Here is a 109,170-nt window from a genome sequence, read left to right on the forward strand (position 1 = left end):
GCCACAACGAAATGCTTTTTTGATATATAAGCTGACGGGTAGATGAAATTGACTGACTGACGGACTGACTGAATGAATGAATGGAAGGTGAATGTAAACGTTGATTTCTTTTTCCTTCTCGGGGTTCCCGAGACCTGCAGCCAGGGGGCGCTCTCTCCCAGGCCTTGACGCCAGTCCTCCAGGCGCGCACTCCCTCTGCGTCTCGGGCTCGCGCGCGCTACCGCGGCACCGGAAGTGACTGAGCTTGCAAGTTCCCCCGGTCTCTTCAGGGGAAACTGAGGCCGGCTCGTTCGGAAGAGAGAGCGAGCCGTCAGCCAGGTTGGCCGGCCCAGGTCAGCGGCGTGGAACTCGGCCGCGAAGAGCCTCCGCGTCTGGAAACGACCTGGCAGACGAAGGTGGAATGTGGCCCCCCGTGGCTCTCGGGGCTCGCAGGTGAGAGCACCGCCTCCCCTATGCGTGACAGGCGCTGCGCCCAATGGGGGCCCTCGCCGTCCCGCTTCCGTGCTGACTGGGCTCTTTGATTGGTTATGCCAGAGCGGGCCGCCGGGGGCGAGACCCCTCCTTCCAGAAAGGTCTAGGGGGCGCCCTGAGGGAGAGCAGTTACCTAGCAACGGGGCGGTGGCCCGGCGGGTACCCGGCCCGGCGCGCGGGAGAAGCCGCGAGGCCGCAGCCCACCCACCCCGGGCTCCGGAGAGGAGCAGTCCCCCCCCCCCCGGCCCCCAAGCCCTCCCGGGGGCGCCAGGAAGCCGCCTCGGGCCTGGCTCCAGGAACACGGGCTCCGCTGTGGGGGTCCCGGAGCAGGCCTCGACCCTTCTCCCCGCCCGGAGGAGAGGCCCGGCGCCTCACCCTCAGCCGGTCTTTGTGCCGGGCGCCGGCGGCCATTGTGTCGGTGCGGGCAATGGAGGACCCGGCCATCCCCGACCGCCACCGCCGCGTCCGGGGCCTGGGGGGAATTCAGAGAATGCCAGCGGCGTTTCTGGGGGGTCCCCGGCCGTCAGCCTCCCGGAAAGGCCCGGGGATGGCCCTTCCGACGTCAGACTTCAGAGCCGAGGCCGTTTCCCCTGCCCTCCGCCCCTCCCCGAAACCTTGAGCCCCCCACTGAGAAGTACCTTCAGGGTGTCGGAAGCCACACCCTGGGTGGTACTTATATAGGGAAGAAAAAAAAAAATATCCAACAACAAAAACTAAAGCCCGCACCAGCCACCTCGGGGAGAATTCTCCTGGCTCCCAGTAGGAGGCGGCGAGCCAAGGAGCGTGCGAGAGCGAGGGCGAGAGCGAGGGGGCTGGGCTCCCGGGTGGCAGGAGGCCGCCCTCATTCTGGGCGATGGAGGAGGAAGCGAGCGAGGTGGCCGGTTCCTGAGCGTCGTAATTCCTGTGTCGCCCTCTGGGCTCCCAGCCGGCCGGGTCGCATGATCCCTCCAGCCGCCGCGAGGCCGGCTGACTTACCGGCATCCCGGCTGCCACCTCCTCTCCCGACCTCTGATACAAAAGACCTTCCGGGGGCTGCACCTGCCTGCCCTTGCCTGAGACGGATTTGAATGTAGGTGGCGCGGGGGTGGGGGTGGGGGTAGGGGTGGGGGTGGGGGGGACAGACAGCTTCGGAGAAAAGGGGGTGGTTGGTGGTGGTTGGGGTTTAAAAAAAGAAAGAAAGAAAGAACGAAAAAAAAAAAAAAGGCCGGTGTGATGGTTCATAGCTCACCGGTGCTTTCAATTTGACTTCATTGAAGTCCCTGGGCCGCTAGACCAGACCTTCAGGAGAGCCACAAAGAAACCGGTTCTGGTTTCTGGAGGTGGAATGTGATGTTGTCGGTGAAATGGTTTGCGTATTAATTTTTTTTAACCCCTGAAGCTCTCTTTCTTTCTCTTTCTCTCTGTCTCTCCTCTCTCTCTCCCTCCCTTCAGAACCTTATCTTGGCTTTGGATCTCAGAAGACAGCCACTAAGTAGAGACCAGACTCCGAGCGTGTGCAGGTGTTTTGGACAATGGACTGGTCGAGCCCATCCCTGGTATAAAAATGTCTCAGAGCAACCGGGAGCTGGTGGTTGACTTTCTCTCCTACAAGCTTTCCCAGAAAGGATACAGCTGGAGTCAGTTTAGTGATGTGGAAGAAAATAGAACTGAGGCCCCAGAAGGGACTGACACGGAGATGGAGACCCCCAGTGCCATCAATGGCAACCCATCCTGGCACCTGGCAGACAGCCCCGCGGTGAATGGAGCCACTGGCCACAGCAGCAGCTTGGATGCCCGCGAGGTGATCCCCATGGCCGCTGTGAAGCAGGCGCTGAGGGAGGCAGGCGATGAGTTTGAACTGAGGTACCGGCGGGCATTCAGTGACCTGACATCCCAGCTCCACATCACCCCAGGGACAGCGTATCAGAGCTTTGAGCAGGTGGTGAATGAACTCTTCCGGGACGGGGTGAACTGGGGTCGCATTGTGGCCTTTTTCTCCTTCGGTGGGGCCCTGTGCGTGGAAAGCGTAGACAAGGAGATGCAGGTATTGGTGAGTCGGATCGCAACGTGGATGGCCACTTACCTGAATGACCACCTAGAACCCTGGATTCAGGAGAACGGCGGCTGGGTAAGGACCACGCCCCTTGGGTGCCCCTTTTCTTTGCCTCTGGCCAGAGGGGTCCCCAACAGCCTTTCCCCGTGTATCTTTCTTTCTGTTTTGCTCGCTGATACGTTGTTTGTTAAGGGGACACGATTGACCTCATTGCATTGCAAAAGGTTACCTGTTCTGAAATACAGATGACCTAGTTTGTGACAAACCAACCAGGCATCTTTCATTCTGGTCACCCTCATGACCCCATGCTTTCATACCCGTGTTCCAGTTTCTCGGGAGGAAATCATAGCCCACATGTTCATTTGGGAGTGGAAAGTTAGCCCAGCGTTCCCCTAACCCTGATGTAACTGCTCTCCCCGCAGAGGGGTGACCAGTGTCATGCCTGGAGAAGATAGTATTGTTTTTACTCCCTCAGAAATGACAGTGTGTCCTGGGCTTCCCTCCTCCACATCCAATTATCTTTACTTCAGAGTTTGCATATCTGGTATTTTCCTCTCAGAACAGAGCACACACAGCCAGGCAGGAGTTCCCACTGGCTTGGATGGCTGAGGAGTGTCTGATTCTAGGGCAGAGTAGCCAGTTGTGTTTGTGCTGCCCCCATATGTTCATTTGCTCTAAAGTGTGCAACTTTCTGCACACTTGGCCTGTTTGCCAAGTGCTTGCTGTGTCACACATTAAGCCTGGACGTTGTACCTCTCTGCTTGGGGTCGGTTGGAGAGCCCCAGCTGTTCTGCCTGTTGCTTTTTGGCCAGGGCCCTGGGGCCTCTTCACCCAGCACCATTTGCTGGCAAGCAAGAACCAAGTCTGTGGGGCTCTACAGGACATTGAAATTCAGTGACTGACTTCAGAATCAAGCCGACATGGTTGTGAGTCTCTGCATTGTCACTTAACTAGCCGTGTGACCTTGGACAGGCCTATTTATCTTGAGCCTCAATTTCTTCCATTAAAAAAAATGTAGCAAGCCGCCTTGCCTTGCAGAGTACTGTAAATCTTGGAGCTAATGTGAGCATAAGTGACTGACACCAGCAAGTTTGCTGTAGTAAGTCGTTCTTGGTCCAAGGCACACTTTCTGGGACCTGGAGTCATGCCTCATTGCTTTCCCAGGGAAGGAGGATCCTTGTGCCTGTCACCAAGTCTGGATGAGATAGCGGCAAGAGATTCTGTGCCAATGGTCATTGCAGGCAATTTCTGTTATACTGCAGTGACTTCACTCGTATTTTCCTGCTATCCCTGCCTGTGGGAGGGGCAGGACTCTCGAGCGGTATTCTGTTCCCTCAGAATACTCCTGAAATTGAGCAGGCTGTGAGAAATAAGTTATCTATTGAAGGAGCTGAGGTGGAAGGGGCCATGCACCATGGACTCAGGAATGTCAAGAATGCAATTATCCATAGGCTGGGCAGAGGGCGTGGCAGGCACTTGAGTTTACCACTGAGCAGAGACCTCTGAGTTTGCCCTGGAACCCCACCCCCTGTCTTATTTCTCATTTCTTTGCAACTTTATCAACTCTTCCCACTGCCAATTCTTGTACATGGCAAAGGGGTCAAGTCAATAGAGGTCAAATGACTGGGGCCGGTTGTGGGAGGGAAGGTAGAGGCTCACTTGAGCTCAGGCTGACCCGACTTGAAAGCCATTCTGTAAATGAACTCCCTGGGGGGATAAATGATTAAATAGTTCCTGTTGGTTTGTTCAATGACCTCTCATTCCTTCCTGCTTTGGTTTTCTTTGGGGGCAAATATTTGTTCAGCTGATTACAGGAGGGACAGGATTCCAGTACTTCAGACACACCCTCTGAGGCATCTCCAGGTACAGACTTGGGCCATTTGTCTCCTTTGCCTGACTGTTGTCTTTGGCCAGTGGTCCTAATAACAGGTGGGTGGTTGCCAGCAATCTGAGAGGGGTACCTGGTCTGTCAGCCAGCCTCTGCAGAGGGCTACCTGGGCCAGAGATTGGCCAGTCACCCAGTGTTGCCCGTGCAAAGAGATTTTAGACATAGCAGCACTGGGCAAGTGCATTAGATGGATTGAAATTCCATTTTCTCTCTCTGTGCTCAAGAATCATCAGAGCCCGTTGGACAACATACCATCTACTATAGGAGTAGACAATCTTTTTATACCTACTGCCCACTTTTGTATCTCTGTTAGTAAAATTTTCTAACCGCCCACCGGTTCTACAGTAATGGTGATTTATAAAGTAAGGAAGTAACTTTACTTTATAAAATTTATAAAGCAGAGTTACAGCAAGTACTTACCAAGTACTTTATCTTGGATTTTCGCTAAGTTTGGCAGAATAAATCTTTATAAAACAACTTACTCTAGTTAAATCTATCTTTTTATTTATACTTTGGTTGCTCCGCTACCGCCCACCATGAACGCTGGAATGCCTACTAGTGGGCGGTAGGGACCAGGTTGACCAGCACTGATTGACTACTTCCTCTTGGTGAACAGAGGGGATGTGTGGATGAGCCAGCTATGTCAGAACCATTTCTGGGCATGCATTTCCCCTAGGCCAGGAGGTATTGACTCGGAACCCTCTTGAGTAGAAGGTCCCTTCTACCCACCTCCCTCTCAGGTTACCATTCGTTCTGTTTCAGCTGCACAGACTGGCTACTGCAGTGGCATCTCATAACCTCCTTGGAGGCTGTGGCTGGGGATCCAGGAGTGTAGGAGTTACGGGTCAATTCCATCCTTGGGTATTCTCTAAATGGGTATTCTCTAATTCCTGTGGGAAGAGGAAGGGAAACGAGCCTTTATGGAGTACATCTTACATTCGAGGTGTTGTGTTAGGTCTTTTACTTACGCAACCAAAATTTATTGAGCATTTACTATGAGGCATGCACTGTATTAGGTGCTGGCAAGAAGCCAGACATGGCACCTTTCCTCATGAAGATGACATGCTGTTTTACATATTTTACACGGGAACCTTTCGAGGTAGGGAGGTTTATTCCCAGTTTACCTATGAAGCTGAGCAACTGGCCCCAGGTGTCCCACAAACAGTTAAGTGACTGAATGAGAATTTACATGTAGGTTGGCCTGACTCCAAAGTCTAAATTCTTTCTATCTATATCAGTTTCTCCTAGGAGTAATAAAGTGACCCCGGCGTTCTAGCGCAGAAAGCCAGAGGTGCTGCTGGGCCAAGTCAAACATGCCTGTGGAGGTGCTCACTCTGGTCTGGGATCCTGGCATTGTTGAGGGAGCTGCAGGAAGAACAGTGCCATTGTTGGCAGTCGCAGGTTCCCAAAGGCATGTGGGTAGCTGCAGATTCTGGCACCGGCAGAACTCAAGTAGGCATCAGGATTTTGCCCAGTCAGAGTGGTGGGCTTGTTGATTTTTTCATTGTTAAAACCCTCTCAAGCTCTTCCAGTAGGTAAGAATCGTGTGCATGTGGGGGGAAGGTATGTCTATTTAATTGTGGGGGACGTTCCACGGACTGGAATTTCCAGAGTCATAGTCACACCACCACCTGCCTTGGGTCACCTGGCAAGATGCTAAACCTGTTTGTCTCTTGTTCATCCATCTCTCCCACCTGTAAAATGGAATAATGATAACTACCTGCCATAGCTTGACTCTAGTAAAGGGGCTAGAACAAAGGCCCTTCCTGGGCCCTAATTGTAGGGTGGAAGCACCCCTTTTCATGAATAGACTCCCTGCCTCAGAAGACTGAACTTTGCCCCCAACATTGCTTTTTTTTTTTACAGAGGCAGAGAGATAGACAGGGACAGACAGACAAGAACGGAGAGAGATGAGAAGCATCAATCATTAGTTTTTCGTTGCGCGTTGCGACTTCTTAGTTGTTCATTGATTACTTTCTCATATGTGCCTTGACCGCGGGCCTTCAGCAGACTGATTAACCCCTTGCGGGAGCCAGCAACCTTGAGTCCAAGCTGGTGAGCTTTTTGCTCAAGCCAGATGAGCCCGTGCTCAAGCTGGCGACCTCGGGGTCTCGAACCTGGGTCCTTCCGCATCCCAGTCCGACGCTCTATCCACCGTGCCACCACCTGGTCAGGCCGCCCCCAACATTTCTGAAATAAAGTCAGCCCCTGCGATATTCACCCAGTATGGTACAAGAATTTGCCTTCTCTAGAGGGTCAGAGTGTTTGTGGTGCTTTCCAATGGGAAGGTGGACAGTTACTGGGTGAGGACCCTGGTGGGTCAGGACATTTTGGGATTGCTGTCCCTGGGAAACCCCACAGCCAGATGGAAACACCATGGTTGAGAGCAGTGAACAGTGTGGGGAGAAACCAATTTGGCCTTTCCCAGTCTGCCTGGCTCTGTGGTCTTCTAGTTTCGGTAGGTTTCTCGCCTGTTCTGGCTCCTTTGGCACAGAAATGTTTAGTTGAAATACCTCAGTGACCTTTGCAGATCTCAGCAGCTGTTGGCAGTTCTGTGGTTTTCTTGGGGAAACCCCATTAGAAACCCCAAATGTGGAAATTTTTAGTAATCTCATTCAGGTCCCGAAGTGAGATGGAAGTGTCTCGGGGGCTACCCCGCAGAGCACCCCGTTCCGGATGGACACTTGAGATGGCTCTTAGAACTCGGTCCCCATTGCAGGGTTTTCCAGACTTCCTATGATGAATTTCCCCAGTAGCCCGTGGAGCCCTCCAGCTGCTGGTAGAAAATTACCCAGGTATTATTTCAGGGTACCCCAACGGAACCCAGAGGCTTTTCTTGACTTTTGTGTGGGCAGTCACCAAATTTGTTTGGGTTGTAGGAAGCAGCAGTTGTTAGCTGTCTCTTCTCAAACAGGCATCTGTCCTGGGAGCGCCTCCCAGTATTCTCAGTGCCCTCAACCTTCCATCCTGGGCTTTCTTTAGGCAGCCGTGTATTTTTCTGGGTTCAGCCTGGATAGGGTTAGGGGTAATTCCCCATGAGCTGTCTTCTACAGAAACATAATCTCCTACTGCGTTAATTAGCAGGGCCCTGTCCCCGCCCTCAACCTCCCATCTAATTCCAGTGTCCTCCCTAAGGACTCCCTCTCTCTTCTGTGAAGGAGGCACTCTGCTCTGGAGGTGCTTCTCTTCTGTTCCTCCAGCCGACAGTCTGTCTTCCCCGCTCCCAGTTGGCAGACCCCAGTCACACAGTCCCACTGGGTCTTTTTGTTTCGCCTGGGGAAGAGAAGACCCACGAGACTATGATCACCAGTTTCAAATATCTGAAGGAAGAGGGGCTAAGCCTTTTTTTTTTTTTTGAATCAGTATAATCCCCAGCAGAACTTGGATAAATGAGAGGAAAATAGTGATAGAATTTCAATTAGTGTAAAGAAGACATTTCTGACACTACCACATCTCTGTCAGCTTAGCTTCCTGAGTGTCCTAGGCCATACTTGTTTGTCCATACTTCCTCAGCACTGAGCAGAGGTCTCGGGCATAGTTGGTACCTAGTGAAAGAGATGCCCACTACATTTTTGAAGAAACATACACTTAGCAAACCAGAATAATAGCAATAGGAATTGCCCTTTACCTAATCGTTTATTCATTGATTCAAACTATTTATTGAGCCCCTACTATGTTCCAGGCTATCCTTTCTTTCTTTTTTTTTTTTTTTTTTTTTTTCATTTTTCTGAAGCTGGAAACAGGGAGAGACAGTCAGACAGACTCCCGCATGCGCCCGACCGGGATCCACCTGGCCCGCCCACCAGGGGCGGTGTTCTGCCCCCCAGGGGGCGATGCTCTGCCCATCCTGGGCGTCGCCATATTGCGACCAGAGCCACTCTAGCGCCTGAGGCAGAGGCCACAGAGCCATGCCCAGCGCCCGGGCCATCTCTGCTCCAATGGAGCCTTGGCTGCGGGAGGGGAAGAGAGAGACAGAGAGGAAAGCACGGCGGAGGGGTGGAGAAGCAAATGGGCGCTTCTCCTGTGTGCCCTGGCCGGGAATCGAACCCGGGTCCTCTGCACGCTAGGCCGACGCTCTACCGCTGAGCCAACCGGCCAGGGCCTGTTCCAGGCTATCCTGAGTACCAGAGGTACATACAGCATTAAATAAAACAAATTTTCTGCCTTTGTGGAGTTCACATTCCAGTGGGGAGAGGCAGACAATAAGCGTGTAATTACATACATATATACATAAACACATTTCATGTGTATACATACACACGTATATATAACGTGTTAGGTGATAGTGCTACGAAGAAAGCAAAGCAGGTTGAGGCATAGGGCATGCCTAGCAAGGGAGGTGGGGCTGCGATTTTAAGAATTGTCAAGGTAGGCATTACTAAAAGGTAGTATTTGAGCCCAGACCTGCAGAAGATGGGGTAGTGGGCAATGTGGGTACTTGTAGAAAGGGTGTTATAGGCAGAGGAAATGGACTCGAGTAGTATGCTTGGCGTGTTCAAGGGTAAGCAAGAAGGCCAGTGTAGCTGGAGAAGAAACACTGGGAGGGAGGATGGGAGGAGGTGGGAGTAGAGAGTGGTTGGGATTGAGGGGGGCGGGCAGTCAGGGGCCCGGTCACCCAGGCATTCCAGGCCTTGATGAAGATTTAGCTTTGGTTGAGTGGGAGAGGCCAGGAGGTTGGAGCAGGGGTGAAATGGTCTGAATTCTACAAGGGTGGTGCCTGGGAGCCCAGTGAAGAGTCTGGGGCAGCTGCCAGGCAAGAACAGCCCTGGCATGGCTCAGAAGGCAAAGGTGGAGGTGGTGGAAAGGGACTGAGAAGTAAGACCAGGTTTCACACAGCAGACCTACGGGTCGGCCCCCTTGGAAGCCACATTTTTAAACCATTTAGAGATCACAGAATGAGGGCTAAATATGTGAGATGTTCTTCAGGGAAGGTTCTCTTCAAATGTGGTATCTGGACAGTCTTCTGCCACTCTGGAAATTTCTGTTGAGGCACTGTCACATGCCTGGGTTCAGGTCCCAGCTCAACCACACCTAGCTGTGTGACCTTGGGCTAGCTCCTTGAATTTCCTGAACGTTGGGACGAATAACACCTTCCTCAAAAGGTCACGGCAAAGACCTAATGAGGTGTACTTGAGATGCACAGATCCTAGCTCACATCGGTACTGTGGGTATCATCTTCGCCGCAGAACTGTCGGAGACCCAGTGGCGGAGTCTTCAGTATCCATTCTCCCCTTCTTGGATGAGATGCTGACCCTCCAACACCTCCTCAGGCAGGTAGGCCCTACCCATGTTCCTGTCGGCAGGAGCTCCATGGTGTTCCTGTGCCATGTCCGTACAAGCCCAGGCCTCAGAGTCGGGATTCCAGTGGTACTCACTGTCTGACCTTGGCCAAGTGACTTCAAGCCCTGTTTGAAGATGGCCCGTTTCCCCATCTGTAATGTAAGATGGAGGGTCGAAGTAGACAGCCTAGGAGTCCTGGTTCTCATTGGCTGTAGGCCTTGTGGCAGATTCCACTGTTGCTGTGTCACATTAGTTGTGTTTTAGAGTGGCTCTTTTCTATCAGTAGCTGCAGTATTTTAATTGCAAAAATTAACCAATCTCGGTATCAATGTAGAGTATTTTATCGCTGACCCCACACTAGCACTGCTACATATGTATGTAGCATTTCACTGCTTAGTGCTTTCCATCCACCTGGCCTTTTTGATGCCCAGGGCCACCCAGGAAGTGCAGCCAGAGGGAAATCAGGCTGGGAAAGATGAAGCAACTTGCCTGAGGTTACATCAGAAGGAGGGTGCAGGGTTTGGACTTACAAATTAGGACTTAACCAATTACTTGCATGTGACCTTGGGCAAGTCTTTTAACATTTAAGTGCCTGTAATATAGTACCTTTTTCTGAAGATTCTGTGGGTTCAAGTCTTAAGACTCTCAGAGTAGTGACTATTAGGATTAGCAGCAAACAGCAGCTGCATCCTAGGGCTCCTTCAGTCACATCATCTGGCTTCCCGTTTATTACATACTGATTTTTGCAAATAGTTTTTGCAGAAACTGCCTTTGGAACCTTTTGCTACTTGTTTTCATCCCTGACGAGACTCAAGCCAAGCTGGAGGCTTGCAGCTCGCTCCCAGCTACAGGGCTTTTTGGGCCGACTCCAGAGCTCCCCTCGGAACTAGAGGTTTTTCTCTTGCTCTTCAGGAAATGCCATTGCCATGACTTCCATGGACTGCTTCCTGTCCCAACCCAGCAGCCAGATTCCTGCCGGCCAGAGTGTGGAAACTGGAAAGTAATGTCCCCAAAGGCTCCCCCCTCCACAAACTACTTTTTTTGGATGTGTCCCTCCCTTTCCTCTTGTCAGTTAACTTTCTTTGCTTCCTCCCCCTTCACTGTTCACCCAGCTTCTTTCTCCAGCCTCTGATCATCCTCTGAAGATTTAGAAAGCACATTTCTACTCAGCTCTGTCAGATCTCCCCCACCGCACACTGGAGGGTGCAGAACTCCTGGGTTCTCTCCATGCGCCTTGACGCAGTAGCAGTTTCAGTCTTGGACTCCCCCTAGAGGGACATTAAGTCTGTCACTAGCAGTGGCTTATGTCATCCATTAACCCTGAATTCCCCAGGGGTCCCCACGGTGCCCCTGAACAGGATAGAGATCTTAGAGGTTGGCACGTATAAATCCTGCCTTTTGGAGATGGATGACAGTGGGTGGAGTGATTTGGAGCCTGTTAAACCCCACCCCCACTGCCCCAACCCCCAACTACTCCCCCACCCCCACCCCCACCCCTGGCACCTTTCAGGAGGAAGCTAGGTTGAAAACCTTGTTGGACAATCATCTGAAGCATGGGAGATAGCTTGGGAGGGGATTGGAACGCACTCAACTATGCCTCAGATCCTTTGTTCCGCTCTTGAAAGGGAAACATTCCCCTCCCTCCTCCCTGGCCACACACACGTGCCTTTGTTCCCTTGAGTCAGGCGGCTGGGAACACAGTGTCCCTTCCAAAGGAGCCTGACTGGCCTCCCCAGAGACTGACCTCCTGGTCAGTGGGACTGGGGTTTTTGGCTCAGGAGCCCCCAACCTCAGGTCCTTTCCATAGAAGAGTTTTCCTTTCAGAAGCTGAGAACTTGCCTAGAAGCAGCTGTCTAGGGACTTACCTCGAGTCATTCCATGGGATGCCCGTGTCCCCTGGATTAAACAGGCCCTCTCTCTTACTTCACTTGGTGATTAGTATTATTGTTAACATCGCTATTAATAGCACCTACCATTTATCAAGTGCTTACTCTATGCCAAGCATTGTTCAGAATGCTTTACATGTATTAATTTATTCCATTCGCTCACTACCCTGAAGTTGGTACTATTATTATCCCCATTTACAAATGAGGCAACTGAGGCACAGAAAGGTTAAGCAGCTTGTGCAAGGCAGCACAGTTAGTAAGTGGCAAAGCTTGAGAGGGCAGCTGCCAAGCTCCTGCTTTTAAACACTACATTGTGCTGCTTACCCCTGTTGGGCCAGTGTCAAGATGATCGTTGGCATTTCTCCAGTGCTCCCTGGGTGGCAGGCCTTTTACCAACATCGTCTCTGTTACTATACCAACAACCTTATCACTGTAGGACACAGATTTGGGAGGACTTGGTTAGCAGGAGGCAGTCTGTCTTTGAAACCAAGTGTGTCTTACTCCAAAGCCTATGTTATCTCTAACCCTTCTTAAAAACCCTACAAGGTAGTGGTGGTGTTTTCATGTTGCGGTTGAGAAAACTGCAACCTAGAGAACAGTGACGTGCTCGGGGCTTCATTGACTGTTACCAGGAGGACCTGGGACTCACACTCCAGGTGTTGGACTTCATACTTTACCGCCTTCGTAGTCTGTTGATAATTATTTTCATGTGCATGATAACACTTTAACATTTACCAGACTTATTTGTATACATCGTTTTACAGGGAGGTGGATTGGGTGGGTATGTTCAGTCCCATTTCAGGGAGGAAACTGAGGTGCAGGTCTTATCCCACAGTAAAGGGCAAAGCCAGACTCAGAACCCATGTTCTGGCGTGTGAGGCAGGCGATACCAACGTTGCCTGCCTCCCCTCAGGCTGGATCATTGCTCAGAGCTGTCTGCAGTTCTTCTGTAGAACCATCCGGTGCTGGTGAATGCTTTATGTGCGCTAAATGCAAAGGACACAGGGCACGCCAGTGAGTGGGACTGGGACTCAGGCCTCAGTGGTCTGTTTTTATGCCCCACCCCTTGGGCCTGGCTGGCGTTCTCCTGCCATCAGTCTGTGTGCATCACTAGTCCGTCCCTGCAGTTCCCAGGCAAGGTTTATTCTAGTTAGTATGTATTGATCACCTTCAACATGCCCATGGATAAAACGCGATTCTGATTTGAAACTTAGTCTGATTCCTTGCTGGGAGTATAACACTAGGCAAGTCAGTTTCAAATTCTCATTCATAAATCTGAGAGAGCAATACCAACCTACCAGAGTAAGCTAGGCTTAAACAAGAAACTGAAACACAAGTGTTTTTTAGTAATAATAACAGATACTCTCTGTTGAGTGCTGGCTCTGTGCCAGGTGCTTGTTTATGCCCTTGACATAATCATCTTGTTTGGTCCTCACAACTGCTCTGCTGTGAAGATGGGGAATCAGAGCTTCAGGAAGCTCTGTGACGCATCCACAGTGACACACCTTGTACATCTTGCACTCAGGAATAGCTGGTGCCAAAGCCTCCCCGCAAGCCTCTGCGTCACAGCTTCTCTGCAGGCCCAGACTGGCTTATTTCACCCTGAATACTTGGCACAGGGCCTGGAGTTGGGCAAGCACTCAGCCAGGGGCTGCTCAGTGAATGTGAAGGGCTGTATTAGATGCAGGTTAGGCTACAAAAAATATTTCTGTCTCTAAGGAAGCAGACTCATTTGAAGCAGTAGGAGTAGACCCAGAGTACTCAGGGAATGGCTCCAGGCAAACTGTGCCCAGTCTGTAGTGTAGACTCCAGAAGTGGAAGAGCCCGGCCCCACTGGCTGCCTCCTGCAGGTGCCCCGGCGCCCTGCCAGGTCGGCCCACTTTTACCACCAGCCACCCGATTGATGCCGTGACCTAGAGGTCTCTCCTCAGCCTACATCACAGGGTGCATGCTCCCTCGCCAGCCGCACCACCAGCCCAGACCCTCTCTGTGCCAGTCGTGGACTGTCACAAGGGGAAAGGTCACTAGGAGCTTGAAGGGTAGTTTTCTCAGCAGTATGACTTTGTGTGGTTCACAGTAAGTCCTCAGTTTCCTCATCTGTAAGATGAAGGTAGTAGTCATTCCTCCGTGAAGATCACAATAGGAATCTCTTTCTCATAGGCTGCTGTGTTTCTCTTGCATGGATCACTCTTCCCCCAGGTCTGATCAGGGCCATCTTCTTATCATTTCGGTCTCAACTCAAATATCACCTCGACAGAAGCTGCGTGTGTTTACATTTACTGTCCATCTCTCCCAGTAAAACCTAAACTCCCAAGAGTATAGGGGCCTTGTTTCATCTTAACCTTCATCCCCAGTATCTAGGAGGGTGCTTGACTTACAGGAGACACACAGCAAATGTTTGTAGAATGAGTGAGTGAGGGACTGTAGCTCACCTAGCTGAGCGCCTGACATTCAGTGTGCTCAGTCAACGTAAGGCATCACCATTATCTGTGACGGAGATGTGTGTGGGCCATGACAGCTTTCAGTGGGTGAAGAGAGTGCGGCAGGGGTGGGCTCGGCTGGTAGACAGACCTGGAGGGTGGGCTGGGAAGCACTTGGGAGACTGAGGAGGCAGGCTGGCTGAAGAGGGTGTGGGTTGTCAGTGAAGCTGTCATGACAAAGGAAGCAGTGACTGACTGTGGCCTCTGGGAGGAGGGGTGGCGATGGTTGATGGTGGAGGTGGGCCCAATGGGAAGAGGCCCAACACCAGAAGGATACCACTAGGTCTCCAGTAACCCCTGGGAAAGAGAATCCCTTGCCAGCCGGGGCTCAGCAGACAGAGCTGCAGGGAGATAAGGGCCAGAGGCACCTGCGCCCTGCTGCTCAGGTAGGCTGCCCTGGTTGTTATTTTGGGGCTCTGGGCCAGGTGCAGATTCAAAGGCTTGATTGAAGCCTTTTGGCAATTCTGGTCTCAGCAGGGTAAACATCACCTGTCTCCTGCCACCTGTGGCAACAATGCCAGGAAGGTACCCTGGGCAGGCCCAAAGGGGCCCAGCTTTCTTACTACCCTAGTGGAGCAAGAAATACCCCCCAGGAGGGGCCACTCCTTTCCTGCATCACAGCTCTCTTCTGAAGAGCTCAGGTGGCAACAAGGTGCCTCCTCCCCAAGAGGGACCCCTACCCACCTCCCCCGTGGTTTTGGCCTGTGGAAGTTTGGGGCGGGGCATTGGGAGCCGTTGACAGCTGGGCCAGCTGGGGTAAGGAGGTTGATTTGGGAGCAGGTGCAGATTTCGGGGAGGGTGGGGCCTGAAGGGAAGTAGGGATCTTGGTAGGCTGCAAAATTTCCCTCCCCACCCCCCAGCCACAGCTGGCTTCTCCAGGAACCTGATGACCTAGTTACAATGCTTAGAAATTGTTAGCTTAGTGTGCAGTTTAGAGCTGTGCCAGTCTCTCTTCTCAGAGCTTCGTGGTTCCAAAAGGTACCCTGACATTCCCCCAGAGGGGTTCCATGTGAATGACACACACAGTGTCACGTGCATAGGCTTCTTGCCCAAGAGAGTAAAGAACCAATCAAGCTTCTCCCCTTCCTCCCTGTGTGATGAGGAGGAGAGACTATCCTGCCCATAGCCCCCCCCCCCCCCCCCCCCCCCCGCACCCTTCCCCTCCCGTCTCTCCCTAGGAGCTTGGCAGGTGGCACGTGGAGGTCACAGAGTTCTTTGGAGGTTCAGTAGAGAGGGAGAGGCTCCTGTTCCCCTAGGGACAGCTTGAGCGTACATGACCATTCCCACCTTGCCTGCTGGTCTCATTGGAGTGAGGGGGGATCTGCTGGGGGCTCAGCAGGCACCAGCCCCCCGGGCAGCGCTCTCCTGGCATTGCTGATGCCTGCCTCTCCAGCGCCTCCCTGACAGAAATTCCATCCCTGTTAAGAATCAGGTACCAAATTTGACAAACCAATGCTGAATCCTACTTGCTTTATAGTTACTCTTGGGCAAAATTGTTTCATCCTCCCCAGCCTTGGTTTCTCATTTATAACAAGGAGGATAATTAAAAAAAAAAAAAGAAGGGCGGGGGATAATTATAATGCTTTTCTTCCTATAGCATGAAAAGAACTGATAGGATCCATGGAGTCCTTAGCATGGAGCCTGGCATACAGTAGTCACTACTCAGCGTGGCAGCTCCTATTACTGTTTCATCAAATGACCTTCACAGGCCATCCAGCTGCTGTGATTGCTATTGGAACTACTACTTTTTTTAAGAGAGAGAGAAAAAAAAACCCATATATTTGTTGTTCCACTTATTTATGCAACCATTGGTATGTGCCCTTATATGTGCCCTGACTGGGGATCGAACCTACAACCTTGGCATATTAGGACAATGTTCTAACCAACTGAGCTACCTGGCCAGGGCCTGAAGCTACTCTTTAAGAGCAAACTTTTAGGCTGATAAAGTACGTGGATATCTTTTGAACCAAACGCTTGGAGACCTTGTCCCCTAACCTCCTCCACAAGGTCCCCTAGTCATGCTTTGAACACTATAGAGGTTGGCCAATGTTGCAGAGTAGGCATTTAGCAATGGGGCCTATTTTCTTTGATCTTTGCCAAGTGCCTCCAATAAAGAGGTACCTCCTCCTCTGCTCTATTCACTGCTCTATCCCTAGATCCTGCCACAGAACCTAGAATATAGAAGGTGCTCAATCATTCTTGTTGACTGTGGATTGAGTATTTAAAGTATGTAGGAGTATGCCTAGCACATCGTTGGTGCTTGGCATATGTTTGAATGATTAAACAAGATGTGGGGACTCTGGAGTTTTTCTAGTAGGTCCCCATTCCTTGTTTACTGAGTGGCCAAAGTCTCTTGCCTAAACTCTGTCCATTGCCTCATCTGTTGAAGAAAGATAACACCCTACTTGCCTTCCTCATGGGCTAGTTGTGAAGCACAAGGAGATGATAGATGAAAAAGCAATTTGAGAACTATGTTCACTCTTGTTGCTATTCCTTGACTGAGGTCACAGCCATAACTATGTCATTAATTCATTCAACCAAGGCAATTTTTAGTGTAAGCAATATCCTAGTCCTCTCATCTGGATTCATGAATGTAGACAGGTTACTTTACTTCTCTAAGCCTGGACATCTATATTGGAAATATACTCATTTCACAGGATTGTTGGGAGAAAGACTAAACAAGGTGCTCTGAGGTTATTGAGGATGTCAGCTGTCTCACTCACTGTTATCAGCAACTATTAAGCCTAGTTCTTGGTGGCTAGGTTTAGTGACTGCGTTAACAAACATTCATAAAGATAATTGGTGTGTGCACAGTGTGTGATGTAGAGTAAAAGCTTACCAAATGCTGGGTCTTTCCTTTTCCTCTCACTATGAAGTTTGGTCATTCATTGAATCAGCCATCAGTTGCCTTCTATAGCCGTTACCAGGCAGGCCAGGCTTCTGAGTGTGACTCAAGTGGGAAGTAGAAGTGAGTATTAATTTCTGACCCATCTAGGCTGTACTGCTGAGTGGGGGCTCTGACCCAGCCAGGATCAGTGCTGCTTAAACATAAAACCATGAGGCACAGCACACCTCACCCAGGCTTTCTTCTGATTCAGAATAAGAACACCCATTCCTTGTTCTACCTGCTCTCTGTCTGCTAATCAGCAAGAAAAAACTTCCCTTTGCTCACAGCACCCATTTATATGGAACCCTAGGGGTTGCCATATCAAGGAAGTCCCTAGAGAGTCACTCAGAAATGGCCCTTTGGGTCATGGTCCTGGCAAGGGTTCAAGTCTAAGCCTCATGGTCTCCTGGGACTGGATCAAGCCACAGGTGCATGTATGAGGCCCCAGGCCGATGGCTAGGTAATGAAACTGAGAGATCTGTAGGGCCAGACAAGAGGTCAGTTCCGAGGAAACAGCCTGCCTATCCATGCAGGTGTCTGGGCACCTGGGGGAAGTTTCTGAGTCTGATTTACTTGGTTGTGATTCCAAATTAGTACCCCAAGTCTCAGTGATGGGAAGCCATGGAACTCTAAAGCAAAACCTGCAGTTGGCACCCAGGTCAGCACCACCTTTGTCTTTTTTCTTTTTTTTAAATATATATATTTTTTTCTTTTCATTTTTCTGAAGCTGGAAACAGGGAGAGACAGTCAGACTCCCGCATGCGCCCGACCGGGATCCACCCGGCACGCCCACCAGGGGGCGATGCTCTGCCCCTCCGGGGCGTCGCCATGTTGCGACCAGAGCCACTCTAGCGCCTGAGGCAGAGGCCACAGAGCCATCCCCAGTGCCCGGGCCATCCTTGCTCCAATGGAGCCTTGGTTGCGGGAGGGGAAGAGAGAGACAGGGAGGAAAGCGCGGCGGAGGGGTGGAGAAGCAAATGGGCGCTTCTCCTGTGTGCCCTGGCCGGGAATCGAACCCGGGTCCTCCGCACGCTAGGCCGAATATTTTTTATTTATTCCTTTTAGAGAGAGACAGACAGACAGACAGACAGACAGAAAGAAAGGAGGAGCAGGAAGCATCAACTCCCATATGTGCCTTGACCAGGCAAGCCCAGGGTTTCGAACTGGTGACCTCAGTGTTTCCAGGTCGACACTTTATCCACTGCGCCACCACAGGTCAGGCCCACCTTTGTCTTTTTAATTTTTTTTTCCTTTTTGTGACAGAGAGAGGGACAGGAACAGATAAGGACAGACAGACAGGAAGGGAGAGAGACGAGAAGCATCAATTCTTTTTTTTTTATTTTTTTTATTCATTTTAGAGAGGAGAAAGAGAGGGAGAGAGAGAGACAAAGAGAGACAGGGGGGAGGAGCTGGAAGCATCAACTCCCATATGTGCCTTGACCAGGCAAGCCCAGGGTTTCGAACCGGCGACCTCAGCATTTCCAGGTCAATGCTTTATCCACTGCGCCACCACAGGTCAGGTGAGAAGCATCAGTTCTTTATTGCAGTTGTTCATTGATTGCTTTCTCACATGTGCCTTTACTGGGGGGCTCCAGCAGACCAAGTGACCCCTTGCTCAAACCAGTGACCTTGGGCATAAGCTGGTGAGCCTTGCTCAAACCAGATGAGCCTGCGCTCAAGCTGGCAACCTTGGGGTTTCGAACCTGGGTCCTCTGTGTCTCAGTCCGACGCTCTGTCCACTGTACCACTGCCTGGTCAGGCAAGTCAGCACCTTTGAACCCTTCTCAGACCCTATAAGGGTGAGAGAGGCCTGTCCTCTGGGTGCCACAGCACCTGCTAATGTAAGATCTTCAGGGACAGTGGAATAATAACCTATCTGTGGGCCCTGTACCCTGCTGGAGGCTTTTTAAGGGAATAGGATCATTTCATTATTAGAATTACGGGCTCAGAAAGAGCTGAGTTTGAATCTGGGCTCCATCATGTAGCAGCTCTGTGATTATGGCACATTCCTCTGCCTTTCTCAGCCTCAGTTACCCTGTCTGAAAAATGAAGGTAATGAATCTGCCTTACCAGGCTTTTGTAAGGATGAAGTAAGGTCATACATGTCAAGCTTAGCACAGACAGATATAGTGATTTTAATAATAGCTAATGTTTATTGAGCATGACGCTTAAGTGTTTTTATGTGTGAATTTATTGAATTTTCAAAACAGTACCATTGAGGTAGGTATTCTTTTTATTTATTTATTTATTTATTTATTTTATTTATTCATTTTAGAGAGAAGAGAGGGAGGGGGAGAGAGAGGAGAGAGAGACAGGGGGGAGGAGCTGGAAGCATCAACTCCCATATGTGCCTTGACCAGGCAAGCCCAGGGTTTCGAACCGGCGACCCCAGCATTTCCAGGTCGACGCTTTATCCACTGCGCCACCACAGGTCAGGCGAGGTAGGTATTCTTACTGTCATTTTACAGGGAATAGTGAGGCATAGGGAAGTTAAGGAATTTGTCCAAAGGTGCGCAGCTGGTAAGTGGTGAAGTCATGATTTGAACCCAGGCAGTCTGGCTCTGAAGCCATGTGCTCTATCTACCTCAGGATAAGGCGAGCCTCGTAAACGTTGCTGCTGTTCCTTTTGTATCCAGCATTGTAGCTGTCTGTGGTTTTTGGTTTGTCTGCTGAATTCTGAGCTCAGCGTAGTCAAGAAACCCATCTTAATTACCTTGCATCCCCGGAGACCAACATAGTACTCATAGTACTCATTACTATTTGCTTAATGGCTGAGAATATTCCCTCTCTTCATTAATCAATCAGCAGCTCTTTATCGACCATTTCCTATAGGCTAGATTTGTGCTAAATCCTGGGAGGAATGCAAAGTTCAACTATGTCTCTGTAAACGGAAGATTGGGTGTGTGGAGGTAGGGAGTAGAGGGGCATTCCACAGCACTGTGTCACTGGCAGAGACTTCCACACTGGAGGCAGACAATACAGGTGGTTTAGGGATGTTTTCCAGGCTGAGGTTCCCACCCCTCCCTGATCGGGCCACGCCCTCCATCTCTTGCAGAACAAGGTGATGCAGATTCCCTCTTGCGCAGGGCAGAGACCAGTCCTTGGCTCACTCTCTAGTGAGTAGGGCGCATCATCGTTCTTAGTCAGGCAGCCAGTTTAAGGGAGCCTAGGAGGACAGAAAAAAAGAAGTTTAGAGTGGGGAAAGAAGCTTCAAAAGTCACTTCTGCCCCAACACTGCAGCCAAAGTGATCTTTTATTTTTATTTTTATTTTTTTAATTTTATTTATTCATTTTAGAGAGGAGAGGGAGAGACGGGGGGGGGGGGGTAGGAGCTGGAAGCATCAACTCCCATATGTGCCTTGACCAGGCAAGCCCAGGGTTTTGAACCGGCGACCTCAGCATTTCCAGGTCAACGCTTTATCCACTGCGCCACCACAGGTCAGGCTTTTTTTTTTTTTTTTTTTTTTTTATTCACTATAGAGAGGAGAGAGAGAGAGAGAAGGAGGGAGGAGCAGGAATCATCAACTCCCATATGTGCCTTAACCAGGCAAGCCCAGGGTTTTGAACCGGCAACCTCAGTGTTTCCAGGTTGACGCTTTATCCACTGCGCCACCACAGGTCAGGCCCAAAGTGATCTTTTAAAAACCAAGTCCAGAACTTATCACAGCTTGCTTACCTCCCTCCACCCACTTGGCATAAAACCAGAGTCCTTACTCAGGCTTCTCGGGCCTGCATGATCTGGTCCTGGCAGCCTCTCCATCCTCCATCCCTGCACCCTCCCTCTGCACTCACGCCTCAGGAGGCCCCTGCTCCTCCTGGCTCCCGGCAGGCTTGTCCCTGTCATCCCTGTCGCTTGTCCCTGTCCAAGGGGTTCTGTGGTCGCTGTTACCTCGGCCCCTGGGGTTTGCCTCAGGTGGTTCTTTCAGTTGACTCAGCTCACAGGTCACCTCCTCTGAGAGGTTCTCTTTGACCTTTGGTCTATAGTAGCTGTGCTATTTCAAAATCTTTTTGTTTTTTAACCTTATATTTTTGTTATAGCGCTACCTCTATTTTAAATTTTTTGTTTAATTTTTTTGTCTCTTCTAGAATATATACTCCATGATATTAAGGACTTTGGTTTGTTCATCATTCTATCTTTAGTACCTAGAACTGTTCCCTGCAGATAGTAAACATTCAGCAAATGATTTTTGAATGAATTGAATAAATGAACCTAAGACATTTTAATTTTACACACGAGAAAACCAAGGCCCAGAACAGAGAGGCTACTGAGAATGGAGAGCGTTCTTTCACCTTGCCTTCCAATGCCAACTGCCAAGCTCTCAGCTCAGTGCCTTACATATATTATTTTTGTCACTTACCTTTAATTGTTATAGAATTGTTTGGAAAAATCATTTTTTATATACCAGTGTAGAATATTAAAGAAAACTGGACCAACTCTTATTTTTTATGGGAACCTCAGTCTGTCTTACAAAGAGCTGGAGGCGACTTAGGAAAGTTCCAAAAAGATAGAGGAAACTAAAGGATAGAACCAAAAGGATAAAATGCTTAGGGAGTCAGGGGAGAGGTGAACTAGGGCCAGGGGACAGGACCCAGAGCCAAGATTAGCTCATAGAAACGGAGACCACACAAGTCCCTTTGAACTGAGCAAAGTTTTTCTACAATTCTTTATAATTGATAACTAAATCATGCCCTAATCCTGCCTGGCCTGTGGTGGCGCAGTGGATTAAGCATTGACCTGGAATGCTGATGTCACCCCTTCGAAATCCTGGGCTTGCCCAGTCAAGGCACGTATGACAGGCAAAGAATGAACAACTAAAGTGAAGCAACTATGAGTTGATACTTCTCACTCCCCCCTCCTCTCTCTGTAAAATCAGTAAATAAAATCTTTAAAAAAAAATTATGCCCAAATTCTTGAGAAAGTGATTGTTTCTCAAAAACCCAGTCACACACATGACCTTGTCCCAGACAGCATGTGATAGTGCCGGATTTGTTGGTCCCCCTCAGTGCCTCATCAGCTAGGCTCCTGGGAACAGAGGCAGCATGGTCCCCTCTTCCTCCTTGTCTACCAAAGAGGCCAGTCCAGCAGGGAGGGCCAGCTGGCTTTGCTTCAGAGAGGGCCTTTTCCCTGAAGACTTACTGATTGAGATATTGCTATTGAAGACCTGGTTCTGCTCACCAGACACTTGCAATTGAGTTAGAGTGAAAAGACAATGCATGTAAGAAGAGATTTTGTGAGAGGTGACAATTGCTAAGAGCCAAATAAGAGAAGTACTTCATAGAAGAGGTGAGATTTGTACTGGGACTTAACCAGAGACAGGGAAAAGAGAGGCTGGTTCTCCCAGCGGGGGTGGGGTCTACACGAGCTAAGATGTGCAGGCTGGCATGACTCTTAAGAAGACACCATAAGCAGTGGCAGGCCAGTGTGGAGTATGTACGGAATGGTCTCTTACTGGGCGATAAAGCCAGAATGGTCAGCTGGGGCCAGATTTGTGGGAGCCTCAAGTGCCAGGGAAAGATTCCAAGGTCCCCCGCAGCAGCCCTCGTTGCCCAGTAGTTGAGTCATTGCCAGGCATGGATGCCCATCCTGGCCACCTGTCGGTCCGCTCATTTTCAGGTGGCAGTGCCAGCACCTGATACGGGAGCCAGGACCTTGAACTGACAGTGAGCAGAGGAGTAAGTGTGGGGGTCATGGTCAGTTTAGCCTTTGCCCATCTCGGGTGCATTCATTTGGTGGTTCAGCAGATGTTTATTGAGCATCAGCTACAGCTGACCCTTGAACAAAGCAGGGATTAGGGGCTCTGACCTCTGACCTCCTCACAGACGAATATCCATGTATAACTTAAGTCGGCTCTCCATGTGCATGGATTCCCAACTGCTGATTGAGGACACTACACGTTGGATCCTGGGCTAAGTGTCAGGGGCGCTGTGATGAACAAGACAGCCAAGGACACTACTTTCATAGAACTCATATTAGTGGGGACACAGCCAGCCGGGGAAACAAGCAAGTAAGATGATTCCAGATAGAAGGTTAAATGATTCAAAGAAAATCAGACTAAGAGATGGAGTGTCTAAGGGAGCAGCTTTATGCAGGGGGGTCAAGGAGGGCCTTGCTGAGGAGATGACATGGAGCTGAGAGTAGATGAGGATAAAAAACCAGCCTGGGAGCCCTGGCCGGTTGGCTCAGTGGTAGAGCGTCAGCCTAGCGTGCGGAGGACCCGGGTTCTATTCCCGGCCAGGGCACATAGGATAAGCGCCCATCCATCTGCTTCTCCACCCTTCCGCCGGGCTTTCCTCTCTGTCTCTCTCTTCCCCTCCCGCAGCCAAGGCTCCATTGGAGCAAAGATGGCCCAGGCGCTGGGGTTGGCTTTGTGGCCTCTGCCTCAGGCGCTAGAGTGGCTCTGGTTGCAACATGGTGACGCCCAGGATGGGCAGAGCATTGCCCCCTGGTGGGCAGAGCGTTGCCCCATGGTGGGCGTGCCGGGTGGATCCCGGTCGGGCGCATGTGGGAGTCTGTCTGTCTCTCCCTGTTTCCAGCTTCAGAAAAAAAAGAAAAAGAAAAAGAAAAAAAACCAGCCTAGGGAGATTGGAAGCAAAGATCTTAGAAACAGCAAAGCAAGGCAGGACGGAACGTAACTCCTCGGAGCTTTGAGCCGCATAGGTACTCAGGTGACCCCGGTGGCCCAGTGTGGACCTTTATTTCCTCTGTGTTATGGATGAAGATGATCTTTCACACCTCCCTCAAAGAGCTCCGAAGGGAATGATGGTGACGATCGTTTATGGAGCACCTGTCCCATGTCAGGCACTCTAGATGTGTTATCTCATTTAATTCTCCTTCCCGGCCTCTCTCTATCGTAAGTGGGCTGTTGGCCCCAGTTTCTTTTCTGAGGAAACTGGGGTTCTGAGAGATGAAGTTCGTGCCTAGGGTCCTCAGCTTGTACGTGGTGGAACCTGCATTCAGATCCAGATTGGTCTGACTCCAAACCCAGGCTTTTTCCACTGCTCCACCCTAAGAATAAATGAAGCATTGTTAGTTTAGGACATGCAGAAAGCTACTTAGCAAAAGGATAGCTGGGAAAGCATCTTGGAATGAGGGTCTCGAAGGACACCTGCTGCCCTCCCAACTGAGAGGACTCTTTTCCCTCATCTACAGGAGGGTGCCCCAGAGCCTGGGGTTACTGCTGGCCTTGGCCAGAGGCATGTTTGGGCTTAGCCTGCTGAGTATCCCCCAGTTTCCTGCTTTTACCATCTCAGCTGCTGGTCAGGAGGTTTGGGAAGGTGACATCATCTAGCTGAATCAGCTGCTGCTTCTAGACACATTTACGGGAACTGAAAGTCATTGCCCCTTCCTTCCCACTCTGCAGCTCCGTTCAGAGCAAGGCTGGGGAGTGGCTGTTCCACCTGTCTACGGGGTCTTGACTGGAACAGTGCTCCCTTCTTAAAAAGGCACCTTTTCCTGGAGAAAGCTGTCCTCAAGACTTCTCAAGCTAAGGGAGCAGAGTGCTCTTAAGGGATAGCAGGGTTTGCAGGCAGCCCCCCATCCCTCTCCTGAGAACTTCTGATCCTCCTCATCTCATTTGTCTAATTCAAGGCTCAGGCCTAACACTGTAGAATGGGCAAATAAGATGTTATTTGTGGACTTTGTTGTTAAGATATTTAGACTCTGGTCCAGAGGACAAAAAGACAGATTTCAGAGCAGAGCAGCCACTACACTGTGATCTGTTGAATATCCCTTGGCCCTGGCCAGCTGGCTCAGTGGAATAATGTTGGCCCATGTATGGACGTCCCAGATTCGATTCCCGGTCAGGGCACACAGGAGAAGCAACCATACTTCTCTACCCCTCCTCCTCTCCCTTTTCTCTCTCTCTCTTCCCCTCCTGCAGCCATGGCTCAGTTGGAGCAAGTCGGCCCCGGGCACTGAGGATGGCTTCATGGCCTCACCTCATATACTAAAAATAACTCAGTTGTTGAGCAACAGAACAAAGGCCCCAGATGGGCAGCACACTGCCCACCCAGTACGGGGCTTGCTGCATGGATCCTGGTTGGGGCACATGCAGGAGTCTCTCTTCTTGCCTCCTTGCTTCTCACTTAAGGAAAAAAATAAAAATTTTAAAAATGAATATCCCCTTGACCCAGTAACCGAAAAGGAAAATAATAAGTGAAATACATTAAAAAAGAAAGAAAATCAAAAGAAAGTAATAAAAAGATGGTTCAGGGCCAGGTGAGGACAACAGACAGCTCACTTACCCACCAGGGTATGTGGCTCCGTAGGTTTTTAGAATATTACATAACATGTAATGCATTCAGAAGTGTGCCTGGTACCCAGGGAATGCTCAGTAAATGGTGGCCCTGTAGTTAGGTTCTCAGAAGAGGGACAGCCCATGGGGGATGGTTGCGGAAGGCTTCCTGGAGAAGTTTGATTGAACTGGACATCAGAGCCTGGGTAGATGGATGGATGCTGGCTGGAGGCAGCCTGTTCAGGTGGGAAGAGGACAGGCTGGGTGCTGGCAGTCTGCTGTATCGTCTTTGACAGGTGACTTGATCTCCCTGAGCCTCAGCCTCGTGTTTTTCTTCTCTGTGAGACGTGGGCACTGCTGGAACCCACCTCGCAGGACATTTGAGGGAGCTAGTGAGGTGCTGTATTGATGATGGACACTGGCAAGTGAAGTCCTCAGTGTGTACTTCAGGTGCTGTTTCTTGTTTGGCGGGGCACCAGCTCTGGACAGGCTGGGAGTGGGTGTGAGGGGCACACCTCAAGCTCATCCCCTCTTACCTGGACGGCTCCCCCAGCCGTCTCCCCGCTGCCGTCCCTGTCCTGCTTGGATCTGTTACTCACATAGCACCCAGTGACCCTTCTAAAATAGAAGCCAGAGCCTGTCAGTTCAAAACTCTCCAGTGACTATTAATCAGAATAAAAGCCAGGGTGTATGCAGTGCAGGGACAGATGAAGGACAGTCGCCTAGAAATGAGTGCCCTGGGCTCCTTTATTCTCAGGAGCAGCCATGCTCCAGCTCCGGTGTCTGTGCATGTGCATGTGTGCAGGCCCCAGTGGGTGACTCAGTGGTCATGGTGCACGTGCACGCCCAGGACATTTCATAATAGTAAAGGACACTGACTACACTGCCTTGCAGCTACCAAAGGTCATGAGGGCTGAGAATGCCAAGGGCACTCAGGCAGGCCTTCTTCCCCTTGAATCTGAGTCATTTCCTGAGAGAGATGTTGGCCATTCATTCATTTGTTCATTAACAAATATTTATTGAATGTGTGCCATGTGTTAGGCACTGACCTATAGATTGGGCCTACAGTGTTAACAAACTAAAGTCCCTGCTTTCACTATGCAAGCAGGCCGGGAGCCAAGAGACCAGTAAGAAGCCTGCACGTGATGATGGTGGTTTGTACGAGGGTGGAGGTGTGATAGAAGTGGTGAGCAGTGGTCAGAACTTTGATATAATTTGAATGTCAGGCCAGCTGGATCTGCTGATATTGGATAAGTAGTGTGAGAGAGAGAGGGGTCCAGGTTTGGGGCTTGAGCAACTGGAAGAAGCTGCTGCCATTTAATGAGAAGGGGAAGATGTCCTGGCCTGTCCTGGGTTCCTGAGAGGACTGTGAAGTCGGACTGCTTGAATTAAAGTCCTAGTTTGCTTGCTGTTTGACTTTGGGTAAGGCTTTAACTTTACCAAGCCTCAGTTTCCTCGAATGTAAGTCTTCTGTCTAGACCATAGGCAGTTGGGTGCTGTGAAAACTAAACGGGTCATCTGTGGTAAGGATTTAGGACAGTGCCTGGCATATAGATACAGTACGCCCCCAGTAAGAAAGCATTAGTTCTGATTATTTATTGTGGAAGGTAGGGAATCCCAGGACTGAGCAGGCAGCAGGTCCTACCCCCCCACACACACACACCTCCGCCACTCCCTCAGGAAGCCCACCCTCTAAGAGGCAGCTCAGACACCATCTGTCCAGCATAGAAAAGCCCAGGGAGACAGTTTTGGGGGGACGGTAAATAGATGAGCCCTCCCCAGGAAACCTAATCTCATTCTCAGCAGGTGCTAATCCCAGCAGCCTCCCTTGGTATCTGAACCCAGCCCAGCCCGTGCCTTCCGCACCCCACCCTGAGTCCCAGACCTTCTTCCCCTTCTCACCAACTCCAAGCTGCCACCAGGATACTTCCTTACCAGATGGAGGGGCTCTGACAGGAGGAAACCACCGTCCATCTGACTGGGCCCAGTCCCTCACATGTATCAGGTCACCAAGGCTTCAGGTGCCACCTGTCTAGAGCACCCCTCCCCCCCAGGTGCCAGTTCCTGGGCGTGGTGCTTGATCCTGGCGGATCCTGGCTGTAGCCAGCTGGAGTCAGGGACTCCCACTGTGCCCCAGCTGCCACCTGCCCTCCCACCCCCAGGCAGAGAAACTAGCTTAACCCTTTGGATACCTCACATGCAGCCAGTTAGCTGCTGCACTCTTCCAGCACACTTTTCAAAAGAAACATCATAAATACAATGGAGAACAGCTATTGCATATATAAGGTTTCAAAAGTAGGGAAATGATCATCTGTAAATTTATTACCCAGTGTAAGAAATAAATGTTTATGAATACCTTAGAGCCCCCACTGTGTATCCTTCTCCAGTCAGCCAGCCCTACCGTCTTCCTGAGACTCCTGTTTGTCATTGCCTCACCTTTTTTCAAAAAGGTTTTACTGCACATATAGATACTATTCTACATGCTTTTAAATTTCATTTAAATATTATACTGCTTGCATTCATCTCCAGTTTGCTTTTTTCATTCAACATTGTGAGACCCATTGATGTTATGAGTACACCTGTAGCTCATTCATTTTCATATCCCTTTGTATGATTATGTCTCAAGTTGTGTATCCATTCTACTGTCAGTGGTTATTTGGGTCCTTTCCTTGTTTTCGCTACTTCAAACAATGTGGTTTTGAACATTCTGCATGTGTCTCCTGCACATGCACATGTTCAAGAGTTTCTCCAGGGTAGTGGTTTAGAAGACTTAGCTGCCCAGTAGAATTACCCAGAGGGCTTGTTAAACCACACTGTGCTGGGCTCCACCCCCACCGTGTGAGATTCTGTACGTCTGGGTTGGGGCCCTGATAATTTGCATTTCTAGCACGGTCCCAGATGCTGCTGCTACAAGTCTTGGGACCACCCTTTGAGAATCATTGCTGAGGGTATATACCCAGGAGTCAGATTACTTGATGGAGGTAACGCTCAGTTGTTTTTCTATATGTTTTGAAGAGTTTACTGCCAGCACGAGTTTCCATCCCTTTACACCTTGTTAATACTTGATATGGTCAGACTTTAAAATTTTAATAGAGCTTGTGGTTGTGAGATGGTATCTTGTGGTTTAAGTTTTGCATTTCTCAGATTACAAGTGGGGTTGAGAATCTTTTCTTATACCTGTTGACCATTCATGTTTCCCCTTTTGTAAAATACCTGTTCAAGTCCTTGCTGTTTTCTTTTGATTTTTTTTCTTATGCATTTGTAGGGATTCTTTATGTATTCTGAATACTGATCTTTTGTCTACACGTTACAAATATAGGCTCTCAGTTTGTAGTTTTTTCACTTTTTGTGTAGTCTTTTCATGACTAGAATTTCTTCATTTTAATATAGTTGAGTCTTCTATGATTCACACATTTCATATTTTGTTGAAGAAATCCTTTCTTAACTGGTGATCCCAAAGACATTTGTCTACATTTTCTTCTAAAAATGTTAAAAGTTTTGTCTTTCACGTTTAGTCTTTAATAAATCTGAAATTGACTCTCATGTCACCTTAGTATTTTTATTGGTGGAATACCTCTATTTCAGTAGTTTTTTAATGTCTACAAATCTGAATTATTTATAACTTGAGTTGTACCTAGAGCCTTTTATATACACCACATTAATACTTCACATTGAGCAAAGGTGCACTCTTTGGGAGAGAGTTATGATCACATTTAAAACCCTTCCAACATTTTTGTTAGATTTTTTCAAATTTTAGATCTGATAAATGGTATTATGGCTATAGTTTTGTTTGTTTTTTTCCTCTTTAAGATTCCTTATTTTTGCCTGACCTGTGGTGGCACAGTGGATAAAGCGTCAACCTGGAAACGCTGAGGTTGCCGGTTCAAAACCCTGGGCTTGCCTGGTCAAGGCACATATGGGAGTTGATGCTTCCTGCTCCTCCCCCCTTCTCTCTCTCTCTCTCTCCCCTCTCTATAATGAATAAATTAAAAAATCTAAAAAAAAAAAAAAAGATTCCTTATTTTTTAGTAATGCACACTCAACTATGTCTGGAAATTGCTTTAAATGATACAGGGATGAGGGAGAGTGGTTGGGAAACAGACGACATAAGGTTAGTACTGAGTCAGATTAGTACTGAGTCAATATTTATTGAAGCAGAGTGATGGGTCCATGGTGGTTCATTTAATCATTCTGTCTGCTTTGTACATGTCCTAGTATTTTCATAGTAAAGTAAAAAATATGCAAGAACTATTTCTAGGGTTACTTATGAGGTAAAGCATCTTTTCTTACATTTATTAACCATTTGTATTTCTTCCAGGGTTTGATTCAGCACATTTATTGAGTGCCTTCCAGTCCCAGGCCCTGGATACAAAGATACCACTTTTATGTGTCAAGTGTAGTTGTTACTTGTACCAAGCACAGGCACATTATCTGGTAATACCCAACACAGAAGGCCTTTATTTGAGAAAACTAAAGCTCAGGAAGGTTAAATAGCGTGACATGGTCGCTGACTCAAGCTAGTAAGTGGTGTAGCTGGGATTTAAACCCAGATTTGAAGCTTCTAACACCTGTGCCCTAAACACCTTTGACTGCCTAGCAAGAGGAATACCATATGGTCTTAGAGTCTAAAAGAGATGAGAAATCAGGCTCAGAGAGAGTAACTGACCAAAAGAACACAGCCAGGAAGCAGTAGAGTCTTCGAGGGGTGGTTGGGGGCTGCCCACATATGTCTGACCTGAGGCCTGTGATCTGTACTGAGCTACCATTTTGCCTTCCATGGAAAGCGTTTCCAGCGCTAATTAGGACTCTCTCCAGCCAAAGCTTCAGTTGCTATAGAGAGCCATAAGTCACTGGTTTTTGGTGTTCCTCTATTGGCCATCAAAGAGCCACAGACATAAACCATCTATGATTAACATACTAATGACAATGTAGTTGCTGTCATTTATTGAGTCCTAATTATGTGCAAGACATATAAGGTGCACTGTGTTATATTTTTAACCATCACGGTAATCCTGCTTGGAAGACATTGTCCCAATTAGAAAACTGAGAGTGAAATAAGTTAATAGTTCCGAGGTCAAATTCTAGTGAGGACAGAACCCAAATCTAATCTGTTAGACTCAGAAGCCTACTCACTCTGCTGTTCCACGGGCTCCCTTGGCTTTCTCTGTCTCTTCTCTTCTTTGGTTTGGTGCCCTCGCTAGAGGGTGAGTCTGGCTTCTCCACCTCACACTGACTGCTTTAAAGGAGAGAACCTGTAGTTTCCATGTGCCCTGTAACCCCCACCCCAGAAATTTGCACAGAGCAGCCAGAGTGGGCTGCCACAGGATGCCTGAGAATCGGTGGGTGACCACTGGTGACGACCCCCGTGATACTGCCTTAGAGGACCCAGCCCCCAGTCATATAACAGGTTCTCGTTGAGCACTTGTCATGTGCTTACTGCTCCAGTGGGAGAGACGGGAAGTATGAAGTACAGGCCTAGCACAACAGCTTAAATCATGAGACTGCAAGTACTAAAGTAAATGAAAAGATGACGAGGGTTAGAGGAGTTCAGAGCAGAGAGGAAGCATGACAATTATAATAGTGGCAAACATGTCTTGGTCACTGTAGGTCTTGTGCCCATTTTATAAATATGGACCCTGAGACCCAGAATATACATGATCAGCCCAGGATTGCACAGCAAGTAAGTGTCAGTTAGAACTCTGAATCCCTCCACAGCCTCTCAAGGGAGAGTGCTCTGGGCTCTGTTCGGTGGCCTGAAGCCTCCAGGTAAAAGGAGCCTGGCAGGATAGACCGAAGAGAGATGAGAAGGGAGAGGCTGAGATGTTGTAGGAGGAAGGTCTAATAAGTGGAGCCATAATATCCCTAAGATACAGTTTGCTCCTTCCACCCTCCTTTCGAATATGGGGAAATGTAGGCTTAGGCCACAAAGTCATAACACGTGACCATTAACTGAGGTTTCTCCAGTGCTTCTTGTGCCCATACATTATCTCCTGTAGCCTCTGATTAGGCGAGGAGGTCATCCCCTTACTGTGGGGGAAACCGAGGTCTTCTGATTTAAAATCCCATCTACGCTCTGTCCATGTTTCTGCAGTAGGAGAACACTGGCTTTGCAGTCAGACACACCTGGGCTTGAACCCCACCTCCTTCATGTTTCTAAAATCTTAAGGTTTGCAAGTTGGGTGATTCCAGGTAAAGAACAGGACCTTTGGGAGGCAGGAATATGCTAAGGAGTGGACAACATAAGAGAGACATAATAACATCAAAGATCTAGGTATGAAGAAAGTGAGGTGCCCCGAGGGGTGGTGAAGTTACTTGCCCAGGATCACACAGTGAGTTAATAAATGGCAGCACAGGGATTAGAACTCGGGTCTCTGGTCTTCTAAGACAGATTACTACAGTTTCCTTACACAGCACTGCTCCCTGAGGAGGCGTGGAGCCAAAGCCTAGGGATCAAGTCATGGCACTTTCCAGCTAGAGAGAGGGCCTTAGAGATCATCTGGTCCATCCTCCACACTTGACAGATAAAAATAGTGAGGCCCAGGGTGTTTAATTTCCATGTCTGTAACCACACAGAGCTATTACAGAGCAGGAGTAAGCCCACTGGTCCTTTCTACACTACCATGCAAAACTTCCAAATTGCCTTTTTTCCCCCATGCAAATCTAAAGCTTCACTCCAAATGCCAATAACAATTAGAACAACTGGCTTGGGGAGTTTTGTTCCCAAGTACAATCTCATTTCCTCAGTTCTTTTTTTTTTTTTTTTTTTTGTATTTTTCCGAAGCTGGAAACAGGAGAGACAGTCAGACAGACTCCCTCATGAGCCCAACCGGGATCCACCTGGCACGCCCACCAGGGGGCAACGCTCTGCCCACCAGGGGGTGATGCTCTGCCCCCTCTGGGGCGTAGCTCCTTTGCAACCAGAGCCACTCTAGCGCCTGGGGCAGAGGCCAAGGAGCCATCCCCAGTGCCTGGGCCATCCTTGCTCCAATGGAGCCTCCGCTGCGGGAGGGGAAGAGAGACAGAGAGGAAGGAGAGGGGGAGGGGTGGAGAAGCAGATGGGCGCTTCTCCTATGTGCCCTGGCTGGGAATCGAACCCGGGACCTCTGCACGCCAGGCCGACGCTTCCTCAATTCTTAGTGAGGATAATATAGTAAAAGTGGATAGAGCTTCAGTGGAAGATTTGCTTAGAAAAAGGATAAAAATGTGATCCTCTCTGAGATCTATGGGAGGTCCTTAAAGCCAGGAAAGGACAGGTCAGCCCCTCGCCTGTCCCAGCTGGCTCAGCACTGTCCTGCCCCGCTCACAGTGGGCCTCGGAAGGCCCAGCTTTCCCTTGGCAGCTGCATCTGGTGAACACCAACGGAAATCCCTGGTATTTTTCTTTGTAGGCAACCGACCATGGAGATGTGAGTCAGACATTGCTGTCCTGGCAGTTGCAACAGTTCTAGCTTTACACCCCCACCCCCCGCACCTGTGGCCATGTTTGCTGAGCCCCGTGGGAATGGGAAAAGCTGTTCCCCTCCAAACTGATCAAATCCATGTGGGCAGAGCTGGCTGGGACTTAGGAGGGTCCTAGAAGAGATCATCTAGAATGTGAGGACCTGGAGGTGGCTGTCTTTTTCCCTCTTAATGTCTGATGCCTGGTGTGACTAGTAGCGGGGTTGGCAGTACCTCTGCTCCGCTCAGCTTAGAGTCATCATCACTGATGGAGCTGACTGAGAGGGTCCCAGACTGCCCCCTTGGTTCAGCTGGGCCCCCAGGCCTGCACCTGAACGCCCATGCCTGGATGGTGTTTACAGATTGAAGCTGCCACCCTTTGGGACCCGTTGGGACCTAGTCTGTTTTCATTTCTGTTCTCAGCTGTCTGGTCTCTACGGGCCTCACCTCCAGGTTTCTGTGTCCTGTCCCCATGATGCTGCCACATGAGGCCCTTCCAGCCTGGCACACTGCTCTTTGGCCTTTGTTCTCTGCAGCAGAACTGCCAGTTCTGTGCCTGGCCCAGGGGAGAGCTTGCCTGGCCCCTCTGACAAGCTGTGTTGGTCTAGCCGAGCTGCATCTTTCCCAAGATTCAGTCCCTTTGTGCCCTGAGGGGTGGGACTATGGTTCTAAGGCACAGAGGAGGCACTTGTGTGGCTGCTTTGGGCTGACCTCCAATTGGCTGGCTATTCTGTTCTGCTTTCTCCTGTCCCGGGCCTCACGTATCTCCTTTCTAAAGATAGGGGACCAAGATTGGTACATAAACCATTGGTCTTCAAGATAATGTATAAGTGAGGCCTGACCTGTGGTGGCGCAGTGGATGAAGCGTTGACCTGGAAAGCTGAGGTTGCCGGTTCAAAACCCTGGGCTTGCCTGGTCAAGGCACATATGGGAGTTGAAGCTTCCTGCTCCTCCCCCCTTCTCTCTCTCTCTCTCTCTCCTCTAAAATGAATAAATAAATAAAAATAATTAAAAAAAAAAGATAATGTATAAGTGATATGGAAATGAACATATTTTAATAGTGTTTTTATTTTAAGTTGATTTCTATCTGTAGCAAATATTGGTTTTTTATTTATGATAGTAATAATATAAGTTGCCTTTTATTTCATTTATTTAGCAAATACTCAGTGTCTACTCTACACCTTAGCACTGTTCTAGCCACTAGGAATGGCTGTCTTCATGGAGATGACATTCTATAAGTCTGAGTGCAATGGTGGGGATTGACGATGACTAGGCAGCTTTTGGTATTAGTCTGTTTTTTTGATACAGTGATTGGGACCCTGACCGATTAGTTAGCTCAGTCAGAGCATCATCTCAAAACACTAAGGTTGAAGGTTTGATCCCCCATCACGGCACAAATGGGAAGCAACCAGTGAATGGATGTACTGCTAAGTGTGGCAACAAATAATTCTCTCTCTCTCTCTCTCTCTTTCTCTCTCTCTTCTCCCTCTCCCTCCCCTGCCCCTTTTCCTCACTCCCCATCTATCTCTCCCCCTTCCAGCCCTCCTTTTCTCTCTAAAAATCAAGCAATTAAAAAAAAAGATTGATTGGGAAAGGCTTCTCTGAGGAAGAGGCATGTGAAGTGCATGTGAACTGTGCTACCGAGGGAGTAAGCCATGTAACAATCTGTGACATTCCAGACCAGGGAACAGTGTTCCCAGGGGGAGAGGGCGTGCTGGGCACATTTGAGGAAGAGCAGCAGCGATGGAGGCAGAAAGTGGGAGACGGTGGTTTGTGTGAGCCGTGGGAATTACTCTGGCTCTTCCCCTGGGTGAGATGGGAAGGCAGTGGAGTGTTTGACCAGACAGGATCTGACTGCTTTTATTTAGTTATTTATTTTTAAATTTACTTACTGATTTTACAGAGAGAGAGAAAAGAGAGAGATGGGGAGGGGGTACAAGAAGTATCTACTCATAGCTGCTTCCCTTTAGTTGTTCATTGATTGCTTGTCACATGTGCCTTGACCAGGCAAGCCCAGGGTTTGGAACCAGCGACCTCAGCATTCCAGGCAGCGCGCTATTCACTGTGCCCCACAGGCCAGGCAGGATCTGACTGCCTGTAGAGGGCCTCTAGGAGAAGAACCTCACTAGGAGATAAGCTGGGAGACCAGTGAGGAGGTTGTTTCAACAATACAGGCAGAAAAGGATGTGGACTTGGACCGGATGACGTTGGTAGAGGCGGGGCGAAGCTGCAGGTTGGGGTCGACTTTGAACACAGACCCAGTGGGATTTGCTGACAGATCAAAGCTACAGAGGGTTTAAGGATGACTCCAAGGCCTCCAGGCTTTAGAACCCAGAAGGATGAAGCTACTACCATTTGGTTAAAATGGGGAAAGACACAGAAAGGTTATATTGGTGGGAGGGAGTAAGAATTTTCTTTCTTTCTTTTTTTTTTTTTGTATTTTTCCAAAGCTAGAAATAGGGAGGCAGCCAGACAGACTCCCGCATGTGCCCGACGGGGATCCACCCAGCACGCCCACCAGGGGGCGATGCTCTGCCCATCTGGGGCATTGCTCTGTTGCAACCAGAGCCATTCTAGCGCCTGAGGCAGAGGCCATGGAGCCATCCTCAGCACCTGGGCCAACTTTGCTCCAGTGGATCCTTGGCTGTGGGAGGGGAAGAGAAAGACAGAGAGGAAGGAGAGGGGGAGGGGTGGAGAAGTAGATGGGCGCTTCTCCTGTGTGCCCTGGCCGGAAATCGAACCCGGGACTCCTGCACGCCAGGTCGACGCTCTACCACTGAGTCAACCCGCCAGGGCCAGGGGGGGAGTAAGACTTTTCAGTACATTTATTTAAATTTAAAAAAAAAATTTTTTTTTTTAATTTATATTTTTACAGGGACAGAGAGAGAGTCAGAGAGAGGGATAGACAGTAACAGAGAGAGATGAGAAGCATCAATCACCAGTTTTTCATTGCAACATCTTTGTTGTTCATTGATTGCTTTCTCATATGTGCCTTGACCACAGGCCTTCAACAGACTGAGCTCGAGCCAGCAACCTTGAGTCCAAGCTGGTGAGCTTTTTTTTATTTTTTAAATTTTGTTCAAGCCAGATGAGCCCGCGCTCAAGTTGGCAACCTCTGGGTCTCAAACCTGGGTCCTTCTACATCCCGGTCCGATGCTCTATCCACTGCGCCACCGCCTGGTCAGGCCATTTATTTAAATTTTTAAAAAGTAAGTCAACTAAAAAAAAAAAAAGTCAACTGATAGAAAAATGTTAATAATAGTAATGACAGATAAGGACAACACAGTGATGGCTGAAATTGAGGATAGTGGGAACAGAAGTGTACTACTTCCTTCTGGCTCTCAAATTCCACTGTGGCGATTTCAGACCCCACAGCCTGCCATTTATGAAGAATGGGAACTTGAGACTCCACCTAGAATGTAACCGACGCAAAAGGAATGAGGAACCCTTGGACCAGCTTAGCTCTTGTTAGTTCTGGGGGACCTGGGAGGTCCTTGCGCACGCCCTGGCTCCTGGTACTGCCTCGTTCACTCGCTCTCTGACGCACGGAGCTCCGTCTGCTGATAGGCTCTGCAGACAGCACAGGTCTGACGCCCTCTCCCTCCTGATAGAAAGCAAGCTATCTCTGCCTCCACCTTCACACCAGGCCCGGCCTTTCCTCGACCCTGCACGAATCTGGGGCTCAGGTGCTGTGTCTGCTGAAAGTGGGCAGTCACAGCCCAGGCGGGCCCTGGCCCTCTCTTTGTCTCTGTCCAGTCTTTCCTTCTGCTGCTGTCTGTCATCTACCCTTAGGGGCTTGGGAGCACATGGCTTTGCCTCAAAGAGGGCAGAAATGGTTTTGTCTTAATTCATTCCATAGGGTTCCAGTTGTTATCAAGCTGGGAAAAATGCTCAGAGACTTTTCCTTGGCTTTTTGTAGATGAGAAACAGAAGGCCAGAGAGATGAGCAACTCCCACAGTCTGCATCCCAGTGGCCAGCACATCCTTTCAGATCTGCTTTTTAAAATAAATTCAGAACCTGCCTGCTTCTCACCAACTCCCCCAGCACTGCCTTGGCTTAGCCACCGTCCTCCTCCTGACTGAGGTGTCATCTCCTCAGCTGACCTCTTGCTCCCACCCTGGCCCCTGGAGGGCTCCCCAGCAGCCCAGAGGGATCCTGTTAAAACCAAAGTCAGGTCACGTCCCTCTGCTGCTCACAACCCTGCAGTGTTCCCATGTCACTCAAAGGACGAGCCCAAGCCTTAATGGCCTTCAGGGTCCTGCACAATCTGGCCTTTGACCCCATTGCTACCGTTCTTTTCTTGTTCACTCGGCCTCAGCCACGCTGGTGTCTTTTACTGAAACACCCCAATTATATTCCTGCCTCAGGGCCTTTGTGTATGCTATTCCTCTGCCTTTCCTCAGATCCTTGCTGTGCCTGTTCAGGTGATCAAATGTCACTTCTCAGGAGGTGACCTTGGGTTCTAATCCTACCCTCTTCCACATTTTTCTCTAACCCCTTTTCTCTCATTTTTCCTTTTAGCACTTACTGCTATCTGACACATTCATTTATTTATTTATTTATTTATTTATTTATTTATAATTACAGAGACAGAGATAGAGTCAGAGAGAGGGACAGATAGGGACAGACAGACAGGAAGGGAGAGAGATGAGAAGCACCAGTTTTTGGTTGTGGCACTTCAGTTATTCATTGATTGCTTTCTCATATGTGCCTTGACCATGCTGCTACAGCAGACCGAGTAACCCCTTGCTCGAGCCAGCGACCTTGGGTCCAAGCTGGTGAGCTTTGCTCAAACCACATGAGCCCGTGCTCAAGCTGGCAACCTCAGGGTCTCAAACCTGGGTCCTCCGCATCCCAGTCCAACGCTCTATCCACTGTGCCACCACCTGGTCAAGCCTGACACATTTATTTATTGCCTGTCTCTTCCCATTAAACTGTAAACTCATGCAGGTAAGAATTTTTATCTGCCTGACCAGGCGGTGGCACAGTGGATAGAGTGTCGGACTGGGATGCAGAGGACCCAGGTTCGAGACCCCGAGGTCGCCAGCTTGAGTGCGGGCTCATCTGGTTTGAGCAAAAGCCCACCAGCTTGAACCCAAGGTCCCTGGCTCCAGCAAGGGGTTACTCGGTCTGCTGAAGGCCCGCGGTTAAGGCACATATGAGAAAGCAATCAATGAACAACTAAGGTGTTGCAACGCGCAATGAAAAACTAATGATTGATGCTTCTTATCTCTCTGTTCCTGTCTGTCTGTCCCTGTCTATTCCTCTCTCTGATTCACTCTCTGTCTTTGTAAATAAATAAATAAATAAATAAAAATTAAAAAAAAAAAAAAAAAAAAAGAATTTTTATCTGATTTAGCCACTGCTTTATTACTAGTGCTTAGCATAGTACCTGGCATTTAGTAGGCACTGAATAATAGATTCATGGAATGAATGAGTATCCAGAGCTAAGCAGGGCAGTTTCTCTGGTTTTCCCCACAACCCCACAGTCAGCCCACAAAGAGGTAACGGTCTACTTTAGAAAACTCAGGCCTGACCTGTGGTGGCACGATGGATAGAATGTTGACCTGGAATGCTGAGGTCACCCAGGTCACCAGTTCAAAGCCCCAGGCTTGCCCAATCAAGGCACATGAGAAGCAACTACTATGAGTTGATGCTTTCCGTTCCTCCCGCCCTCCTCTCTCTAAAATCAATAAATAAAATCTTGAAAGAAAGAAAAGCAAACGCAGCTAACAGCTCTACCAAAGCTACTTTGGCATCACTTGTTTCCAAGATAATGACCAGATAGATAGTGGGAGGGACTCTCTCTCAAGGACTGGCCTCGAGAGGCCGGGTTGGGGGTCAGGGAAGCACAGAGCAGCCATCTACTCCTCTTTCTCTTTCCCATCCCTGAGGGAAACAGAGCCTGCCTCTTCCCTGTCCTTCAAGTCCTGTCTGACTTCCAGGTCCGAGAGTCGCAGATCCTCGATAAATAGTGGGCGGGCTGGCGCGTGAAATGGGGAAGCCAAGAAGAGCTTGGCAACACCCTTCTGCATCTGTCCTCCTGCAATGGCAGCTTACTGTGCTGTGGAGTCAGACTCTTACTCAGTGACCAGGGACCGCAGGCAGTTTCATCACCTCCCTGAGTCTCAGTTTCCTCATTGGAAAATGGAGACAACACCTACTGGCAAGGTTCTAAGTATTTAGCAGGGGCTCAGTAATTATTAGCTATTACTTTTGTCTATAGCTACAGATAATGAGATACACAAATAAAACCACTTCGTTTTCGGCTATTTAAAAACCCAACAAGCCTGACCTGTGGTGGCTCAGTGTATGAAGTGTCAACCTAAAATGCTGAGGTCGCCGGTTCAAAATTCTGGCTTCCCTGGGAGTTGATGCTTCCTGCTCCTCCCTTCCTTCTCTCTCTCTTTTTCTCTCTCCTCTTTCTCTTTAAAATGAATGAGTAAAAGAAAACCCAAAAAACCAACAGCTAACATTTATTGAGCACTTTCCATGAATCATTTAATTCCTGCTGCCAAGCCTGTGAAGTATACTGTTCTTGCTTGTAGACAGGACACCAGGCTTAGAGAGTGACGTCAAGGGTCTTGTCCCAAGTCCCACAAGTAGGCAATCATAGCGCTAATGTCAAAGCCCAGCGGTTAGGAGGCCTTTTGAGGAAGTCCCTGAGAAGAACTACAGGTTATGACACATGATTTCTGGGTGCTCCACATGCCACATCAAATGGGACAGCGAGTTGCTTCTGGGTCTCCTGGTGATCATGGTGGTGGTGATTTTCTGAAGTTTCTTGGTACTCTAGGTGTTGGCTGTGAATGGCAGTCCACCAGGTGGCCCCTGGCTCAGCGTCACTCACCACAGACAGAGTGCTTCAGCTCTCTTGGCACCGTCTCAGACATCTTGGAATTCTGGCCCTTGAGCAGGCTGGTGGACTGGGGTGGACGTGAACAGGGAGAAGACTGGAAGGACGGGAATGTAGGCAATGCAGCCCCGCAGGAGCCTTCAGCTGAGTTGTTGGTTCCGGGTGGGGGTGAGGGTGGGGGTGTGAGCACTCAGATGTACAGGGGAGGGAAGGGTGGTGCAGGGATTTGCTCCCAGCCCTTCTGGTTGGAATTCCAAACATTTCCGATCAGATAAAGGTGGCTGAAAATACCCGGGACTTGCCTGGACTAGCTGGAGGCAGTTCTGGGGTGGAGAGGTGGCGGCCACCAGGGCAGAGACCAGCAAGGTCTGGCCCATCCAAGAGGCTAGCCCAGGGTCAGAGACCAGCAAGGTCTGGCCCATCCAAGAGGCTAGCCCAGGGTCACATGTGCCCGTTGGTCTTTCTTCCTGGAATCTTGCAGGTTCCAGGGCAAGACTCGGCAGGCTTTGAGGTGAAGGAGGATCAGATTCTTTTATAGCAACAAGTTCTTCTACTCCAGAATGTCACCTCTCACTTTCCACAGCAGTTATTGGATCTTTTGGATACCCCTGAGAGAGAACCCAGTCGTCACACATCCGTCTGTGCATGAGTTCCTTTCATCCTCCACACGCTGCGGCACTAGTAGGAGCCCTTTGAGATGAGCCCCTTTGTGTTCCAGAGGGCGAGAGTCCCAGGCTTCACCAGGGCTGTGTTCTTTACAGCACGCGACATTGACCATGCCCAAACGGGGAGTGGGAGCAGCTCTGGGCAGAAAAGGAGGGTGTGCTGCTCTGGACTGGGGGGTGCCTGGAAGCATAGACTCCGGAATGAAGCAGCGTTTTAGGGAGGCGTTGGCCCAGAAACAAGCCTCTGTTCCATTAGGTGGCACCACGGTCCTTCCTGCCTATTGCCTCAACACAGTGCAGGAGATTCCTTTCCCAGAACCTTCCGTAGCTCTCTGTGCGTCCTGAGCCTGGGAGGACAGGGTCTGGGAGCCCTGGGCCCCCTGCTCCATCACCTGGTGTGTCAGGTCCTCCTGCTTTTGCCAGGCAGTGAGGACAGGGATGAAGAGAGAGAACTGGCCTTTCTTCCCTTCACCTCGGTTGGGCAGATAAAATGTATTATGCTCACTTTGTTATAGAGGCCGTTGCCCAGGTGATATTAATGTGTGTTGAGGATCTTTGTAGCCTGGGGCTTGGTTTTGGGATTAAGCCTTGCCCACCCTTTTTGATGTGGGGCGGTGCAATCCAATCATGCCTCAGAAAGGTGACTTTGTATTAGAGACTACCCTACTTTGTATGTTGGATTGGAGGTTGTGAAGCTACACTATAGAATGGGGGCGGAAAGGGAATTTGAGCTCTTGGTTCCTGAGGTTAGCATGAGAGAGCAGAGAGAGTAGAGCCAGCAGCGGAAGGAGGCCACGTGGAGGAGGCCAGGAAAAGCAGCCAAGATGGTGGAGAGCTGAGTGAGATGCCAGTTTGTACAGAGTTTGTATCTGGGATAAGGAAGGAGAAGGGGAACAGAGGTAAATAAGGCTGGTGAGCTAGAAACCTTTGATTCTAGGAAACTCGGATAAGTCAGTGGCTTTGTGATCACTGAATGTGATTGGGTTTTGGAGCCCAGTGTGTATTTTTACTTGCCCGCCGGGTGCAAACTAGGATTAAAGACTATGGCCCACCAGCTTTTGGCTCCGCTGTTTCTTTACCGACTGTCCGAATCCAATGCGAACCCGCATGGACCAGAAGGCTGCTTTGATAGTGGCCTTGGCCTTGGCTACTGGCTCTACAACCTCTCACTGCTTACTGGGCCTGGAGACAGTGCTCAGGGTCACAAATGTGCAGTTCAGCACTCCGGGAGCGAGCTGAAGAGGACCTGGAGGCAGAGAGCAGGAGGCCTCCTTGAAGAAGTGACCTGGTGTTGACACCTAAGAGATAGTGGGAGAGGGCTCGGCAGAGGGACCGGCCTGGACAAGTCCTGAGGCTGGACAGAACGTGACATCTGAGGGACAAAGCAGCCTGGCCTGGGCAGAGCTGCGGACGCCCTGTGGGGCCTTGCGGACCAGGGAGAAGGCTCTGAGGCTCAGCCTGAGCCTGGGTGACAGAGCCGCCGCTCCTCAGTCTGCTGTGCTGTGCCCAGCTCTGAGAGCTGTGCCTGGGTGGACTCGCAGTGTTTTGTGAACAGAGCACACTTTCAGTCCCCATTGTACTGACGGCCACAGCTCAGCATCTCTGTCTGGTCGCAGACTTCCTGGGTCCCTGCCCCCTCTTTGCTCTGGCCGTCTGGCTCTGGAGAGAAATGGAAGTTGATTTGTCACCAGCCTTGGCCTCACCCAGTACTGCTGCCATTTTGCTTAGTGAGGAAATACATATAGTTAGGAGCAGGGCCTGGTCCAGGGCCCAGAGGGAGGTCAGCAAAGCTACCTCTGCCAGCCTGTGTTGTCTTCTTGGGCAGCCCCTGGGACAGAGTTGGACAAGAGCAACAGAGGAGAGAGGACCCGAACTACGGATGGAGGTTGGCAGAGGGAGAGACAGAGATGTACGGTAGAGCTGACAAAGGGAGAAGTTTCTCAGGAGCGCTGTCCAGAGATTAACTGCTCCGCCCGGGAGAGAGGGAGCCGTTTGTGACAAGTATGTAAGCAGAGAGTGCGGAGGGAGGATTGTGAGCCACGGCAGACATGGGCCATCTGGAGTGAAGCAGACCCCCACTGTGTGCCCTGGGTGCTCCACCTCTCTGAACCCCATTTGGGCAGTGATGATAGTAAAGGCAAGCTTGCCAATCACAGGGGAGAGGGAGTCTCGGGCTCTGTTATAGGGTGTGCCTGGGCCCTTCTCCCCCTGGACACTGGGACAAGAGTGAGAGACTCTGGGACTTCAAATTCCCGACTGCCATCTATGGACTGTGTGGCCTCGGGAGGGTCACTGGAGCTCTCTGAGCCAGACTGCTCATCTGTAACGTGGAGTGTTAGTAGCATTTACTTTATGGGGTTACTGTGAGGATTAGGTGAATTTGTCTACACAGGGAAGCTCTTAGCACCAGGGTGAAGTGCTCCCTATCAGCCATCACTCCTAGGAAGGGAGCTTGTGAGCCCCTGCAGAGCCTCTGTGCCTCTAGTAGTGCTGTTCTGAATTCTCTCTCTGCCTCCAAGGCTAGCGCCCTGGTTCCACGGAGGAGGTGGAGAGCCCGTGCTTGTGCTGCTGGGCTTGATAGCTTTCTCAATTCCCCTGCGGAGGTGTTATCTCCTCCCGGCACAACCACTTCCTTTCTGAGAAACCAGCACATCTGTGGGCCTTAACTTCTCAGAACTAACTTGGGGGGGGGCGCGGGGGAGGAGGAGCTGGCAGCTGATGGGCAGAGCTGGAGAAAGATTAAAACGAAGTTTGCTGTGAGGATGCCTTCAGATATTTCCTAAAGCCAGCTGGCTTAGGTCCCCTGTGACACCCTCTTCAGCTGGTAACACCAAGGTCACCTTGCTTTACTAAGTGATTTCGTCCCCTGGTCTCACCACTGCTGCCTGTGGGTGGGATCAAAGCAGGAGAAACTGAGGCTCAGACATAGAGAGGCTTGCTCTGGTGCCCACAGCAGGGCTGGCTCGACTGAAGCGTCAGGCCCCGGCCCCACGAAGCCGCCTCTCCAAGCTGTTCACAGCCAGGCCATGTTCCCCTGGGAAAGCCAGGGGAAGTGGATTTCAACCACAAACCTCACTCCTTCCGAGTCTCCGCCTGCGACTCTGCCCAGAGCGATAAGGCAGCTCTGTTTGCCCTGCCCGCCCTCCTGCTGTCTCCTGGGGGTCTCCCAGCAAGGCCTCAGCAGACCTTTCTCAGCTTCTCTCCCAGGGAAACTGAGGCCAGGGAGCAGAAAGTGACTCTGTGGGTGACTCATAGCCTGCCCAGGCAGGGCCATGACAGGGCCAGAGTAGAACACAGCCTTCATGTCCCTGGCACTTTCTCTGGGCTGCTAGGAGCCCCTTCCTCTTCTCCACCTACCTCTTTCCCAAAATAACCACGCAGGAAGGAAGCAGTGGGCCTGGGCCCTCCAGTCACCCCAGAGGAAGGAAGGCTTCGTCTGGCACGGCACTGGTTCCCCACTGAGCCAGGACGGAAGGGTTTCACTTTCCCTCCTTGTCTGCATCACATCCTCTTCCTGTGGCACCCAGTTCCCCTCCGCTGGTGGGGGCCCAGCCGGAGCTCATTCATTCAGCCAGTGGCCTCAGGCCACCTTCCCCCTCCTAGAGGGACTCTGGCCCTGGCCGAGAAAGCGGGCTTGCTGCTGCACATGCCAGGGCTTGAGACTGGCTTCCCCACTTGCTCACTCTGGGCAAGTCTTCGGATCGCAGAGCCTCAGTTTACCTGTGCTCAGAATGAGGACCTCCTTCAGTCACAGAAGTACGTGCACCTGGCCCACAGTGAGCCTCTAGAAGTATTGTCCTTTTGAAAATAAGCAGAGAGATGTATAAGAGATGTACAAGGTGAGGAGCAAGGACACTGGAGCCAGATTGTTAGAACAGGCAACCCAGCCAGGTCACCAAAGTCACCTAGAATGGCACCTGCTGTACCCTAGGTACAGTACAGGTTCTGGAGATGGAAGTCATAAAACCACATGTAGGGGGTGGGCAGGACAGAAAGTGATCACTCAAGTTACCATGACTATGCATGTAATCTGGGAGTATGGCCCAGGCAGTGTAAAGTGCTTTGGCTCAGTGACTGGCACAGGTAAAACATCTCAGTGTGTGTAATGGGCAGCCACCATAACAAGTTATTATTCCATTGTTATATGACAAGTGAAGACACTAGCTAGAGGTGAAGGAACCTGCTCAAAGTCACACTGCTGGGAAGAAGTGTGGGGAGAGTGGGGGTTGGAAGACTGATCAGATTCAAGCAGGGAGGGCACCGCAGCCCCTGACGGGGGGTGGGGTGCTGGCAGTTGGGCCATTGCACCAGGAACATCCTTGTCCAGCCTTTTCCTGACTTCTCTGGGCTTGCAGGTGGCTGCAGGTGCCCGGCACTGCTCAGTGGCTGCTTCTGGGCAGAGATCTCGCTGATGTTAGTTGGTTGTGTCTGGATGGGCCCTTGGCTGCACTGCGCGCCCCAGACTGGTGGGAGACCCAACACACAGGCAGAGGGCCTCATCCTGGGGTGCCCTGCCTCGCTTTCCTGCCTCACTCAGGGCCTCAGCACTTGCTTCTGCTGGAACATGCTCTTTTTATTCAAGGTTATTGATCCTCCTTGGCCACCTCCACCTCCTCATTCGGGTCTCAGCTCAAACCTCACTTCCCCAGAGGACTTTCCCTGAGCACTCCACCTGCGTCAGTCCCCGAGCACTCTGTCACCTCCCTATGCCTCATTGTCTTCAAACCCCATCCCCTCTAAAATTGTCTTGTTTCTTGTTATCTCCTCTGCTTCCCACTAAGACATTGTTTCTGAACACCTTTTTCCTTATTACAACAGCCCTAGGAGTCTTTCAGATGGTTTTGTCCTAATTGCCTTCCTGTTACATTTGAATACCACAGCTGTACTGTGTATCTCTCTATGCGCTGTGACCCTACAGAAAGCCACAGACCACTGTGCTGTCCAGGCACTTGTCACTTTGTTCCATCGGAGGGGCTACCATCCACGGAGCAGACCTGGCTAGAACAGAAGCCCCTTGAGAGCAGGGACCTCGTCTGCTCGCTCACTGCAGTGTCAGGGCCGGGTCTGACCAGGGTGGTGGTGAGTAAATGTTTATGGCGTGAATGGAGCCCATAAACCCTGAGAGCACAAAGGATATGTCCCCGAGTTGAAGGATGGATGAGTAGGGAAGGCATCTAGGAGGACAGGACTCTAGAGTAGAGTCTTATAAACTGAGTTGGGGTTGGTTAACCGAGGAAGGGAGATGCAGGCAGGATGACCAACAATGGTGCTGGCAAAGGCCCAGGGGCAGGAAGCTCTCTGGAGCATATGGGATGGGGCCATCCCTCATGTGTGGCCAGGGCTGTGGTGGGCAGGACCTTGAAAGTGGGCCCAGCCTAACCAGGCGGTGGCGCAGTGGATAGAGCATCGAATTGGGACATGGAAGACCCAGGTTCAAAATCCTGTGGCCACCGTCTTGAACACGGGCTCATCTGGTTTGAGCAAGGCTCACCAGCTTGACCCCCATGGTCGCTGGTTTGAGCCCAAAGGTCACTGTCTTGAGCAAGAGGTCACTTGGTCTGCTGTAGCCCTCCAGTCAAGGCACATAAGAGAAAGCAATCAGTGAACAACTAAGGTGCAGCAACAAAAAATAAAAAAATTAAGTGCAGCAACAAAGTATTGATGTTTCTCATCTCCCTTCCTGTCTGTCCCTCTCTCTGTCACATAAATTTAAAAAAAAGAGAGTGGCCCCGGTATTCAGTTCTCCTGGGGACCCTAGTTCTTGTCTCACTATTCTGAAGGGCCCCAGTGCCAAGTTGGGAGACCCCAATTCCTAGTCCAAACTCTGACACAAACTGGTTATGTGACACTGTAGGAAAGACACGTGTGTTGGCCTTACTGACTTGTGGGGTCTGCCTGATTAGGAGCCCGTGATTCTCCCATGGGAGTCATTAGCCACTGCCTCTCCCCAGTGGTCCTGAAAACCCCTGCGTGGATGGATCCCCATCTGTAGCATCAGAGCTGCAGAGACACTCTCCCACTCCCCCCATTTGCTCTAACCCAAGCTGAGCATGTAGGCCAGGGGTCGGGAACCTATGGCTTGCGAGCCAGATGTGGTTCTTTTTTTTTTTTGTTTTAAGATTTTATTTATTCAATTTTCAGAGAGGAGAGAGAGAGAGAGAGAGAGAAAGGGAGAGAAAAGGAGAGAAAGGGGAGGAGCAGGAAGCATCAACTCCCATATGTGCCTTGACTGGGCAAGCCCAGGGTATTGAACAGGCGACCTCAGTGTTCCAGGTCGACGCTTTATCCCACTACGCCACCACAGGTCAGGCAGATGTGGCTCTTTTTTTTTTTTTTTTTTTTTTTTTTTTTTGTATTTTTCTGAAGCTGGAAACGGGGAGAGACAGTCAGACAGACTCCCGCATGCTCCCGACCGGGATCCACCCAGCACGCCCACCAGGGGCGTAGCTCTGCACACCAGGGGGTAATGCTCTGCCCCTCCAGGGCGTCGCTCTGCCGTTGCTCTGCAGCACCAGAGCCACTCTAGTGCCTGGGGCAGAGGCCAAGGAGCCATCCCCAGCGCCCGGGCCATCTTTGCTCCAATGGAGCCTTGGCTGCGGGAAGGGAAGAGAGAGACAGAGAGGAAGGGGGGCGGGTGGAGAAGCAAATGGGCGCTTCTCCTATGTGCCCTGGCCGGGAATCAAACCCGGGTCCCCTGCACGCCAGGCCGACGCTCTACCGCTGAGCCAACCGGCCAGGGCCCAGATGTGGCTCTTTTAATGGCTGCATCTGGCTTGCAGACAAATCTTTAATTAAAAAAAAATAACGTTAAAAATATAAAACATTTTCATGTATTATAATCCATTCATTTCTTACCACTCATGTTCATGGTTGCAAGTGGCTGGAGCCAATCACAGCTGTCCTCTAGGACAACACCAAATTTTTATTGGATAATGTGTAATGTACACGGGTCGTTGTATGGCTCTCACGGAATTACATTTTAAAATATGTGGCATTCATGGCTCTCTCAGCCAAAAAGTTTCCCGACCCCTGAGGTAGGCTAGGCAGTCTCTCAGGCCTAGGTCTCCTCAAGCCTCCGTGACATCAGAGACCACCCTGCGGTCCACCTTCACTGCCCACCTCCCTGCCCACCATGCCAGCTCTGGGAGCCACTGAGGAGTAGTGGGGACTTATCTCTTCTTTCCCAGACAGCCGCTTTGCAATCCTGTTTATTTATCCAAAGCAGCTGCCTGCTGAGAAAATGGCTGTGTTTGTTTCCAAGTGTGTCGTGTGAACCGTGGGCTAAATATACCCACACCACTGCCTCCCAGCACCCGCCCTGGAACAGCACGCCCATTTTGCTGGTGCTCTCTCTACAAAACAATCTGTAGAATTCAGAACGGTTGGAAATCCTATGCCCCCTCCCCAGAGAAGGAGCCTCTAGAAGTGGAGGTGAAGTGTTGTTCTGGCCAGGGATGCACATGTGGGGGCTGGGCAGGTCAGAGCCTTGTTCCCTATGGCACCGAAATGAAATGTTCCCTCCGCCCTGGAAGGACTGTTCCTGGACAGTGAGTGCTTTGTGCCCTTGCAGGGACGGAGCCTGTTTACTCCAGCCCAGCCCCAGAACCGAAGGTTTCCTGCGGCTGGCAGCCCTGACTTCAGACCAGTTCCCACTGAGGGAGCCAGGCCGCGCCCACGTTGGCTGCAGCCCAGTGTCCCTGGTTTCTGGTGGGACATTTGGCCCCTTGGGAGACACAGGGCCTATGGCCGTGGCCTCGCTTCTCCCAGGCTCCCGCAGCCCGGCTCTCCCCACCACAGGGCATCCTTATTGAGGATCCGAAAAATTAAACTCCTCTAAGGGTTTTCTTTGCCAACACCGTGGAGGCTAGCCAGGACGAAGGGGGAGAGATGGGGAGGTATGTCCACGCCAGCCATGCCTGGGCAGTGACAAAGCCAGACCTAGGAGGCTGGCTGCTGCCCCGCTGCTCCTGTCTCCCAGACACAAGACTCCAGCTTCTCCCCACGCCCACATTCTTTCTCCGCAGAGTCCCCTCAGCACTAGTGACAGGACAGGCTCTCCCCAGTGTCCCATGTAGGGAGTGTCTGCTAATAGCAGCTCTCTCTTTGGAGCTGGGCAGTCTGAATTCTGATTCTGCCTTGACCACATTTTGGAAGGTCTTGCCTGCCATAGATAAACTCCAGTCATCTCATCTGTGAAAAGAAATTCAGATCTCTAGTCTGGGGTGACGATGGAGGTAAAATGAAATGGTAGTGCCTGGCCCTCGGTAGACACGGTTCTGGGCACATAGAAGCAGAGCAGAGTCTGTGCAGAGTGAAGTAGGATGGAAGCAAAGCGCAGAGTCTGGTTAGGAGCAGTGCAGAGAAGGAACAGGCAGCGAGGTCAAGGGAAAGGTGAGAGAAATGGTGGGGGACCAGGTTGGAGGTGGTGGCCGGTGGCTGGGAAGACCTCGAGGAGATGACATTTGAGTAGTCTGGAGTGAGATGAGGGAACGAGCAAGTGATGGTCTGGGGTCAGGTGCTTCTGGCAGAGAGAGCAACCCCCCTGAGCTCAGCCGCCCGCCCGGCCCTTTGAGGGACAGGGTCAGCTGGTGCTGCACACAGGGTGCGCCCCGGGGCGGCCGGCCCTGCTGAGCCTCGCTGGCTGTGGTAAGGACTTCGTTGCCCGTGTGAGGGACCTCAGACAGGTTGGGAGCTTGGAGGGATGGGGTCTGAACGGAGGGGCTCTCCCCACCACCTGCTCCCCTGTGCCCCTGGCCGAGCGAACAGCACGCTTCCTGGTCAGGGCGCCTCTGGCTCCTGGCGCTGCTGTTTTCCCAGTGGCTGTAGACATGCGGAGGGTTCTTTGAGTCGGGTTGGCAGCTCAGCGCACATGGCACTCTGCTAGGGTCCCAGGGGTGTGAACAGACGTGGTGACGGTGGCTTTCTGAGTTCAAGGGAAAGCTTTTAGAGAACAGGTGTGCTATGATCTGATCTATGTGTTTTACAATTTCTGCATGGAGCATGGACTGAGGGGTGTCATCGAGACCAGAAGTGGGCCAGGAAGGTGTCAGAGGGAGCAAACTGGCCGGGGGGACCTGGACCCAATTGGAGAGGGCTGGCCCTGTCCGAAGGAGTAGACACTGCTCGGCTGGTAGGGCCCAAGGGGAAACGTGGGCTCCGGGCTGAGCTCTTGGTGGAGAGGCAAGGACGCTGGGGCTGAAGCCCCCAGAGTGCATTGCATTCCCTCCATAGACACACTGCACTGAACTCTAGGTGCCAGACACTGGGCTTGGATTCAGGTTCCACCCCTGACACAGCTGGTGATCTCATTGAGTCCCTCTTCCCTGAGAGGCCCAGTGTGCTGGTCTGGGAATGGGGCCGGAGAGCCTGCCCAGCAGCATTGTTGGGAGGATTAAAGGACAAATGGGATGGGGCGCTCCTCCTTAAAGGGAGCTCTAAGCTCCCCTCTCCCTGCCCCACAGGCTGGCTCCACCGAGGCTGGCTGATTTACCCCATGCCCCACCCTCCCCATGTCATGTGCCTCCCTCCTGACTAGCTTCAGGGCCCAGGGCTGGTGCACACCTCCTGAGGCCCAGAGTCACACTCCCTGGGGTGGGGGAGACAGGGACTAGAGCTGAGACCCACCCCAGCCCTGCATGATTGTTCCTCTCTCTGCTCTGTCCTGTGCAGCCTGTCCTGGGCAGTGCTCCCTCTGGCCAGGACTTCCCAGCCCTCCTCTGGCCCGGGCGTCACTCTGGGCATCAACCCTGTCCCTGCTCTCCCACCCTGCCTCCGTCCCAGCAGTGGAAAGGCCGGGGCTCAGTGCTCCCACCCTTGCTCTCAGACTCCACTCTTGTTGCCTCTGTGGCCTCCAGACCACATGGTCCAGACACATGGTCCGGCTCTCGCTTACCTCTGCGTCCTGGTCACCCCCTGCGCCCCATCTCCTCCCTGCACGCCCCCGTCTTCCCCCTGTACCCCGTCTCCTCCCTGCGCCCCCGTCTCCCCTCCTTCTGCACTATGCCCTGCCACTTGGCTCCCTTCAGTCCTAATCTGCCCGTTCTTCTCCACCTCGGGTTCTGGAGCACCACTGCCCAGCTGTCTGACCTTAGACGAAGCTCTGCCTGCTGTGTGCCTGTTTTCTCAGCAATCAAATGGGGGAGGGCAGCCCTTACCCTTTGATCAGGCCCCGAGTGGGTATGGGTAACGACAGTTTTTCCAGTCAAGGCCATCTTGTGAAGGTGGCCCCCTGCCCCCACCCACCCACGTTAGTGTTTGAGGACTGAAACAGCACCTTGGCCTCTCTTATCTGTCCCTGCAGGACACTTTTGTGGAACTCTACGGGAACAATGCAGCGGCTGAGAGCCGGAAGGGCCAGGAGCGCTTCAACCGCTGGTTCCTGACAGGCATGACTGTGGCTGGCGTGGTTCTGCTGGGCTCGCTCTTCAGTCGGAAGTGACCGGACGCTGACCGCCACTCACTCTCTCCTCCCCAGCCTCCTGCACCACACCTGTCCCTCCTTTCAGCCACCATTGCCACCAGGAGAACCACTACATGCAGCCTGTGACCACCCCTACACCTCACAGGGTTGGGCCTAGACCTGGTCCCCCACAGCTAGTTTTCTAGACTCTATCATGCTTCTGTGAGAGCCGCTTTGCCCCACATCTCAGTTCTCCTGGCCTCAGTACCCACCAGCTTTCCCCCAGATCTGCCCCGTGGAAGCTGGCAGGGGTGTGGGAGTTGTGGCTAGGGGCTGGAGGGCCCTGCCTGATGGTGGATCCCCTTACCCCTTAGCCTCCCTGAGAATGCTTTCCTGCCAGAGATCTAGAAAGTTTTCTGACCCCTTGTCCCAGAAAGAAACTAGATTGCCTTCGTATTGATGTTTGTGGCCTCAGAATTGGTCATTTCTTACCCCTGCCCCGCCCCCCAGGACCTGGGCCCCCTTCCTTTCATTCCACCCTCCAATAGCCACTTAGGGGACAGTGCTGACAAATTAGGGATTCGGGCTGCTCGGGATAAAGAGACAGGGACCAGGACCTCCTCCCCAACTCCGGCCTGGTCAGAGCCCCTGCCCCCAGCCCCCATGTCCTCCAGAGGCCTCTGGCTCTAGGGGCCAGCCCCACCCAGGAGGAGAGGCTGTAGCGGCAGGAAGCACCCCACACCAAAGTTAGGGTGGCCCTTGCAGTTTAGCACTAACTACCACAGTTCCTTTCCCCTTCCCTCCCCTGGCGACCGCGACCATGACCGTGACCGAGGGACCAACTGGGCCCAAGACAGGTGCCCCAGAGCTGTTTGTGGCCTCAGCTGCCTCACTTCCTGCAAGAGATCAGCCCGGTGGCATCTTTGCTTTGGACTGCTGCCCATAGGGCTCAGGGGCCTCGGCCCAGAGGTGAAGGGAGCTACAGGCAGCAGCTGTGGGAGCCCTGGGGTCCTCCCTACCTCAGGCAGGAAGGGCAGGAAGAGAGCCTGGTACACAGGGTGGCACGGGCTGGCTGGGGGGGCCGATTCTGCCTGGCTGAGGAGACGTGTGCCCCACCCCCATTCAGCCTGGGCGCTGCCTCTGCCGGGTCTAGCCCTGCAGGCCTCCCTCTCCTCTGTGCTCCCCATGGCCCGTCTCATCCCTGGGGGTCCTGGCCTCGCCCTGGCCCTCCCGGGCTCTCTGCTGTACATATTCGAGACTAGTTTTTATTCCTCGTGAAGATGATATACTATTTTTGTTAAGCGTGTCTGTATTTATGTGTGAGGAGCTGCTGGCTTGCTGTGCGTGTGCACGTGGAGAGCTGGTGCCCAGAGATTGAATAGCCTGATGCTCCCTCCCTGCCCTGGTCCGGGGAAGCCAGCCGGAGGTCCTGGCTCCTGAGGGGCACCTGTCCCTCCCCACCCCCGCCCCACACTTGTTCCAGCTCTTTGAAATAGTCTGTGTGAAGGTGCAAGTGCAGTCCAGTAATAAAAGGTGTGTTAATTCAGTGAACCAAGGGCCTGGCTCGCGTGTGTTGGGGATGGGAAGGAAAGGGCTGCTTGGCCGGCAGGCTGCGAGAGACCTGGGTCCTGGTGCAGGCTCCACTGCCCGCTGGGAGGACCTTGGAGAGACTCCCTCGGGTCCTGAGTTTCTCCACCGCACACTGATCGGGTTTCTATTGAGCACACTGTGCTCACACTGGGGCTGGTTGTGAACAGGGAGGCTATTTCCTGCCCTCAGGAGCCGACATTCTAATGGGAGAAACAGTCAGATAGCCACAGGCACAGTCTTAGACACGGGGAGCCTTTCTTTTTTTAAAGATTTTATTTATTTTACAGAAGGGGGGCAGAGGGGGGGAGAAGTATCAGCTCATAGCTGCTTCCCTTTAGTTCATTGGTTGCTTCCTGCATGTACCTTGACCAGGCAAGCCCAGGATTTCGGACCATCCACCTCAGCGTTGCAGGTCAACATTCTATCCACTGCACCACCACAGGCCAAGCGACATGGGATTCTGTAGTCAGTGAAGTCCTTGCCTTTATGGAGCCTCCATTCTAGTGAGGGAGACAGCCAGATGGACAGATATAAACAGCTTTTTCAGCCCTGGCCGGTTTGCTCAGTGGTAGAAAGAGCTTAACCCTGGCATGTGGATGTCCCAGGTTTGATTCCCGGCCAGAGCACACAGGAGAAGCACCCATCTATGTCTCCACTCTTCCCTCTCTCCTTCCTTGCTACCTCTGTCTTCCCCTCCTGCAGCCAAGGCTCCTCTGGAGCAAAGTTGGCCCCGGGCACTGAGGATGGCTCCATGACCTCTGCCTCAGGTGCTAGAATGGCTCCGGCTGCAACAGAACAATGCTTCAGATGGGCAGAGCATCACCCATCTGAGCATGCTGGGTGGATCCTGGTTGGGTACATGCGGGAGTCTGGCTGCCTCCCTGCTTCTAACTTCAGAGAAATACAAAAAAAAAAGTGGGAACAGGATGACCTCGTGACAAGACCTGAAGGACCTCGTGGAGGAGGAGATAAGCAATCTGACCTGAGATAATTTTTTTTTTTTTTGTATTTTTCTGAAGCTGGAAACGGGGAGAGACAGACAGACTCCTGCATGCTCCCGACCGTGATCCACCCAGCACGCCCACCAGGGGCGATGCTCTGCCCCTCCGGGGCGTCGCTCTGCCGCGACCAGAGCCACTCTAGCGCCTGGGGCAGAGGCCAAGGAGCCATCCCCAGTGCCCGGGCCATCTTTGCTCCAATGGAGCCTTGGCTGCGAGAGGGGAAGAGAGAGACAGAGAGGAAGGAGGAGGGGGTGGAGAAGCAAATGGGCGCTTCTCCTATGTGCCCTGGCCGGGAATGACCTGAGAGAATTTTAAAGGCAGATCTCACCAGATGAGCTGATGGAGTCGTGAGCTCTAGAGTGAGAAGAATCGAGGGTGATTCAAGTTTTTGAAACTGGTGCCATTACAGTTACAAAAATGAAGCACGCTGAGGCCAGTATCACCCAAGAGGTTCATAATGAGTGTTTAAACAGCATGTGATATGGAACCCGAGTATATCTGGGAATCAGGCAGGCTCCCCAGTGACCTCAGAGCCCAAGCCTGAAGAATGGACTTGAGTTAACTGAAAGAAGGGGGGAAGCAAGGAAAGGGGTCCTGATGAAGTGCACAGATTGCAGTTTTCTTCGGGCTGAAGGAAAGTTGGTGTGTCTGGAGTTGAGGGGGGCCCCCGGGTCAAGATGATGCCAGAGGGGTGGGGAGAGGGGACCGAACCTGATCCCAAGGACAGCGAGAGCCGAGGAAGGTTGTAGGGAAGGATATGCCACCCTGAGCACCCCGAAATGCCCCTGGCTTCCGTTCAAAGGAGGTTCTGGAGGAGGAGCAAAATGGGAAAGAAGACGTGGTTTGGTTAACGTTCCGGTTCTGAGAATGGAAAGACCAGGTGGGTATCCTGGGTCACCACTCCTGGCCTTTGAGCAAAGTGCCAACCCCTAATGCCCCAACTCCCACTCTGTGAAATGGGTATGAGGACAGTACTCATATCACGCGATGGGATTGAGGGAGATAACCCAACAGAGCTTGGGGGAGGGCTGGCTGTTGGGGGGAGGAGGAGCTGCAGTGATGACCCCACCAATAGGTGTACTTCCCAGGAGGAAGGAGCAAGGGCGAAATTCCACGTGGCTGCGACGGGAGATCCGGGAGAGCTCTGGGACAGCGTGCAAGGCTTCCAGGGCCAGGCGCTACAGCTGGGCGGGAGGCGGGCCTGAAGGCGGGACCCGCCTCCAGCGCTCCGCCGCACCCGCTTCCATGAGCGGACTGCACTGCCCCCTGGTGGCCGGAGAATGCTACCTGAAAGCCACGCCCACCCCGTGCTGCCCTTTCTGCAGGCTCCTCACCTTAGCTTCCCCCCTGTCCAGCTTTCTTCCCTGTGTCCTTTCTGCTCACCTTATTGACGTCTCCATTCCCAGCTCTTGGGTACCCCTGGCCACTCCAGTACCCTCCCCAGATTCTCGATATCCTTTCAGAAACGTCTTCTTACATACAGGCAAATGCATAGATATCAGTATAGTTTGCTTCTCTCTCTCTTTTTTTTATACTCAAATGGTAACAGACACACTGTGCCTTGCTTTTTACCCCTAAAGAATGAATATTCCAGAAGTTTCCACGGGTATGTTAATGCCTACAGACTCATCATGCAGCTGCAACAGTTAACTCAGGGCAACTTCATTATTTTTTTTCTAGCTGTGTAGTATTTTCCAAAAATTTTAACGAGACATCTCATTGACTTCCAATCTAAAACGTGCCCTGTCACACGCACAAGATATTGGAGAAGGGAAGCTGGGAGGGGTTTCAGACGCTGTAGGTCCTGAGGAAAAATTCATGCCATTTTTATGTTTTCTGAGAGAAATAAAAAACAATACATTTTTTAAAAATAACATATTTCAGAGAGAAGATGTGATGTATTAACTTTAATACATCCGAATACATTTTACATTTTATTTCTAAGAAAGCTGGTCTTGCCTGCCCGGTGGTGGCACAGTGGATAAAGCATTGACTTGGAATGCTGAGGTCACAAGTTCAAAACCCTGGGCTTGCCTGGTCAAAGCGCATACAAGAAGCAATGAGTGAATATTTGCTGCTCCCCCCACACCTTTCTCTCTCTCTCTCTCTCTAAAATCAATAAATAAATTTAAAAATCTTAAAATATATCACTATAAAATTTTTTTTTAATTTTTAGCAAGCCAAGGGTTGAAAGTTAACTTGGACTTCTTTATACTCTTCTGCATTCTATACAAGTTTAAAATAATGATTGTGTGCATTACTTGTGCAAAGTTTTAAATTAACAAGTCCTGCAGAAAAATCAGCAACTTATATTCATGATCAAATTCAGTACATAATGTTCAGCTCTCCATTTTTCTCTCTCCATCATCACAGTCTTTGTCATGAGGCAAATATAACAAGAACTTTTTCTTTTTTAAATTTTTATTTATTGCTTTTAGAGAAAGTGAGAGAGACATTGATTTGTTGTTCCACTTATTCTTGACGTCATTGGTTGATTTTTATATGTGCCCTGATGAGGGATGGAGCCCATAACCTTGGCATATTGGGACAATGCGCTAACCAACTGAACTGAGCTACTTAGGCATGGCAAGAACTTTTCCTTAATATATAAAAAATAGAAATGATCTCATATGATCTCTATAAATTTATATCATTGTTGACCTTTAATAAATATCCAGGCACTGCCTGACCAGGCGGTGGCGCAGTGGATAGAGCATTGCACTGGGATGCAGAGAACCCAGGATCAAGACCCCGAGGTTGCTGGCTTGAGCGCGGGCTCACCAGCTTGAGTGCGGGGTCGCTGCCTTGAGCCCAAGGTTGCTGGCTTGAGCAAGGGGCCACTTGGTCTGCTGTAGCACCCTGGTCAAGGCACATATGAGAAAGCAGTCAATGAACAACTAAGGTGCCGCAATGAAGAATTGATGCTTCTCATATCTCTCCCTTCCTGCCTGTCTGTCCCTGTCTGTGCTTCTCTCTGTCTCTGTCACACACACGCACACACACACAAATAAATAATAAAATAAATATCTATGCACTAATGTTAGAATTCTTTCAGTAGGTTCACACATGAATAAGTAGCTTGAATAAATCTATGATAAAGAGTTGTGAATTCTTATAAAATTTAAATGATCTTACTACAAAGTTTTTTTGTTTTTTTGTGTTTTGTATTTTTTGTGTGTGTGACAGACAGAGAGGAACAAATAGGGACAGACAGACAGGAAGGGAGAGAGATGAGAAGCATCAATTCTTTCTTACGGCACCTTAGTTGTTCATTGATTGCTTTCTCATATGTGCCTTGACGGGTGGGGGGGGCTACAGCAGTACGAGTGACCCCTTGCTCAAGCCAGCAACCTTGGTCTCAGGCTGGTGAGCTTTGCCCAAACCAGATGAACCCATGCTCAAGCTGGCGACCTTGGGGTTTCAAACCTGGGTCCTCCGTGTCCCAGTCTGATGCTCTATCCAATGCACCACCACCTGGTCAAGCACTACAAAATTATTATTATTTTTTTTGTATTTTTCTGAAGCTGGAAACGGGGAGAGACAGTCAGACAGACTCCCGCATGCGCCCGACCGGGATCCACCTGGCACGCCCACCAGGGGCAATGCTCTGCCCACCAGGGGGCGATGCTCTGCCCCTCTGGGGCATCGCTCTGCCGCGACCAGAGCCACTCCAGCGCCTGGGGCAGAGGCCAAGGAGCCATCCCCAGCGCCCGGGCCATCCTTGCTCCAATGGAGCCTCGGCTGCGGGAGGGGAAGAGAGAGACAGAGAGGAAGGAGGGAGGGGGTGGAGAAGCAAATGGGTTCCTCTCCTATGTGCCCTGGCCGGGAATCGAACCCGGGTCCCCTGCACGCCAGGCCGACGCTCCACCGCTGAGCCAACCGGCCAGGGCCAAGCACTACAAAATTTTAATACATCAATCCTTTTATTTTAATTTGGAAATTAAATTTAATTGGTTGACATTGATCAATAACAGTACATAGGTTTCAGGTGAACATCCCTATAGCATTTGAACTGTTGATTGTGTTGCGTGCTCATCACCCCAAGTCAGATAATTTTCTGTCATCATATATTTGTCCCTTTTTACTCCCCTCCCTACTCCCTTCCCTAATACTTCAATCTTAAAATAATTGGGGGCAGTTATTATTAAGACACTAAGGTACTAAGCAAATGAACATAAACATTTTAAACATGTCTTCTGAAAATAAAATTTAAAAGAATATAAACAGCCTGACCTGTGGTGGCGTAGTGGATTTAAGCGTCGACCTGGAATGCTGAGGTCGCCGGTTCAAAACCCTGGGATTACCTGGTCAAGGCACATATGGGAGTTGATGCTTCCTGCTCCTCCCTTCCTCTCTCACTCTCTCTCTCTCTCTCTCTCTCCTCCTTCTCTCCTCTCTAAAATTAATAAATAAAGTCTTTAAAATATTTATATATAAAATAAAATAAAGAATATAAACATAGTGTAGTGACCTTGAGGAACACTGTGCACTGTCCTATTGCGTTGTAAAAATAATAATAACCATAAACGTGCAACATAGCCAGGCCCTTATTTGCAAAGCATTTGTGTGGTGGAACATCCCACTGTCTCTGGTTGGCCACCCCTGCCAGGCACATGGGTCTCACTTGTGCTGCGGGCTAAGTGCCCTAGGCACCTGGAGAACAAACCCCTCAGGGGCCCCACGGGCTTGGCGGAGGGTGTGTGGCCTTCCCGGACGGATGGGGTGGCCGGATGGGGTGGCCGAGGGCTCCACGGTTGACAACTACACTGTGTTGTTCAGGAGGGAAGAACCCAACCTCGGTGGTGCTCAGCTCACCCTGGGACAGCGGAGAGACAGGCTAGCCTAGTGGTTAGGAGCGAGGCTGCAGTTAGACTGCCGGCCGGGGGCAGCTAGCTGGGTGCCCTTAGACTTAGACAAATGGCTCAGCCTCTCTGTGCCTGAGTTGCTTCCCTGTGGAATGAGGGTGACAATTACACCTGCCTATGGAGGGGTTATTCAGATTTAATGCAGATGCTATGCTTATAAAACTCCTTGAGAATGGTATCTGGCACCGTAATTGCTATATAAATTTTATCAGGCTGTGCTGTCAGACCCCTCCCCCTCTGCCTCCCCTTCCCCCACCCCCACCCCTCACTATCAGGGCTCTGGCAGTCCCACACTCTAACCTCAGAATGCACATCCCCCAGAAGCAGAGCCTAAGATCAGGATGCAGGTGGAAGGCGTTTAAGTCGTGGTTGCAGGACGGTGGGGACAGTGCGGCCGGGAAGGTCAGTAAGCCAGTGCAGTGTTCGATGACAAGTACATTGCCACTGCAGGTCATGGGGCCCCTTCCCAGGAGAGTCTTTGAAAGACCTGTGGAACATCCTCCGGGCAAGAACACAAGGTACTTACTCACCAAATCCCACCCCGCACTGGCTGCGGGCTGCTCCTAGCTTCTTTCTCCTCGGCATTTGACATTACCTATCCAGACCCTGTGCTTGCTGGGGCCAAGCGTAAACCTGTGACCAAAGAGACGCAGATGCCTGTCCCTCCCCTGCCCTCCCCCCCAACGAGGCCTGTCTGCCAAAGCTGCGTGTGACCTCTGAAGGTGGGCTTGGGGCACGTGGCCGGAGCACATTGGCCACAACTTGTGGAACTTTGTAGCACACCGGCCGGGAGGCTGCTTTGGGGAAGGAAAATGTGATAGGTGTCTGCTTTTGCTAACCCAAACAATACCGCAGAAAACAACCTCATGTGTCCCTCATTGCGCACACATGGGTGTGAACCCACAGAATAGTCACAGAAGTGGAATTTGGGGGCCTAAGGGAATAGGGTGCACTTGTCGTTCTGATGGCCAGAGCCACAGCAGGTGTCCTGGAAAGCTGCCCGTCTCCCATACCCGGTCCACACCCATGTTAACACACTCTGATCTTTATCAGTCTGACTGGTGAAAAAAAATAATAGTATCCCATACTTTAAATTTCATGTTCAGCCTGACCAGGTGGTGGTGCAGTGGATAGAGCATTGGACTGGGATGCAGAAGACCCAGGTTCGAAGCCCCAAGGTCGCCAGCTTGAGCGCAGGCTCATCTGGTGTGAGCAAGGCTCACCAGCTTGGACCCAACCAAGGTCACTGGCTTGAGCAAGGGGTTACCTGGTCTGCTGTAGCCCCACGGTCAAGTCACATATGAGAAAACAATCAATGAACAACTAAAGTGTCACAACAAAGAGTTGATGCTTCTCATCTCTCCCTGTTCCTGTCTGTCTGTCCCTATCTATCCTTCTCTCTGACTCTCTGTCAAAAAAAAAAAAATTCATGTTGAAAACTCTAATTGAGGGCCCTGGCCAGTTGGCTCAGTGGTGGAGCGTCGGCCTGGCATGCAGAGGTCCCGGGTTCGATTCCCGGCCAGAGCACACAGGAGAAGCGCCCATCTGCTTCTCCACCCCTCCCCCTCTCCTTCCTCTCTGTCTCTCTCTTCCCCTCCCGCAGCCGAGGCTCCATTGGAGCAAAGATGGCCTGGGCGCTGGGGATGGCTCGTTGGCCTCTGCCCCAGGCGCTAGAGTGGCTCTGGTCGCAACAGAGTGATGCCCGGGAGGGGCAGAGCATCGCCCCCTGGTGGGCAGAGCGTAGCCCCCTGGTGGGCGTGCCGGGTGGATCCCGGTTGGGCGCATGCGGGAGTCTGTCTGACTGTCTCTCCCCGTTTCTAGCTTCAGAAAAATACAAAAAAAAAACACCCAAAAAACAAAAAAACTCTAATTGAGGTTGGCATCTTTTAATAATTTGAAAGCCATCTGTACCCCTGAGCAGTTAATGAATCTACAGTGACCAGCAGAAGGCTGCAGACGGCACACAGTGACAGTGAGGCCGCGTGTGGCTCCCAGCCAGAGAACACAGCACACCCATGAAATATTCATGCCGAAAAATTGACTCTGACTCTGCCCAAAGCCTCTAAATCTAACCACCCTGGACAGAGGGACACGATAAATAACACGTGACAAAGCAATCTGTAAAACGCGGACTGGGGGAAACCCCAGAACAAATAACCCCACTTCTGTAATTTCACTTTCAGAAATGTGGAGCAGATGGAATTTTCCCTATTTCACCCGCTACGTCAAACTAAAATCCCAGGGCATTATACCTAAAACAAGCATTAAAAATAATTCCGGCCTGATCAGGCGGTGGCGCAGTGGATAGAGCATTAGACTGGGATGCGAAGGACCCGGGTTTGAGACCCCGAGGTCGCCAGCTTAAGCACAGGCTGATCTGGTTTGAGCAAAGCTCACCAGCTTGAAGCCCAAGGTCACTGGCTCGAGCAAGGGGTCACCCGGTCTGTGGTAGCCCCCTCGTCAAGGCACATATGAGAAAGCAAACACTGAGAAACTAAGGTGCTGCAACAAATTGATACTTCTCATCTCTCTCATCTCTCTCCCTTTCTGTCTGTCTGTCCCTATCTGTTCCTCTGACTCTGTCTCTGTCCCCCCCCCCCAAAAAAAAGTGTAAAAGGTAGAGAGAGGGCCGACCAGCGGGGGACCTCGGGACCCGAGGAATGACGTGGTGCTGAGTTCCCCAGGTTTGCGTTCTGCCTCCGAGATCCCAGACTTGGAGCCGAAGAAATTAGAGCTGGCTACGTCTCCCCCGCCCCCCCCCCAAAAAAAGCCAACGAACACAGAAAAGCAAAAACAACCCCAACAAAAGCCCGCTTTCTCTAGGCAAAGGGTTAGGAAAGGAACAACCTAGCAAGACAGAAAGTTTTTAGACAGTAACAGCTCTACTTCAGCCAAATGCCCTTGAAAAGCAAAGGCCAAGCAAGGAGCCTAGACTTCCTCCTTCATGAGTCAGGGTACCTAACACCCCCAGCACGTGGGGTGTTGTGGGATACTGTTCTCTCTGCTGGCCATGAATGAGCCCTCTCCCGCTGCCCCCGGACCCCACAGTGTCTACAGAGACTGCGCTGGGAGCGTGGCATGCCACCCCCGCCTGGCAACACAAAAGTGGGTAAGGGACCTAAAGGAAGGTTTCTACACTTCACTCAAAGTAGGAAGCTGATGACACTGGTAGACCGTGATAAGTTATGTACATGTAATGTTATAGGGACAGCAACCAGCCCAAAAGCTAGTCAAAGGGACAAACAATTAAACAGTATATATAAACCAAACAGGAGTTCTAAAATAAAATTCAAAGGACACCGCATGGTTTCGTGGAGTAAGTGGCACTAGGAGGATGCCATTCTTTTCTCGGTCATTTTTAGCCCACATCTGATTTCACCCGTTTCCTGCCATTGATTGTGCGTTGTCTGCTCTGTTCCTTATCTCCAATTGGTCCGGGTTTTTTCCAGGTCAGATTTGATTATCTAAACGTCACATTTTTATGCTGTTTGAATTTCTTTTTTGTTTTGTTTTGTGTTTTGTATTTTTCTGAAGCTGGAAACGGGGAGGCAGTCAGACAGACTCCCGCATGCGCCCGACCGGGATCCACCCGGCACGCCCACCAGGGGGCGATGCTCTGCCCATCTGGGGCATCGCTCTGTTGCAACCAGAGCCATTCTAGTGCCTGAGGCAGAGGCCACGGAGCCATCCTCAGCGCCCAGGCCAACTTTGCTCCAATGGAGCCTTGGCTGCGGGAGGGGAAGAGAGAGACAGAGAGGAAGGAGAGGGGGAGGGGTGGAGAAGCAGATGGGCGCTTCTCCTGTGTGCCCTGGCTGGGAATCGAACCCGGGATTCCTGCACGCCAGGCCAATGCTCTACCACTGAGCCAACCGGCCAGGGCTGCTGTTTGAATTTCAATCCATTTCTAACATAACAGGGTCAGTTTTCACTTCTGTTACCTCAGTTTTGTGTTGGTTCTTTCTTTTTTTTAAAAAAAAAGATAATGGCCCTGGCCGGTTGGCTCAGCGGTAGAGCGTCGGCCTAGCGTGCGGAGGACCCGGGTTCGATTCCCGGCCAGGGCACACAGGAGAAGCGCCCATTTGCTTCTCCACCCCTCCGCCGCGCTTTCCTCTCTGTCTCTCTCTTCCCCTCCCGCAGCCAAGGCTCCATTGGAGCAAAGATGGCCCGGGCGCTGGGGATGGCTCTGTGGCCTCTGCCTCAGGCGCTAGAGTGGCTCTGGTCGCAACATGGCGACGCCCAGGATGGGCAGAGCATCGCCCCCTGGTGGGCAGAGCGTCGCCCCTGGTGGGCGTGCCGGGTGGATCCCGGTCGGGCGCATGCAGGAGTCTGTCTGACTGTCTCTCCCTGTTTCCAGCTTCAGAAAAATGTAAAAAAAAAAAAAAAAAAAAAAAAAAAAAGATATTATTTATTGATTTTAGAGAGAAGAGAGAGAGAGAGAGAGAGAAAGGTGGGGAGGAACGGGAAGCATCAACTCACAGTCGTTGCTTCTTGTATGTGCCTGGACCAGGCAAGCTCAGGGATTTGAACCGGCGGTTTCAGCGTTCCGGGTCAATGCTTTATCCACTGCGCCACCACAGGTCAGGCTTGTTGGTTATTTGTACACCTGTATGGTAAGTTGTATTCTTTCCTTACAACTCTGCCTTCCTTCCCCACGCTTTCCACATGCACTTGGCTGGAGGACATTAATTTGCCCGTCCACCTTGCGCTGGACTGTGGGTGGCAACCCGTATTTTTCAAAGATGACCGCAGTACTTCCTGTCTCATAAGCATCTCGCATCTTATGTTGTGACCCTGATGTTTTCCCATCGAGCAGGGAGGTCTCTCTCCTCGCCCTCTTGCACCTGGGAGGACCTTTGTGAGTGCCTTGACCAACAGAGTTGAGCAGAAGTGGCACCATGTGTCCTCTGAGGTCAGATCATAAAAACACCATACACTTCTGGCCTGACCTGTGGTGGTGCAGTGGATAAAGCGTTGACCTGGAACGCTGAGGTCGCTGGTTCAAAACCCTGGGCTTGCCCGGTCAAGGCACATACGAGAATTGATGCTTCCTGTTCCCTTCTCTCTCTCTCTCTCTCCTCTCTAAAATGAATAAATAGTCTGCCTGACCTGTGGTGATGCAGTAAATAAAGTGTCAACCTGGAATGCTGAGGTCGCTGGTTTGAAGCCCTGGGCTTACCTGGTCAAGGCACATGTGGGAGTTGATGCTTCCTGCTCCTCCCCCCTTCTCTCTCTTCTCTAAAATTAATAAATAAATAAAATAATAAATAAAATGAATAAATAAAATCTAAAAAAAAATGTCATCCACTTCTCTTTTGCTCGCTTGGAACCAACCTACCATGCTTTGACGAAACCCAACTTGGCCCGCCCAGAGACCCCCTGAAGTGTTCTGGTTGACAGCTCCAAATGAGGCCTCAGCTGACAGCCAGCATCGGTCACCAGAAGTGTGAATGAGAACACCTACAGAAGATTGTGGCCACAGCCTCTGCTTCCAGCTGAGGCCCCAGACATTATAGAGCGGAAGCAAGCAGTTCTCACCATGCCCTGCCTGAATTCCTGACCCACAGAAGTGGCAGGTATGATACAACGGTTGTTTTATGCCTCTAAGTTTTAGGGTGGTATCTACCCAGAGTCGCCGGAGCACCATGGCACTTGTCTTGGCCAGCAGAATGTGTCTTCGCCAGCAGACTTCTACCATGACAAGAATATGTCCAAGATTTCTGCTGGTCCCAGAAGAAAGAGACACTTAGAATAATCCTCAACCCAACTGTTATGGGCTTAAATGTGTCCCCTGCAAACTCATATGTTCAAGTCCTAATCCTTTAAGAAATTTTAAATTATTTTTATTTATTCATTTTAGAGGAGATCTGAGAGAGAGAGAGGAAGAAGGGGGGAGGAGCAGGAAGCATCAACTCCCACATGTGCCCTGACCGGGCAAGCCCAGGTTTTGAACCAGTGACCTCAGCATTCCAGGTCGATGCTTGATCCACTGCACCACCACAGGTCAGGCTTAAAGTCCTAATCCTTAATCCCTCTGAGTGTGACAGTAGTTGACGATAGGGTCTTTAAAGAGGTGATGAAGTTAAAAATGAGGCCATTAAGGAAGGTCCTAACCCAGTCTGACCAGTGTCTTGATTAGAAGAGGAGTCAGGACACAGAGTGAGACCAGGGATAGGAACACAGAAGACCGTATGAGCAGCAAGCCAAGGAGAGAGGTATCAGAAGAAACCAACCTTGCCTACACCTGATCTTGGACTTCGAACCTCCAGAATTGTGAGAAAACACATTTCTGTTGTTTAAGCCACCAAATCTGTGGCGTCCTGCCTTTGCTCAGGCCATTTCCTCCACCTGGTATGCTTTCCCTTCTCCTTCCTGCCTTTCCTAATATCACCTATCCTTTGAGGCTCAGCCCTGGCCCTACTCCTCCAGGAAGCCCTCCTGGACTAGCTGTAAAGAGGCTTGTTCTTGCCCCTCACCTACTATACTGCCTAATTTGGGGTATGCTGTAGGCTTTATGGCAGGTAAAGACCGACGTGGAGATTGAAGGCAGAAGGGAACAGGCCAGCTTTATTGGGGTGAAGGAGAGGAGTAGGATGCTCCATGGACTCTGGGCGAGGGTGGAACAGCTGGGGGAACAGCCCGGGATGTGGGATGCAATGTCACTTCTTCCATTCCTTCTTTTCGTAGTCCCACCGGGAGGCCAGGCCTTGCACAGGGTTGCCCTTCATGTCCAGGATGCGCTGGAGCTGCTTGGCCTTCCACTCGTCCGTCAGCGTGACGGGCTTCTCAGGGAACACTGCCGGAAGTCAGGGGGTAGGGACAGGGCCTGCTCCCCCCCCACGGAGCCCAGGTCCCCAGCGACAGGGTTGGGGTCCCCTGCACGGAGGATCTCCCTCCAGCCCGTCTGTTCTCCCACCAGACTCCCTAAGGTTTCACTCCACTAATTTCTGTGTTTTGATCCCAATGCTACCTCAGATGCATTGTGGGAACTGGGCCAAGGTGTTTCCCCTTCTGAGCCTCAGTTTCCTCACCTACTGTGTGGGTGGCCCAATGGTAAGAGGAGCACTGGTTTGAAGTCTGTCTGATCCAAATCCCAGATTCACCCCTGGCTGGTTGGCTCAGTGGTAGAGTGTGGGCCTGGTTTATGGATGTCCACGGTTCGATTTCCAGTCAGGGCACACAAGAGAACTAACCATTTGCTTCTCTTTCCTTCCCTCTCCCCTTCTCTCTCTTCTCTTCCCACAGCCAGTGGCTCACTTGGTTCAAGCATTGACCCCGGACACTGAGGATAGCTTGGTTGGTCTGAGCACATTAGCCTCAAGCACTAAAAATAGCTCAATTGATTTGATCATCAGCCCCAGACAGGGGTTGCTGGGTGGATCCGGTCAGGGCACATCCTATCTCACTATCTCCCCTCTTTTCACTTAAAAAAAAAAAAATCTCAGATCTACCACTCCCTTGATGTGTGACCTTGAACAGACAAAGTCTCTTTATCTTTCTGAGCCTGTTTCCTTATCTGTCAAAACCAGGTCCTCTCCACTAAGGCTGTGGGAATTAAGTGAATTAATATTTATAAACAATTTGCGCCTGACCAGGCGGTGACGCAGTAGATAGAGCGTCGGACTGGGGTGCGGAAGGATCCAGGTTCGAGACCCCAAGGTCGCCAGCTTGAGCGCGGGCTCATCAGCTTTGAGCAAAAAGCTCACCGGCTTGGACCCAAGGTCGCTGGGCTCGAGCAAGGGGTTACTCGGTCTGCTGAAGGCCCATGGTCAAGGCACATATGAGAAAGCAATCAATGAACAACTAAGAAGTCGCAAGGCGCGAGAAACTAATGATTGATACTTCTCATCTCTCTCCGTTCCTGTCTGTCCCTGTCTATCTCTACCTCTGTAAAAGAAAAAAAAAAAATTGCACAATGTGGGACAGATATTAAGCCCCTAATACACGTTAGCTACTATAATTATAATTACTGAGTTTGCTCCCACTTATTGGGAGGCTTCCAGGATGAGATAGTTTATTTTACTCCCTGTAAGGCTTTGGGATTAAGAGGTAGGATAGGGGTGTTCATTTAAAAAATCTGAGCAGGATATTACTTAACCTAAAAGCTGAAGCACTCATGGGGCATTTTAGGTGCCTTCACGTTTGAGGAGACAAGGCAAGAGATCCAGAATTGGGCTGAGAATTTGCATTTCTAACAAGTTCCCAAATGAACTACTGGTCCAGGAACTACACTTTAAGAATCACCCTCCTGGCTCTGGCCGGTTGGCTCAGTGGTAGGGGACCTGAGTTCGATTCCCGGCCAGGGCACATAGGAGAAGCGCTCATTTGCTTCTCCACCCCCCCTCCTTCCTCTCTCTCTCTCTTCCCCTCCCGCAGCCAAGGCTCCATTGGAGCAAAGATGGCCCGGGCGCTGGGGATGGCTCCTTGGCCTCTGCCCCAGGCGCTAGAGTGGCTCTGGTCACGGTAGAGCGTCGCCCCCTGATGGGCGTGCCAGGTGGATCCCGGTCGGGCGCATGCGGGGAGTCTGTCTGACTATCTCTCCCTGTTTCCAGCTTTAGAAAAAAAAAAAAAAAAAAAAAAAGAATCACCCTCCTATAGTAATAAATGGGTCAGCTGGGATGTGACAGCCCAGCGAAAGACTCCATTTCCCAGGTCACATGATCACTTCTAGCCAATAGCATGTGAGCAGAAGGAGTGCATGCAACAAGAGTGTGTCCTCTCTTCCCCTCTTTTTTCTTTTTTTGGTGGCAGAGACAGAGTCAGAGAGAGGGACGGACAGACAGACAGGAAGGGAGAGAGATGAGAAACATCAGTTCTTCGTTGTGGCTCCTTAGTTGTTCATTGATTGATTTTTCATATGTGCCTTGACGGGGGGAAGGGGGCTACAGCAGACTGAGTGACCCCTTGCTCAAGCCAGCGACCTTGGGCTCAAGCTGGTGAGCCTTGCTCAAACCAGATGAGCCTGCGCTCAAGCTGGCAACCTCGGGCGTCTTGAACCTGGGTCCTCCACATCCCAGTCCAATGCTCTATCCACTGCACCACCGCCTGGTCAGGCTCCCTTCTTCTCTTTGCTGGAATGTAGACTGAGCCGGTAGTCAGAGCCGGAGCAGCTGTCTTGTATGTCAAGAAGGAAGCTGCACATTAGAAATGGCAGAGCAACAAGACAGAAGAAAAGAGAGCAAAAATTTCGAGAATTAGAACACTACATCTCAAGGCATTAGTGAGTCAGTAAGAAAATCTCCTATATATTCCATTTTCTTTGAGAGTTGCTTGTAAAAAACAATTCATTAGAATGCTGAATGAATTTTTTCTAAGAAATGTGATTTGATTAAAATGTTTTGTTTGTTTGTTTACAGAGACAGAGAGAAAGTCAGAGACAGGGACAGACAGACAGGAACGGAGAGAGATGAGAAGAACCATCAATCATTAGTTTTTCATTGCTCATTGCAACACCTTAGTTGTTCATTGATTGCTCTCTCATACGTGCCTTGACCGCGGGCCTTCAGCAGACCGAGTAACCCCTTGCTGGAGCCAGCGACCTTGGTTCCAAGCTGGTGAGCTTTTTGCTCAAACCAGATGAGCCCGTGCTCAAGCTGGCGACCTCGGGGTCTCGAACCTGGGTCCTCTGCATCCCAGTCCGACGCTCTATCCACTGTGCCACCGCCTGGTCAGGCGATTAAAATGTTTTTTAAAGAACAATAATAAAAGCAAAATATTTAAAAAGAAAAAAAAAGGCCCTAGCCTGTTGGCTCAGTGGTGGAGCGTCGGCCTGGCGTGCAGGAGTCCTGGGTTCGATTCCCGGCCAGGGCACACAGGAGAAGCGCCCATCTGCTTCCCCACCCCTCCCCCTCTCCTTCCTCTCTGTCTCTCTCTTCCCCTCCAGCAGCCAAGGCTCCATTGGAGCAAAGATGGCCCGGGCACTGAGGATGGCTCTGTGGCCTCTGCCTCAGGTGCTAGAATGGCTCTGGTTGCAACAGAGCGAAGCTCCAGATGGGCAGAGCATCGCCCCCTGGTGGGCATGCCGGGTGGATCCCGGTTGGGCGCATGCGGGAGTCTGTCTGACTGCCTCCCCATTTCCAACTTCAGAAAATACAAAAAATAAAAATAAATTTTAAAAAAGAATAAGCCTGACATTGTGGAGTCCCCGTTCTCTCCCTAGTCCTTTCTTGGTGAGAGAAGAACACCTCTATCTTGTTTAAGCACTTGTTGGCGGGGGACTCTTTGTTATAGCAGCAGAAACAATGTAGTGAAAAATTCATGCTTAATCACAGCCAGCTGCAATGTGCCTTCCTCTGGGTGGCCCTCCCGGATTCCTTCTCTCTCCCCTTTGGGTCCTCACAGGCCCTCGAAAACACCCTAGCCACACATCCTGTAGTACACAACATCATTCGTAATGACTTGCCGGGCACTGGCCTATAGCTCTTTCTCATGAAAACCTCACAAGAGCCCTGAGATGTGAGCGCCATGATTCCCATTTTACAGATGGGGAAACTGAGGGCCAGAGAGGCAGCTGTGCTCTGCCCTTCACCCTACACCGCTTTGCAAAACTCTTCAAGATGAGTGCCAGCCAGCACAGCTGCCTCATAAGGGCATTGCCGAGGGCTGCAGCCAGGCGAGATACTGCCACTCACCATAGACCCGCTGCCACCAAATCAGCAGAGCTGTAAATCCACAGAAGAAGAAGACCCCGCCCATCACTGTCTTCCACTCGTTGGAGCGACGGTTCATCTCCGCAAAGGTCTCATTGAACTGGAGGCGGTACACTGGATGCAGGTAAGGGCGTGGGGAAGGGAGCAGGGGCCTCAGGTGCCGCCATTCCAAGGACCCCAGGTCAACTCTTGGTCTCAGGGATGGTCAGCACCCGCCCCCCCCCCCCGGCCTGTGGCAGATGCTGTCCATTCTGCAAATTCTTATCGAGCACCTACTGTGTGCAAAGCACGGCCAGTCAGCCTAGGGCACTTCTGGTGGGTAGAACTTCGGGTCACTCATCCCCCTGCTTCCCAGAGTCAGGGTCCTGCTTCCCCTGCCCACCTCTCCTGCCCCTCTCTGCTCGGTCCCCTCACACCACTCAGTGATGCCAGAACGCTCCTGCTCCCATGGCCTTCCCCATGCTGTTCTCACTACCTAGTCACGTGGCACCCTCCTGTCCCCATTCAGCTGGATGTGCCTTCCTCTGCATCGCCCTCCCGGAATCCTCCTCTCTCCCCTTCGGTTCCTCACACAGATACTTGTACACACCTCACCCTAGCCGCACATCCTGTATACAGCTGTCTAGTTGTCTGGATTGTGTCAGTACCCCCCCCCCGCCCCAGGCTGGGAGCACCCTGGTGGGCAGGAACCATCTGGGTGATTGACTCCTGTGTCCCCAGCATCGCTTAACATCAGGCCGTACACAAATAGTTGAGTGAATAAAAGAGTGGACAAATGAGTGAGCCTCCCCCGCCCCTGTGGGGTGTGTACGCAGGTGTCTGGGTGTTTCTGGGCTGTTTTTGGTGGGGGCTTTCCGTGCCCACTGCTCCCTGATGGGCCCTTCTTTGCAAAGCGGCTCCCTGCCCACTGTCCACAGCCAGTCCCAGCCCCAGTCCCGGGCCCACTTGGAGACCTACAGGCCACCTTCTCGGCATGGCTCAGCTGGGCCCAGCTGCCCTTCTCCTTCTCCTTCAGGGCCCGCTGCTCGGCGTTGAGCTCTGTGCAGAAGGGTTCATCTGGCATGGGGTAGGAGCGCTGGGCATGGTAACCGGTGTAGGGGGTCATCTTCCCCTGGCTGTGGGCTGCGGGCACAGGGGAGGAGCTCAGTCCCAGCTGCCCCTGGGACATCCCAGCAGTAACCATAACAGTAATAGAGAGAGCTGCATTTATCGAGCGCTTCCTGTGTGCTAGGGGCCATGCTAACTAAGGAAGGCTTTCGGGTGAGTTGACTCTCTCCCCTCCGCATCACTTGGAGCCAGGTGTTGCGGCTCTCTCCATTTCACAGATGAAGAAACCGAGCCACGAGCCACGAGCCACGGGTGAGCGGCTGAAATTCACAAACCCGGAAGGACCAGGGCCAGGGCTGCAACTCAGCCCCACCCCGCCCCCTAGTCTTCAAATCCTGCATTCTCTGGGAAGACCCAGAGGTAGAGGGCATACCAGGCAGAGATGGTGGGTGGGCAAAGGCCCAGTGAGCTGAACCCTAGAGCCCCTAGAACCGACAGACAGACGTTCAAGGGGCTCTGCAAACTGTCACCCAATATCCGGACGCCTTTAATGAGGGATCAAGGTCACGGCTTTGAAGTCAGCCGGGTTTGAAACTCAGCTCCTCCTTACCCGGGCTTCAGCCAGCACCACCCCCCCCCCCCCCCCCCCCCCCGCTACAGTGTACGGGTGTACGGGTGGGCGGGCAGGCAGGCGGGTACACAGGAAGTTCAACTGATAACCGGAGAGTTCCTGTACCGCTGGCTTCCCCTCCTGCACACTCCCCCTGATGGCTGAGCCCCCTCAAGGGCTCCGTGCACGTGTCCAGAAAAAAAAAAGGCTGGGCACCAGGAGAGTCTCAACAAAGCTTCTGTTTATCGTCCCCAGAGATACCCAAGAGGGTGGCACTGGTGCCATCTTGCCAGGGTAGCGTTGGACTCCTTGGGAACGGAGTCCCGGCTCGTTGACTAGGTAGGGCTCTGGGCCACACAGTTGGTTCATCTGAGAAACGGAGATAAGAGCGCAGCCTCCACCGCACGTGGTTGTGAAGTCTGAACACGTGCCTCTGTCGAACATGATTATCACAGCTTGCCGCACAGAATAAGGGCTCCAAAAATGTTCTTGATTTATAAAGACATTAAAGAAATCGATCGGAAATGCCCTTCTGCTATCTGGCTGAAGTCTGCCCTGCTTTAGGACTCTTTCTTCTGACTAGCCCCGATGCCAGGGTCTGGAAAGAAGGTTCCAGGTTCGGTCAGCACCTCCACCCCAGGACCCAAAGGCCTCAGGGGCCTCAAGTTTAAGGGTCAGGCCCTGGGGAAGCTTGGAATGCAAGGGGCTGTTGTCTGCCTGCCCCACGAGCTCCATTTCTGGGACCCCGGGGTGGGATTGTCAGAAATGGCTTTGGGACGCGCCCAGGGACAGCATGGGACACGGGGCAGCCAGCCTGCAGACAGGACTGCCGCCTGTCATGGCGTCAGGGGAGGGAGGAGGGTGTCCGGCCAGGACTTACCCGTGTCTCCCGGACTGTGTATCCCTCTCATTCCAAGTCTTCGCCTCCTCAGCACCAGACTCCAGGCGGCTCTGAAGAACATCTAGGGGGGTGTATGTGAATGAGCCCCCACATTGCCCTCTGCCCTTACCCCTTAGGGCCCAGACAGAAAAACCACTGTCACAGGTGTGGGGGGAGGGTTTCTAGGATTTCACGGTCACCCTCAGGCCCCTGACCCTTCTAATTTTGTCCGATATCCCTTTGGGGGTAGGTGGGGGTTCTAGACATTTGGAGCTCCCTCCTGGGACCTCCATCCACCATCTGAGCCGCAGCAGGAGACTTAATTCTTAAGCGGAGGTCTGAAAAGTTTGGGGCTGGGGGGCTGGGTCCTGCTTCCTGTCCCAGCTCCATCCGCCTGACCAGGTTGGGAACCCGCCTGGCTTGTTTGTCCCCCACCCCCCACTGCAGAGGAAATGGGGTGGGAGTCCAGGTGGAAGGAGGCAGGGCCCAGGGACTCCCCCTTTCCTCCGGGGCCATCTGCCACGGCCTCTGCCAGGCGGTCTGCCCCCTCCTCCCCCCTTAATTGGCTGCCTACGTGCACGGAGAGCCTGCTCTGCTGGATCTAGTGGGGGAGGGGGCAGGATGAGCCCAAGGCCTGGCGGGGTGGGGAGTCGCGGGGACTGACATCCCATGGGGTACAGAGGGTCTTTAGATGAGGACAAGGACCTAACGGGGTCAGAGGGAGGAAGAGGAGCACACACATCTGGAGAGTGAAGAGGTATCCCACTTCTGGAAAGAGAAAGCGGCCCCCGCATCTGGGGAGGGCCCCCCCCCAGTAATTGAGAAAGGGTGTGCCAGTGTGGTAAGTGGAAGGTGGCCCCCACATCTGGGAAGGAAGGGCTCCCCATCGGCGCCGAGTGGGTGGGAGACACCCACATATGGGGAGAGAGAAGGGGTCACCTGCACTTGTGAAAAGAGATGATGCCCCATTCCAGGGGGGTAATTCCCAAGGAGTCCTCTACTCTGAGCTGCCGGAAGCCCCCTCCCCTCCTCCAGGACAAGGGCCACAGCGGGCTAGAGTCCTAGCCCCCCCCCCCACATTCCCCACTCTCCCGGCTTGAGCTGGGGAAGCGGGGGGCTCTCCCAACCACTTACCTTGAAGCTCTGCTGCAGGCAGAGCCAGACCCAGGGCGGCTGAGTGAGCCAGCCACCAAGCGAGAATGGGCTGCAGAGGGACCGAGCTCTGGTACCCCGCCCCCGAGCCCGCCCTCAGCCTTCCCCAGGCCGCCCCTGCGTGGGAACATGGGAACATGGGAACGTCCTGCCCTAGAGGGGCGTGGGAGCGCCCCGCTCACCTCCCTGAGGGCTCCGAGCCACAGCCTGGAGACAGAGGCCGCACAGTGGCTCCCCACCCACGGGGGCCCTGCCTCTGGAGACCCCCAGCTGACTGCGTCCTGGCTGGCCCAGCGTCCGGTTGGGTGGTTCCAGGAACTGGACCTTCACCCCTCCACACCTCGACTCACTGCTGCCCCTCCCACCTGGAATGCTCTCTTCGGGCCTTTGCAGACCCTAGTCTAGCACCAGTTTTTCCACCCAGACCCATGCCTCCAGCTCCAGGAAGCCCACAAGCATCTAGAATCTGGAAGCTACCTCACGCCCACGGCCCCACACCCAATGAGAGAGAGGCGAAGAAAGCCTCCCTCTGGGGTTCACATCATAGCTGTGTGGCCTTAAATGGACCGAACTCTCTGAATTTGTTTTCTTTTCTATAAAAAAGGATTTAGTGTTCTATAAAAAGGATTTTATAGTTCCTACCTCACATGGCTGTTATAAAGTCGATAGAGAAGCATCAAGCACTTTTATTCAAGAATTATTTATCAAGACTTGTCACAGCCGGCATTTATTGAGGATCTATGGCAGGGGTCCCCAAACTTTTTACACGGGGCCAGTTCACTGTCCCTCAGACCGTTGGAGGGCCACCATATACAGTGCTCCTCTCACTGACCACCAATGAAAGAGGTGCCCCTTCAGGAAGTGCGGCGGGGGCCGGATAAATGGCCTCAGGGGGCTGCATACAGCCCGCAGCCCGTAGTTTAGGGACGCCTGATCTAAGGTATAACAAGTTAAAATATAGAGCCAAACAAAACCAAACACAATTTCTGCTCTTACAGGGCTTATGATCCAGTTCCAAGCAAAGAAAAAAAGCTTGTGCAAAGGTACAGGGGCAGAAAAACACAGGTGCATTCAAAAGACAAAGAAAAGCAGTCTTTGCCAGCATGAAAGAGGCAAAGGGGAGAGCTAGGGTGGCAAAGCCTCATAGGACATGGTGTGAAGCTTGGCTTTTATTTTATTTATTTATTTACTTGTAATTTTTATTTGTTGATTTTAGCAAGAGAGGGAGAGAAAGAGAGAGAGAGACAGGAACATCAATCTGCTCCTGTATGTGCCCTGACCAGGGATCGAACCGGCAACTTCTGTGCTTCTGGATGATGCTCTAACCAACTGAGCTACCCATCCAGGGCTCTTAGGTTTTATTTTAAAGAAGAAAGGCCAATGCCCTGGCCAGTTATTGCTCGGTTGGTTAGAGCCTCTTCTGGAGGCACAGAAGTGACCAGTTCAATCTCCAGTCAGGGCACATGCAGGAACAGATTGATGTGCATGCGCATGCATGTGCACACGCGTGTGTTCTCTTGTTAAAATCAATAAATAAAAAACTTCTTAAGAAAAGGAAGGTCGGCCCTGGCCGGTTGGCTCAGCGGTAGAGCGTCGGCCTGGCGTGCGGGGGACCCGGATTCAATTCCCGGCCAGGGCACACAGGAGAAGCGCCCATTTGCTTCTCCACCCCCCCTCCTTCCTCTCTGTCTCTCTCTTCCCCTCCCGCAGACAAGGCTCCATTGGAGCAAAGATGGCCCGGGCGCTGGGGATGGCTCCTTGGCCTCTGTCCCAGGCGCTAGAGTGGCTCTGGTCTCGGCAGAGCGACGCCCCGGAGGGGCAGAGCATCGCCCCCTGGTGGGCTTGCCGGGTAGATCCCGGTCGGGCGCATGCGGGAGTCTGTCTGACTGTCTCTCTCCATTTCCAGCTTCAGAAAAATACAAAAAATACAAAAAAAAAAAAAAAAAAAAGGAAGGTCACCACATGTAAGTAGATGAGTGATTTAGTTGAATGGAATGGAGTGTGAGTTTAATAAAAGCAGCCTGGGCTGGTTAGAATCCTGATGGTGGACTGATATGAGTTGGAAAGCTGATATGATGGTGGAAAGCTGTGAGTTGCTGCTGTGAGCTGGGGCCAGAGATTTCTAGGTCTCCCAGCTCTGGGTCCATGAAGTGTACACAGCACCCACCCAGGCATCCAGGTTCCTATAGACCAGTGAGGCCATAGAGACCCACTCCAGCCAGGGTCTGAGGTAGGGGCTTAGTCCCCAGAGGGCAGATGAGCCTGGAAGAGCAGGCACTCGGGGGAAGGTAATAGAAGAACCCTAGAGTGGGCAGGCCGGATGCCTCTTCCATTCTGGACTTAAGCAGCCACAGAGACAAAAGTCACGAGAAGGCAGTGTGGGAGTACCCTGAATCTCCAAAAGGCCCCGAGCTCCAGGACTAGTGAAGGTCCCTCCTGGGAGCTACTCCTCCCCCTTCTGCATGCCTAAGAGAAGTCCAGATCTGAGAGACCCCCCAAGAGGACCGACCACCTTACCTCAGGGATGCTTATCAGGGGACAAGGGAAGACCCTCCTTCAGGCAAACTGGGAAGAGCATGCCTTAAGCCTGTCAGAGTTTTCAAAGAGCAGGCAGGTGCTGGCTGCACGGAGCGAGTGACTGATGTATAGTTTCTAGTGCTGCTGAGCTGGTGGCCCAATAGTGCCGCTTATGGGCCTCAGTTTCCCCATCCCTCAGAGGGCCTCCCAAGGGAAGGCATTTAAGGATGGAAACCGTCTGTTACGCCTGCCCTCTCCCACCCCCACCTCTGTGGGAACTCCAAGCCCTCTAGGCTGCAGATGTCGGATGATGCTGTGATAAGGAACATCTGTCCGAGAAGCTGGCCCCCAGGGCTGAGTGGATGGGTGGAGGCAGGCCCTGGTGGCTCAAGGTTGATGATATAGAGCAGAAAAATCGCCTGAGGGTGGGCTGGGGGGAAAGTAATGTGGAGCAGCGACTGGAGGTCCTGAACTTGGGATAGTCAGACTGTCCCATAAGGCCCGTGTCTCAGGGGTTCTGGGGCCAGAAATAAGAAAGCCTTTCCCGGGAACGTTGGTGGGCATAGGAGGGAAAGGGGCTTGGATGGGGCATTACATACAGGCCACTCACCCCTATGGCTCAGGCCGCCATGAATGTGAATGCAGGCTGACACGGAGGAAAAGACAGAGGCAGGAGGAAAGAGGAAATCTGTCCCTTTCCTGCAGGACTTGCCGCTGCGACCCTCCAGCTGTCACTTGATGAGAGCCAGGGAGCCCCCGAGATTCTGCCCAGACATAAAGATCTCAGTCAGGGCCCCAGCATCCTGCCTGTCCCACTCCCCCAAACCCCACTCGTGCTTCACGCAGGACTACCTCAGGCCCCGCAGCCCAGAGAGGATACTGAGTAAGAAAGACCTAGCCCTGGTCAGTTGGCTCAGCGGTAGAGCGTCGGCCTAGCGTGCGGAGGACCCGGGTTCGATTCCCGGCCAGGGCACACAGGAGAAGCGCCCATTTGCTTCTCCACCCCTCCGCCGCGCCTTCCTCTCTGTCTCTCTCTTCCCCTCCTGCAGCCAAGGCTCCATTGGAGCAAAGATGGCCCGGGCGCTGGGGATGGCTCTGTGGCCTCTGCCTCAGGCGCTAGAGTGGCTCTGGTCGCAACATGGCGATGCCCAGGATGGGCAGAGCATCGCCCCCTGGTGGGCAGAGCGTCGCCCCATGGTGGGCGTGCCGGGTGGATCCCGGTCGGGCGCATGCGGGAGTCTGTCTGATTGTCTCTCCCTGTTTCCAGCTTCAGAAAAATGCAACAACAAAAAAAAAAAAAAAAAAAAAAAAGAAAGACCTAGACATCATGCTGGACCTGAAGGCGGAAGTAGGAAGAGATGATGGGCAAAGGCGTCGTGGACCTTGCTTCCAGCCTCTCTGGAGCCCCGGGAGCAGGTTGAATTTGGGGAGGTCTGTACTGGAGGAGCGGGACCAATAAGTGCAGGGGGCGGGGTCAGAGGTGGAGGGTTGTCAACCTGGGATAGAGGGGCGGGGAAAGGTAGGAGTAGGCGAGGCCTACCCTTGGGGCGGAGACTGCAGTGTAAAGGCGGGGCCAGGGTGAAATAGGGAAAGAAGGCTCTAAAGGGGTGGGACCAGCTGAGAGGAGGGCGGGGCCTGTGAACAGAGAAGGCGTGGTCAGAATCTAACAGGTGGCCTATCCGGCTCACAAGCAGGAATTCAGGCTGACGCTCGAATTTGGTGGGCTGCACTGTGACTCCGGAGCCCTGAAGTTAGCTGGATGACAGGCAGGGTGCCCAGGCGGCAGCGCAGGCTTGGAGGACAGAAAATGGCACAGACTAGGATTGTATTTATGTAAAAGGTAAAACCAGATAAAAGTAAGCAATAATGTACTAAACGATGCATATTGATACATACCCAGGAAAAAAAAATAAAAGAACAAGTTATTGACAGAAAGTTGAATAGTGGGGGACGTCATACAATGCCATCCAGAGAGGTTCAGGGGTTTCAAAAGAACTAATATTCTATTCCTTAAGCCAGGTGGCTGGTAATTAAATGTTCATTTTATTATTACCTTTAAACTATGCATTAATAATGTCTACACTTTGGTATATATAACACATTTCACAAGTTGAAAGAAATACTCAACGGTTTGCCCAAGGTCTCCTCCTTTTGTGGGTAGGGAATGAATTCTCGGAGGGAGCTGTCACACCACAAGGTAGAAGGAGGAGAGTGACAGAGTAGGGGAAAGAGTAGCCAAGGCCCTGGTCAAGGTAAAGCTGAGGGTGGAGATTCGAATTCGTCGCCTGCTGTGTACACGTACCCACCCATTCCCGTACAAGACAGTCCAGCACGCTTGTAGCTCTGGATGAAGTTCCCAAATATTCCGCTAGAGGCCGCCAAGGCACCAGCTTTTGCCGCCCTCAGGAACAGGCCTCATTTCTCGCCTGCGCCAGCGCACTTCCTGCTCTTCCCAGAAGGGGACGCACTGGACGGAGAAAGGCGAAAGCGGGCATTGCGCCCACGTTTCTTGCTGCGCTAGTGAGCTCAGCAACGCACTGATTCACCCAGCTCTCCCTGTTGCTCAAAGATCGGGATTTTCAGCGGAGGAAAGAACAGCAGCCGTAGACGTGACTCTGCTGCGCCTCTTGCAGCTTCGCCTTCAAGCGTAGGTCCTGCTGCGCTCCCTCTGTGTATAAAGTGAAGAATCGAGGTATTTGGAGCCTAGATTTTTGCAATCTAGGGATAGCATTTTGCAGATTTTATTTATTTATTTATTTTTACTTTATAACATTTTGCAGATTTTAGATGAACACACCAAAAGACCGTAAACACATTGTTCGGGCTCTTCCCAGATGATAGGACTTGAAGTTTAAGGCTTCAGTAATTTCAGGATCAATCTGTTTCTGATCGTTTATATATACATATTTATTCACTGACTTCTGCTACCATGTAAGTTCCAGGAGGCCAAGATTTTAATCTAAATCAATAGCTCTTGCAGCCTTGTCAGTCCCTAACACATCGAGAAAACTTGATAACTAGTTTTTGAGTAAAACAGTTGGGGCTGGTTACAGTTTTCCAGGTACACATGAAAATGGCCTGGCCTAAGGCTTGAGGAGTGGGTGACATCAGAATGTCACTGCAACCTAAAAACAGTCAGTGTAACAGCCATTTTAAATCTGAGAATGCTGAGGGCCAGGGTCCTGCAGCAAGTGACTAATCAGAAGTGACACAGGGCCTAGAACCCAAATTTGCCATCCCGTGCACCCTCTTGGCCCCGGCTACCACTCTCCCTCTCACCCCCTTGCAGTAGGCCCTGATGCAACCCTGTATCCGCCCTGGGTGCCCCCCTTGCAAGCAGCACTGAAAAAAAGATTTTGCAAGAGCTGGGGCAGGAAGCTTCGGGCAGGGCGGTCCTGGGAAGATAAGAGCGCTCCCACCCCCAGCGCACCTCCAAGCTTTCTGGTTTCCTCTCTTCCCTTCCCTTCCCTTTCCCGGAAAGAGGCGCCCAGGCCCTGGCCGGGTGGTGACTCACTGCCTTTCCCTCTGGCAGCCACGCTGGGATCCCAGGCCTGCCCGGCACTGCAAAGCTTGCAGTGTGTGACGTTGGGCAGCAGAAAGCCCTCTCCAGCCAGCAGTTTCTGGAGCTCCATACGGGCAGCCGGCCTAGAGCCAGGTTCAACGCTGAGTCTTAGTTTCAGGAGGCAAAATGTGGTGGGGCGCCCGGAGTACACCCTTATTAAGCCAACTTTCCGAGGTCTAGGGTGACTCAGATTGGCAGGTGTAAGGTCGGGGTTTGTGTGTGAAGCACCCTTGATCCCTGTGGAAGGTGCAATGTGCACCCAGAGGTCAGGGCCTGCAGTTCCCTCAGCCTCCAGGGCAGAAGCAGATATTTGCACAGTTTAGTTGGTCTCACCTGGTTCAAGACCTGTGCCCAGCTGTGTGACCTGTCACCTCAGAAGCAGGTCACAGGAGCTGACCCAGGACCTCTTAGAGATTGAGAGCCTGGGCAATTTCTATCTTTTAAGACTCAAGTGAATTTATTTATTTATTTAAAATTCTTTACAATTGACTTTGAGAGAGAGAGAGAGGGAGGGAGAGTGAAAGAGAGAAACAGTTTTTTCTCTTAGTTTAGCTGTGCATTCATTGGTTGCTTCATGCATGCGTCCTGATCTGGGATCAAACCACAACCTTGGTGATGGGGATGACACTTGAACCAGCCGAGCTACCCTGCCAGGTCCCAGTGCTGGACTTCTTCTTTTTAAGATTTTATCTATTGCCCTGACCGGATAACTCGGTTGGTTAGCATCGTCCCAAAGCACAGAGGTTGCCAGTTCAATTCCCCTGTCAGGGCACATACAGGAACAGATCTATGTTCCTCCCCCCACCCCAGAAAGGAAATGAGATTGCAGTTGCTTCACTTGAATTGTTTACTGAGTACTTCTCGAATATGCCTTGACCAGACAAGCCCAGGGTTTCGAACCTGTGACCTTGGTGTTCCAGGCTGAGGTTCTATCCACCGCACCACCACGGGTCAGGCAGTGCTGAGCTTCGTATATGCATCAGTTCAGTTGATCCTGGAGGCTGAGGTCCTAGAGCTCATTTTCCAGGTGAAAAAAGGCAGCTCCAACAGGTGAAGCGAGCATTTGTGCTGATTCAGAAGCTGTGGCCTACCAGCCTCGCTACTAAAATGTTAGCTTATTATTGCTGCTGCTGCTGCAGTTGTGAATAACATGAGCCTATGAGGCCCTGGCTGGTTGCTAGTTGGGTTAGAGCGTTGTTGTCGTCCCCATATGGTTATGGCTTGATCCCTGTCTGGGCACACGGGGGAAGCGACCAATGAATGCACAACTAAGTGGAACGACAAATGAGTGCTTCTCTCTCTCTAAAATCAATTAATAAAAAAATAAAATAAGCAGATGAGAGCACTGCCCCCATACAGCTGTAAGGAGGACTAAATCATTTTTTAAAAAGAGTTTAAGATAGTGCCTGGTACCTGATATGTGCTCTGGAAGTGCTTGTTAAATGAAAAAATTCGTGAGGTCTTGGGTCCACAGTCCTGGAGAGGCAGGGTCCAATGTTCAAGAAACGTTGTTCTGGCTTTTCTTTGAGAGCCACCTCCCTCTCCTGGCCCTGTCCCAGGAGGGGTTGAGGAGTTAATGATTTCCCAAGCAGGGGCTGAAAGGAGCAGGGTTTTGCGTGCTACACGCGCGCGCACACACACACACTCTGCACACACACACACCCCCTGGCGGCCTCTGTCCCCCTCCTTCCCTCCCCTTGCGAGGCCGGGAGCCTCTTATGCAAGCCGCCGGCGCCCGCCCGTTCCCAGGCCCGGCTGCAGCTGCGGGCGGAGGGGCAGGGCGGGGGCGGCGCGCTGTTTGTCTAGCGCGGCCGTGCCAAAGGCGGCGGGCCCCAGACAGCCAGGCGCCTCCGTACACCTGGGGATGCTCAGGTTAAATAGCTCCGCATTCCTCGGGCCCAGCTGATGGAAACGCTCCCAGGCCGCCGCCGAGCCGGCCTCCAGATGGGCTGGGAGCGGGCCAAAGGGGAAAAGAGGGAAACGTGGAAGCCAGAGTGTGCCTGAACGGTGTGTGTGTGGGGGGAGGGCTGGCCCCCGGCGCAGCAGCGTCCTCCCCTGGAAAAAGGCCCTGCCTTGTAAGAGTGCGCGCAGGGGACACGCCCCCGCCCCCGTGGGTGGGCTTGCAGGCGGGGGCCACACGCGGGAGGGAGTGGGTGCACACGTGTGCCTCTGAGGACACTCCAAGGACACACAGGCGACAATTAATAATAATTTGTAACTAGCAAACAGTACGGGCTAAGTGCTCTACATAATTTTTCACTACAATTCTGTGAAGTTCCTGCTATAAAACAGAGGCGGGGGCGGGGAGCGGCAAAGGACTTAATTTACCTCCACAAGTCTTGTGTTCTTTGATAAAATTCAAAATGTGCTTGGAGAAGGGTTGGAACCAAGCTTTAAAATTTTTGCTATTGATTGAGAGAAACATTGATTTGTTGTTCCACTTATTTATGTGTTCATGGATTGATTCTGGTATGTGCCCTGAGGGAGGGGGCAGGGATGGAACCTGCAACCTTGGCTTATCTGGAAACGCTCTCACCAACTAAGGTACCCTGCCAAGGTACCTTTTTAAATTTTTAAATTATAGTTGATACACAATATTACTTTCAGGTGATTAGACAAGGGGCGGTACCTGCCTTCATGTTCTTAATGTTAGCGCTCAATAGACAATCTTTATTTTGTTCTTAATCCCCTCTGAACCTCTATTTCTGTTGTAAACCTGGGATCCTGGGATCGGAATCCTGCTTTTAGCCCCCAATGAAATTCTCTACGTAAAGGGTTGAGCATACAGGCAGGCTTATGGTGCTCTGCATTTTATTATATTTTTATTGATTGATAAAATATAATGACAGTCTACACCTTCTGCAGGACAGCGCTTTGCCCTTTCATGGACTCAGTTTCTCCCTGTGCAATACATGGGAGCTGACCTGGTAGGGTACATGGGGTTGATGTCCCCAGGGCCTAACAATTGCCAGGGAAGTTGGTACTTGAAATTTTCAGGGAGACTTTCCCTGAAGCCAGCAGTACCCACATCCCTCAACCCCCGACCAGCAGACACCCAGAATGCCAGCCAGTCTATAGAACAATGACAAACTTAAGAACCCAGTGTGGTTCTGCAGCCTGCAGACAAACAAGCCATCCATCACGCCAGACCCATGCAGAGATGCCTACGATCCATTTAGGCAGAACACACAAGTTCAAACAGCTGGATGTTGCACACTTATCTGCAGAACACATGTGCTCACATTTGCCCTTCTGCATACACCCCCAGGCCTGCACACCAACAGAGGACCCAGCCCCAAGGGGAACTACCAGTTCACTCCTGTCCCACACACAGGCCCAGACACTCATATGCTCTCTCCCCCACGAGTACAGACTCACACACGTGTCCAGGCAGATAGGCCCTTGCCAATGACATCTTTTTCCTGCTCAGGAGCTGAGGATTGACTCACCCACTCCTCAAAGCCCACACAGGAGCCCTGGGGGAGAGAGGAGGTTCCTACAAACTGCTGGCAGGGCCAGGCCAGGGTGAGGGGGCCGAGTCCGGACCCAGAGCAGGTGGCCCTGCAGCTGTGCCCAGGCTGGCCCTGCCAACTTGCTCACCCACTTGGACAAGCCTGGAGCCCCAGGGTAGCCTGCTGGGACCCATGGTTAGGCAGCCCATTGGGGGAGGCACCTCCTACTGGGGAATGGGGCAATGGAGTCCTGCCTCAGACAAGCTGAGGCTCTGGGTAAGTCCCTTTCCTCTGGATCTCACTTCCTCCATCTTGACAAAGATGCAGATGGGTCCAATGACCTGTTTCTCCAACTTAAACGGCTTGTTGAATCTGCCTCAACTCAGAGGGGGTCTTGGCAGGTTGATCTGCATATTAACAACCTCCCCAGGTGACCGCAGTGGCTCAATGACCACTTTGAGAAACCCCTGGAGGATTTACTTTATGACACTAGGGAACAGGAAAATGGCCAGGGATGGGGGAAAGAATACTTTAAAGACACCAGAAACACTCTGATCAGGTCTGTAAAAGTGACAGTCCAGATGTAGTCTTCCAGTCCCCTACCCCACCCCAGCACCAGCTGGGAAAAAGGTCAGGGGTCACCCTCCCAACCCAAACCCCTCCCCCTCCATCCAAGAACACTGCAACTTGACCACAGCCATCTAAAATATTTGTTTAATAACAACAACAGGAAAAAAAACAACAACCCACAGAACTATTGTAAAACAATATTCTCAGTCGGTGATCATTGTAATATACAATACAAAACAATTTCCTCAGAAATCTGAGAAGCACCAAACGTGACCATTTTTTAAAATGTCTGCTTTTCAAAAAATAGAAACACACGGGGGGGGGGGTAAACTCCCCCAAGTCTCTGGTGGCTGATAGGTGTGGAGGGAAGGTCGGCCTGCCCTGTCAGTCCCCCCAGCCCTGGGCTGGATCCAGCATGAGCCCGAAGGCCGCTGATGTCAGTCTTGTTTCTCCCCAGTTGCGACGGCGGCGGCGGCGAGGCGCTCGGGAGGGTCAGAGAGCGCTTATTCCTCGCCCCCCTTGCAAGGCTGGGGTCCATGGGTCCCGGAGGACGGCGCTTCAGCGACACAAGATGCGATCGTCGGCTGGAACACATGCCGCCTGTGAATGAGGGAGAGAAGAGGTGAGGCCGACGGGTTGGAGGGGACAAGGCTGCAAGCCACCTCTTCCCCAGCAGCCACGAGAAGGAGCGTTTCTTCTGATGTCTTTGGGAACCTTTACAGAGTCAGGGACCCGAAAGGATGGGTTAGACGTAGAGCAAAGTCCCCCCTCCCTTTCCGGGCCTCAGTTTCCCCCATCTGTAAAATAACTCGGACCTCACCTCGGTCGCCAGGGCGCTGATCTCGCCGTTGAGGGTGCTGAGCGGAGCCCGAGCGGGGAGCCCCCGGCCCCCGGTGGTCCCGACTTGAGATTCCGAGTTCAGTTCTAACTCCAGGTCCCAGATGTAGTCGATGACGTGTTGGAGGATCTCCACCCTGCTCACCTTGCGGTTCTGGGGCAAGGTGGGCACCAGCTCCTTGAGGCGCGAGTAGCAGCCGTTCATGTCGTAGAGCAGCACGTTGACCTGCTGCTCGTCGAGCAGAGCGGGAAGGCGCGTCCCGGGGCCGCCCGCGCAGCGCGAGATGGCCACGCTCTGCTCCGACAGGCAGCGCACCACCTCCCCGGCGCCGCCCGTAGCCTTGCCGGCCTTCAGCGCACAGCTGGGGCCCGCGGCGGCCGCAGCGCTGCCACTGGCGACCTTCATGGTTCTAGCGTCTATCGGGGGAAGAGAGCGGAGGCAGGAGCTAGACGTGCGGTAGGAGGTCTAAGCGTTAAAAGAGACGGTTGTAAAATGCGCGATCCAAACCCCACAGCCGGATTATTATAAAGACGCCGCGTCCCCTCCCCGAGGGGCGGGCTCAAACGTTCAAAAGCAGCCAATGGGAAACGTGGAGGCGTGGCCTGGAGCGTCTCGGCCCCGCCTCCTGCTCTACTAAGTGTACCCTAGAGTGCGTGGAAGGGGGACCCGAGACTCAAGAACTGAGGGAGTGGGAAGGCACGGAACAGGGTGACCAGTGGAGGCGAAGGCTACCTTGGACTTCTCGACAAGGAGGCTAAATCGATATTGCCGATAACGAAAAGAATCAGTTTTCCCTGGTTCCTTTTTTCACCTCTCTAGCCCTATCTTACTGATGAGAGAAACTGAGGGGAGTCCCTGTAAAGAAGCGGCTAACTCGGGGCCGCCCAGAGAACCTGGGCTTTTGGATCCTGTTGGAAGATGACCTGCGGGACTCTTGATCTCCTTTAGCACTCTGCACCAGGGCTGGTCTCTCTTTCCCGGTTCCCAGAGTGTGTCGTTAGTTAATATTCCTGGGACCGTGGGGACCTACCAGGCCCCTCGGGGCAGGAGCAGTTAATTTGGGAAAGTCTTCCTCTAGAACTGGGGACTGGGCCTCTGAGACCCGAACCAAATAGAAGGCCCCCAGAGTGGGGCTGCATCTCCTAATTCTACCCTGAGTTTGCAGCCCCCTGCAAAAATTCCTTAAATCTCCATCAACTAGTGATTTTCACATTTTTCTCCCTTTTTTGGCTGCTTTTTCCTTTTTCCCCCTCAAAGATTTCGGGTCAGGGTCTCCCACGACGCGGCAGCTGCGGATCGAGTCCCCCTCCCTATGTCCCATTTCCCCCTCCCCCCGCCGAGCTTCCCTGGCTGGTCTGTGTCAGCGTCTGAACAAGAGGCTCAGACCGTTAGACGCCAAACCCGTGACGTCACCCATTCATAAAACCTGGATGGGCTGTCAGGTTGGCGCCGCGCGGGCGGTCGCCATGGAGACGGCAAACCGGGCTCCGCGCGCTCTCCTCCGCCCCGCCAGTCACCTGCAGACCTCCGGCAGGAGGCCTGGGAATGTGCTCCTCGCGGGGCGGGCGCGGTCGCCGGGCAAGGGTCGCCTTACCTCCCCGCCCCACACCTGGACTCTTCCCGTCCAGCCCTCAGCTTGGGACGCTTGAGGAGGTTTCTTCGCCGCCTCCTCCCTGTCTTCGGCTCCCCTTACTGCCTGGGGAAAGGGGCCCGAATTCCGATTCCAACTCTGCTGCTAGGTGAATTTAGTTGCGTCTCGGACCCTCCGAAATCTAATATCTGCCTGGTATTTCAATAATAATCACACAGGTGACGATTTATTGCGTTCGTTTTGTTTTTGTTTTTAGATTTTATTTATTGATTTTAGAGAGGAGGGAAGAAGGCGGTGGAGGGTGGGGCTTAGCGGAAGCGTCTTCGCGTAGTAGTTGCTTCTAGAAAGTGCTGTAACCAGACAAGCTCAGGGTTTGAAACCGGGCGACCTCTGGATTTGTTGCGTTATCACTTGGTGCCAGGCAGGCACTGTACGGGTAGTTCGCCTTCATCATTTGTAATCCCTGCCACAACTCCATAAAGAGAGGAGCTGTTTGATGTTTTTGTACAAAGAAGGAAACTGAGGCTCAAAAACCCTCCCAACGGCCGGTGGCCCAGCCGTGACCAGATCGCTTGGTTAGAGCGTCCTTCCCATACGCAAAGCTTGCCATTGGATTCCCCCAGTCAGGGCACATACAGAAACAGTCTCTCTCTCTCTCTACCCCTTTCTCTCTCTCTCTCTCTCCTTCCTCTGTAAAATCAATCAATATTTTTTAAAAAAAGTTTAAATAGCAAGGGCCTGACCAGGCGGTGGCGCAGTGGATAGAGTGTCGAGTTGGGATGCTGAGGACCCAGGTTCGAGACCCCGAGGTGCCAGCTTGAACGTGGGCTCATCCGGTTTGAGCAAAAAGCTCACCAGCTTGGACCCAAGGTTGCTGGCTCGAGCAAGGGGTTACTCGGTCTGCTGAAGGCCCACGGTCAAGGCACAAATGAGAAAGCAATCAATAAACAACTATGTGTCGCAATGCGCAACAAAAAACTAATGATTGATGCTTCTCATCTCTCCATTCCTGTCTGTCTCTGTCTATCCCTCTCTCTGACTCTCTCTCTATCTCTGTTAAAAAAAAAATTAAATAGCAAGGGCACTTCATTGTAATGCAGTCCCATCCAGGGTCCTAGCTAGACCTGAGCCTGGGAAACCCAGGCTTAGAATAGCTACCCAAGGCCACACAGCGTTAGCAGAGTTAAAATTCTGTGCTCATATAGGACAGGGTGATATTATGTCCCCTCTTTCCCCCAGCAATTAATTCACTGGGTATCAGCAGGTTTCTTTTTAATACAGAGGTTTGGAGAAGGGGTTAATAAACCAGCCCTCCTGCCTCCACATGAGGAAACCAGGAAAACTGATCAGGGAGACCAGCTTCGAAGGAGAGAGACATCACCAATTAATTAGCGAGACTCCGCATCCCCATGTGACACCCAGCAAGCTCTCCAGACTCCCTGGGCTTGTTTGGCAATCCTCTGATGATTGCAGAGAACATTTTGCTGTGCAGAAGAATTGCTAAAGAATTGGGAGGATGATGACCGACCAGAAAAAGTTAGAATATTAATTCACTGTTGAGTACTTATTAATTGCCCTAGCAATTTCTGCTGGAATCAATTCCCAAAGACACCTCCACACAGGGGCACAAAAGCATCTGCTCAAGGATGTTCACTGAGGTACTGTTTACAAGGGAAGTTGAAATAACCTAAATATCCACCAACACTGGCATTCTGTAAAGGATGAACGGACTGTCGGCACTGTGGGCCGACCCTGCAGCAGGGGAAGTATGGCTCTGAGAGATATCTAGATCCTACTGTTGGTGGAGAAAACAAGAGTTAGACTGGGGGGGGGGGAGAGGTAGGACCTCTTGTAAGAAAGCAAACACACTGTGCCCAAGTATATGTGTATCTGGAAATGAATTTAAAACAAGGGAGGAAATTATGCTGTGGAAAAAATTTCAACACAATACTGTGTGATTTCACTCAGATGAAGTTTTAGAACAGGCACAAGTAATGTATGATGAAAAAACTCAGAATGTTGGTTGCCTCTGGGAGCAGAATTGCTGGGGAAGGGGTGTGAGGGGACTTTCTAGAGTGATGGAAATGTTCCCTATCATGATGAGGTGTGGATTACACCGTGTATGAGTGAGTCAGAACACATGGAGTTATATATATTTTTGTGCTTTTCAATGTATTTAAATTGCACCTCAATAAAAAAAGATTAGAAAGAAGATAAAAAGGATAAACACCAAGCTGCTAATGCCACCACTGTGAGGAGGAGTGAGAGGGGAAGGAAGACAATGTGAAATTAGAATTGCACTTTTATCTTCACATAGGTATTTGATTTTTGTATTTTTATTTCTTTTTGTGTGTGTGACATAGACGGATAGAGGAACACATAGGGACAGACAGACAGGAAGGGAGAGAGATGAGAAGCATCAATTCTTCATTGGGGCACCTTAGCTGTTCATTGATTGCTTTCTCATATGTGCCTTGACTGGGGGGGGGGACGGACTACAGCAGAGAGCAAGTGACCCCTTGCTCAAGCCAGCAACCTTGGGCTCAAGCCAGTGACCTTTGGGCTCAAGCCAGAGACCCCGCACTCAAGCTGGTGAACCTGCACTCAAGCTGGATGAGCCCGTGCTCAAGCCGGTGACCTTGGGGCTTTGAACTTTGGTTCTCCACGTCTCAGTCCAACGCTCTATCCACTGCGCCACCACCTGGTCAGTCTGATTCTTGTATTTTTCTTAAACAGTGTCATTGAAATATAATTGACATACACAAACTGCATATATTTAAAGTTTACAACTTCATAGGGTTCAACATATAGATATAGATATAAATATGTATATACATCTGTGAATTGTTGCCACAATCAAGAAATTAACATAGCCTTGGCCAGGTATCTCAGTTGATTAGAGTGTCATCCTGATACACTAAGGTTATGGGTTCAATCCTGGGTCAGGGCACATACAAGAATCAACCAATGAATGCATACATAAGTGGAACAACAAATATGTTTCTCTGTCTCTCTTTTCCTTCTTCGCTCTAAAATCAATCAATCAATAATTTTATAAAAAGAAAACTAACACATACTTCATCACCCCTAGAAGTTTTCTTCTGCCCATGGTAATCCCTCCCCTCTCTTCTACCCACTGCCTAAGTGATCAGTTATTTGTTTTTTTCTATAGTTTGCATGTTCTAGAATTTTATATAAATAAGATACAAAGTCTTTAATGTAGCTTTTCCAGCCTGGTTTCTTTAACTTAGCATAACTATTTTGAGATTCACACCTGTTCATTCTTTTTTATTGCTCAGTAGTAATGTATAGATATACCACAATGTGTTTATCCATTTACTTTGATAGCTACCTGAGTTGTTTATAGTTTTTCCTTAGTACAAATAAAGCTGCTCTGAGCACTTGTATACAAGTGTTTATATAAATCTGTGCTTTTATTTCTCTTAGGCAAACACTTAGTAGTGAAATGATTGGGTCACATAGGTGTTTATTTAATTTTATAAGAATCGACTCCACTGTTTTCCCAAGCGGGTGTGCCGTTTGACATTCCTGTCAGTTGTGTGGAGAATCCAGGTCCTCCGCTTCCTCTCTAAAGGTTGACTGATGTGGTCAGTCTTTTTAAGCCATTCTAATAGATGTGTGTGGTATCTAAAAATGTTAAGCATCTTATGGGCCTATATGCCATTCATACATCTTCTTTGATAAAGTGTCATTTACCTCTTGTGCTCATTTAAAAATTAACTGTAGATTCCCATGCAGTCATAAGAAATAATAGAAGGAACTCTGAAGTTCATAAGAAATAATAGAGCAAAACCCCTTATTGGCCTTCCCCCAGTTTTCCGAACTTCCGAGTTCACCTGAGTGGCATGCACGCACCTGTATGTGAATCTGGTTCTATGGAATTGTATCACAGGCGTAGATTCCAGTGAGCACTGTCGTCATGAAGACAGAGAACAGCTCCATCGCAAGGGTCCCTCTCATCTTTCGTCCGTTTCTCTTCATTTGGTTGGTTGTTTTCTTGTTATTGTGTTCTGAGAGTCCTCGATATGTTTTGAATACAAATCCTTTATCAGAGATTGTGATTTATAAATATTTTTCTAGTGTGTCTCGTCTTTTCACCCTCTTATTGGTATCTTTCAAAGAGCAATACTTTTACATTGTGATGAAATCCAGTATATCCATTTTTAAACTTTATTTATTCATTTTAGAGAGGAAAGAGAGAGTGAGAGAGAGCGAGAAAGGGGGAGGAGCAGGAAGCATCAACTCCCGTATGTGCCTTGACCAGAGAAGTGCAGGGTTTCAAACCAGCGACCTCAGCATTCCAGGTCGATGCTTTGTCCACTGCGCCCCCACAGGTCAGGCCAATATATCCATTTTTAATGTTATGCGCCATACTATTCTTGTCATATCTAAGAAATCTCTCCCTGGCTGGTTAGCTCTGTTCATTAGAGCATCACCCCGAGGTACAGAGGTCGCTGGTTCGATCCCCGGTCAGGGCACACACAGGGACAGATTGATGCTTCTGAGTCTCTCTCCCTTTCTCTCTCCAAAATCAAGAAATAGTATTTTATTTTTTTAATCTTTTAATACTTTTGTGAGTTGTTTTTTTTAATTATTTTTATTCATTTTAGAGAAGAGAGAGAGAGAGAAGGGGAAGGAGCAGGAAGCATCAACTCCCATATGTGCCTTGACCAGGCAAGCCCAAGGTTTTGAACCAGTGACCTCAGCATTCCAGGTCGATGCTTGATCCACTGCGCCACCAAAAGGTCAGGCCAATAATAAATAAATAAATAGTATTTTAAAAAAGGAAAGAAATCTCTGCCTAATCCAAGATCACCAAGATTTTCTCCTGCATTTTCCAGAAGTTCTACAGTTTTAGGTGTTTTATAAGTTCAGGTCTCTAATCTATTACACATAAGTTTGTGGGGTTTTTTTTTCTTTTTCACTTTTTAAAAAGGAGAGAGAGAGAGAGATAGAGAGAGAAGGCAGGGAGGAACAGGAAGCGTCAATTCCCATATGTGCCTTGACCAGGCAAGTCCAGGGTTTTGAACTGGCGACTTCAGCATTCTAGGTTGATGTTTTATCCACTGTGACAGCACAGGTCAGGCCACATAGGTATTTCTTTTCTTTTCTTTTTTTTTTACAGAGACAGAGAGAGAGTCAGAGAGAGGGATAGACAGGGACAGACAGACAGGAACAGAGAGATGAGAAGCATCAATTATTAGTTTTTCGTTGCGCGTTGCGACTTCCTAGTTGTTCATTGATTGCTTTCTCATATGTGCCTTGACCGATGGACTTCAGCAGACTGAGTAACCCCTTGCAGGAGCCAGTGACCCTGAGTCCAAGCTGGTGAGCTTTTTTTTTTTTTTTTTTTTTTTTTTTTTTGTATTTTTCTGAAGCTGGAAACGGGGAGAGACAGTCAGACAGACTCCCGCATGCGCCCGACCGGGATCCACCCGGCACGCCCACCAGGGGCGACACTCTGCCCCTCCTGGGCGTCACTCTGCCACGACCAGAGCCACTCCAGCGCCTGGGGCAGAGGCCAAGGAGCCATCCCCAGCGCCCAGGCCATCTTTGCTCCAATGGAGCCTCGGCTGCGGGAGGGGAAGAGAGAGACAGAGAGGAAGGAGGGGGGGTGGAGAAGCAAATGGGCGCTTCTCCTATGTGCCCTGGCCGGGAATCAAACCCGGGTTCTCCGCACGCCAGGCCGACGCTCTACCGCTGAGTCAACCGGCCAGGGCTGCTGGTGAGCTTTTTGCTCAAGCCAGATGAGCCTGCGCTCAAGCTGGCGACCTCGGGGTCTGGAACCTGCATCCTTCCACATCCCAGTCCAACGCTCTATCCACTGTGCCACCGCCTGGTCAGGCAGTATTTCTTACAGTTTTAAACATAAATGTGTTCGTCTATTGCTTTGTGTAATAAAAAGCCAAACCCAGGCCTGGCCAGGTGGTGGCACAGTGGATAGAGTGTCGGACTGGAACGTGGATGACCCAGGTTCGAAACCCCGAGTTCACTGGCTTGAGGGTGGGCTCACCAGCTTGAGCATGGGGTCACTGGCTTGAGCATGGAATCATAGACGTGACCCCATGGTCGCTGGCTTGAGCCCAAAGGTCGCTGCCTTGAAGCCTGAGGTTGCTGCCTTGAGCAAGGGATCACTTGCTGTAGCCCCCCCCCCCCTCCACCGGGTCAGGGCCTGTCCCTATCTGTTCCTTTCTCTGTCTCTCTGTCTCTGTCACACACATACACACAAAAAAGCCAACTCCAAACGTTTAGTATATCTCACGCTGTGGCCTGACTGCTGGTTGGGATGAGGTGGAATGTCAAAGGCACATGGCAGACAGAATAGGAAAGTCAAGGGACAGTTAGGACCCCCCAGTTGATGCGCATGTGCACCCACCTCCTGCCAGCCTCTGTGCTAGGTACACCAGGGCTACGCTGTGAAAATCTCCTGCTAGGTGGCTTAGTGACACAAAGAAAGGATAGGGTATGTCTTACCTGGGAGGAAATGGAGAAAGCTTCCTAGAGGAGGCCACTTGCCCTCCAGGCCCTCTGTGTGGGAAAGGCACAGGGGAGGTAGCCTGAATGAGGGGCGCAGGCACACACGTCGAACAGACGGAAAGCTTTGGCACTTTGAGGAGAAACAGCTGACTGTAAAATCACTGAGAGGGCCGTGGCCCGGAGTCCAACCGCTCAGATTCAGATCATTGTCATACTGTGTGACCTGGAGCAAGACCCTTACCTCTCTGACACTCCGCTTCTTCATCGGCCTGCCTCCTTAGGTTACTGTGAAGGGTCATTGAGATTAGGGTCCCAAAGCACTGGTGAGGCTCTTGACACATAGTAGGTGCTCACTAAACAGTAGATGGAAATCGTGTCTATTCAGTTTTAGGCCCGTTTGGTTACAGTTTTCCACCAGGGGGTTTTAGCAAGCCACGTGACATGAGCTTCCAGACCCCATGAAATGCTCTCTTCACTTTGCTCTCCTCAAATGTCTCAAGGAAAACAGTAGCACCCCCCTCCGTACCCACACCTACCCTAGGCCTGTGGGGGAAACTGGCTTCATTTCACTCCAGAAGATGTTCAGTTCTCCCAGATGTGGATTTTCTCGCTTTACTTCTTCAAGGCCTGACCTGGTTTAAATAAAGACTGCCTGTATATCTTGCAGTCACACGGGCATTTTCCTGGCCCCCCCTGAGGTGGTGTGAATTGAGCAAGTATTTGCCTCCCAGTCCTACCTGCCCGGTGAGCTCAGGGACACAGGCCCCTCTTTGGGTGGCCCAGAGGTTTGGAGAACTCAGGGTCCCAATGCAGGGTTCGTGCTAGTCGGCTCTTGGGTGGCCCGTGACCCACACTTGGCTCCATCTGATTTTCACAGCTGCTCCCGGGCGCCCGTGACGGCTGTATTATCATCACAGTGCACCATTTCACGGGTGGGAATACCGGGCCAGAGGGAAAGGGGCTGGCCCTTGACACCTTCAGGCCCTGGCTCTTCCAGGGACGGGCTGTGCCCTGGTTTACTCACCTGGAAACCGGGTTAACACGTGTCGCGCTTTGCAGAGTGGCTGTGGGAATGAAATAAGCCTCGCCCAGGGGGTGACTGCGGTGCCCGTGCAGAATGGAAAGTCTTCACTCTTTCTGTCACCAGGTCACCCTTCCTGCTTGAGGCAAAAGCTCCCATTTTCTAAGGTCTCACCCTGCATCAGGCAGCGTGTCCAACTATTACCCTCAGACATGTGGTGATATTTATGTCCCTTTTTCAGTTGAGGCCACTGAGGCCCAGAGACGTTGAGGGACTTGTTTCAAGTCACACAGCTGGGATGTGGCATTGCCCCTAGGTGGGCTGGCTCCTGAGGAAGTGCCTGCGTGGGGCTGAAGGGCTTGTGTGCATGCGTGTCTACACGGCGAGTGCTTCCTTGTTGATGCGTGTTCGTGTCCAGCATGTTCCCCACAGCCCCTCCCGGGAGTCTTGGCCTTGCAGGCTCCAGGGCGGGCCTGCCCTGGGCCACGTGACCTGCTCTGGCCCTGGCCCGGCAGCTGCTCCCCAGATGTGCCCACAGCGTGGTCTTCCAGCCGCCAGGCCGGCGCCTCTGGGCTGGGACTGCTGGAGCTGCGGGGGAGAGACCTTTGGCTCTGGCTGTTCCTGCCGGCACCCGCCTCCCCTGCCCCCCTGCCCCTTGTAACAGGAGACCATAAACCCCCCCCACACTCTACCCCGGAATCCTGGGCTCAGCCAACACTGCCTCTCTGCCCATCACAGTGAGAATAAAGTCCACCCCTCTCCCCAGGCTGTACCCTCTGTTTGGCACAGCCAGCCACATCCCCTGTCCCTGCCCTTCTCTCCCCGGCCACGTGATCTTCCTTCCAAAACTAGCCGGTCCCACCTGGGAGCCTTTGCCTTTGCTACTCCCTCTGCCCAGAACACTCATCCTGATCTTTTTTTCTTTATTGATTTTTAGAGAGAGAGGATAAAAGAGAGAGAAAGAAAGAGAGAAAAAACATTGACTTATTGTTCCACTTGTTTATGCATTTATAGGTTGACTTTAAAAAAATTTTTTTTTACAGAGAGTCAGAGAGAGGGATAGGTAGGAACAGACAGACAAGAACGGAGAGAGATGAGAAGCATCAATCATCAGTTTTTCGTTGCGAGACCTTAGCTGTTCATTGATTGCTTTCTCATATGTGCCTTGACTGCCTTCAGCAGACCGAGTAAACCCTTGCTTGAGCCAGCGACCTTGGGTTCAAGCTGGTGAGCTTTGCTCAAACCAGATGAGCCTGCGCTCAAGCTTGTGACCTTGGGGTCTTGAACCTGAGTCCTCCGCACCTCAGTCCGACCTCCATCCACTGCGCCACCACTTGGTCAGGCCATTGGTTGATTCTTGTATGTGCTCTGACCAGGGATTGAACCTGCAACCTAAGCATATCTGGAAGATGTTCTCACCATGTGACCATCTGCGCCACCCAGCCAGGGCTCTCATCTAGATCTTTATAAGGCTTCTCATTCTTCAAGTCTCAGGTCAAATGCCCCTTCCTCAGAGGCCTTCCTAGGACCCCCCTTAGCAATTTACTTTCTTTCACATTCCCCTGGTCTTGGTCATTTGTAGAATGTATTGCCATTTGACATGATCTTTGTTTTCTGGGGAGTTGTTCCTCCTCCTCTGCTCCCTTGTCCCCCCCCCCCCCCTGGTTCCTTTGGCCACCGCTGTGTCCCTAGAGCTGAGCATGGGGCCTGGCCCGGAGTGGGTAAAGGACTTGCTCAAGGTCACAGGGCATGGTACTTAAAATGGAGTAATACCGAGAGCAAACTCTGTTAAATTAGTGAATGGTTATCTTACTCTGTTTCCTGTGTGCCCGTCAGGAGGCCGTATATGGCACACGAGGCATGCAGTGGCTTCAAGCTCTCCGTCGTTAACAGGCTGTGAAGCCTCTGCCAGTTCCCTTACCCAGTCTGACCCTCAGTTTCCCCGTCTACAAAATGGGGAGAGCCATTGGCCTGCCATGTGAAGGGTTTTCTGCTGGGCTCTTGGGTCATTTCAGGGAGTATCAGGGGTCCAGGCTTGGGTCCATCCCAAGAGGCCCCAGAACAACGAGCAATCTGGGCGCCTCCCTGGGTCCCCTGCAGAGAGAAGTCTTGGGACCTTCCTGTGGCCTGAGAAGGCCCACTGCTGCCGTGGGGCTCGGGAGCCTAAGGGAAGGGCAGAGAGGGGGCCCAGGTGGCTTCCTCCTTAGGTCTCACCACACAGGCCAGGCCTGCACACACCCACCGAGCAACAGAAACACGCATGCGCAGTACAGCCAACACAGCACATATGTGTCCGTTCACAGCTGGTGCCTCAGGCAGCGACACTCTGATGCACACACCCAGCGTTACACACAGTCCACACACGGACATCAGGGCACACAACTCAAAGCCTCAGCTGCACCACCGACACCCCAACAAAACTACAGAGACCAAGGAGGCAACCTCTCAAAACACGAAATTGTCTCGGCTAACAGAACCATGCTAGAGCAACACCCCACAGCAGCAAACACCGTACACAGCACACAGGGACACATACCCTACACTGCAGCACATGTTCACCAAACAGAATGTACACTCACCCCCGAATCAGCGCTGTTCACGCCAGTGAGCAGACACACGTGCCCACCCGCGTCCTTAGAGAAAACAACCGAATACAAACCAGGGACCCCTCTGCGACCCCTCCCGTCATGTGCACGCCAGCCGACACCGTCTCCCCCAGATCTCATGCCCCCCACTGCCTCCTACCGCCTCTCACAGTCTTCTCATATATGGAAACCACCGCCTCAGCACACACACAATTCAGAATCCGGAATAAGCCCCCAGGACTCACAACTCCTCAACCCCACCCATCCAGACCCCAGGAACTCATGCCCAGAAATGCAGGCCTGCGCCCTGCCCAGGGCAGAAGTGTGGGAGCTGCTCTGAGTCTGGCAGCCGCAAAGGGTGATGCCACCAGCCAGGAGTGCCCAGCTCAGGGCCTCCACAGACCCCGCAGAGACTGCCATCTGTACTGCAAGGCCCGTGTGGGACCACTGTCATGGAGTGAGGTAGACTGGGCGAGAGGCCTTCTGGGGGGGCTCTTGTGGTTTCCCCTTATACCCACTGGCGGATGGGCAGAAGGCCCTGAAGGCCCCTCCCCTGCTGCCTGCCTGGTGCTCAGCCTGGCCCTCCCTTGGCTCAGTGGCCTCCCTGACACCTGGCTCCCTCTTCTGCCCCAGGCCCGGAACTGGGAACCAGCTGAGGGTGCGTCTCTCAGGCCCTGCCCAGCTCCCTGCCCACCGAGAGAAGCCTGGAACAGTCCCACCCTCTCCGCTCACCCCCATCCTGAGCACTCTGTCACGGGGGGCACCTCCAGTTACGCCCTTGCCTCCGGCCACAGGTGTGGCTGCACTCCTCCAAGACTGTGACTCATGACAATCTCTTAAGTCTTTTAAAAAGTCTCATTAGCTTTTGCTGATGCAGAAGCAGAGCTGATCTGGCTAAAGGAAGTTGACAGCTCAGAAACACTTAGTGGAAAAAGGGATCTCTTTCTTAGAAGACAAGAGAGCGAGGCCTCTCACAGAGCCCGAGCCCGGGGTCTCCTCCAGCCAGCAGCTGATGAGCTGCGTGAGTGTAAGTCAGTTCATTTCCTCATGTCTCAGTTTCCCCATCTGCGAGGTGGGGAATGGTTTGAGTTCCCATCTCTATGAGGGTCAAACGAGTTAAGTCACATCAAGAGTGTGGAACAGTGCCCAGCAAAGTCAGTATTCAGTAGACAGTAATTATTATTATTATTAAAATTTTTTTAATTTATTGATTTTTTTTTTTTTTAAGAGAGAGACTGGAAGGGAGAGAGAGAGAGAGAGAGAGAGAAAGAGACAGGAACATCGATCTGTTCCTATATGTGCCTTGATCGCGGATTGAACCAGCAACCTCTGTGCTTCGGGACAATACTCTAACCAACAGAGCTATCTGGCCAGGACTCATTATTATTATTACAGTGACTGTCCTACCTCTCCTAGAGGTAACCTCTGTTAAATAATCGGATATGTTCCATCACTGAATTACAGAATTTTAGAATCATTAAATGCCAACCATTCATTGCATAAACACTCAGTGCACTTCTACTTCATGCCAGGTGACAGCGAGGGGCTGGCTCCCGCGTCCCAGCAGGCCTGGTCGCCTGGTCGGTTGGGAGGAATCAAATGAAAATAAGCGTTGCCGGCCAGGTGGCTAGTCCTTGGGGGCTCTGTGCTATGACATGTGGGTTGCTGTCATGCCAGGGGCACTTTGTAAGAAGGAGAGAGAGAAGCCCCTTATTTTGAATACATGAAATGTGCCTTCTGGGAGCACGCTCCGTAGCGTCTTCGTGCTCTCCAGACCTGCTCAGTGGCCCTGCACACGGGGTCCCTGCCTGAGGAGTTCCCAGTCTGATGGGGAAGACAGGCACTCCCCAAGCCCCCAGCGCTGCGGTGGAGAAACCCAAGGGGCTGTGAGAGGCGTGGCCAAGGAGAGACCCCTGTCAGTAAGGGAGGTCAGGGAGGCCTTCCTATAGGAGGAGGCATATCCGATATCCCGGCTGAGGAAGGGCGAGGCAGATGCTCTCGAGGCCCAGCATTGCACACAGCTGGAATGGACACAGGACACAATTGCCACATCAAACTAAAAACACTTCAAAGTCTGAAAATACAAAATGTGGTGGGGATGTGGGAAGACAGCTCTTCACCCGCGGCTGGTGAGTGTGCAAACTGGTATGATCACTTGGGAGCTCAGTGTGGCAATCTTGAGTAAAAGTGAACGCCAGGACACCCTGTGACCCAGCAAGTCACTCCCACGGATATTCCCTGAAAGTCCTGCACACAGAGGCCGAGACGAGGCCAAGAACGCGGTACCTGCGTCTGCAGCCGCTGCAAAGTGAACACCGCCCACTTATCCAACAACAGAACAGAGAGATGCCAGGACAGGGGAATAGTCTACAGCCATTACCAGGAACCAGCGAGACCTGAATACTCACAAAAAGAGGGAAAACGCAGAATACTTTTTTTAAAAATTTTATTTATTTATTTATTTTCAGAATACTCTTTTTTAAGTGTAAATTTGAAAACATACAAACGGCGCTCATGCATTTATGAATAATAAACGTGTAGGGAAAAAAACACACCACATGTCCCGGAAGAGAACATGCCCAAGTCACGATGCTAGTTGGGGGGGTGCCAGAAATAACAAAATAGTCTTGGAGCAAAGGGCAGGGGGCACTGGCGACAAGAAGGCTCGCGTGACCTGTGCAGTTATGTTCTTTAGAGAAAGGTTGGAAGGGGCCAACTACAGCCACTGCCCGCGGTTGTCAGCTCGGAGTGGGGTGGGGTGGGAATATGGTTTTTAGGAACACAAAACACTGTATTTTTCGGTAAGTTCTACATGTCACAAAGTAAAAAATTTAGGCTAGCAACGAGAGTGGAGGATTTCAGGCAAAAGGACGAGAGCAGTTCAATGTAAAGGTCTACGGGCCAGAGATGGAGGGCCGGGCAGGGGACCGCGGTGGCCGGTGCTGGAGGTCGTGGGGAGGCTGGGGGCTGGGGTGGCGGGGAGGCTGCGATGGGCCCGGGGAGGGGCAGGAGCAGTGCCAGCGCCCTTTGCCAGGGCAGCCCGGGCCCTGACTTGGGATCCTGTTGGGTGGGGAGAGGCCTCGCACAGGGGGCTTTGTTCTGGGCGCGCACCCATCTGAAAGGCATTCCTTTGCATGCTGCCCCGCCCCTTGGGGACGCCCAGCGGCTGGACCCGCCGCGCCGGGCAGATGGGCGGCCCCGGCTTCCCGCGCTCGACCCGTGGGAACCGAGCCCTGCGGGCGGGGGCGGGGGCGGGGGCGCCGGGAACCGCCCCAGGGGAGCGGTGCACAGATGGGTGCGGGCCGGCCTGGGGCCCGGCGACAAAGGCTACGGGCAGATGTTCGCGGCCAGATGTTCGCAGGGTGGGGGAAGCCTGGGAAAACCGGGCTTGCTTTCCTGCCGCCCCCTCACCCCCCCCCCCGCCACCACCACCCCCGCCACCCCCCCCCGCCACTCCCCCCCCCCGCCCTTTCCCGGAGGCTGCTTGGGGCGGCCCCGAGCAAGGTGTCGCTGGGCTGGCCACCGCCGGGGGCAACGGAGAAGCGGGGAACTGGGGACAGGATCTAAGGGCATCTCTGGTAGAAGCATTTCACCTCTTGCCTCCCCGCTACACCAATAGTCCCTCCATTCTTGCTGTGACAGAAGTACGAGAAAGACATCTCAGGAATCTGGCCAGAGCGCTCCCTACCCGGCTGTGACCACCTCCCTGCACTGCTGCGTGGGTGCTGTGCGCTGCATAAACCCCTGCCCGCACCGCCGCGCTGCCGCCACCGCCACCGCCACCACCATCTTAGCAGCCGGGGATGCCACTGGCTGACATTTATTAGGAACTTAGCAGGGCTTTACTGTACATCCTTCTCATGCAATCGACAAGGACTTGCGGCTCTGGCCCATAGCACACTGTTGGTCAGAGTCCTCCCGTTTTTCCAAGGTTGCAGGTTTCATCAGGGCACATACAGAAACCAACCAATGAATGTATAAATAAGTGGAACAACAAATCAGTTTCTCTAAGAAACAAACAACAACAAAAACCCTAAGTTAAAACAAACAAGTATTTGTGGAGCACCTGGTGTAAGCCTGGCTGTGGGCCACTCAGCACTGGGATATTATTGTGGACAGAGAGACAGAAGTCTCCGTCTGGTGGGTTATAATTGGGGAGAGAAGGGCCCATAATGAACAGGGTAAATGCAACAGATAGTATCTCATCTGGTGATAAATATATTTTTAAACTTTATTTTTATTAGAGAGAGAAAGGAAAGAGATAGAACAGAGAAGGTGCAGGAAGCATCAACTCCCATATGTGCCTTGACCAGGCAAGCCCGGGGTTTCAAACTGGTGACCTCAGGGTTCCAGGTCGACGCTTTATCCACTGTGCCACCACAGGTCAGACTCTGGTGATAAATATTAAGGAGAATAATTAGGCAGGGAAGGAGGGGATAAGGAGGGCCGAAACCGTGGGCTGCAATCTTAAATGGGATTGGGGGGCGAGTCAGCAAAGGCCTCTCTGAGGAGGTGATAGCCCCATAAAGAACTTGTTCTCTCACTTTCCTCAGCTGTTGAGGGAAAAGGTCCTCAGGCAGAATTGTGCCTGGTGTTTTCAAGAAGCCATTGTGACTTTAGCTGAGTGAGGAAAGAACAGGTCGAGGAGATATGTCGGAGGGGGAAGGGCACAGCGGCTGACTGGGCCACAGCGAGGACTCTGGTTCAGTCTGGCTGTGGCAGGAGCCACGGGAGGGCTTTGAGCAGAGGAGACTCAGCGCACTGAATCTCAACAACTCCGACCCAGTGGTTGCCAGGTCACTATCCTCACTGCGTGTGAGACACGGCCCTGTCACCTGGGCCTTGCGTTTCTCCATTTGTGGAATGACAGCAGTTCCTTTACATCAGTTTCTTGCCTTGGAGGTTCCTGGGTGGGTTTCAAAACTGGGTGAATTTGTTATATTTTTTGGGAGGGGGAGGAGGATGAGAAGAATCAACAACTTTTTTTTGGCTTTTTTTTCTTCTTTCTTTATTTTTAGGACTTTATTGATTCATTTCAGAGAGAGAGAGAGAGAGAGAAGGGGGAGGAGCAGGAAGCATCAACTCCCATATATGTTCTTTGACCAGGCAAGCCCAGGGTTTCGAACTGGTGACCTCAGCGTTCCAGGTTGACGTTTTATTCACTGCGCCACCGCAGGTCAGGCTGAATCAACAACTTCTAACATGTTGCCAAAGGGGTCTGGGAGGAGTATAGAAAGTGTTCACAGCAGCCTGGTTCATCAGAGTAACCAAACAGAAACCAGTGAAATGCTCGCTGAAAGGAGAAAGGCTGTATAAACTAAACGAACCACATGGCCCCGGGCCATCAAGAGAGGGCACTTCCACTCTTGGGAATTTATACTAGGGACACACTCACAGCACGAAATGGTGTCTGTTCAGGAAGAACAGCCAGGTGGAAAGAGCCTGTAGGCCTATCACTCAGGAACGGGTTGAACGAGGGCTGTTTTCCACGTAGAGCGGAATACAGGCAGCCGAAAAAGAGAACGAGGAAGCTCCCTGGCCCCCTCCTCTGCTAAGGTTTCCAAGGTACATTGTTAAGTGGGAAAAACAAAACAGAACAGGGCTGAAGAGTGGTACACACAGACTGCCATAGCGTGTGTTTAAAACAGAGGAAGCAGGAGCAAAAAACGATTGTATACATATTTGCTTGTATCGAAATAAGACCTGCAGAATTCGCTTTTTTTCTAAAAGCGTATTCCTTGTCGTCAAGCTGTATGAAGTGACAACACGTACATCAGAAAGCATTTGGAAATATAGGTCAGCTCTAAACAAAATTTAAATAATTCTTACTTTTATACCTGTATCCATAAATGCACAGAGGAAACCTGGTCTGACTATTGAAGGGGAGCTGCAGAGGCAGGGGCGGGGACCCAGCGATTCCCACTAGTCCATTTAAAGAGGCAATGATCTGGTTTTCTGTTACTCGCTGGAGTTGGTAAATATCCCTCCTCCTAGACACCTGCTGTGTGTGAGGCAAACGTGATAAAAACAATTTAGCCACCTGCTGTGAATGTGTCCTTCTGCCCCTTCCCCAGTCTCTGTGACTTATCACAAGGTGGAATTATATCTTATTAGGGGAATCATTTATTTGTGAGCATTTTGGTTCCTGGAGGGTATAAACCAAATAGGAAGAACAATTCCAGCATTAGAGTCAGCCTGCAGGAAAAGTTTGAAATCAGCCAGGGCCCAGGGCACAGCACACAGTAGGTGCTTTGGGCCTCTGTCTCATTCTGCCCACGGATCTCAGCAGTGCCACCCACTGGGTGTGTTGGGGTGCATTACGACAGTGCTGCACTGTGCTCCACCCTATGCAATCAGCGGTGATTACTGGTGGTTGGTCAGTGATCTCACTCCCCAGGTGTCTGCAGTCCAGAGTACCTGGAGCCCGTCACCACCATTCGCACTGGGATTCTCCCAGCCACACTATGACTCAGGGGCCATCACCTCCATTTCGTAGATGTGGAAACTGAGGGCTGCAGACAGCTGAGGGTGGTCTGGAAGTGCGGGGTATCCAGGACAAGGGTGTTTTCACCGTCTGACTTACTAGGATGAGGGGGCCAGTGGGGCGGGAAGGAAGAGGCTCCTCCTCTCCATCCTCCCTCCCTTCCCTGGGAAAATCCAACAGGTGGTGGGGCCGAGGCGCTGGGGGCCATTGTGCGCTGGCCTGGGAGGGGTCGGAGGGCCCCGAGTGTGTCTGGGAGAAGATGGATGCCTTCATTATCATGTGAATCCTGGGAAACTGCCGCTGGGTCTGGTGGTGGGTGGGCGTGGGCCGCGGGGGCGGGGCTCGGCGTTCTCAGGCCCGGACCACACAGCGGCTGGGATGGGGGTCCCTGTGGAATCCTGAGGGACCCATTAAAAAAAAAACACCAGATAATGGGATTTTCCCTCTTGTTTAATTTCTTGTTTTAGTCCATATCCCATCCTGTGGGGGCTTAAAAGAGACACAGATTGAAAACAAAGAGGTTTTTTTTTTTTGAAAGAAGAAAAAACTTTTTTTTCCTCTCTTAGTTGCTACTTTCCCACCAATTGCTCTGAACATTTGGGCCTGCACAGTTCAACCCCCAGCGTTCCCCACGTGCGTGGCGCGCGCGCGCTAACCAGCATCTCGGTGGGGCACTCCCCAGCGCTATTTACTGAGTGGCTTTTTTATTCACGTAAAATGCATCCCAGGTAAATCCAGGGTGATTAGCAAATAGTTGCTGAACAAGGTGGGAGAAACGGGTTTTAGACTTAAAACACAAGGTGTCGCCAGTTTGGCCGGAGCGGAAAGGATTGGCCAGTGTTTGCAGAGGGGGCAGGCGGCAGAGAGAGAAGAAGAAGAGAACAATAACCGAGAACGGGGTGCCCCCACTTGACTGAGGCTGCAAGTCAGGTCAGCTCAGGCCACACAGCGAGAGAACAGCAGAGTCATAACCCCAGTCTGTGGTCTCTCTGAAGCTTCTCCACGAAGCCAGAAGAGCGGAGGACACAGGGAGGCCCGTGGCGATGGCGAGACTGGAGAGTGACCCGGACAGAGGGGAGCATGGACTACAGAACGAGTCCTGGGCCACATTAACACACACAGCACACATTCACCAGCTCCCGTCAGCAAAGCCTTTCCAAAAACCCTCTGCAAACCCGACATTCCCACAGTCACGCGAGATCTCCCTCTCTCATGTACACGCCAGCATGGGCGCTTGCTCACCACGTTCTCACAAACACACACTCTTAACTAAGATAGATCCAGACACGGAGACACACGTTCGCGGACACACCCACTGACCCTCTGACAACCCTCTCCCACCATGTGAGATTTCAACACCCTGACGCTTACCCGCACACATGTACAAACCCAGCCCTTACGCATCCGCACAAGAACACACACACTCTCAGACACAAAGACTCGTAACTACACTACACAGAGAGCCTCTCAAGCAGAAAGAGCCCTGGCCCAGCAGAAAGGGGCTCAGCCCCGCTTGGCAAGTCCGCACCAGGCAGCTGCCTTTCCAGCCTAGGCCCCTGGGGTTTTCTCTCCTCTCCCCTACCATCTGTGACACGTGTGTCCATGAGCATTCGGCTCCCTCCCCCCACCTCAGGGCCCCAGCTGGACCCCAGAGTGGCCTGAGAGCAGGTGGACAGCCAGCTCTTAGCAGCAAAGGGGGAGGGGCTTCTGGGGACAGGCACACAGAGACCTCCAACGTCGCACCCACGGGCTCAGCCTTCTCTGGGTCCCCTCCCCCCAGAGCTGGTCCCAGGCGGGCACAAGGTCTAGCTATCCACAGCTCTGAGGAGGGCAGGGCAAAGAGGGGAGGAAGGAAAGGCCCATCACAGACCCCGGAGGGCCTCATCCGCCTGCTGGTGCAGAGGTCTGCCTTCATAGGCAGAGGGCCTGTTTGCCTCACCTGGTGTACTTTAAAGTGACAAAGACCTTGGCTGCTGTCTGGGCCTTAGGGGAGATGACAACTGATCATAATGGGAAGAGGAAGGTTGTTAACTGCAGAAGCAAAATCGATTATCAAAGTAATATGCACTGCTGTGGATGTTATTTGCATTAAAAATACATAATTGGTGTAGGAAAAAATCAGAAGTGTAGGTGAAATCGTTAACAGCAGTAGTCTCTGGGTGGCAGGAATAATGCTGTTTTATCTCCCCTCCCCTTTATTACACATATTTTACACTAATTTTCTACAAGGCACAGATGCAGTTTCTGGATATATAAATGAGTATTTAACGACATGAAAAATGACAAGGGGTTGGTGGCCCCATGAGAGCCCAGACCTCAGGAAGGCTCTTGATCGCTGTGTGGACAGGTCCCTTCTCCATGTCTGTCGGTATTCCTTCATCAGGACAAGGGAGACTCGCTTGGGGAGGGATCTGATGATTAAGGACATAATGTGTGTAAACACTCGAACTGGTGGTTCGCACATAGTAAATGCTCAATAATGGTGGCTGCTGTTGCTAGTTTTCCATGAAGGTTTCTGTTTACACTTCCCAGTACCCTGAGTACCTGCAGGGATGGTTCTGCGTGAGTCCCTCAGGCTGCCACATGTGCAGATTCACACGCATACAGGTCTGCGTGTGCATGTGGGTGCCTCATGCACACTGCAGTCTGTATGTTGCACGAGGCAGACTGCATGCACTTCCACGGGGACACCGGGCACAAGTGCGTACGGATGGGATCACATCACGGGCACTTGGCTCTGAGAACATCCTGGGTAAGGGGAAAAGGTAGTCCTCGGTTCTCTACTCCAGCATTCTCCTTCCCCTGCTTCCCTTCAGCTAAAAGCTGCAGGGAATTTAGGCTTCTTCCTCACATCCGACCAGACCCAGGGACCTTGACGGGACTTGGGGACATTTTTAGGCTGTCCGTGGTACTGGTTGAACAACCTCCAAGGAAGAGGAAATTGGTAAGTAGAGTTGGGGCACTTGGGTTTGTAGCCCTGCCATGCTGCTGAGGGACATGTGGCCCCACCCTCTGACCAGTTTTGAGTCCTCTATCTCTCTTGTCATTCCACCCCCCATGGCCCTTGTCCTTTTATCTCTCAGAGCATCACCATCAGTGGCCTAGAGCAGTGGTCCCCAACCTTTTTTGGGCCACAGACCGGTTTAATATCAGAAAATATTTTTATGGACTGGCCTTTAGGGTGGGATGGATAAATGTATCACGCGACCGAGACAAGTGTCAAGAGTGAGTCTTAGACGGATGTAACAGAGGGAATCTGGTCATTTTTTTTTTTTCTTTTTTTTTTTTTTTCATTTTTCTGAAGCTGGAAACAGGGAGAGACAGTCAGACAAACTCCCGCATGCGCCCGACCGGGATCCACCCGGCACGCCCACCAGGGGCGGTGCTCTGCCCCCCAGGGGGCGATGCTCTGCCCATCCTGGGCGTCGCCATATTGCGACCAGAGCCACTCTAGCGCCTGAGGCAGAGGCCACAGAGCCATGCCCAGCGCCCGGGCCATTTTTGCTCCAATGGAGCCTTGGCTGCGGGAGGGGAAGAGAGAGACAGAGAGGAAAGCGCGGTGGAGGGGTGGAGAAGCAAATGGGCGCTTCTCCTATGTGCCCTGGCCGGGAATCGAACCCGGGTCCTCCGCACGCTAGGCCTACGCTCTACCGCTGAGCCAACCGGCCAGGGCAAATCTGGTCATTTTTTAAAAATAAAACATCATTCAGACTTAAATATAAATAAAACGGAAATAACATGTTATTTATTCTTTCTCTGCGGACCAGTACCAAATGGCCCACGGACCAGTACCAGTCCGCGGCCTGGGGGTTGGGGACCACTGGCCTAGAACACCATCCCTGGCTTCCTGGTCTTTCTGCTCCATTTCTAATGCTTAGAAAGGATGGTGTCAAACGCCTGCTCAAGTTCCTTCCTTGGCTCCCACGGTCTCCAGGATAAAGCCCAGTTCCTCGCCTGGCTTTGTGGGTCTGCTTCACTTTCCTCATCCCTCCTGTTCCTCCCTCTGCTGGCCTTCCCCCTCTGCTTAGACTGGGATGCCCTCCTGAAAGCCAGGATGAAAAGGAAATGAGAGAGGTGCACTTCCTCTCCTCACTCCCCTGTGTGTAGCTGGAGTCCCGCAAATCCACATTCAGAGCTCATCTCCGCCACTTTCTAGCTCTCTGTGACCCTGGCCCTGGGCAGGCTTCAGACCCTCCTGAGTTTGAGATGTCTTCTTTGCCAAATGGAGATACGTTCGTGTGTGTGTGTGTGTGTGTGTGTGTGTATGTGTGTATGTGTATATATATATATATATATATATATACACATACACACACACACGCTAGGACTGGATTAATTTTTATTTTCAATTGTATTTCTTAAAATTATGTTCACCTGACTCAAAGTTTTAATCATATAAAATATACAAAAGATTACATATACAAACAGAAACTTCCTCCGAAGATACGCAGTTCCTTCGGTCTTCCTTGGCCTCAAAGTTACTCTTTTTTTTGCACATCTTATCGACTGATCCATGAGTGTCATTTATCGAGTGCTCTCTGAATATTTCACTCGTCTTCAGTCACCCATCACCAGGTAGATGAGGGAACTGAGGCTGAGACAAGAAGCCACTTGCCTGGAGTCACACACTGGTAAGCAGTAGGCCCAAGGTAATGTGCGCGTGTCCATTTAGGAAGCGCCTACTACCTGCCAGGTCCCCAGGACTGTCCAGACCTGGGACCTTCCAACAAATCATTCAGTGGCTACCGAGTGCTCTCATCTTTGGGGCCGTGGGGCTGGGTGCTGGAGACAGCTCATCGCTGGCGTTCCTTTCCGGGTAAGAAAACCGAGAGTGATAATCAGCCCCGTTTTACTGCGGGGGAAATCGAAGCACAGAGAAGGTAAAGGACTTGCCCAAGGACGTCCGGCTGCGGCGGCGGAGCCCAGATTGAACCGCTCACACGGGTTCCCCAGTCTCCGTGAGCCGCCGCGTGGGCCCGCCCGCCGGTGGGCGTGCTCATCCCTGGCCACGCCCCCTCTGCGCGCGGCCGCGTTCCAGGCGGCCCCGGCCGCCGTTTCCTGCCTGCGTCGCTGGGCGGGCGGCCGGCCCATCTGGCGGCCCCCACGGGGCGGTGGGGGGAGGCGGCCCAGACTCGCTGGAGCCAGGCGCTGGCCGGGCCCCCCTGCCCGCCTGCCGAGCCCAGGTGTGGCCGCGGCGGGGGAGGGGGTGTGCCTTCCTTCCCGCTCGGCCCTTCCTGACGCACCCGGGCAGGATGCAGCCGCCTCCCGCCCCTCCCCAGCCTCCGCCTCCCACGGCCCCGCCTGGAGCCCTGGAGGGCCGAGCTCCGGGAGCGCAGGCCGGGCCGGGCAGGGCGACGGTGGCCCCGTCTCCTCTTGAGACCCCGGTCAAGTCCCCCTCTTTTTCGGGGGGGGGCGGGGGACGACTCAGTTTTCTCATTTGTGCACGGACCCATTTATTCACCCATTTCAAGTCTGTCTCCCCATCACGACTGAGCTCCGGCACTGGCGCTTGACCGGTGTTCGCTGCTGTGCCCGGGGACTTTGCCTGGCGCTCAGCTCCTACCTGGGGCTGAGGTCTGAGGGAGGGGACATCTCAAGGTTTTACCCCCCAAAGTTGGAGCCTTGCCTGGAAGGGAGGTTCTTAGCCACTTCACAGCTGAGGAAACAGGACCGTTCCGGTCCCATCGCGGCAGCCAGCCCTGCTCAGTCAGACGCTGCCTTCCTTCTCCAACGCGGCCCCCAGGAAATGGAACCCGGAATCCAGTGTCCTGACATGTCACACAGCGCCTCTGGTGAACATCATGGTCTTGGGAGCCAGGCACCCTGGGTTCACCTCCCCTCTGGGCATTTTATGTCTCTGCTTCCGTTTCCTTCATCTGTAAAGCTGACTGTACCCACCTCACAGGGTGGTTGTGACAATAAAATACATCAGGATGCCGGACAAAGGGAAATACAAATGAAATAGGGTGTGTACTGAGCGCTCAGCGAGGCTGGCCTTCCCCCTGCCGTCCCCTCCCACCTACTGGAATGAAGGGAGACTGAGGCCGCAGAGCCGGCACCTAACAAGTCAAGGGCAGAACGTGGGGGTTTCGGAGCAGTTTCCCAAGAATCCGCCCCGACCTGGGGCTGAGGCGGGCCCAGGCCCACCCAGGGCCCGCCCAGCCACCCACCCCTGCCTCTCCGGCGTGCCGGCCCGATCTGTGCCCGGCCTTGTGCCATTTTTCCATGGGACTGCGGCGGTGGCGGTTCACATCTGGAGTCTAGACTCAGAGACTCTGCGGGCCGGGCCTACCGCCCGGGCTGGGCCACCGCTGCCCGCTGTTTGCTCAGCTGAAGCTGGTTAATTGGAATTAGAGTCGCCTCTGCGGTGCCGGCTGGCCGGGCGGGCCCTGGATGGCCGCGGCCGAGGTCTGTGGAACATCTGGCCCGGCCAGGACGGTCATTAGGTGGCAGGCGCCCGGCGCCACTGCCACCTCAGCCTCCGCCGGGGGCCGGCGGTGACTCAATGAGGCCTTTGTGGGCCCTGGGCCGCAGAGCCAACCGCACTGTGTGCCTGGGCTGCCTGCCCCATCTGCTGCCCTCAGAGGGGCCTTGTTCCAGGACCACACGGCCGGCCTTGCCTCCAGAGGCGGCTCCAGTCGGGAGAGATCCGAGAAGCCCCTGAAAGGGACCCCCCTCCCTGGCCGGGAGAAGCCTTTGAGATTTCCTAGCCTGGCTTTCCTTTCCGGTACAATCCTAGGCCCAGAGAAGTTGGATGGCTGGCTCCAAGCGCCCAGCTAGTGACGCAGGCCCAGGGGGTGGACGGGAGTTGCACTGCCCATAGGAAGTTTGGAAGGCGATTCCGACGGCTTGAGGCCAAGTTGCCTCCATGTCTACGGGCAGATTGCCTCCATTTTCTCATTTACATGATGGGGCTATTATCACCAGAACCTGAGACAGAATGAAGAGACATCCTGTTTTGAGGTGCTTGGCACATGTAACAGCTCAGTACCTAGTGAGGTCATTAGAATACCTAGTTCTAATTTCCTGCTCATCCTTGTCCCTCCGGTGCCTCCAAACTGGAAGTCACTGCTATTTTCAGCTTTTGAACCTGAAGCTTGCTCAAGGGAGTTGGCCTCAGTCTCAGGCCGGTGGGCACCCCTCCCACCAGATTCTCCACCCAGTGACCCCACCCCAGGCAGATGGAGGGGGGCCGTGCCCACGCCTCCCCCGCTCCCCCAGGGTTCTCCTGCAGGCCAGGGCTGCGCTCCTTGTAGACCACGAGGACACCCTGGCCCCCTGATCTCCGGCTCTCATGCCCGGACCGCCTCTCAGGAACACGAGCCCCGGTCCCTGCCCCTCAGCCTCTCCAGTGCTGTGGCCAGCATTGCCATGGGGAAGGCGGTAGCTCCTAGGTTCAGGGTCCTTCTGTCCCTGCAGCAGTCGTTTTGGGAGGGAATGGCAGTGATGGGACCTTCATCTCTAGGGCAACACAGAAGCCAAGTTCTCTCCGATGAAGCCATGGCAACATCAGGACCAGGGAAGCTGGCTCCTGCCAGCCTGAGATTAAAATCTAAACTCCTTTCTGGGGACCATGAGGCCTGCCCATTTCTCTGGTTTCGAAGATATTGGTTCCTTTGCTGAGTGAGGTCAGCCTTTTGGTACCAATCCCTCCACCTCCCTGGAGGGCTGCGTGTTTGGGTGACAGACACCTCCAGCACCGGTCCAGTAGGCTTGCTGCCCCCTAGTGTTATGAGGAAGGTAGTG

At 51.8% G+C, this 109,170-nt stretch overlaps 3 protein-coding genes across 7 annotated transcripts; 1 reads left to right on the plus strand and 2 right to left on the minus strand.

Moving 5' to 3' along the window:
- Window positions 1–292: 292 nt before the first annotated feature.
- Window positions 293–52,066, plus strand: BCL2L1 (BCL2 like 1). 2 transcript variants are annotated; one of them, XM_066234566.1, is made up of 3 exons: window positions 293–432; window positions 1,903–2,578; window positions 50,417–52,066. In XM_066234566.1, exons 2-3 carry the CDS (start codon window positions 2,015–2,017, stop codon window positions 50,552–50,554), a joined length of 702 nt encoding a protein of 233 aa, XP_066090663.1. In that variant the 5' UTR covers window positions 293–432; window positions 1,903–2,014; the 3' UTR covers window positions 50,555–52,066. The 2 variants fall into 2 exon arrangements, with proteins under 2 accessions (XP_066090663.1, XP_066090662.1); XM_066234565.1 differs by lacking the exon at window positions 293–432 and adding an exon at window positions 1,259–1,540.
- A 348-nt stretch (window positions 52,067–52,414) lies between these two features.
- On the minus strand, window positions 52,415–72,767 carry COX4I2 (cytochrome c oxidase subunit 4I2). 4 transcript variants are annotated; one of them, XM_066237043.1, is made up of 5 exons: window positions 72,672–72,767; window positions 71,155–71,236; window positions 69,575–69,739; window positions 68,600–68,731; window positions 52,415–52,605 (listed from the first exon to the last, which is right to left on the minus strand). In XM_066237043.1, the coding sequence occupies exons 2-5, from the start codon at window positions 71,234–71,236 to the stop codon at window positions 52,445–52,447; spliced, it is 540 nt and encodes a 179-aa protein (XP_066093140.1). In that variant the 5' UTR covers window positions 72,672–72,767; the 3' UTR covers window positions 52,415–52,444. The 4 variants fall into 4 exon arrangements, with proteins under 4 accessions (XP_066093140.1, XP_066093141.1, XP_066093139.1 ...); XM_066237044.1 differs by lacking the exon at window positions 72,672–72,767 and adding an exon at window positions 72,489–72,627; XM_066237042.1 differs by lacking the exon at window positions 72,672–72,767 and adding an exon at window positions 72,289–72,428.
- A 9,770-nt stretch (window positions 72,768–82,537) lies between these two features.
- On the minus strand, window positions 82,538–83,738 carry ID1 (inhibitor of DNA binding 1). The gene is made up of 2 exons (XM_066235062.1): window positions 83,228–83,738; window positions 82,538–83,007 (listed from the first exon to the last, which is right to left on the minus strand). The coding sequence occupies exons 1-2, from the start codon at window positions 83,648–83,650 to the stop codon at window positions 82,966–82,968; spliced, it is 465 nt and encodes a 154-aa protein (XP_066091159.1). The 5' UTR covers window positions 83,651–83,738; the 3' UTR covers window positions 82,538–82,965.
- Between the last annotated feature and the right edge of the window lie 25,432 nt (window positions 83,739–109,170).

Source organism: Saccopteryx bilineata, chromosome 6, assembly GCF_036850765.1.
Source record: "Saccopteryx bilineata isolate mSacBil1 chromosome 6, mSacBil1_pri_phased_curated, whole genome shotgun sequence".
Lineage (NCBI taxonomy): Eukaryota > Metazoa > Chordata > Mammalia > Chiroptera > Emballonuridae > Saccopteryx > Saccopteryx bilineata.

What these genes read in the sequence shown, in the direction of transcription:
- BCL2L1 (XM_066234566.1), top strand. Translation starts at nt 2,015, where the DNA reads ATGTCTCAGAGCAACCGGGAGCTGGTGGTTGACTTTCTCTCCTACAAG. An exon ending in TTCAGGAGAACGGCGGCTGG is followed by an intron (nt 2,579 to 50,416) that starts GTAAGGACCACG and finishes CTGTCCCTGCAG; the next exon opens with GACACTTTTGTGGAACTCTA.
- COX4I2 (XM_066237043.1), bottom strand. Translation starts at nt 71,236, where the DNA reads ATGTTCTTCAGAGCCGCCTGGAGTCTGGTGCTGAGGAGGCGAAGACTT. An exon ending in ACACAGTCCGGGAGACACGG is followed by an intron (nt 69,740 to 71,154) that starts GTAAGTCCTGGC and finishes CTGTGCCCGCAG; the next exon opens with CCCACAGCCAGGGGAAGATG. An exon ending in TTGGTGGCAGCGGGTCTATG is followed by an intron (nt 52,606 to 68,599) that starts GTGAGTGGCAGT and finishes CTCCCTCACTAG; the next exon opens with AATGGAGGCTCCATAAAGGC.
- ID1 (XM_066235062.1), bottom strand. Translation starts at nt 83,650, where the DNA reads ATGAAGGTCGCCAGTGGCAGCGCTGCGGCCGCCGCGGGCCCCAGCTGT. An exon ending in TCAGCGCCCTGGCGACCGAG is followed by an intron (nt 83,008 to 83,227) that starts GTGAGGTCCGAG and finishes CCTCATTCACAG; the next exon opens with GCGGCATGTGTTCCAGCCGA.